General features: G+C 43.7%; 1 protein-coding gene across 1 annotated transcript; it reads left to right on the forward strand.

Annotated features, from left to right (window-relative positions):
* Window positions 1-19,401: 19,401 nt before the first annotated feature.
* Tbc1d9 (TBC1 domain family member 9) lies at window positions 19,402-117,141 on the forward strand. Its single transcript, XM_051194895.1, has 21 exons — window positions 19,402-19,785; window positions 61,956-62,066; window positions 68,632-68,750; window positions 77,224-77,452; window positions 77,856-78,117; window positions 80,481-80,688; window positions 84,470-84,676; window positions 86,086-86,256; window positions 86,994-87,144; window positions 93,907-94,121; window positions 98,265-98,382; window positions 99,309-99,594; window positions 100,408-100,537; window positions 102,526-102,624; window positions 102,778-102,846; window positions 105,747-105,987; window positions 109,921-109,986; window positions 110,698-110,784; window positions 113,458-113,532; window positions 113,622-113,725; window positions 115,076-117,141. The coding sequence occupies exons 1-21, from the start codon at window positions 19,656-19,658 to the stop codon at window positions 115,790-115,792; spliced, it is 3,795 nt and encodes a 1,264-aa protein (XP_051050852.1). The 5' UTR covers window positions 19,402-19,655; the 3' UTR covers window positions 115,793-117,141.
* The last annotated feature ends 4,755 nt before the right edge of the window (window positions 117,142-121,896 follow it).

The following is a 121,896-nucleotide window of genomic DNA, read 5'->3' on the forward strand; positions in this document are numbered from 1 at the left end:
AAATCATAGTCTTGATGCAAACGTCCATTCTAGATTACGGCTCTCTGGTTTCCACTCATTGATGACTTGGTTTTAAGCCTCTCTGGTGAATGGAAACTAAATGCAGTGAGCCCTTTGGCCAGCGAGGAAGAACTACCACCCACTCTAGGATCCTTCTTGAGTCACACTTTATTGGAGCACATTGGTTGAGGGAGAGCAGGAGCTGAAGGGCCCCGAGCAAGCCAAGCGAGCTGCTTATAAAGGGACCAGGGACACCGGTAAGGTCCTGATAGGTCCAGGCCGGTCTGCAGAGGCACCAAGCCTCGGGATTGGCCTGAGACGGAGGGCGTTCACGCGCATGCGCACTCTTGCAGGCTTGAACCCAGATGGCTCCAAGCCTTAAATGGAGTTGTTTACCACTTGCCCTACGGAAGTGGGCGCCATCTTGTAATGGCGATGCCTCCTCGGCCCCTAGCAACTAAAGTCACAGACTGTGCCTTCTTTGTGTCTGTTATGCTCAATGATCAATAAATATTTCTTGAATTCTTAGCTGGAGTTACCCCTTCATATTTTTGTGCTGTGGCACACTCTATCTACCCACCTGAACACCGGGTGGGTACTTTTTTCTTGTTTCATTCATTCCAACATGAATTATCATCTCTTTGAAATAGAATTACAGTGTTGGAAATGGGAGAGACCATATGGAGCGATTTGAATAAGAATGTCCACCATTCAGATAGTTGAACACCCATTGATGGTGCTGTGTGGTGAGGATTAGGAGATGTGGCATTGCTGGAAGAAGTAGAGGTAGTGGGGTTTGAGAGTATATAGCCTTTGTCCCATCCAGTTTGCCCTCTTTGCTGCATGCTTAAGCTCACAGGTATGAGCTCTCAGCCTGGGGTTCCTGATGCCATCCTCACCACTACAAAGGACTCTGATCCCCCTGGAACTATAAATCCAAATATACCCTTCCTTCCTTCCTTAGGATGCCTTGGCAATGGTGTTTTATTGCAACAGCAAAAAAGTAGCCAATACAACCCAGTAACATTAACTATTTTCTGTACCAGTGGGAGAAAATGGGGAAATCAGATGAATAGGCCTTCAAAATGTTAAGAAGTTATTAGTTAAATCATCTGAAACAACTGATAAGAACCGACTCTATGGTTAGAAACCTACTGAAAGGGGGGCTGCAGAGATGGCTCAGAGCTTAAGAGCACTGCTTGCTCTTCCAGAGGTCCTGAGTTCAATTCCCAGTAACCACATGGTGGCTCACAACCATCTGTAGTGAAATCTGGTGCCCTTTTCTGATATGCAGACATACATGCAGAACACTGTGTACATAATAAATAAATGAATAAATAAATAAATCTTTCTTTTTTTTAAGGAAACCTACTGAAAGTCAGTAGGAGTCAACTTTTCCAAATGCATTAAGCTATCTGTCAGCTCAACAAAAAGTATCAGTTGGCAGTTACTTATTGGGGACAATTTGTTAGTAGATTGGCAAAAAATCAGTTCATCAGTTAAAATCGCTCATCCACAATAAACTTCTAAAGTATTTGAGAGTTAGGGAGATGGCTTACTGGGTAAAGTACTTGCCAGGCAAACATGAAGGCCCAAGTTCTGATCCCTGGCAGGCAAGTAAAATCCTGGGGACATGCCACGTGCCTGTAGCCCCAGACTGAGGAGATAGGATCCCTTGGACTTGTTAGTCAGCCAGTCCAGACAAACCCAAGCTCCGGGTTCAGGGTGAGTCCTTGTCCCAAAAAGGGAAAAAAGAGAACAACTGAGCAAGACAGATGTCTTCCACATGTGCACACATGCATGATGTGTAAGTAAGGAACATGTGTAAGTAAGTATGTATGCCCTCTCCCTGCACACGTGTGCGTGCGCATGCACGCGTGTGCGTGCACGCACACGCACACACACACACCTGCACACAGTGTTTCAAAGAGACAACCTCATTAAAAGAGAAGCTGTTAGCATATTTTGAGGGACTATGGGGTCACTAGCCTGGACATATTTTGAGGGGACAATAGGGTCACTAGCCAGCATGTAGCTTTATTAAACGGCATGACATTGACTTCACCTTATTACAGAACAAACTTTTGTTTTGTCAACTGTTAGCTTGTTCAAAAGAAGTCAGGCTGGAGATAGGGGAGGCTGTGGTCAGGATGTATTGGGTGAAAGAATAATGAATGAAAAATAAAAATAAATTTAAGTTTAAATCAGTAAATAAAAAAGAAGCCAGGCTTACCATTTCAATTATTTCTGGCCTCTGACTACCCAGGCTTCCTTCTATTTGGCCACCCTGACCCTTGAACTTTGTTGAGTTCAATCACTATTGAAGCTTTCTTGTTGTTTTGTTTTTTTATATACACAAAGGTCATGGGTGTATGACCTCTATACTATTTGAGTTTGTGGGATATTCTAGAACAAAACTAGATGCAACTGATGTATTTAGAGAAAATGTGCCAGAATGTCACATTTATTCTACAATCAAGTGTGCCAGGGTGCCCATTCCCACATTCTCAAAAGCTTATGGGCCATGAAAAATTCTCACCACCTGCAAATCACGTTCATCAAGTGAAGGAAATCTTACTCACACAACCTGTGTAAGACTTGCCAAATTTGCACAACTCCAGTTCAGCAGTGAATGTGCTATTTCTACATGATCAACACTAATCTGTGCTTTGCATTCACTAGCTCTCTGTGAAAGGCTTCATATGTTTGTTAAGTTTCTCTCAAGCAGTCGGTCAGAACACAGACTTGGCCGTGGAAAGCGCTGTTCTCAGCTTTATTTACTCAACAGCTGCCACTCTTACAGCGAGGCAATGCCCCTGAAGCAGAGGCTGCTGCCATGCAGAGTCAGCCTGAAGGGAGGGCTGGCCCGCGGCCTTGAGCCAGGTGTCTCCATAGGACCACCCTGTCCGTCTGACTGTCACCTAACCCATGTTCTTCTTGAGGAGGACCAGGTTTCCAGAGGCTGAGGCCTGCTAGAATATTCAGGCTGGGTTACTCTTGTCTATTCTCTAGACTCAAAAACATGTTTCAGGGGAAAAGAGGACCGCAGATTTTAGCTCAAAGCACACTTTTAAGGGTAGGAGTTTCCAATTGAAGCCAAAATTTATATATATATTTTTTAATTTTTAAAATTAGTTTTACATACCAACCACAGTTCCCCCTCCCTCCTTTTCCCCCCTCCCCTCACCTCTTCCAAACTCGTCCTCATCTACTCCTCAAAAGGGTAAAGCCTCACATGGGTAGTCAACAAAGCCTGGCACATTAAGTTGAGGCAGGACCAAGCCCCTCCCTGCTGCATGAAGACTGAGCAAGGCATCCCACAATATGGAATGGACTTCAAAGAGCCACATGCACTAAGGATAGATTCCCAGCCCCACTGTCAGGGTTCTCACAAACAGACCAGGCTACAAAACTGTCACCTGCATGCAGAGAGCCTGGTTTGGTCTGTGGTTGCTGGTCTAGAGTCTGTGAGCTTCCACAAGGTCTAGGCAACTGTCTCTGTGGGTTTCCTGGTCATGATCATGACCCCCTTGCTCATATAATCCCTCCTCCCAAAGGATGCTCAATTATACCACAAGGACACTTGCTCAACTATGTTCATAGCAGCACTATTCATAACAGCCAGAACCTGGAAACAGCCTCAATGCCCCTCAACTGAAGAATAGATAAAGAAAAATGGTCCATTTACACAATGGGGTATTAGTCCGCTGTAAAATAAATAAATAAATAAATAAATAAAAATAAAATACATCCTGAAATTTGCAAGCAAATGGATGAAACTAGAAGTAATCATTCTGAGTGAGGTAACCCAGATCCAGAAAGACAAACACGGTATGTATTCACTCATAACTGGATATTAGATGCAAAGCAAAAGATAACCAGACCACAACTCACAGTCCAGAGAAGCTAGGTAACAAGGAGGACCCTAGGGACCCATGGATTGCCCAGGGAAGGAGAAATAGATGAGATTTCCAGAACTTTTATTTTTAAGTCTTGTTAGGAGTTTGAACTTTGGTTCAAAGCAGGAGGCACTTTGTATGTAAAAAATAAGGGCTTTTCTCTGTTCCCAGAGCCTCTTCTTCCAGTCAGCCTTTCCTGGGATCTACTTTAAGCTATTAAAGCATTGTACTGCCATACCCCAGCTGAGTAGGTTTGGCAGTCACTGGCTGTAGAGAGAGAGAGAGAGTCGGTTCTTCAGGAATGTGGCCCCTGGTTGGCTGCCCATGCTACTGTGGGCAGTCTGTGCCCAAGCACATACAAGTAGCACTAATTAGACTGGGTGAGTTCAAAAGAGAGCATGAAATTGAGAGAAAACTGGAGCAGTCTGGGAGGAGTTGGAGGCCAGGATGCAAGTTAGACATAATCAAAATACATCGTGTAGATGTATTAAATTCTCAACTGACAAATAACATCTACATTTAAACACACACACAAACTAGAGTACCCAGTAATTTCAGGGTCATGTTGTAAATCTTTCCACATGTCCAAATCCTTCAAAATTACTGTGACACACATTTTACTTACAAAATACAATGTGGTAAAATTTTAATTTGCTCCTCCCAGAAACAGATTAAAAGTTTCTGAAATCTGCACTTTGAGAAGAAGATTAAAGAAAGTAAAGCCAATTAACTAAACGTTGGATTGTTGCTCAAGCTCACTTACCAGCTTGGAGTCAATTCTCATAGTTAGTCACTCTCTGTCAAGGTCTTCAGCAGACCTTCAGCAGCAAACTTCAACTTCTCTACAGAAGCATCATCTGGATTCCATTGCATACCCAGCAGTTCCAGGATGGGTTTCTGTTCCCATACCTAACCAAGGCCTGCTTCTAGATAAAGTAATGGATGAATGAATGGACGAATGAATAAATAAATGAATAAATGGTGAGCAAGTGAATGGATGGATGATGGATAAATGAATGAATGAAGTAAGTGAGTGGATATATGGATGTATAGGTGAATGAATGAATGAATGTGCTGGTAAATAAGTAGTGAATGGATGAATGAATAATTGGATATATGAATGAGTAAATGAGTGGGTAGCTGACTGGATGGATGGATGGATGGATTATGGATGGGTGGATGGATGGACAGACAGATGGACAAACAAATGTGTTTACTCAAATCCTGGGGTAATAATGCTTGGTTTTTCTTCCTGCCTGTTCTCTAAAGCTCATATTAAGATGTCTGCCTCTACTTTTATTTCCAGAAAGCAGCTAACAGTTAAGCTGGCAGGCTCTGGTACACCTAACTCCTAGTGAACAATAGTATCATGTGTAGCTAGTGCACTGATAGTCTCAGATGGAAGACATCACAATTGATGAGATGGACCAGAGACATACTCAGAGAACAAGGTGAGACAACACACTGTTTTTGTGAATGAGAAACTCTATATTAGTATTAACCTTGTCTTTTTATTTGTCAGTTTTATAAATAAGCTTGATTCATAGTAGATGTTCATGAAGTGCAGCCTCGTGGCTTTCATTTTTATTCATCTATTTATCTTACAACCCAGCCTCAGACTACCCTGTAGTGAGATATTCACTTTGTCTGCACCTGTGGCACAGACCACGCCCATTGGGGGTGGGGACAGGGGCAGATGTTACCTGGGGGAACTAAGTCTGAGGAAGGGGCTCAGGAGCTCTCTTTCTTGCAGCATGGAGACAGGAGAACATCCAGAGGCATCCTTGGGACCAGGAACCTGCTGGTGTTCGTCTGTCTATGTTGTAAGTTATTTCTCACTGAATAAACATCTATTCGGCCTATCTGTTTCTCCTGATCCTTCTTAAACCTCACATCCTGCTGTCACAGTCCCCTACAAAACCTACAAAACATGGCATACCAAGCTGCAGTAAGACCAAGCACCTCCCATGTATTAAGGTTGGATAAGGGGACCCAGCATGAGAAGGACCTCAAAAGCCATTAAAAGAGTCAGAGATAGACCCTGTTCCTGCCGCTAGGAGTCTCATAAGCTACACAACTGTAACATATATACAGAGTATGTAGGTCAGTCTCACACAGACTCCCTGGTTGTCAGTTCAGTCTCTGTGAGTTCCTATGAGCCTCCCCATGGTGTCCTTGACCCCTCTGGCTTTTACACTCCTTCCTCCTCCTTTTCCACAGGATTCCCAAACTCTGCCTAACGTTTGGCTGTGGGTCTCTGTATCTGCTTCCGTCATTTGCTGGATGACACCTCTCCAACTGGGCCAGCACCAACATGATCACAGGAGACTGCAGCCTCATGTTTTAAAAGTTGTGGCTTATGTCAACTCTAAGGCTATAGCACACTTTCTATAGCCCACTTTATCTTGAAAGGGTATTAGTGCTCCAGTCTGACTGGTTCAACAGTGTAATGTATATACACTCATTTTCAGCACAAATCTTAGAAGCAAGATACTTTCATGTTCAGCTATTGTGTACGTACCATCAAATCCAACATCCTCCACCACTCAGAGACACCAGGAAGTATTTAGTTGATTGAGTGACCACACCTCTCTATGATGTCATTATCAAAGTTTTCTTTCAAACAACCTGCATACACCTCATGCCACACACCCAAAGAGTCATGCTCACCTGACAGAGGAAAGATATTCCACAGCCAGGTCACCTCACACTGGGACCATATGCCTTCCCTCTGTTCTTACATGGGGCTTTGAGTCCTTTGCTCCTGCTCTGCTGCCATGGGAATTTTGATTCAACTCTCCAGATACTTCTTGGTCAAAGGGAACAATGACTATGTTTTCTAGCAGCCTGCCAGCAAACGTGCTTAGATGCCTTTGAGGAAACCTCAGAGGACACCTCATATTTAAGGAAAAGCCATTGTCTTCATCTACACTTGAGCCAGGAAGGGCCACCTCATAGAATGCTATCAGACTTGTCCATTATATAAATATTCAATTTTTCTTACGCCTTCAATGCTGAAGGTATATAACAAAGTCTTTCGACTGGTGAACACTAATGACATTAGCATGTAAGGATTGTCTGCGGTTTGTTTGTTTGTTTTTCTAACAAAAGAGGAGTCACTGGATAAAATATCAACAGCCTGGGTCAGTTTTTAGTGATGATACATGACATCTGAAGCTTTTAGCAATTCATTTTGGGAATCCAGAGGATAAAGGCATAAAGGATTCAAGTGACATATGGCCTAGTCTTCCCAGCAATTCACGGACCTTCCTGGGGTTTTGGTAATGTACTGAGTCATTTCTACTCTTGCTAAAACTATCTTTTCAATTTGCTCTTAAACTAACACTTGAGATAAATATCATATAAAATATCTTTAAGCGGATATGTTTCTGTTAGGTCTCAACCCTGAAACAGCTAATTTAACATATCAAAGTAGACCTGGCCCCCAGGTTCTCCCAGTATCCCTCAGTCCCTACTGGTTACAAAACACCACTGCTATATCGAACCTCCATATCGTGAACACTCCACCCAGGGGCTAGGCTGCCCTTCTGGGGATAATCCAGCTATTTTGGTTATCTGGTCCCTTTGGCTACCGTTTCCCTTCTGGCCTCTTGGTCTGGCCCTCCCTCCCTGTCCTCACATGGCCCTGCTTAGGGCACGTCCACTCTGGACTTTCCCAGATGCCCCTGCTTCTGTCTATGCTCTCCCTTTTATCTACAATAAACCAAACCTAGGACTAGTCATGCCCTTCCTTTTTTTTATTTTCTCATTTGGTTTCCATCTTTCAGCTCTCTGAAGAGGACAACTTACATAGAGGAGGAAATATGAAGTCTTTTGCATTGTCCCCTATGCCCTTTCCAGTTGCAGCAAGTTTACCGGAGAGGTTGCCTGGCATTTTCGTTTGTTATCATGAATCTCCTCAGGTTCTTATCTATACAAACATAAGAGTAGAGCATAAATGAGTCTCCCTTCTCCAGAATCCATAGACTTATCCATGTCCAGAATTGCAGTCTTGATCTTTAGTTTAACTCTCTAGAATAAGTAGATGCAAAGCTGTGTGACCTCAGAAAGACACTTGGCACAGGAATCAAATATCTCTCTTTATCTATCTCCCTGTAAACACACAGGCTGCTATTTGGGAGGTTATCCTTCAAAGAGGCAAGTGATATCTGTGTCAATATTTTCCATGATATTTTGGGACATTGTTTTTCCCATTTTTTTTAACTATTCACCAATGTAAACATATTTTTATAATCTGAAAAATAACACCAATCTTAGAAGAAAACATGATGTCCATCAAAAGTTAGAAATGTAATAAAAATGCTGAGTCACATTACAAAGCTCAGCACAGGAGACAGAGCAGCTGGAATGCAGAGGGATAGGCGCCCAGGGCTTCTGCCTGGAGATGACAGCATGCCATCTTTCTGGAAAGTCATTTGTCAGTATGTATCAGGAACGTTGAAAAGGTCCACAATAAATGCCCTAGAAGTTTGGCTTTTTGCAGTGTATACAAAGAAAAGAAGTAAAAGTGCAAAGATTTAGTTTTAACGTATTTATCTTATTTTTGTCTATAATATTGTAAAGTTGTAAGTAATTACAAAAGAAGAGGTAAATAAAAGAAAGTGTCATGGAGTATCTGAAAAGAAAAAACTCCCAAGAGGCTCAAATAAGTAGAACAGGGTCTTTATTAACTACTGGCGGGACTGTCCCAAGCAGATTAGTGGGAAGCAGCCTGGACCTCCAGTTAGTTAGAATTTTTAAGGACTAGAAAAACCCTCAATTGTGACACACACAGAAACGCAGCTCTGCAGGGCTCCAATCACTATTCACAGAAGTAGGGAGATTGCTGTAATTTAAGAAAAGCAGCATTCAAGAGAGAAAGGTGACATGAGTTCAAGAAGAGGCGTTTATTAGGGAAAGGGATCATAAAAAGGGGAAGGGGAAAGGGAGAGGAGCCTCCAGAGACAAGAGCAGCAGGAGAGAGGAAAGAGGGGGAGAGAGAGAGAGAGGGAGAGAGAGAAGGATGGGAGGTGGGCAGGGAACATAGTGAATGTGCACAGGAGGTGCTCTTAGTGGCTGCAGTTGAGGGCCTATCCTGTCAGAACCCCAAGGACAGGCCAGTACAGGTGCCTAAATAGTAACAGGGATAACAGTTAAATGATCAGGCAGTTAACCTTTAACTCAAGGTTACATTGTGTCTTTTGGGCTGGTCCCAAATGTTATGTTTAACAGTCCCGGTTAATGGAAAGATTGCTGGAAACCCACACCAGTGATACAATAAGCCAATCAGATGGAATTAATAAACCCAGGTTTAATCAGAGTAAATCATTCCTGTGTGGCTGCAGAGGAACAGAAAACCAGGAACCACAGGTGAATCCAGAGGTGGGGCTTTTAATCCCTCAGTAGTAGAGCTGTCAGTGGCAGGCTTTTTAGGGGCGGAGTCTGAACTGAGGTGACTCCAGGAGAGGGGCCTTCCCTTGGCACCTTGAGGGTGGGGTTTGGATTTGGGCTACCAAACAATAACTACACTTCAATAGCCTGCTACAAAAGTACAGCAACATCCTATAATTAAATAATATGGAATTAATATGAACAATGATGTGTGTATATGCAAGCATTTATACTTTAAAGTCTTGGAATGTGTTCACAAGAGTGCTATGGAATAAAGAGGAGTTACAGAATTCTATGTGAAATATTTAATTTTGGGGGAGGGGGCATGGCACTATAGCCCAAGTTGACCTTGAACTTGTGGCAGTTTCCTGCTTTGGACTCATTTCTGTTTGAAAAGAAAGATATTCACATATATCTTGAAAATCTTTTCTTTTGGTTTATTTGTATTCTTGAACTTCATAGAATTAACATGACTTGTATAATTTAAAATTTAACATAAATGAAAATATCTATTAGAGGTGCATAATATATAGTTCATATGATATATACATACATTCACACACATACTTCTTATAATGCTGGGGATTGATTGCTTCAGGTATCAGTATAATCTACATATGAGCTGACACAGTCTTAAGTGGTTCCAGCACAGTTGGGCATAGAGGAGTATGCACTGGAGAGGAAGAGTTCAAGGCCAACCTGTTTCACAGAGTAACTTCCAGGCAGGCTGGGCTACACAGAGAAACACCGTCTTGAAAACAAAAACAAGAACACCCCCCAATAATTGTGTATTATTTAATAAAATGTCATTTCTAGAAGAGTGCAGCCCTATCTGACTCCACCACCACCATCTAGAACTCTGTGATCCATCAGAGCATCTGATTTCCTGGTTTCCTTCAGTTTGCCTCTTCATTGAGACTCAGGTGAAAAAGCCAAGGGCCACAGTTTGTGGTGACACTTCAGTCAGTGGTTATTTATTCCCAGGCTCTGATGTGGCTTCTTCCTCAGTTTTCTCAAGATTGAATGAAAGATGGGTATAGTAAAGAAACAAAAGTAACTGCTCCGCAGGTGAAAAGGGAAAGTTTATTCCAAACTGCCAAGGCTGTCAGAGAGAATCCAGAGGGGAAAATTGAAAGATTTTAGTTTGCAGAGCAAGGATGTGGGAAAGGAGCAAGAAAATAATTCTTGCAAGCAGAATATAGAAAATCATAAAGAATGGACGTTGACATGGGAGGAAAAGACAGAAATTATGAGAACAAGAAAGGTTACTGTGGTGATGGGGCTAGTGGTTATATGCTAGACTGAGCTTGTTAAATAGGGCTAGTTACAGCCAAGAGAAAGCCAGAGTATGAAAAAAGTTTCTCACAGGTCTTGGCCCACAAGGAAATAAGCCCCTGGAACAAATGGTTCCAGATGAACAGCCCTGTCTGGGTCACTCCTGGCCAATGGACAGTCTGGGGACTTTCCAAGTCATTCTATGGTTTATCCTTTGAATAAGAACAGGTCATACCTGGGTGATCACTCAAACATGAGATTATACTTTGTAATCAATCACCTTGTGCCCCATGCATGTATGCTGATTGCAGTCTTTCTCTATAAAAAGAGCCTAAACCCTTTGGGGGTGTGCAGCTTTCCCCGAGATTGCTGTCACCCGAGTGCACTCATTCAATAAACACCTCTTGCTTGTTGCATATTCTGGTTTTGGTGTTTGTGTTGTGGGGCTCTCCCATCGACCCATCAGGACCCCAGAATTAGGGTCCAATAAAATCTCCTGGATTATGTGGGAATGGGTATTTGGGAGAAAGGCAGCCTGTGAGCTAGGGTGGGGGGCTGTGAATAGGGACTGAGGAGCTGGAGACATCCTAATAGCACGACAGGTATATGGTAATGGAAGAGTTATGTGTCCCTTTTTGCCAGATGTAACAATGACTCCCTTTAGCAAGTAGGAACTTTCTTCAAGCCCTGGAGGGAATGTTGGCTTTTGTCTAAATGCCCAACTTTGGAAAAATGAAATTTGGAGGGACCTTTCATAGATGAGTGAAGTTTGCCTCTGTATGAGAGAAAGAGGAAAATATGTCTAAAGAGGTTTGCTCCATACATGGAGTGTCACCCTGACTATGTCCCTGGCATTAAATGTGAACTGTAATTTTCATTGAAGGAGGAATCATTGTGATTGTTCACGTCCCCATTTTGTGGAAGATTACATATTACAGGCTGTAAAGAGGTCAAGAGCAAAAGAAAAGACATCCTCACAGCCCGATTTTATGATGAAAATATCTCTTTAGGTCCATATTTTACAGAAACAAAAGCCATCTTGGAGGCTGGACATCCGCAAAAGGAAACTCAGTGGGGAGGGCTTAGAGCCAGCTGTGGACCTCAGGACAAACAAAGCTGAGTCCTAGTTTGTCTATTTCTTTGCCATAGCACTGATAAAGATCGCCCAACAGCCCAGTCACACATAGGGCTCGGAAACAGACTGAGTCTTTAATCTAAATTTTATTCAAGGACCTCAGTACCTCTGATCACAGACCATGCTAGGATTTGTAATCTTGTTTGAAAACTCTGAAAAGCTGGAAATCGAGAGTTTTGTTCCTTTCTTTTACAAATGAGCTAGCTGGCAAATTAGAGGATTCTTCCAGAAGTGTCATGTTTTAAATTTTCTGGGTTTTAGTTTTGGTTTGATTGTTGTTGTTGTTGTTGTTGCTTTGTTAAAATAGGGTCTCGCTATTTAGCCCTGGCTATCCTAAAACAGTATGTTAGATCAGGCTGGCTCACTGGAATCAGAATGCCTCCTCTTCCTGAGTGCTGGGATTAAGGGTGTGTGCCACCACACCTGGTTTTGTTGTTTATTGTTTAGAGCATGTTTCTAGTTTGTGTGTTGGCTTTTTTAAACCTCATTTTTTTTCAGTCAAACATACCATAAAAATGTTTGGAAGAGTGGAAATTCAAGAAATCCAGGATTTCCCTATTGAGAATGTTCTCAGTGTTTTTTTTTTTTTTTTTTTTTTTTTTTTTTTTAATAACAACATCACCAAGTTTTCTAATTCCACAAAGAAAGTTAAACTAACTTCTCCCATTGCAAACTTGATTAGGATGGAGATGCCTACATAAAACTTGGCATATATATGTGTGTGTGTGTGTGTGTGTGTGTGTGAATAAAAGTATTTTATGTCAAAAAGATCAATCAAGACATTACTCTTTTTTAAAAAGTTAATTTGGAGGTCACTAGATATTTTTTCCTCTCTCTGAAACAAGGTGTCACTATGTTTCCAACTTGCCAGGCTGGCATTGACTCAGAGATCTTCTGCCTCAGCCTCCCATAAAGAGGTGTGACTATAGGTATGTGTCACTAGGCCTGATGGTGGCTTCTTTTTCTCCCTCTCCCTCTTCTTTTTGTAGGTATAAATAATTTAAATAATGATTGACTCTAATTATCAAAAAGTCAACCCACTGAATATTAGAAGGAAACAAAATAAAAACACATTTTTTTTCCAGCACCAAAGTGCATTCAAGAGGAGAAAGTACTTCAGAGACAATTGTCAGCACAGGTTATATAGAGACTCCTTATGTGCAGTCTGTAAACACCTATCCTTACATTAATTCTGATTTACCTTGGGGGATTATGATGGACCAGCCCGCCTCCATCTTAGGCTTAAAAGCCACCTTATAATAAAGACAGACTAGGCCCATTCCTGTTTATGATTAAACTTCTGTTTCTCAATGATTTGGGCTTAACTACAAATTCTTGTTCCAGGAAATGGCAACTTGGTCTTTGCTTTGAAAGGTTATTGTAGCCATCTTGCAATCCCATCTTTGCTTCAAAGGCTTGTTGTGACTACCTTGTTGTGACTGCCTTGTTAAGACTGCCTTGCAACCGTGTCTTTGTTTCGGGAGGAACTAACTTGTCATGCTTATGTTCGGCTTCTGTAACCCCACCCATTTTTCCCACTACATTCCCCATTTGGAAACTCCCCACAGCTGAGCTATAAAAACCTTGTCTTCCTCATATCCAACACTGATCTCTCGAACCTACCTTTAGGGGGAGACATTCCTTATACATGAATAAAACAGCTTGCTTTAATTAATTGCTTGCTTTAATTAATTTGGCCATGATATGTGGCTCAATGGTCTTTCTCCTCCCATCTTTGGGATTAGCAATTGTTCCCAGTCCTCTGCCACCATCCTCACCTGTGCAGGAATGTGATTAATCAGTAGATGGATTTTAACACCTAAATCACAGTGATGGGTCAAGGCCATGAAAGTATGTAAATAGGATGTACATACTTGGTTTTTAACAAAAATATGGTAAGTAGGGTGCAGTGAAGGAAAAGTTTTAGGCTATTAATAACTCAAGCTGGTGGTGTTATTTTTGGGAGATTCTGGAAACTAGGGAAGCAGGGACCAATTACAGGAAGTATGTCACTGGGACATATGTCACAAGTCTTTGGGAACATATCCTTGGCCATGTCCTATTTAGTTGCTTATGCTTCCTAATCAGCCATGATTACACCACAGGCTTCTGCTGCCAAGATGTATCCAAGTACATGGAGCCAAGCGATCATGGACTGAAACATCAGGCCAAAATAGATTGTTTCTCTTCTAAGTTGTTTGTGTCTGGTATTTTGTCACAGTAAGAAAAAAGTAACCAGTAGTAAGTCAAGTGTCCCCAGTTAAGTCTCCCTGCTTTTCTGGGCCTTAATTCCCTTGCATATAAAATGAGGGATTCCATGTTCTAGTTTCTGTCCTGTTGCTGTGATAAATATGATGACCAAAGGCAACTTGGGGAGAAAAGGGCTTATTTCAGCTTGTGCTTGTAGGCAACAGCCAGCCAGTGAAGGAAGCCAAGTCAGAACTCAAGCACAAACCATAGAGGAGAGCCGCTTTCTGGCTTTCTCTCTGCTCATGCTCAGGTAGTTTTCTTACCTGGCACAGACCCGCCTGCCCAGGAATGTTCCTACCCACAGTGGGCTAGGCTTGTATCAGTCATCAATAGAGATAATCTTACAGGCATGACCACAGGCCCATCTGGGCAATTCTTCACTGAGGTCCCTTCTGTATGTTCTGGCTGATGGTAAAAGCTAATTGGGACACATGTTGTAACAGTAACCAGAGCTTCCTGGGGTCTTCTCTCTAAATCCAGAAAACTAGTTGAAGTTTAGAAACCCAGTAGTTATGTAAAATACATCTTTGTTGGCTACCCACAGACTTGCAAATGCTAAGTCTGGGAACAACATTTGCTCTCTGCTTTTAGAATACCGTAGTAAATAATTTTGAAGTAGACTATTCCCTTATTCTCCTGTGACATAAAGACATCATCTTCTCACTCTTTTCCAACCATTAATGCTTGTTCTCTTTAGTGACAATTAACTAGAAAGTGTATCTCTGTGTGGAAGATCCCTTTACACTGTGTGAATATATGTCACTGTGATTGGTTTAATAAAGACACTGCCCAATAGCTGAACGGGATAAGGTTAGGTAGGAGAGCGAAACTGAGAATCCTGGGAGGAAGTAGAGCGCAGTTGGAGGAGTCAAAAGTCAAGTGGTCACACTTCTCTCTCTAGACAGGAGAAGTAACAAGGAGGTGACTAGAGCTTCTATCCTTCCAGACTTGCAAGGAAGATGGGGTCATTCAAATCATGTGGTCCTTATGAAGATGTTATCTTCAATAAGGAGCAGTGGGCTTCTTCTGGGAAGTGGTAACCCTTTACCACTCTGCCTGGTGAATTCCTCGGATGTAACTGGAACTGAATTCTCTACTGATCAAGCACACCAGGAACTGGTTAGGGATGAAGAGCTAGTAAGACTAGTTTCCTACATCCACATTCCCTTTGCCCTTGAGAGACCCTAGGTCATGAAGTGTGAGTCTATGTGGGAATGTGCAAGCACAAATAAGAATACCTATGTGTCCATGATGTTCCCAAGTGAGGGAACACCCCAAGGAGATGATGCAGAGAACCTATTGGGGAAAGAGAGGATCAGGAGAAAAATATACTACATGGATTGCAGGGTGGGGTAAGAACTGTCAAAGAAAAGTTCTGGTCCCCCACAAGGTCATCTGGGCCAATCCTGGTACCAATCAGTAAAGTACTTGATTATTCATGGGCCCAGATCTCTGTATGTTGGTTCTTTCCATCTGGGGAGAAGTAGGAAATCTCAGGGCAGTATAGACAGTTACATCATTGACCCCCTAATTTAAACATCTGTTGGCTATTTTTCACTGCATATGAAATGAAGACATATTTGGACTTAAAAACAGAATGAATAGGAAACTAAAGATATTCATTTATTTCTCAGAACTGTTAAAACAGTTAGAGCTTATATGGATAGTTCCTAATTGAGATATAGTTGATTATTTGTTTATTATAGAGCCACATTTTAATAAAGGTACAGATAGCAAAATTATAACCATTTGAGTCAGCTTGAAGATAGTCTAAGGAGACATTTGTGCCCCCCTTTAAATGTCATACTTTTGAAATAGCGGCTCCCAAGAAATCAGAATTCCCCCCCAAAATCTCCTGCTTTAAGGAACAAGCTAAACTCAGTCTAGTGCCAGCCAGAAAAGGCACTTGTGCCCCAGGAATAGATTTTATGCAGTTTATTACTTATCAGACCACATCCAGGACAGACTGAAGCAAAGGCAGTGATAACTGGTAGGACCATGCCCTGACTAGAGATGCTCATCTGTGCATACCTCCTGTCCTTCATCTAAACCTAACTCTCATAGCCAATCAGGACCCTGAAGATGGACTGGGGCATAGGAGGACAAGCTGACAAACATCTTTGTTCTGGTTCCCAGTGTGGCCATACTGAGGAATCCCCTTTCTCTTCTCTTCATTGCCTCTTGTCTGTTAAATTTGGTGTCAGGTTTAGCTTGTTAGAGCCACCAGGGCACAGGCTCTGATGCTAACAAATCTGTTAAAAGCCTGGTGCTAGCAAATCAACATAAAATCCTGGTGCCGACAGATCACTACAAACTCTCTGCAATTTCTCCTTTTGGGTAAATCCCTTCTACTGTATGTTATTTGTTAGTCTGTAAAACATGCCTTATTTCTTCCAAGAAACTAAACTAGAAAATAACTAAAGTAAGTGTGTGTGTGTGTGTGTGTGTGTGTGTGTGTGTGTGCGCGCGCGCGCGCGCGCCCGCACGCCCGCGCGCGTGTTCATTCTGCTTAAGGAACAATTTTGTTTTCTAAGCATTTCTCTTTTGTGAATTTGTCTTATTAGTATTAACAATAATTTTACATTTTAATCTTCACAATCAGACATTTTTCTATGTTTTGTTCAATTTCTGTCCCTAGGCCACAGGTATAGTAGACACTCTGTTAAATGAATGAGGGGGTGACTGAATGCATGCTGTTAAATGAATGAGGGGGTGACTGAATGCATGTATTGCACAAGAAAAGAATATTTTGGTGCCAAGAGACTAGAGAAAAACTAAACTAAATTTGCATTTTAGGGCATGTAGAGGTTTTGGTGTCAAGCCATTTGTTTGATCAGGATAAGAATGCTACAAATGATGCTATTAAGGGACTTTGTAGAGTCTTTGAAAATGATAGTTAGGTAGTGGTGGCACACACCTTTAATCCAAAACACTCAGGATACAGAGGCAGGCAGATCCTCTGAGTTGGAGGCCAGCCTGGTCTACAGAGTAAGCTCCAGGACATCCAGGGCTCACAAAGAAACCCTGTTTCAAAGAACAAAACAACAACAAAAAAAAAAAAAGTAAAAAAGAAAGAACACTCTAGTTAAAAGAAGCAAGTCACATAAAAATGTTTTACACACATGTAATTTTGTTTGCTGATTTTATTAATGAAAATGCTAAATTATTATTTAATATTCAAGTCCATAACCCAACACCTTAGTTTCTCTGTAGGAAGCAGAAATTGATAATGGAAAATATCTATATTGTGGCTTAGCTAAACCAGAAAGATCAAGCTGAATTTCCTTCCCTGTGCCCACAGAAATGCCTACGTTTATAGGAAACCAAGAAATAGAGGACAAGAAAAGTCGGTAGATTTAACTGTGAGACAGCTTAATGCATCTTTTTCTCAGGGTAGGGAGACTTGACCCTAGGTTGCTTCCACTCTCTCTGTTAGTATTCAGGCATTTGTACTGGCCTGTCCTTGGGGTTCTGACAGGATATGTACTTAGCTGCAGCCACTAAGAGCACCACCTATGCACATTCACTATGGTCCCTGCCCAACTCCCATCTCTCTCTCTCTCTCTCTCTCTCTCTCTCTCTCTCTCTCTCTCTCTCTCTCTCTCTGTCCTCTCTCTTCTGTCCTGTCTCTCTCCAGCACTGCTTTACTTAAATTACAACAGTCTCCAGCCTCAGCATGGAGGGTTATTATATGTTTAGAAATTGGACGTCTACAAAGCGACATATCTGAGTCTGTGTTAACTATGTTACATCTTTGAAGGTCTGAAGGTCTAGGGCTTCCTACAGAGACTGGAGATGAGGAACCAGGCAGACTGCAGTGCAGACCAACCAGCAAACCCATCTGTGCTTCCTGGGAGGTTGAGTGAGGAGGATCATGAGTTTAAAGACATTACTGAGCTACAAGTGGGACCCATGCCTAGATATGTAATTAAATGAACAAACGAGTCAGGGAGAAGAGAGCAGTGTGTCATGGGAAGTGAGTCCTGCAAAACTTTGGAGCCCCCAGGGCTGGGAACAAAGACTTGCTGGGATGGTGGGCATTGTGCTCACTGGGCTACCTGAAAGAGTCCTCAACACAAAGTCAGAAACACCAAAGCCTATCTTAGTCCACCTGTGCTGCCATAATGAAGTACTTGAGCCTGGGTAGTTTTAAAGGATGGACATTCACTTCTCACAGTTGTCAAGGCAAGTACGTCTATAGCACACATGTCACACCTGCTGCAGGTTCAGTGGCTGCTTCCTAGAGGTTCGAGTTGATGCATGAACTAACACAAGCCCCTGTGTGCTGCTTTCTTCACATCTTAACCCCATCCCTGAGGGGAGATGAGTCCTCTTGGCCGGATTGCCTCTAATGGCCCACAGATTAATGCTGTCACAGTGGCTAAATTGTGGAGAGACACATTTAAACCATGCTGCACAAAATGTGTTTGAATGGTTTAGTTATTTGGAAAGAGGGAAGTTCTGTGATTGGCCAACGTTTGGGACATTGCAGAGTCTAGTAAATTCCCACCATCTGAGAAGGGGAGACTCCTGCTAAAAATATTTCTCTGATTTTCTGGGCAGTCGCGTTTGATATGGCAGGTAGATGGGCTGAGACCACAAGGAATCCATTCCATGCATGCAGGGAAAGAGAAACCGTTAAGGATGAAGGCACCTCTCTGATTTAATTTTGTTTAAAAAAAAATAGTATCTGTCCATTAAATTTGGATAGACATCTGAATTCTGTCATGCTAGTCACCCCCCCCCAAAAAAAAAGCTCCTAATGCCCGATATAGGAACAGCTGTGGGGAGAATTAGTTTGTCTAAGCTTTTGGGCAGCTTCCAACTTCTCTATAGCTCACACCCTTAGGTCAAGGAAAGAAGTGATGTAATGCATTGAGCTGGGCCACTTTAATTACAATGGAATGGAAGGGGAGGGGCCACCGGCGGTGACAAGTTTAGCGCGTGACTTGGTCCAGGGATGCAGGAAACAAAAACATTACCAACCATTGGCTGCGTCCATCTCAGACTCCGGTCTGTAGCGCCAGGTCTGGAACCTGGGAGCGCACGTTTCCGGGGCAGGGGTGGCGCTGTCCCGCTGAGCGTCAGCCTTGAGCACACACGCTACACGCAGGCTCTCGCGGGCGGACAGCGTCCTCCCGGCTGGGATGGGCGTGGGGCCCAGCGCTCCGCACACGGTCGGCACAGGGTCCGCACGAAGACACCTGCGGTCACCCGGGTTCGCGGCGAGTTAGCCGCGCTGTCGTCATTCATTCGCAGTGTCCGGAGCGTCCTTCCAGCTCGCTGCCCCGACGCCAGGTATCCACAAGCAGTGATCTAGGGCTCCGCAGCTGGAGACCACGGAGACCTGGGCGATCAGGTCTCCGCACCAGCTCGCCCTTGAACGCCGCCGCCCCCCCCACCCCCCCACCCCCAGCGACCGCGACCGAGTCCAGCCGCTTCTTCGCGCCGCCGTGGGCCTGGCCCAGCTTCGAGGCTGCGCGCCCGGCGAGTACGGCGCCTCGAGGAGGATGCTACTTGCTCGATCCCGATCACCGTCATCGTTCCCGGCCCGCTGGGTCTTTGTCGCCGGCCGGGCGCCACGGGCCGCCGCCTGCTGAAAGCCATCGCGGCCGCCGCACCCACGGCCAGGCGGGCGCGCTTGTCCCGGGAGTGCGCACCAGTGTGCGGGCCCCTTTGTGCGACTGCCCACGGCCACAGGGACCATGTGGGTGAATCCGGAGGAGGTGCTGCTGGCCAACGCGCTGTGGATCACCGAGCGGGCCAACCCCTACTTCATTCTGCAACGGAGGAAGGGCCATGGGGGCGACGGGGGCGGCGGCGGCGGATTGGCGGGTAAGGACCAGGCACTGTGGGGAGGCTACGCCCGGGCCCTGGCTGCAGACACCCCGGTCGCCGCCCGGTCCCCGGGGCTGGGCCGCCCGCCTGCCCAGCATGGGTGCCTGGTAGGCATTAGAGTTGTGATTTTTTTTCCCCCTGACTAGGAGAAAAATATCTGTTTCCTGACCCTGTCAAGTGATGGGGTCTTTGCGTGGGTGACTCATAAATGGGTTAAGATGAGAATAGCAATGAGAGAATGTAGCGTTATCATTGAAGAATCGAATGTCTTATTACCCCCCCCCTTTAATATATTGCTGAGTGTATTGAGGAGATGGAAGATGTTAGTTTGGACTCAGCTGTCTTTAAGGACAATCACAACAATCAAGTGTCAAATACCCTTTTTGTTACCAGGGAAGCAATCTGTTAAGAGGCTGATGTGGTCATTTCCTATATTCATATGACTTATGAGCATGAATAAGGAAAATGGAATTCTTTTGTTGCATATGATTAGACAGAAAACAAAGCAAGTTGTCTGGTTCTGGCCATGCAACTACATTTTAGCGAGTCAGTTACTTCTTAAACTCCTTCAACAAGGTGTTATCAAGATAATTAACAATCACTCATAACCTGGATATTTCCATATTCAAAAGATCTTGCTTTATTAACTAGTAGGCTTGCACAATGGGAGGTTACAGATAATACCAGATTCCTACTGTGCTAGAGATACCAGACCTTCCCTTCTTGTTACTACAATATTAGTAAATATTTTACTATCACTAAAAAGTTATTGAAAGAAATAGATGGCTGTCTAGGAAGGAAGCGGCAGAAATGGGATGGACTGCTGACATCTTTGGCGTTGAGACTATACATTCCCAGAGCCTGAGTGTCAGGTAAACTGCTCTTACAATGGCCTGCTGTGACATGATGATTCTTGTGGAAGTATGCGCACAGCTGTGATGTGTATAAACTGGTTCTCTAGACATTCAAATCCAGATGTCTTCTGGTAGAGCATATGCTAGAACACCTACCTATGTTTGATATGTTGGGCTAGTGCAAGCATTAAAAAAAAAGTGTCAAAGAAAATCTGTAGAGTTTCAGACCTTGTTACAGAAAGTCTGACTAGTGAACTGGACCCAGAATATTCCAGGTCATCCTGTAGAAGGTCTTGGACTATACATTTTAATGTGTAATTTAGTATATACCTAGGTCACCTTCCTTTAAACCTAGGAAAACAAAATGTGAACAAGCTCCCTGCTGACAAAGTACTTCCTCTTGAACTTGACTTTCTGTATCAGCATGCACTGGGGAAGTATTCACCTTCCCCAGTCATTTTGCACTAGGGTGTGAAAAATTAGGTGGTGGGGGTTGTCTGTCTTCTTTTTCTACTTGAACTCTGTTGTATTCTAATATTTAGAATTCCAGTTGGGAGTTCACTGGTTGTCTCATCTTGTCACTTAAAATCTGCCATTGATGCCTCAGTCTAGGAAGACAGAATTCTATCTTTTTAAGTAGAGAACTCAGTGCTTTTGCAGATGCTGTTTCCAGAACAGTTGAAATTTATCTTGGCGAGTACAGATATTCTTGCCAACAAAAGCCATTTTTAACCAGTGGTGGTAGAATGGTTTGGTCTGAAAAAAATGGCACTCTCTCGAACTATGTTTCTCGAACTATGTTTCTCGAGCTATGTAATAATGTGAGTTCAATCATTAAATTGCTAAATCGTTAACAAGTGTTTATTGGCAACTTCAGAAGCCCCAATGTCATGATGCTTGCAGCTTAGTGGATGACAGATGATAAGACAGTCATATAAATCCATTTAGAGTTACCAGTGTGCAAGGCCCCAGCCAAAAAGCAGACTCCAACTTTGATCAAAGGAGGAGGGTTTATTGAGCAGTTATGGAGACAGAGGCTGGGTTGGTTATCTGAGTCAGGGAAAGCATAGCAAGGGAGGCCTGAAAGACACAAAGCAATGATTTGGCCAGGGAAATTAATGCTGGAGCCAGGGAGCAAGCAGTCCCTCCCGGAGGAAGCCTCCTCCTGCCAGAAATCCTGGCTCCTTTCTCCCTGCCATCCAGCTTCTATCATTTTAAAACCCAATGGAGCCCTAGTGATGTGGTCCCTTGACATTGGCAGTCCAGGGATGCAACAGAGAAGGGGGTGATGACTGAAAATGGCCAACACAGGCTCCATAAGGAAAGAAAGTGCTACATCAGGGCTAGGATGCAGGAAAAGGGGAAAATTCCAAGTGAGTAGCCCTGAGAGACCTGAGGAAAGCAAAGGATGGGTGTGTGAAGACGGGAAGAGAGCCTGTGTTGCCAGCTGTGGGAAGATCTTAGGACTTTATATAATGAGCATTGAGACAGTAGGGAAACCTGTCCAATTTGAGCTGGCCAGGACCAGTGGTCCTCATGGTAACTGGTAAGAAATTGTGGCTGGGGATGTGGTTCAGTTGGTAGGTGCTTGTCTAACAAGCACAAAGCCCTGGCTTTGATCCCCGGCACCACATAAACTACCTATGGTGGTGGACTCTATAATCTGGCACTTCCGAAGTACAGACAGAGAGATGAAGAGTTCTGAGTCAGGCTGTGAGATGGCTCAGTGGACAAGCTGCCCAATCTGGAGCCTGGCTTAGATTCTTAGGACCCACATGGGGGAAGAAGATCACTGTCTCCTGAAAGTTGTCCTCTGACTTCCACACAAACACACACACACACACACACACACACACACACACACACACACACGGAATGGGCCTAGCCAGAACTGCTTTTCCTGCAGACCTGAGTTCACATCCCAGCATCCACATTATACACCTTACCACTGCCTGTCACTCCAGGTCTGGGAGATCTGATGGATCTGGCCTCCTAGCACCCAAACATGTGTGACATATGCTCAACATAGACACACTTGAACAAAACTAAAAAGTAAAGTCTTTAAAACATAGTTCAGAAGTCATCCTTAGTTACGTAGATTCAGCCTAGGCTGCACAGACTCTTAAAAACAGAAAACAAAACAAAAAACACAGAAAGATGCAAAAAAAAAAAAAATGGAGTGGGCTGGAGAGATGGATCAGTGGTTAAGAGCACTGGATGTTCTTCCAAAGGTCCTGAATTCGATTCCCACCAATCACATGCTGCCTCACAGCCATCTATGATAGGGTCTGATGCTCTCTTTTGTCCCGCTCATGTACAGGAAGACAGAGCATTAACGAGTATAAATAAATACGTCTTTTAAAAAACAATGGGCTTTAAGTGAGGACATTTGCCAATTTTAAAGAAAAAAGCAAGGTATTCTCCATTCTCCATTGCAGATACTCTGGATAGTTATTGATGTATTGATGAAGATTTCTGTTGTACATGAATTGAAATTATTCATTTTAGCTTTTTTTTTTTTTTTTTTTTTTTTTTTTTTTTTTTTGCCTTTTGTGTTTTCAAGACAGGGTTTCTGTGTTTTCTTTGTAGACCAGACCAGCCTTGAACTCACAGAGACCCATCTGTCTCTGCCTCCCCAGTGCTGGGACTAAAAGAATTCACTACCACTGCCTGGCTAGTTAAGCACTTTTAACTGAAAAAAAAAAAAAGTTAAGTATAAAGAAAGTTAAACAAAATGAGGGGCAGAGTACGAAACGTGAACTCTTTGCTAACAACACCAGGACAAAGGAGTCTATCACCAATGCCTGGTGGAGCCACACTCTGCTCTCCCCCTCCTAAAACACTAAAATCTATCTCATGCTTTTTTGCTTTTCTTCTGTTTTCCAACAAGGAACATACCCCTAAACCATGGTATTTGGTTCTGATGTTTTTGTGTTTGCTTTTTTTTCTGTGTTCCTTGGTGATATTCATATGTATGGTTGCTTGTGGCGCCAGCTGTTTACTTTTGGTACTGCGTAAAAACCATTTATGGATTACTATAATTGATTTGCTTATCTGTTGCATGGCTGGTGAAACCTTGGTGGCTCATTGGTTTTATGGATGCTGACTCTACTGCTTGTCACTGTTCCATGGTACCCATGGCCCACATGATTTCCCTGGGTTTGTAGTAATGCTGAGTGCTGGAGTTACCATATTTCCAACTCATGGCGTTGATTATGTCTTCACATACTCACTGGCCATTTCAAGGCACTCTGTGATAGGGTTGCACAGTTTTCACCCTTTTTCAACTGAGTTGTTTTGTCCTTTCCTTTCTGACTTGTGAGGCTTTTCAGATCTTCTAGAATGAGTTCATTGTTTAAAGTGTGGGAGAATCTTCATTTTCCAAATCTTTTACAGATTTCTTTTCCCCCTTTGTGGGGGCTTTAGTGTTAGTTGTCTTTTCCTTCTAGAAGATATAAAGGTAATCATATCTATCATCTTCCAGAAACTTCAGTTTTAACTTCCAAGTTTATGTCTAATACTCACCGGAATTTGAGTTTCGCTTATCATGTAATGTGGAAGCCAAGTTTTACTTAAGATTTTTTTTGGGGGGGGGTAAGGAGTATGGACATATTTCATCTGGCATAATTTAGCAGAAACTACAGTGTGTCCTTACTGTCCCATGGGTCTGTTTTTATTATAAGGCAAGAGCCCAAATGTGTGTGTTCTCTCTGGGGCCTTGCTGGTTCCCTGCTAGTTAATTTTCTACCAACCACACGGTACTTCCATAAGAGCTTATGTTCAGCAGGTCAAGTAGAACACATTTTATAGCTTGTTCTTCGATCTTTAGGAATACCATTGGCTTTCACACTTATAATATTTTAGAATCAAATCCTTAAGCTTTACCCAAGAAAACAATAGCAGCAGCAAAGACTAAAACTTTTGAAAAAGTTTCTTTTGCATCTACATTTCAAGTCTTCCAAACCATGAAATTGGTATTCTCTATTTTTTTAGGTTCAGTAACATTTCTGAGTACCTTGGAGAGGGCTCAGTGGGTAATCACTTGCTGTGCAAGTGCAAGGACCTAGTTTGGACCCCCAGCAGCTGTGAAAAGATCTTGAGAAGTACTGCTCTCCTTTAATCCCAGGAGGGTCCCAGAGACTGAGCTTGGGCTTCAGTGAGAGACCCTGCCTCAAAAAACTGCATTAGGAAAGCAAGGTTGAAACACACCTGAGATTGACCCCTGGGCCTGGATCACACATTTTTCTTTGAATAAAACAGTTTTCTGTGTAGAAGTTTTAATACCTTATTAGATTTATCCCTATGTGGGCAATGTATTACTTCTGTTGGATTTCATGTTTTTTTTGTTATTGTTGTTGTTTGTTTGTTTTGTTTTGTTTAAAATAATTTTGTAATTTGTTTTGGACTGGGACCTAGAAATACTCAGTAGCTCTGTGACTTTGTATCCAAAAGCAGTCAGCTTGAATGAATGGCAATTTATCTGAACAATCTGATTGTGGTTCTTATACACACAATCACAGCATCTGATAACACTGAAAGTTTCATTTTTTTCAATTTTTGTAATTTTCATGTAGCTATGAATGGTGAGGTGACTGTACACACCTGCATTTCATGGCCTTATTTTTATTGGCAGCATTTTGGTAGTTCATCCAAAATAGTTTTTATTTCCCATTCTCATCTTGTAAAATCTCAAGTTTCTTAGAAGTGTAGTTCCTAGTTTTCAGACATCCCGGGCTTTGTTTTAATGACGCAGGTATTTTAAGGAGGTAGTCATATGTAACGTGATCCCAGGGCTTAGCGGGCGCTGGGCCCACACGATGCCCTCCTGCTGCTGGTGAGACCGTGGCATGCTACGATTGAGAAGATCACGTTGCCTCAGTCCCTTGTTCTCACTTGGTCACGTCTGGTATCTTCAGTGGTCAAGGACTTTGCAACTTAACTCGGTTCAAAATTGAATTCTGGCCCAGAATGGTGGTGCACACCTTTAATTCCAGCACTTGGAAGGCAAAGGCAGGCAGATCTCTGGGAGTTCGAGGCCAGCCTGGTCTACAGAGTGAGTTCCAGACAGATAGGGCTACACAGAGAAAGCCTGTCTCAAAAAACCACAATAAAAATAAATATAACATAACTGAATTCTGTAATTACAGAGAGTTTGTTTGAGTGCCCATTGTAGTTACAATTTTGACTATTCCTTTTCTTCATCAACCTTTTTATGTTTGCATCATGAGGCGGTCTTAGCAGATTAATTTATATAGTCATAACTGCAGCAAGTTCATTCCTTATTCATTCTGAAGAACACACCTATGTCTCCTGACCTACTCAACTTTCCATTATTATAGTAACAAAGGTTTCTTTGGTCAGTGATGATATGTTCTCTTTTGAAAATTTACTTTCCTAAAATTAATATTGTGTATATAGAGAATAAATGCGTGTGTGCATAAGTGTGTGGAGTGTTGTAGTGACAGATTCCTTTCACTTGGGCTTGGGCAGTTAGTTGCTTCAAATGCATAACCCCCTGAGCCATTTTTAAAAAATAATATATTTGTTTTTATTTTGTATGCATTGGTGTTTTGTCTACAGGTATGTCTGTGTAAGCGTGTCAGATCTTGGAGTTACAGATAGTTGTGAGCTGCCATGTAGGTGCTGGGAACTGAACCAGGGTCCTTTAGAAGAGGGGCAGTTCTCATAACCACTGTGCCGTCTCTCCATCCTCTCTGAGCCACTGTTAAATTTTTAATTACTATTTTGAGATTTTTCTATGTAACTCTGGCTGGCCTGGTGTGGTATTCAGTATGTAACCCAGGATGACCTTGAACGCGTGGCGCTCCTTCTCTGTCAGTCTCTGGACTCCTGGGCTTACAGGAGTCAACAGCAAACTCTGAACTTTTGCTTTGACTCTTACCAGCTTGTATGTTGAGCTCATTACTGATTCTCTCATCAGTAGCATACGCTGTTCCTTTTCCCAGTCCATTCTGAAGCCCTGGCCCCCAGTAGGCTTGTTTAGTCCCTGCACAAGTGACTCAGTTCACGCACACCATTATATGTTAAGCTTGCTTTCTGGATTGTTCTACCTACTCTGTGTTCTTTATCTTCCCTGCCTTGAAGTGAGATGTGAGAGCTATCCTTTTTTAATGTAATGTTTGCTGAAGGCTCTTTTAGGTAAAAGCTTTTGATGTACTCCAGTATTTTTTTAGTGGAGACTCAAAGGGAAATCACAAAAGAAGTTTTGACTTAGCAATGTATATTGTCAGGTGTGTGTGTGTGTGTGTGTGTGTGTGTGTGTTTGGTTTTTTTGAGATAGGGTTTCTCTGATTTCTCTGAGTAGTCCTGGATGTCCCAGAACTCACTCTGCAGACCAGGCTGGCCTCGAACTCATAGAGATCCATCTGCCTCTGCCTCCCTAGTGCTGGCCCAGCTTTGTTTTTTAACTTTTATAATTTTTTTCCAAATTTTATTACTATCATCATCATCATTGTGTATTTGTGTGTGTGTGCACATACATGTGTGCGTGCGTGCGTGCGTGCGTGCGTGCGTGTGTGTGTGTGTGTGTGTGTGTGTGGTATGGGGTTGGGGTGGAGAACACAGGCCATGGGACTCATGTGGAGGTTAGAGGACAGCCAAGGGAGACAATCCTTCCACAGTATGGCATCTGGAGATTGAACCTGGCTGCAGGCCTGTAAGGGGAGTGCTTTTCTCCACCAAGCCGTCCCAATGGCCCCGTTTGTAACTTTTTCTTGGGGTTTTTGAACTGGAGAGCCTCCTACTCAGCCCTGATTGTTTGGGTGATGAGTCTGGACCACTGCGGTTGGCTTAATAGGCACTCTGATCGTTTCTTCTTTTAATCTTTTAAAATATGATAAACATCCTAAAATACTTTAACTCCTTTTCCAGAGCCCTCAAATTTTATAAGACATTTTAATTTCTTAGTATATTTTCAACCCAAGGGTACACAGTTATTGCTACTTAAAATATTTTTTTAAGATTTATTTTATGTGTATGGGTGTTTTTTCTGCAGGTGTGTATGTGCACCACACATGTGCCTACAAGGTCAGAGAGGGCATTGGGTCCCCTGCACCTGAGTTAAGGATGTTTACGAGGCACCATGTGGGTGTTGGGATCTGAGCACCAGGTCCTCTGTAAGAGCAGCCAGGGCTCTTAGAGCTGAAACACCTTGGCAGCCGTCACTGCTTCTTTCAGAGTATTCGGTGTATTTACCACACTTTACCGTTATTTTCTTGGTCTTTATTCTAGAATCATCTTCTGTTGCCCAAGCGTATCCTTTCCTCCCTAGAAACATGCTAGTGAGACAGTCTTAGTTTTCACGCCTGCAGATTTTTTACGTTAAACGTGGCTAGACACTGTCCATTGTCTTCTGAACTGATTGTTTCTCTTGGAAAGCAGACTGTCCCTCAGCATTTGTCACTTTGTTGTGCCTGTGCCATGTTTTCTCTACTTTTAAGGTTTTTTTCTTTGACTTTGACTTTGGTGGGTTGTTTGTTTGTTTGTTTGTTTTGTTTTGCTTTAAAAAGAGAGATTCCCATCTGGGGATAATATAGTTTCTTTAATCGTTACTGGGTTTTATAAATTCTCTATATACTGCCTCACCCCCGCTGCCACCACTGTGTGTGTGCGTGCTCGAGTGTGTATGCGTGTGCATGTGTTTATGTGTATGTGTGTTCCAGTGTGTGTATGTGTGTGCATGTGTCTATGTGTATGTGTGCTCGAGTGTGTGTATGTGTGTGCATGCGTTTATGTGTATGTGTGTTCAAGTATGTGTATGTGTGTGCATGTGTGTTCTCGTATATATGTGTATGCATGCACATGCACACACATGCATGTATTTGTGTGTGTGTGTCTCCCATTTTCTCCATCTTACACCACAGACTGATTTTTATATTTTTTTATTTATTTTCTTCTGATCTGTTTCAGTTCATGGTTTCTCTTGTCGTATTTAATCTCTTCTTAAGGAGATTAACCTAAGCATATAATTATTTTTCCAATTCTCAAAATTCCACTTGGTTTGTTTTTATAATTCCCATGTGTCATAGTTCTTACTCTTGGTTTATAATATTTTTGAGTACGTGTTGCTCTTCTGAGAGTTCCTTTTGACTTCTGCTCCTTGAGGCCCACCATGTCCAGCCTTCTGCTGTTTCTCTTAGTTTTCATCCATGCTTTTGTGCTATTTCATTATTTTGGCAATTATACTTCTATTATGCAGAAGGTAACTTTAGGAGAAGGTAGTTTAAAATGTGTAATTTATTATGTGTGTATGAGTTTTTGCCTGTTTTTACATGCACCCTATGCATGCAGTGCTCACAGAGGCCAGGAGAGGGCGTCAGATCCCATGAAACTGGAATTACAGGTGGTTCTGAGTCTACATGGGTTCTGGGTGCTGGAAACTGAATGCTGGTCCTTTGCAAAAACAGCCAGTGAGCTTAACCTCTGAGATCTCTCTCCAGTCCCAGGAGAAGGTAGTTTTATTGTCTCCAAAATAATTTTTTTGTTGTTGTTACAAATTAAAGTTGCTTTAAATTTAGACACCAATAAGCTGAGCTCCAATCTGGGTGGTTTTGCTCACTGATGCTGTCATTAGGTTGTGCACCTTTAACACTTCAGTCATCCCCGAGGGAGCAGGCATCATCCAATTTTAGTAGCGACTCCTGTGCTATCCATCCTATCACAGTTCTGTGGAATCTCAGGTGGTCAACAGTAACATGTGGACATGGCAGAAGCCTCACAAAGTGTTTGTTTGTTTGTTTGTTCCCCCAGTGTCTAGCTCTTCCCTGTCAGACTTTCTTTTTCTTAGGTGAGGTAATTTGTCTCTGAAGCTCTTGCTATTTTAAGGTACATTTTGTCCAGTTTGTACTTATTCTCAGGCCTGGACACTGGTACACATCCCCTTATGTCACATATGCACCAGATCCTTTATAGAAAAGGAAACTAAGGTCCAGAGTCTTAAGGACTGGTTCTTGGTCCCACACCTAGTAGTTGAGTCTATTTGAGTTTATATTGATTTTACAGTCAGTACAAGACTAATGCAATGGTATATGTTAACCTAATTTCCATGTTACAACCACCATGTTAGGTAATCTAAAACCAGCCATGGGCTTTTCTAGCAGAGACAAGAGGATTCTGAAACTCCACCTGTAGCTTTAGGAGCATCTTGGATGGCAGGTGAGTTAGGGCTCAGGAACTTCAGCCTGGTGGATATCAGCAGAGAGAGAGGCAGGTTGCCCCAAATCAGGTTGTGGTCCCCCCCTCTGTAAGAAATGAGCTTGAGGGTCAGGTGGGCTGAGTAGAAACATCACAGAGGACAAGGGTGGCCTCTTCTGCCAAGTGTCACAGCCCAGGTGAAGAACCCAAGAAGAGAGGAAAACAGTAGAGGCCACTTGGCTGCAGAAAATTGAGGCTGCATCAGATGGCTTCATCCCAGCCACCTGGGAAATGCCTCTATTTGCACCGAATGAAGGGCAAGTCTTCATTTGATAAACTGTCAATCAAAGATGTCCCCGGGCTGGGAGAGAAGCAGCAGCTGCATTCTTAAAGCCTCAATTGGTTCTTAGATGCCTAAGTAAGTACTTCATCTTGCAACATAAGTGTTATCAAGGTTGCCACTTTAAGGAACACAGCAATTCATTGTTTTTTTAATATACAGATATTTACATAATATATATATACTATACACACATGTACACATATTATATACATATTGTTACATAAAAAGCAATATTATACATTATATACACTCATATGCATACATTTATACTTACATATATTGGCTAAATTTTGTTCTGTCTCCTAAAGGAATTTAATGATTTCATAACTTCTGTATGTAGTAGTGCAGGGCAATGTGACACTTGGCTCATAAAACTTTCATAATGAGTAAGTGCTACCAGCAAGGAACTTTCTTTGCCCCAATCAAATCTCCTTTGCTTAGTCTGCTCTCTCTTCCCTCTGCTTGTTCTCAGCTTGGTCACCCATTAATCTACCTTGAGACTTTGCTTTCAGAGTCATCATGAACAAACATGTACACTTTGCAGAGGCTTTGAAAGGATTTTTGACATTGCTTAGGTGCTTGCCAACTCACCTAAGAAATTAGTCAAGAGACAAACAAGCTGGAAGCTTCTTCTCGGGTGTGTGAAGAATCTGAGAGGCTGGCAGATTTCCAGCCTCAGGGCCCTGAGTGCTTTGTCCAGGCCAGTTGTATAGACAGGAGGCACTCCAAAGAGATCAGGGCCCATGACATCTGTTGGAAGCTATATACACATCAGAGATTTGGGTAGTTTATCCTCCCAGCTGGGGTGGGTACCACCCTGAGCTGGAGGCTTAGGCCAGCTTGGAGGCCACAGCAGAGCGAGCTGGAGGCAAAGCAGAAAAGTCCCAGGCAGTTCATCAGCTTCTTGTGTTCTCTGCATCCTGGGCTCTGCCTGTCTTCAGTATATTTGCTATATGAGCAGCAGAGGCCCTGCTGAAGTAGTTAAGTTCTTATATCCTAGGCAAAGATCTGGACCACTGACACACGATCAGAAATAGAAACAGGTTATTATTAAAAGAAAGCAGGGGTTGGAGATATGACTGCTTCTTCTGAGGATCAAGGTTCAATTTCCAGCACCCACATGGCAGCTCACAACTATCTGTAACTCCAAGATCTGACACCCTCACACAAACATGTGCAGGCAAAACACCAATGCACATAAAAATAAATAAAAGGAAAGTGCTACCAGGAATGAGGATGGACCATTGAGCTGAGAGAACCCCAAAATAATGGGCCAGGAGGTGCCTAGTCCTTTGTAGTACATGCTCCCATATTCCTTTAGCAGGCTTTTCTGGTGTAAGCTATGTCTGTAACATGAAGCCCACAGAGGGAAGGGCTTACAGTCTTTCTCTGCAGGCTGGCCTGAGCACATGCCATTTGTTTCCCAAAGCCTTCCAGTCTTTCTTTCCACTGCCTTTCTTCTGATGTTCATCTTGGCATGGCTTTCCCTACTCTGTTTTTCCGCCACACTTTACGAAGCAGGCAGCCTGCTGCCTCTGCTGAAGCCAATATGCTTTGCAAAGTTTCTCTTCCTTAGGAGTTTAGATTTTGTTTGTCTACCATGCATCTAGCTGGCCCTTTAGCACCTGCTTTGAACAGTCTCCCAGACATTATAAGGAAGCATAAAAGCATCCCTGGTCATGTGACCTAGCTGTATGTGCTGGGTGTGTTTGCAAGCGATGACGTCAGGGTGCAGCCAAGACTCACCCACCTATGCTTATTGTGGACCTGCTCAAAATCACAGAGAGAGTCCGCAGGAGAATGGAGAAAGAAAGCATGGTTCATAGACACAATGGAATATGATTTAGTACACAGATGAATGAAGTCTTGTTAATTGCAGAAAAATTAATCAAGACATAGGTCATTGTGTTAAACCTAATAACTCAGATACAGAAAGACAAGTAGTGCAGGTTTTCTCTCACCCATCATGTGTGGAAATAAGAATAGTAATTAATGACAAAAAAAGATGACCTGAAAGTAATAGAGAGACAACTAGGGACTGTAAGGGGACCAGGCAGATCGAAGGGTGGGAAGGGTGGTGGGAAGATGGGTCCAACCAAAGTGCAGCCTGTACATGTATGGGCATGCTTCAGCCAAACCCACTAATATGCACAACTGATGTGAATTACTGTAGCAATAAATTTGTAAGAAGAACCTGTAAGGCTGCCACTCATTGCCCTCCTCCCCTGGCCTGGGTTCTAAGCCTCCTGTTAAAGTAAATGGCTTTCTGTGTGACATTAAGGTAAATGTCTCTGTGTGATGTAGGCAGCTCCACAATTATGTCAGGTGTAGGCTTTGCAGGGAAGTAATTTGGAACCAACAACTTCATTGTTTCTACACAACTCACTCCTCTGTCTCCCTTCCTTTCCTTCCTTCTCTAATCTCCCCATCGTCCTCCCGTGCAACGGTTCAACAGCTCTGCCAGTAAACAGTGCTCAGCCATTCTTTCTCTCTCTCCATCTCTCACTGCTTTTCAGGCCTCTCTCCTTTTCACACCAGAGTCCCTCTGACACCAATGACCAGGGAAAGGACTGGGTGGGAGACATGATTTCAAATCAATCTCACACACATGCACACACTCACACAACACTCTCTCACACACACACACACTTTCACACATACACACACACTCACACACATACATACACTCACACACGCACAAACTCACATGCACACATTCACACAACACTCTCACAAACACACACACTTTCTCTCACACATACTCACACACTCTCACACACATGCACACAGCTCACACATATTCACACAATCTCACACACACAAGCACACACTTAACATATACTCACACACTCTCATACACACATGCACACACTCACATACTAAATACACACTCATCCATGCACACACTCACACACATGACACCTGAGACTTTCAGCCCTCCCCCGTGCTGGCACAGGTACTCTGGAAGTCGTTAGCCTGCTTTCCTGGCATTCTCCCCGGCCCCGCCCCTGCCCTTCTGGTGTGTGTTCTGCTCTGAGGACAGCCGGTCACTTTCTACAGGGACCTGCCATTGCCCCAACCTCTAGCTCGCTTTAGATGGCATTTCAGTTTGCCTTAGGTTATTTGCACATCTTTTCATTGAGCACTAGATCGCTGGGTTTCTGAGCAGTGGGATACATTCAGCAGATCCATTTTGATGAGTTGAGTCAGAGGCACAGTTCACAGGAGCAAGACTCCTATCTCACTAGAGAACAAAGGTGCCAGCATGTGGGCAGAGAGACTCTCAGGCTGACTCAAACAAGAGAAACATGGAAAACAGTTTCCCAGGTAGATCGGGGCCTGGTTTTCCAATGTCATTACGTGTGGATATGGAGTTCCAGTCAGGGAGCCTTGTCCCCCGTCTGTCATAGTTCTTCATGCATAGCGTGCCTCCTTGTGATGGTACATCCCCTACCTGTGGTTGTGATCCTTACTATTACAGTGGGACAGTGCTAGTCCAGTATGTCTTAGGGACAGTCTATGTGTTTGTGTACTTTAGGGACAGTCTGTGTGTACGCATACTTCTCACTGTGGGGGGAAGGGATAACTCTGTTCTACAGCAAGCTGAGTTAATGTAATGTCATAGTAGATGTGCAGAGAAGCTCTGGCTTCAAAGCCATGGTTACTTTAGTCCTGTGCTGGGGCCATGACGTGGTTTTTCCCCTTTTTCTTTGCATCTCTGTGTCCTTTCCTGGTGGACTTGGTGGACAAAGAGCTTTTAAAGACAGCTTTGAGATGTTTTGTTTCCTTGCCTCTGTCCTTTGTGACCCAGTTTGTCTGAAGCTGCAATAATTCTTAGAGCCACAAGGCTCCCCTAAATCCCCACTGCAGACTGTGATGAGAAACTTCCATTGGGGTGAAATTGACTCTATTGATGTGGGAGCAAGGAGCACAAAGTCTGGTGAATAGTCCTTGGAGTGATGCCAGCCTGGGAAACGGAAACCGGAACACGTTTGCTCCCCCGGTCTCATTACCTGAGACTTGCTGGGCAAGTATTTGCTTGACTGAAGGTCAAATACAGCATTAAGGATGTGATCTCTGTTTACACTTCAGCCAAGAGAGGTGAACCCCGCTTATCTGGTTCTTTTTCTCCACCCTTGCCCCAGATTATGTGATGATTAGTGGCAACCAAACTAAATAAAGCCCAGGCTTGTTTTTAATTATTTTCTTAACATTTTATATATGTATTGGATGTGTGTGTGCACGTGTGTGTGCGTGTACCAGTGTGTACATGAGTGCACATGCACATGTGGCAATCAGAGACAACTTGAGAGAAGTCTGTTCTCTCCTTCTACCATGTAGAACCTGGGATTGAACTCTGGCTGGCAGGCTTGAGGCCGGTGCCTTTACCACTGAGCCCCACCTGGTCTCCTGATCTTCCTGTCTCAGCCTTCTGAGACCTAAAATTGCAGGGAGGCATTGCCATGCCTGGCCTTAACATTTCCTAGTAAAAGAAGCTGCACACATTTCAATAATCAGAGTAATATATTAACTAGGGTGATCTTTATTTTTAAAAAAAATCAAGGGGGCAGAGTTATATGTAGGCTCTGTGACTAAAATAAAGGGGAAAAATCATGAATTCAAAAATCATGAGTTCACTGCTCATTCACTCTCTGCTTTTTAACACATTGACCTGTCAGTTGTTATAATGAAAAGTGTAGAACACATTATTTCTAGAAGCATCTTTGTAATAAATCTTCAAATATAAGTTGTCTAAACTGAATTTTAACACACAGTTGCTGTAGCTGGTTGGGTTTTTTTTTCCCCTTACTACATGAAGTTAACAGGTGTCATGCAATGGTGCTGTGGTCCAGGCCCTCAGAGGCCTCCCTTAGATCCACTCATTTTGTTTGTCTGTTTGTTTTGATTCAAGGCAGGGTTTTTCTATGTAGCCCTGGCTGTCTTGCAACTCACTCTGTTGACCAGGCTGGCCTCGAACTCACAGAGATCAGCCTGCCTCTGCCTCCTGAGTGCTGGGATCAAAGGCTTGTGCCACCACTGCCTGGCCTAATTCGTCTTTGTAACAATCGTGACCAGTAAGGAGGCTAAGTGCTCAGGGAAAGTGCATCTCTTTCCTGTGGAGACCCTGCTAGAAGCAGGCATTTGTGCTTAGTTTTGACTGAGACTAGAAGGAAGAGACTAAGCAGGGAGAAAATGAGGAGCTGGGGGAGGAAGAAAGCAAGGGCCAACCTCAGGCCTCAGTATGCAAATCAGGAGAATGGAAAGTGAGGTGAGGCTCCCGTTGTTGCTGTCCTTAGCCAGCTGTCAGAAGTTACATGCCTGTGACTTCTGTGGCTGGATGGGGCAGCCCACATCTGCCACTTTTCAGAGGTCAGTTCTTCTCAAGTAGGCTGGGATACAATCCATCACCTTCGAAAGACATGCCACCTGCCCTTGTCTTTCCAGGGGCCCTTATCTGGTCACCTGATCTCTGCCCCCTCTGTCTCCAGCTTCCCCAGTGTCCCCTCTTTCTTCAACCTACTTGACAGCAAACCCTGTGGCATCTCATTGGGTGTCCTGCTGTTTTTATAAACTAGTGAATCTAAGGACCATTCCTTTCAGAGCCCCGTGGTCCCGTCATTGTCATCCCTCTTGCAGAGAGGCTGTTTGCACACACGACTTCTCCATGACACTGACACAGTTTCAGGACCCTGGCTTGCATGCTTCGTGGACACATATTTATAACGGCTTGTGACCCAGTCCCCTTTCTTAGCGTCAGGAAAAACTTGTTGAAAGTTCTGCAGAAACGGCTCAGCAGCTAAAAACGCTTGCTGTACTTTGTAGACTCAAGTTCAGCTCCTAGCTCCCCCACATCAGGTGGCTCGAAACCTCCTCTAACTCCACCTCCAAGGGATCCAACAGCCTCTTCTAGCCTCCAAGAGCAGTGCACACACACGCACACACACACACACACACACACACTTTAAAACAAGTTAAACACCTTCATTTGTGCTCGCTCGTTCCAGTTTGCCGCAGGCAGGGCTGGATGCATGTTTCCGCTGTAGTCCTCTCGCACATGTGAGCTTATGAAGGCCGCTTGCCAGGATCTACTGCTCTGTGATTTGTCAGGATCCACTTTCATTATAGTGTTTTGAGGACTGACTTTTATAAAGTTCTTGGGGGGTGTCTTGTTAACTACTTACTCTTATGGACTAGATCTTTGTTTTAGAGTCCCCACATGTGCATGGAGTGCGAGAGAATATTTACCTCTGGCCCCTAGATGCACGCAGGTACATGCATCCACATACATGCCTGCTCAATACAGCAACCCTCCCCACACACAGGCACATATATCCACATACACACCTGCACATACATCTTCCCCCATAAGCACATATATTCACACACACACACACACACACACACACACACACTCACAGAAAACAGCTTAGGAAAGTAGACAGTCTCTTAGAGGATGCTCATCTTTGAAAGGACCCTGGGAATGTCTTTGGAGCAAAAGCACAGTCATGGTGGAAATATATCAGAATCCCGTGTCCTCACACAAGCTCCTTTCTTGCGGTAGGGTCTTCTGTTCCCACAGTCTGCAACCTTCCATCTTCTCTCGTCCATATTCCACACACAGGACAGAGCAGCCATCCACTCTGGCAGCATGGAGCCAGTGTGATCAGTGTGCAAATGCCAGATCCTCATTAGGATCAGAAGGAAGGGAGAGGCCAGGGGGGAGGAAAAGCACTGGTTATGGGAACCCATCTAGGATGGTAAATAGCCTGGCCTTTGGCCTTAATCTCCACGAAGCAAAATGACAATTGTGTCTATCTTCGTAGAGAGACAAAAGACACCGGCAGCTCCATGCCCCTGAACATACCATGCTCCTGTAGGTTCTGGGTACCCTGTCAAGGCAGGAAGTGTGGAGACAGCCATTAGCTGCTACCCGGAGGCCCTTTGTCTAGCCTGCATAGATGCAGGCAGGAAGATATAGCTTCAGGGAAATGAGTGTGTAAACACAGGGAGTAAGAATTTAATGTTGCTTAATTTCATGCTCTAAGGTAGTTTCTGAAATTAATAGGCATCAATTTAGTTCAGTCTTCCCCAGAAAATATCTCCCACAAAGATTTTTTTGGAAAGACTTGTTTTTTCCTGGGCAAGTCTGGTCTTGATAGCAGAGAAGTAAAGGGAGGATTAGTATCTGGGTATTATTAACTCCAGGCATTTAAAAATCAAATCATTGTTTGAAGGAGAACAAGTGGGGGGGGAGGGGTGCATTGTAAATGTCAGCTTCCTAAAATGTTAAATGCTTAGAAATACTTTTTATTGTGCAGAGAAATTTCTCGTCCCAGATATTTTCGACAGCCATGTGAGTTTTGATTATCCCACCTTAGGTAATTGTATAGGTTTGATTACTATGTTTCTCCATGATGAGCACTGCTTTAGTCTTTCTAAGAAGTGATGAGTGGATACTGATGCTGACCTCCATCACTGGGCGTTTAATGACCAGGGCCCCATGGGCGTGGCTGCCATTTGCACTAGCAAAGCCACAATGCCCCCATGATGCATCCGATGGTAATCTACAGAGTGCTGCTGGTTGGATGGGGTTTAGCTAGTATAGCATAATGGATGGTACCGCACCGAATCCTGGTTTTCATTTCAGCTAATTAAGTAAGGACTTAATGAGAACAGAGCAGGCTTTATTTAGGATTGGAGGATCAGGGTTGACTTGACAGAAAGTGTCCTAATTGGGAAGGTGTCCCAATTTCTCAGAAGTCTTACTGTAGGCAGAGATACCTCAGTGTCTAACTATTCAGGGACAGTGTATCTTCCAACATAAGCATGTCTGCAACAGTAGGAAGATAGCTGTTAGCATTTGACTTTCTCTCCAAAGAAAGCCTGTGTCAGGTCTTTGACAAGGACGGGCCTCCGCCTGTGGAGACTCGTGTCCTGGAAGTCAGCCTCTAATATTAAGGTCTGATCTACCCATCCTAAGCACATGTCCCTCTAAGAACTCAAAGCCCATTATATCATATACATTATTCATGCACCTCTCAGTGCTCTGCTGTGGTTATAGTTTCTGCTGGCATTGCCTCAAGGGACAGCAGTCTGGTGATTATGGCTTTGGAGTCACAACCTGAGCAAGTCTGGCCCTGAGCTTAGAGAAAGGCACCCTTACTGAATTGTACCACCAGGAAGAACAGGCTCCCAAGAGGCTCTGGAGGTAGATTTTGCTGCCACCTGCCTCTAGCCCAGCTAGCATTATGAATGCACACAGTGCTCAGAGGTGTGGAGTTGCTCAGTGCTGGGGAAGAAACCCACTTCTCACTCCCAAACTGGTATGATCTGAGATAAATTGTTTCCCAGCTCCATCTCATCTGTAAAATGACAATTAAGTAGGGCCTATACATTGTAGCTATTTACATTCTCATACACAGAGTGCTCTGAGCAGTAAGTATCCCCACTGTGAGCTAGAGAGAACATCAGTGAGTCAAGCAAAGTGTCCCCCCTCAGCCCCATCAGCTCTCAAACATCCCTTTTGTTGTGCCTCTTGCTCCTTGGAAGTGGAAGCTTGAAGTCCTCCCCAGGAGGGCCCTGTAAGGAACATTTGCCCTGGGTGCTACAGGGAAAAGAGGATTTCGGAAAATCTGGTTTGAGACCAGACTCCTTTAGCCCTAGCTGCTTGCTGTAGGTAGAGGGTGAAAAAGGTAATTCTCTGTTCCTTGGGCTTTTCATGAAGACCCCCAAGTCATGAGTCAGACTACTCAGAGGACTCCAGAGGGATTTTGTGCTTCTGGGCACATGCGCTCTCATTACTATGCAGTCACACAGGATTTAAGCCCAAGTGTTCATTCAACAGGAGAGACAGCAGCTTGCAAAACATTTGCCCCTTGTGAGTCAGTCATTTTGGTGGTTTCAGAACTCTTTTATTTTTGTAGTAAAAAATTCAGACATTTCTGGATTTGTACACAGAGGGACTAAAAAATGAAACAAAACAAAAAACAGCCAAAAAAAAAAAAAAAAAAAAAAAAAAAAAAAAAAACAAAAACGAAAACAAAAAACAAAACAAAAACCCCAACAGACATAAAAGTAGGAGGGTTATTTGGGAACAGGGCCAGCAGGTGAAGGCAAGACACGTGAACAAATGGGGGAGTAACTATGATCAAAGTACATTACATGCATGCATAATTAATGTGCTAATAAAGAAGTATGGCCTGTGGAAAGAAGTTAGGCCATGGAGGTATGCCCTTGAAAGGGCATCCTGGGACTTGGTACAGTTACTCATGTTCTCTCTCTCTCTCTCTCTCTCTCTCTCTCTCTCTCTCTCTCTCACACACACACACACACACACACACACACACACACACACACACACACTCCTTCCCTTCTCTCCTTGTGAACCTCTGTGAATGGAGTAGTTTCCATCTCCCCATGCTCTCTACTTAGATGGGCTATCAGCTCAAGTCTAAAGGCAGCCAGCCTGAGCAAACATAGACTGAGGTATCTACAACCGTGACCCCAAGTGAACCTTTCCTCCATATGAGCTGAATTTTCAGGTATTTTGTCATAGAGTTAGGAAATGGACTTACACGTGGGTTAAGCTTTTTCTGCCGAAGTAGCTATAATCCAGATGCTAGTACCATTTCCTCATACTTTTAGTCTTAGGTCCATGGAGACCATAGCAAAATATCTGGCAAACTGGCCATGATATTCCCCCCAAAGCAGAGTGCTTGCTTAGACCCAAGTGAAATCAGAGCTCAGGGGGAATTCTGCAGAGGGAGACATTATTTGGAGTTTGCAGCCTGTTCAGGGAGATCACCTCTCAATCCACGTTAGCTAGCACACCTCTTCCCTGAGAACTTCCTGTTCTGAAGTCCAGTAGGCTGGCTTTATTCTGTTGTTAGGTGAAATTTTAAATGTCAACTATGAGAGACATTAACCAATTGATGGCAATTATGTAGCCATGGTGATGAAGTATACACAGTAGATAATATCCCCAACCAGGAAGAATTAGGGATAGAAAAGGAACTGAATTATCTCCCCTGTGCCTCAGACATGCCATTTTTTTTAAATTCCATGTAATTTCCATAGCAGGAAGTACATCCCTATATTTTTCTCAAATGTCTTTTGAAAATTAATTTATTCGTTGTCGCCACTGCCATTTAAAGTTTAAATCAAATACAACTGGATCATTGCTTGACCTAGGGAGAAGGGTGTTTCTTCTTTCTGTTGTGGTGTGACAAACATTCCTGTCTGGTGTTGAGCACAATCTCAAAAGACTGCCTGAGAAGTCTGCAGCCAGTGACCTCGACTGTACATAGAACAGTGTTTACAGTGTTGCATTCCATTAACTTCAGGCTAGTGAGAACACCTTGCTTTAGCTTTGGCCTTGGCAATCGGCCAGATAATCAGAATAACTCTCTGTGTTATACATCCAAGCGCTCTACAATTTTAGCTTTAAAATAACTGTCCATGGAAACCAAACTTCAGAAAAATTTACTGTATTTTTATTTATATATCTTGTATGGATATAGGGCAGGTGCCCAAGGAGGCCAGAGGCATCAGTTTCCTGGACTTAGCATTAACACATGGCGTTGAGCCATCTGATGTGGGTGCTGGGAACTGAACTCGGATCCTCTGCATGAGCAGTACATGCTTTTAGCCACTAATCTATCACTCAGTCTGGAAACTAAATTCTTATTTTCCTGTAGACTAGTGTTTTGTTGTTGCTTTTATCTTTTTTATCTTTTTTTCTTTTGCTGATGATTGAGACCCAGGGGCTTACGTAGACTAAGTGAGGGCTTTGTTACTGATGCAAATGCTGAGCCTGCCCCCCCCCTTAAAGTTGTTTATAATTTAATTTAAATTTTTATTGTGACAAGGTCTGGTATTATGTCCTAGGCTGTTTTGTAACCTCCCCAAGTGCTGGGATTATAGGTGTGTACCACCATGCCTAGCTTAGATGAGGGGTTTTTAAAAATCATTTTCTTTGCAGAATGATTTCAATTAGGAAAAGTAATCTTGCTTCACTGCATTTAAGGAGTGGCACTGGAGATAAACAGGCCAAGACCTCAGTTAGAACTGCCACAACAATGATTTCAATGGGTGCTAATTCTGCATTCTTACCAATTCGTCATTCATGCATTCATCCACTCACTCAACCATTCCTCTACTCATTCATCCATAGACAGACAGATGTTAGATGCTTATCACATGTATTCACTGAGGATCCAAAATTATATGCTTCTTCTATGCTAGAAAGACTTGATTCAACAAGACTGCAGATGTTAGATTCTGGAATCAGGTTCTTGGGTTTTGTTAAGGCTTAATGAGAAAGGCTTTGAAGCACACATTGAATATATGTGGCTGTGGAGAGACAGTTACTTGTTCCAAATTGGGATGATGTCATCACAGACTGTCTACAGGTCCTCCCATCATAGGTAGTTTGAGATTGTCCCCAGCAGGGATTTGAGTGAGGCGCAGACATAGGAATACTTCCTGGCCCACCCCACCTCCAGCTACGGGCAGTGTGCAGGTGAAGGTCAACTCAGGGCCCCAAGTGTCTGAGCTCTCAGGGACTCAAAAATCAGGTCGGCGGTAAAAAGCCTCCTTTGGGGCAGTGAATGGAGGCACTCTCATCCCTGAAAACAGTTATAACCAGCACTAAGAGCCAGTTTCACAGGTCCTTCATCACTAGTGGTTTACACAGAGATAAGTCTCAAGATCTCCCAACATTTGTTTCTTCAGGAAGTTTGTGTTATATGTGTGTGTGGTGTGTACATACTTGTATGTGGGTGTTTGTTCCTGTATGTACACATGTGGAGTTCGGAGACTGACATCAGTGTCTTCCTTTATGGTTCTACACCATTTATCTATATATCTGTATATATAGATAGGTGTGTGTGTGTATGTGTGTGTGTGTGTAGTCATATGTGCACACAGAGTCAAAAGGAGGAGAACATTGTTCCACTCTGTCACTCTGTCTTATTGCATTGTCTCTCAGTGATGTTAGATCGTGGCTGCACCCCCCCCAACTCTCCTGTCTCTACCCCTGTTGCCCTAAGACAGCAGCGGTTCTCAACCTGTGGATCACAAACCCTCTGGGGAGGTCACATATCAGATATTTACATTAGATTTCATAAGAGTAGCAAAGTTACAATTATGAAGTAGCAATGAAATAATGTTATGGTTTGGGGTCAGCACAGCATGGCTGTAAGAGTTGTGGCATTAGGAAGGTTGAGAACCACTGTCCTAGAGTTACAGACATTGCAGCCATGCTTAGTTTGGCTTGGGATTCAAACTCAGGCCCCTAACCCTTTGCAGCAAGTATTCTTATCCACTGGGTCACTTTCTAAGCCATCTACCTTAGTATGTGAGACAGGGTCACTCGCTGAACTTTGAGCTTGTCATTCTGGCTGGACTGGCTGGTCAGTACGCTTGCAGGACAGCCACATCTCCAGCTCTGGGTTCACATGTATGCTACCATGCCCAGCTTTTATGTGAAGCTAAGGTTTTGAACCTACTGAGCTGTGTCTGCAGCTCTCTCTATAGTTTTTTTTAATTTGATATATTTACTTTTATTGTGATGTTATTAATAATAAAGTAACCTTAATACAGGCTTATTCTAGATCATCAGAATAACCACCTCATTATTACCTACTCCAGGTGATAAGTAATGTTGTCAACAAGACAGACTAGAACAGTGGCTCTAAACTTGGGGGTCTCGACCCTCCACAGAGGTCACATACCAGACATTAACACTATGGTTTATAATAATATCAAAATTACAGTTGTGAAGTAGCAATAAAATAATTCTATGGCTGGAGTTAACAGGTCGCAGCATCAGGAAGGTTGAGGACCACTGGTCTAGCAACAACTAGGAGGAAAGCCTCTGGGTGTGTCTCAGTGATTTCTAGGTTTGGTTAACTGAAGTGGTAATACCACTCCCTGGGCTGAAGCTCTAGACTGAAAAGAATAAAGAAAACAAATTGAACACCAGTATTCCCTCCCCCTCCTGAATGATGATGTAATGTGACTAGCTGCCTCCAGCACTTGCCACCACACCATTCCTTCTGGTTTTGGAAAAAAATGTTCTGACATTTCCTGCTGGTGGCTGATGAGACCACCACTAGAAGAGGCAACAGCCTACTCTGAATCTCAGCACTGAGGCTGGGGCATGCTGTCTTTGTTTCCACAGCACAGCTCTAGGGGGCTAACAGCAGACAAGATCTTTCAGTCAGTTCCTAAACTATTAACAGACCAACTCTATACTCAGCCGTAGCCAGTTCCCTTTTCTTGATGGTTCTGAGGTCTGCATGTTATGAGAGAAAGAGGGTAGAAACTACAGACCTTGAATTAATGCAGCCTGGTTGATTCCATTTCACAAAGGGATTGTTTTGGGTTTGTGATTTTTAATATTTTAAACTTACCCAGAAAGTGTCAGCATCTTGATAACAGAGAAATGGCGCTTTGCTTCTTCAACTGTTCTTTCTGGCACTCTTACACTCAGTTTTCTCAGTAAGGTAATTCTAAGAGTCTACCCAGTTTGACTAGAAGCTGTGACCAAGATAGGAAAACAATAAAAGAAAATATGTCAGTTCGGTTGGGCATGTTGTCTCCTTTAAAACTCTCAGTGACAACGGCAGTCAGTAATCCAAGGTGAGGCCAGTGTGATGAGGAGCTGTGGGGGAGAGATATTGCTTTTATTGATGAAACTGTGCACAGCACACAGGGGTAATTACTGGGAATTATTGGAGTTTAGATGTCATAACCTGCAGACACAGTGAGGCATTTGTCATCAGGAAGCCCTATGATGACACACAAAATACGGTATAATCGCATAGCCTGAGAAAGGTTCAACCTCTAACAAGAAAATTGAAAGTCATACAAGGGAGAGATGAGTGAGAAAAATAAGGAGTATATAACCCATTGCATTATTATAGTTTATAGCGTATATTCTATATAGTTTATAAACTATTATATTGGGTTATAAACTCTGAGAGTAATGAGATATTACTCAATGAGCATGGGGGATTGTGGGTAGGATCCAGTGTCCTGAAGAGGACAGGAGGACAGTGAGGCATGTTCATGAGGGGAAAGAGTGACAGTTCAGAGAAAATGGGGAATCTTTTCAGAGTAGAAGAAGACTGCTGCTGTAGAGCAGTAAGGATGCTTTAGTAGCTGCTGGAGAGTGGAAGGAAGGCCTAGGAAGGAAGCACTTCCAAGGCTTTGTTAAGGTGGAATGTTGTATTGATTTCCTGATGAGCTGCTCCTCACTAACCACAGGGCCCTGAGGACCAGCCGGCCACTGCCATAACCCAGACCCATCCAGCAGTACAAGCAGGTCACTCCAGTCAATGTTTGCTGGTGAGCAAAAGATCGGATAGTAGATGAGCTATCCGGGGCATACAAAGAGCTCCTATGGAATAATCATACCTGAGGTCCCAGCTTTGCTCTGGTCACTGGCTGTGTCCTCAGGATCAAAAGAAAAGGGCAAGGGAAAAGATTTCAAACTCGACTCTGGGATGAGGGTACCTCTGCTCCTTCTGTTTCTTAGCTTTCAGGTTTTCCCCTCCAGTGTTCGAGAATGTAAGTCAAATGTAAGTCAACTGGGAAAGGGGCAGTGGCCTTTGGACTTCTCAGAATGCTCCTTCCTAGCTTCTCCATGTCATTTCCCAGAGGCTGCCTTAAACATCAGTCATTACTTCCAAAGACAGAAAAGCAGACTCTGGGCCTTGTAGGAATTCTAGAATTTGGGAGGTAGTAAGTTCTGGGCAGGGACTAGGAGAATGGGCCCTGGAGGTTATACCTAGATGGAGCCATTGGGTCTCCAGGGTTGGTAAAGATCTAGGTGGAGATGGGCTCTGAGTCAGGAGTCATGGGCTATTGAGTAGATTCCAGAATAGGCATTCATACACTGGAATAGTTCTAGGCACCATGGAGCCAGACAATCCTGCTGTAAGACCACAAAACATGAGCACTCCTCAGAAATTCCCTCATAATAGTAAGCCCACTGTCACATGCCAGATGTTATACTGTGGGCCTTGGGAGGAGATGGCATCTCTTAGACCATTCCTTATAGCCTGAGCAGCCAAACCAGGGCTCAAGGCAGCCTAACCAAAACCCCGGGTAGCTAGCTCAGTGTGCTTTCCATTGCATGACAATAGGGGATTTATAACAAGGCCCACTGTTTGGGCAAATGTCTCTGAAAGCCCATCTGTTGAAGGTTTGACCCAGGGTAGCACTCTTGATCGATGGTGGATCCTGCACCAAGCTTGGCAGGTGCTCTTGGGTCAGTGGGATGTGCTCCTGCAAGGAATCCTGAGAACTTTTATTCCCTGGAAATGAGATGAGCAATTTGCTCTGCCATGTGCCTCCTGCCAATGCCACCTGGTACTCCACCCAGAGGACCAAAGCTGTGGGTTTGCCCAGGATTGAACTGCAATCTCTATGATTCAGGATAAGCCTTTTCATGTATGAGCCAATATCTCATCCATTTCAAGGTGGTCACGGAAAGCTAACGCAGAGGTTTATTATTACTCAGAATGTGGTTCTGGGAGCTGGGAGGTGGAAGAGCTTGACTCTCCCATTTGGAGGCCTTCTTACTGGTTTATCATAACAGGGCTAAAGAACAAAATGCCCCTGAGATAAAAGGCCCTCTGCCCTTTTCCACGGAGCCTCTCTCACTGTTCCCCAAGGCGCTGCTCACCAGGCATCATTCTTTTGACAGTGTTCCAACGCTCATTAAGGTAGGAGGGGCCGGCCCACTGTTGGTGGTACCATCCCTGCAGGGGGCCTGGGATTGTTTTAGAGAGGTAGCTGAATGGGAGTGGGGAGGTGTGGGTGGCAGTTGGGGTACTTGGGGTACTGGAAGCCAGCCTGCAAGCAGCTCTTCCATGGCCTCTGCTTCAATTTTTGCCTCCAAGTTCCTGCCTCAGTTTCCCTTGATGGTAGACTCTAATCTGTAAGCGAAATCTAGAGTTTCTTTTACTCCTGGAGTTTATCACAGCAACAGAAAAGTAACAAGAATCTGTCTTTCTCCTTACTTTAAAGTTAAATGCTATTTTAAAAAAATCTGCCCTAGTATCACGACCCAAGAAAGGGCATCTACAGCAGTAGTTCTCAACCTGTGAGTCATGACCCATGGGGGTCAAATGACTCTTTCACAGGAGTCACCTAAGACCAGTGGGAAACATAGACATTTACATTGTGATTGATAACAATAGCAAAATTACAGTTCTGAAATAGCAGCGATAATAATTTTATAGTTAAGGGTCACAAAATTAAAGCGCTAGGAAAGTTGAGAACCACTGGTCTACAGTTTTCGAAACCCTTCCCTGTAGAATGTTAGCTTATCTTCCCACTTGGGAAGATGGGTAGGAAGATGGATTTCCCCAGTCTAGCAACAGGCTACATGACTTTCCGGACAATGACCACTAGTGAACAGAGAAGTGAGACTTAACACCCTCCCATTTCTCTGCCCCTCGGGCCCCTCACAGTCACAATGTATATGATTTCCCACAAGGAAATACAACGGTACACCATCTAAACATCTATAGATTGCTGGGTACTCTTCCAAATTTAGAAATAAATAAGTTAATTATTTGAGGGGTTTCCCTAGTGATCTTCTTGGCAATTATTTCAAATTATCTTTTGGTAATTTTCTAATTGTTTGACTGGCTCATTGTGAAAGTTGGCACTTATTCTCTGAACCACGCTGAAGGAGGCTTGAGACCCTGGGAAGGACTGCATGGACATGGGACTCTGACCCAGTTCACTTGGTTTCATTCAAAGGGGTGAGCAAAGAGCAGACAGCCTAAGACTTACAAAAAGGGAACTGTCTGCCCTTATGCAAACTTTCCGGGAACTTGCACCATGAAAAGCAAAGACCAGGCAGATGTCTTTGAGTCACTGCTTGCTGCTCATGCTAATGGGGAAAACAAATCACATTGTTCTCATGCATATACAAGCAAAGCATCTATACAGACTAATGTTGGGAAATAGTCTGTTAATTCCCTAGAATACGTCACACGCACTGAAGTTAAAGGTATAGAAATACCATCTAAAGCAGTAGTGACAGTAGTGAGTGAACAGCTTTCGTAGGCAGTAGAGTCCTCAACAGAGCCCTGACACCTGCTTCACATACAGCACACCCCAAGGCTCCCTGAAACTGCCACAGGTGGAGGGGACAGGCGTGCTTGTCAGTGTCTCCCAGAGCAGCACTGGACTGCCGTGGCAAAGGGAAGAGGAAGGGTGGGTGAGCATGAAGTACAATGGCTGGCCTATCTGGCCCGTCACAACCACATTTTGCTGTAGCCAGGGGAATCCCCAAGAGGACAGACACCTCTCTTCCCCTCACATCGTCTTCAGGCCACCATGAGCTATGAAGAGAACCTGGCTTCCTGGTCTGCCCTCTAGACTTCAGATGCTTCGTCCCTCACCAGGCCGAGGGCAGGAGTTTGGCAGCGAGCATGTGCTGGGGTATGACGCCTAAAGTCCCTGCCCATACTCAGCTGAAGGCTCACCAACAAGCAGGTCCACACAGTTTGAAGAAACACCTTGAATTCAAACAAAAACAAAAAGCAATGTGTGACGGGCGGCACAGCCTGGAATCCCTGTACTGAGACGGCACAGCCTGGAATCCCTGTACTGAGACTGTGGAGGCAGGAGCTGGGAGAGTCCAAAGTCAGCTCCACTTTCTGTGTTGAAACTGTATGTGGACCTTAGAGTATGCTGATGTATTATTTATGATTTATTAAAGGTTGCCTGAGGATTCAGAAAGCAATGTCAGCCCCAAGCTATAGAGATCAGGCAGTGGTGGTACACACCTTTAATTCTACCACTTGGGGGGGGGGTAGAGGTAGATGGACCTCTGTTAGTTCAAGGCCACACTGAGCTGCACAAAATATTTCCAGTCCTAAAGAGAAACCGCTCACACAAAGATGATCTCAGCACTTGGGATCACATGCTTTTAGTCCCAGGACTCTTGAGAGGTATTTAAGACAAGAACAGGGTCTCAGAACTGACATTCATTCTCCAGCCACATTGAAGATGGGAAGGCATTGAAGTCTCCAGCCACAATGAAGAGAGCATAGCAGTAGCAGTCTGGGATTTCAGTCTGAGGCTTGGTGGAGCCAGGATCACCTTTCAGCCTGAGCTGGAAGTAAGAGCAAGTGGCCGGCTGTTTTGCTTTTATCTTTCACTTAAAGCTTGAACCTCAATAGCAGCCTCTGGGTCTTTTATTTTCCGTGCTACATTAGAGATTGCTCTCATGTAACTGTCACAAACTGAGGTTTCTCCATGAAGCATCCCTCACTTGAAGTGACCCAGAGCTGGAATTTTTCCTAGGAGGGAATACAGGTGCAGCGTGCTGAGGTCATACAAGACTCCTCAACATCAAGGCAAGTGGCTGCTGTGTCTGCCCTGTAAACAGCAAGGTTAGTTTAATCACACTTCTGCAGCCGTACTTTTTGTCTCTTTTCAAATACTCAGATGCAAAGCTGGAAAGCATATTATTAAATTGTGGTTAATGCTGGGCACCTTGAGCAACACTTGGCTTGTGGTAGTGTAAAACGGGCATGTACTCAAAGGCCCATGGAACCACAGGGGTCACTTGGGGTTTATTTGGGCTCTGAGTAGCACTAAACAGAGACTCATTCAAGTTATGTTGAATCCAATTACCTGGTTTTGGTTGCTAGGATACCTGGCCTGGAAGCCAGACCTGGAACACCAAAGTAACTGAGGGAGACAGCTGGGCGCTGGGCAGAAGTGGCTATCCTTGCTTTCTGGTTCTCCAGGGTGCCATATGATCCCCTGATGGCTGGCATCTTTCCTCACCTCTGCTCCCTTCTTACTGATGGCTGGCTTCCTTAGAGCAGCTTTTTGTCTTCAGCATCAGCAGCTGTGTGGCTTTTTTTCTTCTGGTTTCTCAACTCACAGCCATGAGGGGTATGTGATGGGTGCCTTATCTTTTCACTCTGGGCTACAGACTAGTCCTGTGTCTGTTCCAGTTGTGTCCTGGGCTATGGCAGACTAAGATAGCCTATTCTATACAATATGGCACATGGCCTCCTCATGTCTGTTCCCTTACATTATTCTAGGGGTTGCTAGTTCTTAGGGTAGCCAGTGGCCCACATAGAAAATAGGAGCCAATTTCAGTGTCATTACTGATAAACTCCTACAGTGGGTTCTTCATTACAGTGTTTTGATAGTCTAGATTATTTCTCTATTACATTGTTATAATGTACACACTTTATAACCATGAGTAAGAATACTTATGACAGTTCTAACAGTGTAACAATCTTTAAAATATAGCAGAAGAGGTAAGTTAATGGGCAATGTGCTTCCCTCACAAATAAACATGAGGACCAAGTTAATCCCCACATAAGAGTGCTGGGTGGGGAAGCATGCACATGCACCCAGCTCCTGGTTGGGGGGGGGCAGACAGCAGAACCCTGGGCCTCACTGCACAGCCAGCCTTGTCTCATTGGTAAACCCCAGGCCAGGGAGAGACCCTGTCTCAAAAGAGAGGGATGATGTTCTTGAGAATGACACCTGAGGTTGTCTTCCGCCTTTCAAAAACAGGCATACACATATATGCATGTACACCCCAAACAAATATTCACACACATATGAATAAAACCATACACTGCCCCAAGCTCAAGAAAGGATGTGCTTTTGGGGTGAGGAGATTAATCAGTTAGTAAAGTGAGGACCTGAGTTCAGATCCCCAGTACCACGTGCAGTTCCCTGTGGAGGGCAGAGGAAGAAATCCGATGCCCCAGAGTTTGAGTTACAGGCAGCTCTGAGCTGTTCACTGTGGGTGCTGGGGACAGAACTTGCATCCTCTGCCATCTCTCCGCCCCCCAAGAAATCTTTAAAAATTGAGATTCAAGAAAACTTAAAAATGTTTTAGCTCACTCCCTAATGTTAATATTTATGTCTGGTTTTTGTAATCTTTAACTGTTTTTCAACATAAGTGATATTTTTGACAAATTAGGTCATACAAAACAAATATTAGTTTTAGGGTTTTTTTCTTTTTTCCATATAATATATAGAAGGTGCGTTTCACCATGCCATTAAACAATTGTTTGGAAATACAATTTTAAATGTCTCAGTATTGTTATACAGATATATTATGATTTATGTAGACACTTTAAGTTATCATAGAAGTGTAATTTCTAATTCAGCACTACTTTGCTTCATAACATTTTATTATGTCTGGTGTGATGGTGCACACATTTAATTCCAGGACTCGGGAGGCAGAGACAGGCAGATCTTTGAGTTTAAGGCCAGCCTGGTCTACAGAGAGAGTTCTAGCACAGTCAAGGCTACACAGAGAAACCCTATCTCAAAACACCGATAACAATAATCATAATAGTAATAATAGCAACACTTCATCACGGAGGTTGCGTTTTCTAGCTGATATATACTGTCACTTATTCAGAGATGAAAACTCTATTGAGTCAGGTGAAGATCTGGAACAGTGGCTCTTGTAAATGTCACCCCTGTGAGAGTGGGGGTCTGAGGAGCATCAGGCCCACAAGCACCCAGGAAGAGTTGGTCTCACCCTGTAAAAGGAGAGCAACCTCAGCACCAGAAGCTCTCTGCCCACCCCCTCCTCCCTGTTTCAGAGCTGACCTTGGCTGGCCCAGCTAGCCTTTCGTGCTTTCAGACCTACCTGTAAACAAGATTAAAATCAGTATACCTTCCTGCTGTGCAAGTGGAGGCAGCTGTAAAACCAACTGACCAGCAGCTGTCGCTCACTGCTGCCAGCTTGTGCCAGTGGTGCCTTTTATCCTACTGCAGTCCCTCATCCCATTGGTCTGTGTTGGAGCAGAATTGACTGCAGATGAAAGGCAGAAGACAGCAGGCTAGTGTGTGGGATGAGAGCACCAGCTGGGGCCAGGCTGCTTCCGGGTAAACCGTCCGGAAGAGGCACCTGCCGTTTTAATGTCCTGATGGTGCCATCTTGAAATTTTTTTTCTAACAAAAGAGATCCATATTCTTCCCCTAACCCCCCCCCCTCTCTCTCTCTCTCTGTGTGTGTGTGTGTGTGTGTGTGTGTGTGTGTGTGTGTGTGTGTGTGTGTTGCCAAGAGTGTCTGCCCAGCATCATCCTCCATGGCTCTCCCCTCTAGTTTTTGAGGCAAGTTCTCTTTCTGAATTTGGCTAGACTGGCCGGCCAGCAAGCCCCCAGGAGCTTTCCGTCTCTGCTTCCCCAGTTTCGGCATCACAGGTACTTGCTGACCTTTCACACAGGTGCTTCAGATGTGGACTCAGGGCCTCATGCCAGCACCAGATCCCTTATTGACTGAGCCATCTCTCTGGCTAGCACCGGCACTTTTGTTCATATGCTAGGCCCTGCATATCCAACCATTTGGAAATGTGACGGCATTGTCATCTGTGAAGTTCATGAAGAGTACAGGTGTGTTACAACAAAGAAAAAGGAAAAGTCGAATAATATCTTCAGTGAGCTTATGATTTGATGTTGAGCCACTCCCATAGCTATCCTCAGCTGCATTCGGGATGAGGGCTGGGCAGGCCTCACTAATCCTGAGTGGGATGTAAAGTAAGGTTTTGCACTGACTGAGAGGTAGTTCAGTGATCCCTTTAAGCCACTGCCCCAAAGGGGAAGCAAAATCATCCATGGCAGCTGCTCTCCCTTTATGCAAGAGAGTGAGGCAAGTGTGATGACTGTAAAAGGATGTCCTTCTGGGCAAACTGGAACAGCTCTTAGAAGACTTGGCCTTCAATGTTCCTGGGAGCCTGGAGCAGCACACACTAATTGGCTGTCTCCCAAAGGCTCCACAGATAAAATGCTCTCTGATGGCAGCCTCCTGCCCTGTTTGTTTAGTTAGAAGCCAGCCTGTGCTTTCTCTTTTGAGGTGGGAAACAGAAAAGCTCCAGCTGCTTTTTCTCCTACTGAGTGTTCATATGCTGTGTTCTTCCAAAAGCGTGGGTGCCACAGACCCTGAGATACAGCCACACAGAGCAGGCCTTCCACCTGCCTGGGCTCTGTCTTCTGCCTCTTTAAGCCTGCTTCCCTCTTTGCTAGATGAGGTAAGGGTCCCTGGGGATTACTGGATACACTAGATCAGGTTCTCACCACTTTGAAGACGGTGTCCCATGGGAATCAATGCCCAGTGGAAAAAAAAAAAACCTCCTTTCTCCTCCATTCATGAAATCTAGCTTTCAACTGAGAAATTATGTTGGTTCTTATTTTCATTAGCACTGTGTATATTTTCTCATGCTGAAAGCTGTTACAGAACTGAAGGCTATTTCTAAAATCTGCACATATGATTCTATTAAGCAAACTCCAGAGGAAATGCCTACCCTAGAGTCCCCCTCCCCCTTCATTTAGTGTTACCTGGTTTGCTTATTGTTATTATTACTTTTGAGACAGCATGTCACTATGTGGTCCAGGCTTATCTCAAACTGAGCATCCTCTTTCAGGATCCTTCTGAATGCAGGTATGCATCACCACACTTGGCCAGGGCAGTATCATTTAAAAGACAGGGCTTTGAACTGTTTCTTACTGTTCTGCTTCCAGTTACGAATAAAAACTTGAGAGTAAGCATCTAGAAATTTAGAGCAATTTATCTGTTGAATTTAACAATAAATCATGGTTGCTTGTCTTTATGTCATATTTTTTACTGTTGCATTTTGTAAAAGTCTACAGTAGACTGGAAACTGTCTTAGTTACTTTTCTATTGCTGTGAGAAAACACCATGACCAAGGTCTTACAGAAGAAAGAGTTTATTTTGGGCTTATAATTCAGAGACTGAGTTAGTGACCATCATAGCAAGGAACATGACAGCCATCAGGCAGGCAGGCCTGGTGCTGCAGCAGTGGATCTCATATGTTGAGACACAACCACAAGGCAGAGAGAGCTAGCTGGAAGTGGCATGGGCTTTTGAAACCTCAAAGCCCACCCCCAGTGACACACCTACTCCAACAAGGCCACATCTCCTAATCCTTCCCAAAGAGTTCAATCAACTGGGGATCACATATTCAAACATATGGGACTATGGGACCTTCTTCATTTAGACCACCACTAAAAATCACACACACACACACACACACACACACACACACACACACAGATTTTTAACCACAGTCAGTCAGTTTGGGGAGCATTGGTATAGCTAACAGAGTCACTGGTATATTTATGATGCCGCTAAACTTTGGAGCACTCTCTCCACCAAGAACAGATTAGTTCCTGTGTGCATGTGTGGTACAAGCACCTCTTTTCCTATGTTATAGCCATAGCTAGGGTGATGTCATGGGAAGCAGCTGTTGAAGAGGGTTTGTGTACACTGACATGTTGCTTTTCTCAGGAGATACTGGAGGAATGGGACTCTAAATGACCATAAAACTCCTGAGACTTTTGTATGTGGAAGGCAGAATCCTAGTCTTGAGGCTGGTTTCACACTTTCCTATAACCTTTTAATTCTTTCCTTTATAGTAAGTAATACCTAAACTTGAGAATAACTGATATGCTTGTAGGCTATGAAACAGAGAAAAACACAGTGCCCCCATTTCTTGCCTTGCCGCCCCTGTGGCAAGTCTTCCTCTGAATCCATCACCTCCACACAGAGGACAGCCATTGCCTGCGTTCCTTTTCTGTGGTGCACAGTGATTTCATGTCATTCGTGGTGACTCCAGGAACCCAGGTGCACACATTGTTAGGGGTCTGTCTACGACCACTTGGCAAGTCCAGTGTTCCTGGTGCTGAACGCTTCACATTTGCCCTGATCGCACCCATGGCCAGGAAGCTGTGCAAGCCGTGTCTGTATGTCCAGGACAAGCATGTCAACCAGCTAGTTAAAGTCTGAAGGCTTTTGCTGTCATTTTACTCTGGCCACCAATTGCTTACTACCAGGCTAAGCTATAAAATCAGACAAGAAAGACGTGTCTTCTTCCCAGGAGTCTCTGCTTTTGATCCAATTAATCGTAGATAAAATTAGAGAAATTGATGTCTTCAGATACATTTGACTACCCCCTCTTCAAAATGGAGTTTCTGACCTTCCTATGTCCCAGTCTTCCTTGACAGTGTGATCTTTGGTTTTTAATTATTTAAGGCAGACTTGTTATAGTCCATTTTGCTGAGAACTGGCAGGAAGATGAAGAAGTTTGGAAGCAACTCTTGGCTTCTGCCATCAGAAAGCTTGGTAGTTCTTTTGTTTTGGACAGTAGTCTAATAGCCAGCACCGTGTTCGGAACATGATTGGGGAATGCTTTCCCTTAAAGCTGAGTGCTTTCCCTTAAAGAACTCAAGGCATCATGGAAAGAAACAATATTTGAAGTTTTTTTTTTTTTTAATTGGCAAATAATGTGCTAATTCCTGTAGTAGTGTAAAATGAACGGTAGCTGGCAAAGCCCAGAAAAGGGATTAATTAGTTACCAGGAGACTTGGAGGTGGGTCATACTGAGCGTTAACCCAGGAAGAGTACTGCAATAAAGTAGAACCCACAAGCTGGGTAAATCCTGCAGATAGTGAAAGGTGTAGAAGTGTACCAGGAAGGGGAAAACAAATAAAAGAAAGGACTCTTCAGGAGCCATGCTGAAAGGCATGAGACACCTGACAGGAATGGGCTTTCCATCTTGGTTTGATGTCTTTCTGTGCCGTATCATGTGGCTTACACAAGTGCTAAGAAGTCCTGGGAGTGATCCTTTACATCTAGGGAGGAACAGCAAGAATAAGGTGCAAGCTCACAACCTCCAGAACCCTTCCATTGCCCCAGATAAGAAGACAGACACGACATGATTCTTGGGGCTACCTACACCAATCCAAAATGTTGGATTTATATGGAAGATTCCTGAAGAAACAAGCCTGAGCACACTGCTTCCCTAGCTTTAGAGTGATCAATGAATGTTTGTTGACATGAATAGAAATTGACTGGTTGTGCCAGTTAAGGCCTCTAAAAGTGAGTAGTTCCAGAATGTCCAACCTGACCTCTTCAACAAACAGCAGCAGAAGAGGAATGATAGATTACTCACTGTGAAGGAACAGGCTAACCTACTTGGCTGCTGAACAACCAGAGAAATGCCAACTGAAACACATAACATGTAGATACCAATTTTTTTTTTAATTTACCTTTTGGACTGGCTAAAAATAAGTAAGTCCTGTAGAACTGAATGTTGAAGTTGTCATGGCGAGACAGACACTATCAGCTTCTTGGATAGGCTGCACAGCACCTTTTAGAGTAGTTCTGTAATATCTAATAAGGTTTATGGATATACTTACTCTAGTATCCAACAAATCCATTCTAAAGAGATGTGCTCATGTGCCTAAGGATTTATTATGCAGAGTATAATTGCATGGCTGTTATTGTTTTAAAAAAAGGGGGAGGGGAGGGGGGTAAATTCAAAGGCCATTTACTAAGGAAATGAATGTTATATAATGGTTATATAATGAAATATTGCATGTTTAAAGTAAATCAATCAACTTTATTAGCAGATTTACAAATTATTGTACAAGTAAGTTGTTAGCATTATCTACCTTCCTTGTTGTTGGTGCTTTGGCCTGAAACTCACTATGTAACCAAGAATGACCTTGAATTTCCCATCCTCTTGCTTCCGCCTCCTGAGGCCTGGGATTCAGATGTGTGACACCATCCTGGGTTATGCAGTTATGGGGAGTGAACCCAGGACCCCCTGCATGGCAGCCCCCGGGTATCTGCTTTTTTCTTTTTTTAATCATGGATATAAATTACAAAGCAATCTGTGTTAACACGTGTATATACACAGGGGCCAATCTGTGTTAATACATGTACATACACATGGGACAACCAAAGTTATTAAGAGTCTAGAGAAAGAGCTAGGACAGCACCTTTCTGTGTGCACACCATCGTCTTCCTTTGACCAAACAAACTGCTTCTGATGAGAAAGGATGTTGCAAGCACCTGGAATGGTCCATTGAGTTTCCAAGTTCTTTACTTTTCTATGTCTCCTCATATTTCATTAAACAACAGTTTTTCACACCTTCAGCCACTCTCTACCGTAGGTGCTATTTTCCATTCTGTACCTGGAAGTAGGCACATGAAGGAAATTCAAGGCCAGGACACGAGCCAAGGCTGAGCCGCTGTCACAGCCTTATCTCGGAAGGATGAGATGGGGTATTGGGTGATCCTTCCCAGCTCTGTGTGAGGTTGTCTGAGATCATTCACAGATGATGGATGTCATGAGCACTGTCCTATGACATGCACACTTTCCTGAAACATCCCTGCCTGCTCCTTCGTGGGGGTGTCTTCTACACACTACAGACCAGCCACCATGTGCTGGTCCCAGCCAGTGCCGCAGATATGGAAGGTGACCATGTACTACACACCCTCTAGTCACCTCTACCGAGGGGAAAGCTTGGGTACATTGCTTGAAAGCAGAGCTCTGTTTAGTAAGAAGCCCCCAAGCTGAAGCAGAGGGAAGATCAGACAATAGTTATTTTGAGGGCCATAATTTGGTTTCATTATCTCAGGCGATCAAAGATTGTTTAACACCAGAAATAGCTGACTGGGGCAGCTGTTCAAACAGTGCTTTGTGTAGGAGATGATGACAGTGCAGGGTTGTGACAGCTACTCCAGAGCTCCATAAGAGGCCTTCTAAGAAAATCCTGATTGTTGCTTCTTTTCTCTCTCCCTCTCTCCCCCTCCCTCTCTCTCCTCTCCTTCTTTCTTCTCCTCTATCTCTCTTCTTCTTTTTTCCCATTCCCTGTCTTTTTTAGACCATATCATCCATCTTTTACTATTCTAAATAAACAGAGGGTGCATCCAAGAGTCTTGACTTGTGTCAATCAAGCTTGAGCAGCACTGGAATAATTCATCTGGACTTTTAAAAAATACCTACCTCATTTCTCTGTCAAACACACATCCTGGACTGGCTGGCTCCCCATCAAAGTGCAGAACCTGTGGGCTTTGCAGAATCAACTTTTTCCCGGCTGTCAGGGAACTCCCTGTGAGGAGAGCGGGAGAGGTGCAAGGCAAGATGGAGAGATATTTTCAATAAATGCAGTCAGGTTAGAGAGAAGTATCATTTAGTAATTAGGAGCCTGCCATTCCATGTACTGAGAGTCAAGAGCAGACAGCAATGTTCCAAATGGGATGAAAGTCTGATCAGTGTTGGAGCTGGAGAGATGGCTCAGTGGTTAACATCACACACTGCCCTTGCAGAGGATCTGAGTTCAGTTTCCAGCACCCACATCAGGTCGCTCACAACCTCCTATAACTCCACTCCTGGAAAGCTGACACTTTCTTCTGGCCTGGAGATACCTGCACACTCATGTATACATAGACATATAGTAAATATAATTTAAAAAATAATCTGGTCACTGTGACCAAGTATGAATAGGCTTAGGATTCTGGTTAACACTGAAAGTAATCATGTATTGGCTGGAGTGGCCAACAGCACAGCTCAGTTTGCAATATTCTGTTTGAATATCAACTGCTTTGAATTTTCATACAGAAAAAACGTATGTAAATTTCTAATGCAGTATTACACTGCTTCTATAAAATGTTTCAGCCTGTGGTAAACATTCGTATCCATGCATTAGTTTTTGTCTAATTCTTAGTGGCGTTGGTGGTACTGGTGTGAAGGAAGATTCAGAGTAGATGAGCTGGCAATTCTAGTCTCGAATCCTCACTGGGGGCTCCACTGTAAGCAGCTCCATTCTCTGGATCTCTGATTGGCACCTGGCACTGTAATTAAACTTGTGATATTGGGGATGAGTGATCAAGATATGTGGATTGACTGGGCTTTTCCAGAAGCTGTGTGTGTGTGTGTGTGTGTGTGTGTGTGTGTGTGTGTGTGTGTGTGTGTGGTACATAGTACAAAAATTTAGTGACCCAACAAGGATGGCAAAACTGAGTCTGGGAGGCAGGTTCTTAGAGGCCGGGAATGAAGTACACTAGACCCTGGGCTGCCAGTGTGCACTGCGCTTGGCCTGCTCATGGGAGAGTGTCCACCTATGAGGGTGCTCAGTAGGCATTAGACACAGTGGCTGATCCTTGCCTCCAGCTCTCTAACCTCAGCCTGAAGTCTACATGCCCGAGAACAGACATGCATGAGTTACAGGATGCTGGGCATTATCTCTTCTCTGAACTCAAGAAGAAAGCCATGTTAGCAACAGGATTGTTAGCGATGCAGCTGGACTCCCAGTGGGTGTCTCCTGACCCTGTATGACTTCTCCCTAGCAATGGAGGGAAACTGCTTTTCTCAGCCAGCCTTGCTGTCTGTCTCTCCTGTTGCTACACTTTCCCCTCGTTGGGTAATGAAGATAACTAGAGATTTTCAGAAAATGTAGGTCACAACAAAGCGGACAAAAATGCATTTGTCAATGATGTTGTGTGGAAACCTAACCCAAACTCTGCAGGGTCAATGAATTTTACTTTTATTTTTAAAGAGTTTTACAATATTTTATCTAGTTCACAGAAAACTATTTCTACTTTAGAAATTCTAGAATTTTTTGTTGTTGTTGTTCTCTGACATGCTCCAGTCAGCTGATGACAGTGTGCTTTGCAAGGAGTCTAAATGGATGCTTTGCCCTTGGACAGTGACCAAGGACAGGCGTAGGACTTCCCTGTGGTCTACCTCACGTAGGCTTCCTGAACTCTAGTTCAGGAAGACAAGCGTTACAGTGGTTCTTTTACAACTGAGGAAATCAGCCATGTGAAGCTAAATGGCTTGCCCAGCTCCGCTGAACTCGTTCAGGCCTGGCACTAAGCTTTTCGTCACGAGCTGACTAATCCGTATCTCCTTCTGGCACTCAGGCTGCCAGAGCTAAGTGAGGTGGTCTGTGGAGGATTGTGTGTGCCAAGGTGCTGCTTGGTATGGTTAGAAACAAAACCCAGGGCATTGTGGGAAAGTGTCCTATCGGGAGAGCCTAGTGGTGGTGTTTTCTGCTGAACACATAAGCCCTGACTCAACAGAACTTCATGGGAGGCTTACTGTGGCTGGCCCTACGCTTGAACCTTTACAGGAGGCTGCTCACTGTTGAAGCAAACCATACTAGACCTTAGTCTCCTCTTCCAGCATCAACCACCATCATGTCCCCCAGTGTCATTCCCAGTAAGCCTACACCTTTACATAAAGGTAGGCTACAGGGGCTGAAGAGATGGCAGGAAGGTTAAGAGCATTGGCTACTCTTCCAGAGGTCCTGGGTTCAATTCCAAGCAACCACATGGTGGCGCACAACTATCTATAACAAGATCTGGTGCCCTCTTCTGGCGTGCAGACATGCATGCAGACAGAACAATGTATTCATAATAAATAAATCTTAAAAAAAAAAAAAAGCAGAAAGCAAATGGAGTCTTGGAATGTTTTAGTCAAGTTCCCGTTGAACATTGGGAAGGTTCTTGCTTGCTCTAAACAACCTGTCGCCTCTACCTATGCCCTACTCCCCCAGTCCTCAGAAGCTCTAGTGATTTGATTGCCCCCTTTCCATAACTGAGGAAACAGTTTTAAAATTCTGCCATACAGACCCACAACTGCACAACATGACAGGCAGACACAAGAGGGTCACCTCAAGTGCAAGCCAGTCTTGTTTTTAGTGTGGGTTTAAGGCCAGTGGGGAATGCATCTGGAGACCTTGTTGAAATACCACCTTTCCACACACAACAGAATGGGATGGGAAGGGGCTCAGGGGGATGGGAGAGAGGGAGGGAGAGGGAACTGGGATCCATATGTAAGAATATTAAAATATATTAAAATAAAATAAAATAATAGAAAAAAAGGAAGTGTCATGTCCTAAGGTTATTTAGCTGCTCGGAGACCTTAATTGCCCCTTCTGAGTCCAAGCCCTACTGTACATTGGGTCCTATGTAACTTTGGGCTAATTAGAGACATTTAAATGGTGGGAACTGCTTGAGTCAACTTGAATTGCTGTAATGAAATACCTGAGGTGATTAAAGTTATAAAACAAAAGGCTTACTTAGCCCCCTGTCCATTTCTATTTTGGCAGATGGATAGACTGACAGTTCCAAGAGCACACCTCAGAGAAAACTGCTACCTCACAGTCATGGAGGAAAGGGACAAGGGGCCCACAGTCGTTTAAAGATCCCAGTGGTCTAGGACCTCCCACCAGGTTCCACCATCTAACGGTTCCAGGACCTTCCCAGGGTGTTGCCCTGCGTACCAAGCTTTTTACATACAGATCTTGGGAGACATTCATCCAAACCCTACAACCTCTGCTATTGACTAAATTACCCATTCTCAGAAAATAGACTGGCTGGCCGTGTTGCTAGCCTTTAGTGGATCCATGGAGGACACTTGCCCCAATGATAGCAGGAATGTTTCAAATTTGTTCAATCAAGTATAGCATCTGATTTATGAAACCTCACATAATTTGTGGATGTGACTCTCCATCCACTCATTTTTGTTACTTCGGAATAATGTAGGAGATGTCTACACTGGTGTGCAATGCTGGCCCAGGGTGGATAAAGGGGACACTGGATGGAAAGTGGTTGTAAGGAACATGTGCTGATGACAGGCTCTCACTTCAAAGCAGTCATCCCCACACTTGACAGATGGGTGTAGAGTTTTGAGAAGTGTGACCTGGGCCAAGAAAAGGTCATGTCTTCCCAGGACTGTCTGGTCTCAAACCAGATGATGGGGACAGTGACTCCTTACAGACACCTCCCAGCTTCTTCTTAAGGAGCATCTTGAAGACATGTCACTTTGTGCCAGTAGATAGTTAAGCCCCCTTATTGCATGGCTACACTTCTCTAGACTTGGGCCAAGTGAGCAGGATTCCCTGAGGTCCAGGGACTTTGGGCTGTCGAGAGATATTTGATTATAAGATACGTCATTGTGATTGGTTTAATAAAAACCTAAATGGCCAATAGCTAGGCAGGAGGTATAGAAGGGATTTCTGGACAGAGAGCACTCTGGGAAGAAGAAAGGCGGAGTCACCAGGCAGACACAGGGGAAGCCGGATGGGCAGTGCAGATCAAAGGTAATGTAAAAGAACACAGTCTAGTAAATATTGGTTTGTTTACGTTATAAGAGCTAGCTGCACTTAAACAAGTCTAAGCTAAAGCCAAGCTTTCATAATTAATACTGTCTCCACATCATTTTTTTGTGTGCTGGCAAGCTGAAAGACTTGCCGTCTACACCGTGTCAGTGGGACATTGAAGATCTACGCCCAGAAGTTAGCTTTGTGCCACCAGCAATGCATGATCTGGCCCTCAGCCTTATTGATGGATAATTTCAGAGTTCTGAGCTGGCTGCCATGACCTCTAGCTATAGTGAGGGCCACAGATGGCCAAGAGCTAGACCTTGTGAAACAGTGACTAGACCTTCTGTCTGTGTGACTTCCTGTCTTCCTTTGCAGGTGCCCTGGGGACTCTTGTAACTTTGAATGAAGTAGAACGTTGTTAGTTTGTGTTGTACTGAATTTTTCAATGCAACAGAAAAGTTCGGCAGATTAAAATACAGGCAGAACATCCTGACACCAAATCAGATACCATGGTTCTCATTGTTTTGTCCAGTTACTCAGTCAGAGGTGTCTTTCAAAGCCCAAAGGGAGAAGATGCCAGTGTGTGGGTATTTATGGTTTTCCTATTATTAACAGCATCTATGAAAAGCACCATATGCCAGGGACTCTGCTGGAACATGAGCTCTATGTGGTTGTAAAGCCTTCTGTTTTTTCAGCTTCAGCTCCTCTTGGAGACCACTGAAACAAGTAACAGGGGCTGACATCCTGTGCCATGAACACTTTGTCAAGGTGCCCCGCAAGGGGGGGGGGTGGCCATCAGGAGATCCAGCTGGAGAGCCGAGCTCACACTGGTGATGGGATTCTGGCATGGAAATCCTGACCTGTTTCCCACTTCTCTACTTCAGGCCTGCTAGTGGGTACCCTTGATGTCGTATTGGACTCCAGCGCCCGCGTCGCACCGTACCGAATCTTGTACCAGACTCCAGACTCTCTCATCTATTGGACCATCGCCTGTGGTAAGTGGCAGGGTTCCGTGATGCACGTTTGCAGGGAAAACTACCATACAGCAGCTGATAAATCTGCCACGTCCTGTGCTTACAACAGCAGCAAGAAGCCAGGCACTCACAGAATGGCCAAGACATGTGCACGCACTGTTTACTTGTGGCAAGGAATAGGCAGAGTGGCCAGTTTACTGTTTGTTCTATTATTTTATTTTGTCCCTTTTAACTTTTTTTTTTTTTACATTAATAGGCTCTACTTTTAGAACAGTTTCAAGCTTATAGGAAATTGAACAGGTAGCTCCAAGACCTCACACCCACAGGCCCACTATTATTAACGCCTCCCTACAGTCAGTGAGCCAGTCTTGACAGACTAATAAAAGGCCACTGCTTGTTCAGGATCCCCTAAATCTTCTCAGTGTCCTGCTTTGCTTTGTTTTTATTTTTTCCTGTTCTGAGATACCACCAGTAAACCATATTATCTTGTCGTAGCCTTGCCTTGATGTGGAAGTTTCCCCGGATACCTGGCTTGGATGCCCTTGAGAGTTGTGAAGGATAGGGTAATGCTGCATTGTGGGATTGCTCCTCTATTGTACCATTTATTTCTTTATCTATTTGCTACTGAGGACTGAAGCCAGGATTTCACACCAACACATACATGCTATAACAGGAAGCTAGGGGAAGTGTCTTCTGGGTTGTGCTGGTAGCTGGCTGGGAAAGTCAGAAAACTAGAATGATGTTACAACTGACATCGAGGCCTGAAGCGTACACTTAGAAACAAATGGCAGGGCGGAGGAGATGACTCAATAGGTTAAGTGCTTATTGGGCCTGATATTGGCCCCCAGAATCCACATTAAAAAAAAAAACTGGTGTGATGTGCACATCTGTAATACCAGTACTGGAGACAGAGAGGCAGGCAGATCCCTGAGGTACACTTCCTTCTTGGCTGTTCAAGACCAGTGAGGACCCTGAGTGACAACACTCGAGGTTGTCCTATGGCTTTCCCAAGCATGCACACATACTTGTACATGTATGTGCACTTCCATATACCTGAGTTGCTCATGTGCGTGCACGCACACACACGCACGTACGCACACGTGCACACACAAACCCACAAAGGATATGAAAGATCATAGAGAGCCCTTATAACCCTTGGCTTTATGAGGACATGACCCTCCTCACTCACCTGCAGTTCTTCATTTCGTGGGTCCTGATGCCTGAGGGATCCTGTAGCGTCAGGAATCCTCACAGCTCTCAGGTCTCTTTGCAGCCTTCAGGCCCCTGGTCAGGTTTCGGGAATGTGAGAGCTGTCTGGTGCCTCTGACTTTCTTCCGCTTTTTCAGTTGTCCCCTTTCCCGCACATTCTGACACCAGCACTGTTCAGCTGGCTTCTGGGGTACGGCCATCCCACAATTCACCTCCTCCATGAACATGCACATGGGGTGGAACCCAGCCACGAAGTTCAGTTGTTTGTTAATTACCCGCTGAACCAAGGTGAAGAAACAGCAGGCTGTAATTGCTGGTGGCATAATTTATACCCCTAAAAGGTGCACCTTCACTTTTCTATTAACTAGTGCCTGTCACACCTGTATGACCTCATTGTAGTAAACCCAGGATGGCTTCATCTTTTATGTATATTGATTATGTAAGGATTCAGGCATTATGCTGGCCTGCCCCTATCACCTGGCAGAATGCATTCAGGCGATACCCTGGTCAGCCCAGGGTTCCATGGTTGCGTAGTCTGCACGCAGGCACAAAGGACCCCTTTAAAAACAAAGACCCCCCCACACACACACACACTTTCTACTCTCTCTTTCAATTCTCTTTCCTGTTGTTCCCTTGGAGCAAACAGGACTTTTCCTGTCTCCCTCTTCTCTTCTGTCTCTCTGACTCTGTCTCTTTATCTCTTTTCTCTTTCCTACCCACCCCTTCCCTTTCTAATAAAACTTCTCACTAAGCTCTGTCTGCCTGGCATGTTTGTTCCCCACCTTGGTCACCCTCACCTGCCATGGAATCTGCCAAAGGTTCTTCATGCTTTATCATAACAGATTACCCATAGAGACAGCTTAGAATTTCCTCACAGAAGACTCCAAGGAAGTGATAGCCATTGCCCATTAATTATTCTTTCTTAACAGTTTTCCATTTGTTCTGATTTGAGTTTGAAACCAAACTTACTATTTTTAAAATTAGAAACTCCTACTGCACAAGCATTTCTTCAATATTCTGATCTTTCTGCCTGTGATTTTAACGTTAAACTGCAGAGTTGGTAGTTGGTAGAAAATATGTCAAAGGCTTTTAAATTTACATGTATTTCATGAACTTTTGTAAAAGAAGCTTCAAGAGAAAAGTGGATTCACTTACTTGGAAAGTCGTAAGATAGCAAACCCTTGGCATACATCATGTTGTAAGTTATCCATGAGAGTGTTGACATGGCCATGTCTGCCACTCTTATCTTGACATGGACCGCTCTCTGTAGATCAGCAAGACTCTGGACCATACCTTAGACTCTGGATTTACCTTAGATTGGAGACACAGAAAACTAGGCAGAGGACTTTTCTGGACTGTGGGTAAGCACAACTTTCTGCTAGAGCAGCAGTGCTGGCTGCATTGTTTGATGGACAGCTCACATACCACACAGCCCTGAGCAGAGCCTTGGGTTGGCTGCCCATTGATTCAGTCTAACCTATTTGCCAACCTAGGATCTCATCAGGGTCTTTTCAGCATTTTGTTTCAGAACTGACAGGTCCATCAACCATCACTTTATCAACCATCATTTTAGAAGGGTTAGGAGGGCCAGGGTTCTCATTTCCAGGTATAGCTGGTTGTCTGGAGCTCAGCACTCATCCTCATATTCCTGTGTTCTGTTCTGGCACCTTGTAAGGGGCACCATGCTAGCTTCAATGTTAAACATTCTTTTAGTGAGTAGTTGTAAGACCCAGAGAATAATTTAGCATTGCTAATGGTTCTGCTCCTGCTATTGCTACAGTAGACAAAAATAAATAAATAAATAAATAAATAAATAAATAAATAAAGTCAGCTTAATTTTCCTTCCACATAAATGACAATGTGGGAATTGATAGGCAATTTTAGCATCAAAGTTCTAGTCTGTGTAGTTCAAAGACTATTCCTGTATGTGTACATATGCATATGTATGTGAATTTTCATATGTGTGCAGGTGCATGTGTGTGATAGTGTGTACACATATGTAGGCATGGACATGAGGACTAGAAGACAATACAAGTTGTTGTTGTGGAATATTTAACTATGCAAGCCTGTGTTATACTCGTTTATGCTGCATTTGTCTAATTATGTAAAGATGTGTGGCTGTTTCACCTTCCCTGCCTAAGGCACCTGACTGGTCTAATAAAAAGCTTAACCAGTAATAGCTAGGCAGGAGAACGGTAAGAGGGGCTGGTAGGAAGAGAGAATAAGTAGGAGGAGAAAACAGAGCGAATGAGAGAGGAAAAAATGGAGATGACCAGGGCCAGCCCGCCAGGCAGCTGCCAAACAGGTAGACACAAAAGAAGGAAAGAAAAAAAAGCCCCAAGACAAAATGTAGATGAAGTTCAAATAAGTTGTAAGAGCTGTTGCAACAAGCATAAAATAAGGCTGAGCATTCACAACTAATAATGAGTCTCCATGTCATTATTTGGAAGCTGGTTGGTGACCCACAAGAAAGCATGCTACAGACTGTGGCAACTCTTGTAAAGGAAAACATTTAATTGAGGCTAGCTTACAGTTTTAGAGGTTTAGTTCATTATCATCATGATGGCAAACATGGCTGCATGCAAGCAGACATGGTGCTGGAGAAGGAACTAAGTTCTCCTTGATCTGAAGGCAGCAGAGGGAGACTGTGACACTGGGCCTAGTTGGAGCATTTATGTATAACCTCAAAGCCCACCTCCCTCCAACAAGGCCACACCTACTCCAACAAGGCCACACCTCCTAATAGTGCCACTCCCTATGGGCCAAGCACTCAAACACAAGTCCTTGGGGGCTATCCGATTCAAACCACCCCAGGTGTCTTTGTTGTTTGCCTTCTAGTTGATTAATTCTGAAATTGTATGTTTAAACACTGAAACATGTCAGAGATCCACTCAGCCTGTTTCTCATCTGAAAATACCACACGGCTGCTTTTAACCCTTAGAAGACTCAGTGGGCTTTCTTTCCACAGTTAACAGTTTGTTTAATTTGCAGACAAACTTATTCTCTCTCAGTCTTCTCCCCTCCACCCCAACAGTGAGAAAATTTCAGGGCAGTGCTCTGGTCTCAGGACCCCAACACATAAGCTAACTACCAAATATCAGTTCCCAGGAAACCCTATCTCAAAAATAATGTAAATGACATCAGAGGAATGATGCCCAAGGCCAATTTCTCTCTCTCTCTCTCTCTCTCTCTCTCTCTCTCTCACACACACACACACACACACACACACACACACACACCACAGACTCTAGTGTGATTTCTTGTAATGGGCGGAGTGTGCTAAGATCCACTCAAGAAGCAGACCTCTGTTGCCAGACCTCACCCAGCTTCAGGCAGTCATGATGGAGTAAGAGAAAGCACATAAGAGGTGAAAGCAGAGGCTAGGAGCTGTGTGGAGGGGACATTCAGAGGCTCTGCAAACCTGTGCGCCTCTCCATGGACCTCTTTTCTAAGGTGCAGTGCATCTGGCCATGCCAACAAGCACAGACAGAACTGCAGATGGCCAATACTCACCCTTCGAGATGCCCTTCATGTCAGTAGCATCTCACAGCTCATGGGGTCAGTGACATGGACAAAGAAGGGTTTGGGTTTTGGGTGACAAATTCATAGTTTGAAGAGATAACCAGAGTATTAGAGGCCCATGGTTTTGTTTTGATTTAATTTTTTTTCCAATTATTATCTAAATTCTTATTCTAAAGGGTTAAAATTTTTTCTGTCAAACTCCTCAAATTGATAGTTTCCTAAATATTCCAAATAACAATTGCATTTTGCATTTGAAAGAATTCCCTGCTTTCTAAGCTGTGTCTATAGACAGTCTACAAGGCTGGTTTGAGGGGGAGGAGGGGCCATTGTTCACGTTCATTTCTCCTGTAGAGAATTTGAGATGGTTATTAAAAACTGTCTAAAGATAGCCAGTTAACTCATGGCAGCCAGATGGAAGGGCCAGGTTAACCTGAGCTTCAAGTATTGCCACAACATTGTGTGGTGCTGGCAGCATATTGCTCTCTCAGGTTCTTGCTCTTGGCCCAGAGCCGTGGAAAGCATCGATGATGCAGACAGAAGCTCTCATCTTTAGAGTCTCACACTGCTGCTCTCCTGAGAAACCTTCTCATTACCCTTTATGAGAGCATAGGTTTTTTTTTTTTTTTTTACAATTTTATATTTTTATTGAAGTCCTTGGGACTTGGGCCTTGCACATATTAGCTGAGCACCACACTAGTCTCACATAAGTATTCATTATCAGACATTTTGGTATCTAGTCCTAAAGTGAAAGAACACGAGCATGGATTTCCTTTTTCTTTTTGTCTTCTCTCCAACAGTGGTCCTGGGGTTCCTAGAGCATGCCTGTCAGTCTTAAAGATATTTTAGATCACAGACCAGAGATCTGAGTGTAATTGCAAACAACACGCATGCCTCTCACCTTCCTTCCCTGTGTTGGGAATCAGCTTGTGATATCTTGAATTTCCAGTGATGAAGAATGTAAAAATTGGGCATTCTTGAGATCTCCATTGAAAGATAACTTGGGAATCTTAGCCATCACCCAAAGAACCAGTGGCCCAGAAGCTCACTCCTTGGTGTGGAGATAGGAAGCATATGCAGTTGAAGTGTGTAGTTGCTGATAGTTTATCCCTAAAGCTCCCCCCCCCTAAGATAACGATAAAGGAAATCTATTCTAGCATTGCCTAACTTCATCCTGACTGTCACCCTGTTATGCCCTGCAGGGTAGCTACATATATTCCAAGGCTAGGATGGTTTAATTCAGAGGTTTCCAAGCGAGGTGACATGTGTTTCTTAGCAACTGGTAGAAGTGTAGACTTGGTTGGAAGCTGCAAGGATGAATTCCTCTCTGTGTTTCAAGGCAGCTGCACTGGGGAGGGTGGCTGCCATCCTGTAGCGATAGTCTATTTTCATATCTCATTCATAATTCAACAAGGCTCATTCATTGCCCTTATATGAAATGGTTCCATAATATCTCCATGGGCACACCATAGCTCACCCAGTGTTTCAGCTTAACCATGGAAAACTCACATCATGACAAGATCTATGTCACCCTGTAAATTACACATTTTGGAAGGGAGAAGAAAAGAGCTAAATTCCCAGCTGATAAATCTTTGCAGTGTATGTGGCTACATCAACTAAAATAGTCTCAGTTCCTGGAATGACCTTGTCAGAATAATCTAGAGCACAGTGCTTGCTCTTGGGTGTCCCTATATTCATTGCCTTGCATGTCTCTTCTCTGAGGAACTGAAGTCAGAACTCTGGGAATGGCAAGCAGCCTCCTTTGCTGGTGTTGAATGCTGGTGAAGTAAGCTTGGTTCTTAATATGGCTTCAGTGTGAAAGTTGATGTCCCTTGCTGCCCCCTCTGCTTCTCTGCAGGTGGCTCCAGGAAGGAGGTTACTGAGCACTGGGAATGGCTCGAACAGAATCTATTGCAGACACTCTCCATCTTTGAGAATGAGAATGACATCACCACATTTGTAAGAGGAAAAATACAGGTAGTTGCCTTTTCATTTCGTTTTGGCTGAATTTATTGAAATACGCAATATGCATGTGTAAAATTCTCAAAGAATAAAAAAAATTTAAACATACCAATGCCTTTAAATGGAAAAAATCTAAAATGTGCAGAAATATTGCAAAAATAAGGAATATATATAACTCAAGTGTGCCCTTCACTTGAACTTAGCTGTCAGAACATTCTACCCCACTTACTTAGAATTCTTAAGGCTAACACTCCTTCAAGTGTGTGTTCCAATAGTGATATTTGATGAAAAAATAAACATTATCAATGTGTATAATTGTATCGTTATTACAGCACTTTAATACTTAACATGAATTCTAACTTTTAAAAAATTTAGAGTTATTTATGTGTGTAAGTGTTCTGTGTACATGTGTGTATATGCACCATGTATGTGACTGGTGCTGTTCAAGGTCAGAAAAGGGCATCAGGGCCCCTGGAACTAGATTTATGGATATCTGGGAGCTCCTGTGAGGATGCTAAGAATCAAACCCTGTTCTCCTGCAAGATCAGTCAGTGCTCTTAACCTCTGAGACATTTCCCCAGTCACACATAGTCTGATCTAAACGGGGTTGATAGTACCTTTGATGGCTGTGTTTTTTCAGCCTATGATGGAACTGAATTTAGTTTGCACGTCTTAAGTCTCCTTCCTTCTGGAACATTTCCACCACCATTCCTTATGCCTTACAACATTGATGTTGTTAAATTATGTCCTTCTGGTTTTTATAAAAGGATGTTTCATTTGAGGTTCTGTCAGATGTCTCTCTGTGATTGAATTCAAGTTTTGCCTTCCTGGAATGGAGTGCTACATGAGCTATCTTGTGTCCTCCTCAGGCTATTGTGTCCTGAGGCACATGAAATTCATCTGGCACCCACTGGTGTCCTGAACCCATTCAAAGTATTGTCCATTTTTCCACTGTAGAATTCATATTTTCATGTTTGTAAATAACTGTATTTCTATAGGAAAACATTTTAAATCACCAATGCCCCATTTTTTAGTCCAAGTTTCCCTGTTGCTATAGTATCCATTAATGATTTTAAAAATCTGAATAGCTCTTCAGTGTGAAAGTTCGCAAATGATGGTTTTATTAGATGTGAATTCACAGAGAGACTCTGCTAATTTAACTGCAGACTTTATTTCAATATTGTCATTTTGAAAATTCCACATCTTTTTTTTTTTCATTTCACAGTCTAATCCAGAATCAGACTTCCTTCATCCCCTCGTTCTTTTTACATCTCTGTGTTTGGTGTGTGCTGTAATTAGTTCACCCACTACCTGTGCTTTGATATTTATGTGCCATTCAACATTTTGCAACTATAAATGCTGCTACATTTGGAATTTCACACATCCATGCTTGCACATGATTGAGGCCATGGCTTTAGGGTGACGCACGATTGCCAGATTGAAGGCTAAATGCATGTGCTGTTTTGCTAACTATTCTCAGTTCCCCCCAGGATGCTGTGCCATTTTATATTCCCACTGGCATGTGTACAAACACCTCCTTCCCTGCAGCTTCTCCAGTAACATAGAATCTTTAGCTTTCCAACTTCTGCCAGCTTTATGGCGAGGGAGACCACTTCACTGGTGCTTGACTTGTATTTGTCTGAGACCTGAGCGGCATTTCCTGTGTCTATTTATATACTGCTGTGCATAGCTTTTGTTTATCTTTTATAGGATTGGGGGGTGTTCTTATTTTTCTTGCATGCTTTGTGTATGTGTGTGAAGACCAGAGGACAATCTATGGTGCCATTCCTCAATGTGGTCTGCCTCTTCTTTTGTTCATTAAAGACAGAATCCCTCTCTGGACCCGGACTTGCAAGGACACTAAACTGTCTGGCCTGAGCCCTAGGGATCCACCTGTCTGTCTCTGTCCCCACAGTGCTGGGATGCTCCACCATGCCCAGCTTTGGTTTAGTGGGTTCTAAGGATTGAATTTAGGCCCTCCTTCCTACAAGCCAAGCACTTTGTGGGCTGAGCTATGATGCTTCCAGCCCCTTTTTTCTTTAATTTCAAAAAAAATATTTGTCTAGAAATACCATCTGCCTTTTGTTGGTGATTCAGATGTGTTGTAGCTATTTCTCCTGTGTGTCATCAGACTTTGCTCATGACAATTTTTGCCACACAAAGTTGTGAAGTGACTGTATGGGGGGGGTGCTCAAAAGGACCAATTCTTTCTGTTTTAGCAACTGGGATTTTAGACATGGTTACAAAACCTTCTTTAGATCCAAAATAAGGGACTCTAATGTAATGGTCTGGTGCAATGCTGTTGTAAAATCCCATAGAGCAGCCAGTGTTCTCTTTCCTCTTTCTTCCTCAAGCACATAATAACTAGATGAGTAAAGTTGATAACAAATCAAAGTCTGATGTGTTTGAAGTATGGAGCTGAATTTGAAGCAGGCCGTATGCAACTCTATATAAACTGTAGAAAAAGTCCATCCAGTAACCCCAGCCTGATTCTCATGCCCAGCTTTCCTTCAGAAGGAATGCACATTCTCCGTTTAGGATGCCCTATTAGAGACTAAGAAATGGGGAGGGGGAGTAATACATTGGAGAGGGCCAGATACAGACAACTTTCCTCTGTGTGTGTGTGTGTGTGTGTGTGTGTGTGTGTGTGTGTGTGTGTGTGTTGGGAGCCTTTATCATTTATTACAGAAGTAGCAATTAATATTCTAGATATCAACTCCAGAATATTTGTTATATGGATTTGACTGTATATAGAGTATATACTGAGTTGTATTCTCAAATAGGGAAAGGAAATTCCTTCTCACTGGGGCATCGGCAGTAAGAGCTGCAACCCCGAGATCTCACATTACATAGCCTTAGTTCCCCTTTGATATAGCACTAGGAAGTCCCCTTTAATCAGTTAACAGTTGTAAGTCACGTCCAAGGGGGAGATGTGAGGCACCTGCTTTCCTCTGGTTCCTACCACCTTCCTGGCTCTGAGAGATAGGCATGCCCTATTGTCAGAGAGCTGTTAAATGTGCCTGTGGGTATAAAAACTTTCCCTCTTACCCTCGAACTCCTTTTAGAAAAACCTTCCCCGCTTGCTGTCTAGCCCCTCGTCTGGACCCTGGGAGAGCATCCAGGCTGGAACTCGAACACTCTGTGTGTGTGTGTGTGTGTGTGTGTGTGTGTGTGTGTGTGTGTGTGTGTGTAGGAATTGAGGGTTGTATGGTGAAACTCAGACTATGTATGATGCATGCATGAGAATATGAAGATCAGGAGAGCTTCTTGTTATTTCATGTATGAGGGGCTGGAGGAAAGAGGGCAGCCAGCTGGAGTGGAAAAGACACACAGACATGTGACTACATAGGTAACCAGAGGCCACCTCGCAGTCCTGCCTCTGATATAGAGGAAAAATCAAAGCTTCCCAGGGAAGAACAAATTATGTCAAATAGTTTTTCTTCTCACTACATTAAGTACATCAGGTTTATTTCCCCTGAAACCATTTATGAGGAGGGAATTCCCATTAATACAATAATGTGTGAAAGAATGTCATTCATGTGTAAATGAATGGCTTGTTGGTTCACAGGCTGTCTAATAATTAAGTGAACTAACAGGCTTATTTGTTATGAAATCTAACTAACTTTTGTTAATTATAAATGTAATAATTACCTATACAGGCAACAGGATTCAAGTGTCATGCCTAGATTTTTGTATACTTACTTCTTGAAGTTTCAGCATGTTGATCATAATGGTCATATTTTGTGCTCTTGTGTTGCCTGACTAATAATTACTGTATTTATATAATTATAATTGTTGGGTTTTGAAATATTTTGTGTTGTTTTTTGAGACAGAGTTTCTCTGTGTATGCTTGGCTGTTTTGTAATTCGCTGTGTAAACCAAGCTGGCCTCAGACTCACAGAGATCCACCTGCCTCTGCCTCCCAAGTGCTGGGATTAAAGGTGTGTGCCACAGTTGCCAGGCTAATTATAGTTGTTTTAATAACAATATAACTCTCAATAATTTACTTTCTTGTCTTTCTAGAAGTCACCTTTGTTCCTAAATTAGCAGGGGATAGGCAGACACAAATAAAAATAGAATTAACACTTTAGTTTGCCACAAATTACATTTTGCCAATCTCTTTTAGGATAGAGACTAATAGATGAAGTGATTAAAACATTTTAATGAACCAGCATATTTTAATAGACCTTAAATATAGCTTTTTATACCATAACCCCCTATACTTGCTTTTACTCTTGCAAATTTTAAAGGCTTGGTTTATTATTTTAACTAGATGTATGCATGTGTGTCTGTGTGTGGGGGATATATGCACAATAGTGCAGGTGTCTGCAGAGCTGGAGTTACAGTGCTTGTGAGCCACAAGATGTGTGTGCTGGGAACTGAACTTGTGTCCTCTAGAAGAGCAAGCAGCACTTTCTCTTAGCCATCTCTCCATCCTATTTTTAAAATGGCTTTCAAGTTTAATATCTTTATGCTTTAATTTTCTGTCCTCAATAATAAAGCTAACATTTCCTTGTGTTTACCAAGTTTGGTTGGTTGTTTTTTTTTTTTTTTTTTTTTTTTTTTTTTTGTTTTTGTTTTTTTGCTTTGTTTTGTTTTTTAATGTATATTTGTTTTGTTTTGTTTTGGGACAGGGTCTCACTATGCAGTCCTGGCATGTCTGAAATGTATTATGTAGACTAGGCTGGTTTTGAACTCACCAAGATCTCTCTGCCTCTGCCTCCCAAGTGCTGAGATTAAAGCATACACCACGATGGCCAGCCTCTGGTTTACTAAGTTAATTTTACTCTTTTAGTACACCTTTACATATTTAAATTTACATTAGGAATCCAATGTGTTAGATATATTGAATTTCTGATGCTACGAAGCGCTGTTGCCTAGAACCAGAGTGATTTGTTTTAGAATAAGTAGAACCCATAGAACTTAGAAGAAAGAAACACTCCAACCCTGTGTTCAGTCCACCTGGCCTTCACCTGAACATTCACAGAAAAGATAAGGAAAGCTTGGGCATTCCGGACTCTGTCTTTTCTTAAAGGTGAGAAAGTTGGAAAGGGAAAATATTGACTAGTCTATTGACTAATGTACATTATGCCTCAGAATGTCTCCAACTATCTGTTCTTAGTTTCATACTTCCATAAATCCATTCATACTTAAAAAACATTTTGAAGTTTAAATGAACATTCTAGAACTTGGTATTTAGCATAGTGTTTTTGTACCAAAATATACAGGGCCTTATGTTAGGAGTAAAGTTTTTTCCTGCAGACCTGGGCCCAGAGCTGTGCCAGCCCCAATTAACACACAGAGACTCTGTATTTGATATAATTCTGTTGGACAGTTACTAGCTTCTTGTCGGCTAGCTCTATCTTAAATATTAACCCATTTCTATTAATCTAAGTGTTTCCACGTGATCTCATCTTACCGGAGAGTGGGGCCGGCGTTCTGCTCTCTCCCATCTCTCTATGTTGACTCCTCCTTACTACTTCCTCTTTCCTTCTTTCTCCCAGTCCCTCCTATCATCCTTTCCTATTGGCCAACAGTGCTTTATGCATTAACCAATAAGAGAAACATATTTACAGAATGACATCTCCCATCAGCCTTACATGTGGTCTGTTGTATAATATCACTATTTTAATGTTCTCCATATTCTGACTTTGGTAATAGATCTGCCACAGTGGTCCAGAACAACAGACATAAGCCCACCTAAGGTTTCCAGGCTGACTCTAGGCCTCTGGCATTACCTAAGAAACACTGATGCTGTATCCTATTACTGGGTTCTCCTCATAATTGCATGTACTTTCTCATTCATTTGTTCTCTCTCTCTCTCTCTCTCTCTCTCTCTCTCTCTCTCTCTCTCTCTCTCTCTCTCTGTGTGTGTGTGTGTGTGTGTGTGTGTGTGTTGTTGTTGTTGTTGGAAACAGTCTCACTCAGTTGCTCAGGTTGACCCAGAAGTTACTATGTAGCCCAGGCTGGCCTCATCAAGATCCTTCTGAACTCTTCCCACGCAGTGGTCCAGTGCCCTCACACCACCTCTGGCTGTCTGAAGTTCCTCATGTATCTCTTACTCAAGCCTGCTCATGCCTAGAATAACCTAGGTCTAACTCTTTGGCCTCCATGGACCTCAACATTTCTGTTCTCTCTGGGGGTTTGTAGCAGGATGAATTAGAGGAAAACAATCTTATCTTAGATATTCTTCCAGGAAAGAGTGTCGCTGTTTCTGATGCCAGCCATACTGCTACCCTGGGTGATGATGGATGGAGTCCACAACTGAAAACTTAATTTCCTAAACATAGCTCACTAAGAAACAACATAGATTCCAAGGTCCACAAATCGAGACCATACAACAAAAAAACAAAATATATCTCCTTAAGAAATATTCTCATTTGGGAACACAACATATTCTCTTCTAGGAATAATGCAGTGGACACCTTTCAGATGTTAGGTACTGTAAATGTTCAAGTCACTGTTGTTAGTGTCGGAATTCATTTAATGGTTGAGGAAAATATAAAACAGAATCCAACATAAATTGAAAGAGTAGAGGGTAACAATGGGGTGAGGGAATGGTCAGGGAACAATCTTATGGTGGATTCAGCACAGGCTTTGGTGGAAATGTTGTTGGCAAGTCTGTTTCAGAACACAACTACATGATGTGAAAATCTTGCCAGGGAAGCCACTGTGATAATTTTGGCTTGTGCTGAGGGTCTAGAGGTGCCTGTGAAGGTGGAATAGGCTGAAGATGAACTATGGGTTTGAGTTCAAAAAGGGATTCTACTGTTTGCTCTTAGCTATGTGTCCAAGATTTTCAGGCATGTGAATGGTGATGAGGATTTTTGGAAGACTGAGGCCATCCCTTCTGCCACGATTTCTCATCGCCGCCACTGCAGGCCACAAAGAAGACATAAAATTCAAGAAACAATTTCAAAATATGATGCAGAGAACCGCCAGTGCTTTGTGTGAGGGGAAGTAATCATGGCTAGAAGGTTCACAGGGAGGGGGGAATTAACCAAACCAGGGTTTGAGGGTGGATGATGTTACTAAAACAGTTACAGAGGAACTCTCAGAATGACTGGACCAGAAACAAGAAAGTGAGAGTTATAGATGACGCTGTAGGCCCAGAGGGTATGTTTGGCTGGCTAGGGCAGAGTTCTCCCGGGAAACTATTCAGATACTATACAATGAAGGAAAAAATTCAGTGTTAATTGGATTCAAAATGAACATGACCTAGTAATTTTGGTGTAACAAAAGTGGTGAAATACTTTTGATGTAGTCAAAAAAAAATTTTAATTAGTCTTACTTATTTTTTTTTGCATATGGGAGTTTTACATATTCAAGTATGTCCTGTGTATTACATATGTGCCTGGTGCCTGTGGAGGCCAGAACGGGGAGCTGGATCCCCTGGAACTTGAGTTATGGACAGTTGTAACCACCATGGGGGTCCTGGGAATTGAACCGCAGTCCCTGTAATAACTGCTGAGCCATTGCTCCAGTTTCCAAAATCAGCTGTGTGTGTGTGTGTGTGTGTGTGTGTGTGTGTGTGTGTGTGTGTGTATGCATGCTTACATACATATGTGTGTTGCCATGTGTGCCATGGTGCCCATATGACAGTTAAGAGGACAACTTGCAGGAGTCTGTGTCTCCTTCCACCATGTGGGTCCTGCCTGGGGATTGAACTCAAGTCATCAGTCTTGGCAGCAAGTGCCTTTATCCACTGAGCCATCTCTCCAGCTTCTTCTCTAAAGAGATGCACAAAAACAGTCTTCAGAAAGCTGCAGAGGATTCGGCTAGCAACTAATGCCTTCTCGGGTTACCAGAATGATTCAATAGCAGAGTTAGAGTAGAACAGTCACTCGCTGTGCAAATATTTTATCTCCTGTCCAGCTTTCAAAGAATTATGTATCTATTTGACTTCCCTTCTTGTATTCATTTGTTTTCAACTTAGATGACTCCTGAGGTGTGGCATCTTTAGATGGATGTCCATTAGTGACGTCCAGTCAGTCCTTCCTCCATTGACCTTCTATAGTGTTTTTTGTTTTTTTGTTTTTTTGTTTTTTTTTGAAAGGCAGAAGCTGGCCTTTATGGTAACTCTTTCTTGATGCACTTAGAAAATATTATTCCATCAAGGCAACTTACATTTCCTTGTTTTCAGATAAAACAGTTTTGTTTCTAGTGAACATAAGAAACTAACAAACACCAATGGATATGTAGTAAAATCCTCGGACAATCTTTTAGTGTACAAATGCTGCATGTTAATTGGCTAAGCACAAAGGCTCTTGAGAGGCTGACACAGAAGGATCACAGTCAATCTGAGGCCAGGCTGGGCTGCATAGTGAGTCCGAAGCCAACCTGGAGCTAACTGGAAGCTCAGAGATTGATGGGTTGCCTCAAAGGGAATTAATCATTAAAACAAAGCAAGTCTGGTCTTAGAAAGTGTTTCCTTCTAATCTATTCAGCTGCAGACATAATTCCATCTGTATATTTTACCCCCTATTAGGGCATCATTGCAGAATATAACAAAATCAACAATGTGAAAGAAGATGACGACACAGAGAAGTTTAAAGAGGCCATTGTGAAGTTCCACAGGCTGTTTGGGATGCCCGAAGAAGAGAAACTTGTCAACTATTACTCTTGCAGCTACTGGAAGGGGAAGGTCCCCCGGCAGGGCTGGATGTACCTCAGCATTAACCACCTGTGCTTTTCCTCCTTCCTGATGGGGAGGGAAGGTGAGTGAGTTCTCTAGTTTTCAATGGAAAGTCCACCAAGGCTTTCCCGGAACTCATAACCCTGATCAGAATATCAAAAACATGTATGGAGAGGTGAGTCCAGATCTTTTTCTGACTCTTTAATGAGTGAATTCAGTTATTTTCATTCCAACAATTGCAAACAAATTATTCACTGAGTTCTAGAGGTTCACTAAATATATAGTTGATTTCATAGGCATGACTTCAGTTTGTAATAATTCTGATCCCAGAGTTTATGTAATAAAAGTTTTAACTAACAAATGAGGCAATAAAAATAGGGCCAGGAACTTAAAAGAGTTGGACAGGCTGGGAGCAGAGCTGTGAGGTTTCCCCATCTGGAAAGACACTAAAGTAAGCGTTGACCCAACCTTGTTGCCTTGCTCAGCCAAGCTGGTGATCCGGTGGGTGGACATCACTCAACTGGAGAAGAACGCCACGTTGCTTCTGCCAGATGTGATCAAAGTGAGCACACGGTCCAGTGAGCATTTCTTCTCCGTCTTCCTCAACATCAACGAGACATTCAAGCTGATGGAACAGCTTGCCAACATAGCCATGAGGCAGCTCTTGGACAATGAAGGATTTGAACAAGACAGGTCTCTTCCGAAACTCAAGAAGAAATCTCCCAAAAAAGTGTCTGCTCTGAAACGGTGGGTGAGAGAAACTGTAGAACTCAGGAATGGAAAACCTTTCCATTCATGCAGCTTGTGAGCTCTTTCCTGAGTGTAGGCACAATGAGGAAAGACTGCCTAAGCCATCCCCAGTCAGTGAGAGACACAGGCATGACAGGTTCCTCCCCAGGTAGTGGGCTAGTCTTAATCCCAGAATGCAGTAGGCCCACAATGACCTCGCGTGACAGTGGAGCTGTTCTTTGCCAGGCTCATGGGTTACAGAGAGGTGCACATTTTGTGCAGAAGGATGAACACATGGAGGAAGCCCTAGAGAGAAACACCAAGAGCAGTGGGTCAGAGGCCAGGGAATGGGTGAGAAGCTGCAGGGAGCCCTGGAATTTGGGTGTGGAAGTTGAAAGGATTGGCTCAGGGATAAGGGACAAAGGCAGAAGATAGAGGATGAAGGAGAAGAGGAAAGGAACCAGGGAGAAACAGAAGGGGTATTTGTCTGGGGCAGGGGCAGGGTGAGAGTGGGAAGAAAGGTTCTGCCTCTGGATAGCGAGGAGACAGACATCGTGGCACATAGGAAAATGGCAGTTTTTAAAGGTACATCCTGTGTTAGGATGAAGTGTTTAAATTTGATTGGTAGCTATAAGGGGACTTTTAATTGCTGGACTTTAATACCTTGATAGCTGGACCTTGGTGGTCAGACTCGGGAATGAGTCTGGCTTAAGAAAATGTCCAAAGAAAGAACTAGACCTTGGTGGCTGCTTTAGGAATGCAATCTAAGTTTTTAGCAAGGCAGAGGGAATGAGGGAAGGGCAAGGCCTGCCAGAGCCATGTTGCCATGCTCGGGCTGACTAGAGTTCCTTAAAATGAGTCGAGAAAGTGTGTCCAGGGCATGAGAGGCCAGTTTTTATTGTTGCATAGAGTGACCTCCAGGACATCAAGATGGAGGTCGTTGCTGTAAGGGACCCTGAAAGGAGGCAGTTAGGATATCTTTGGAGTTTCACATCCTAGTGAACAACAGATTTATTAATTACCTTAATGAATTATATATCTGGTAAAATGTCACAATTAACAGAGGAAACATCAAAGGCAACTGACAGAGAAGGGATCTTTTTTTTTTTTTTTTTTTTTTTTTTTTTTTTAAGTTTGGAAACTGATGCTCTGTGACTTTTTCTACAAGACAGGGCCAAATGTCTAATCTTCCCAGATAAGACACCAAAGACAGACCAGAGAAATAATTCACCCAAACCTAGCTTAGTGAACCAGTGAGTTTATTGGGGTTACTCACAGGAGCCCGAGTTTGTCACTGAGAATTCCACCCTAGCATGAACATCCATGAAGATGTTTGCATCACCTGCACTGTGGTGCAGGCCACTCAGCCTGATGGAAAGCCTTCTCCCAGAAGTTGTTAACTGCTCCTTAAACCCTGGGAGGGCCCTGGTGTGTCTCTAGAGATTGCTAGGCCTGGAAAGTCTCATTCACTTCCTGGGCAAGTCTTAGGAGTCTCCCTCCAGGAAGGGGTGTTGCCATTCAGGGGAAAGTGGCTACACAAGAAAACAGGCTTCATGCAATAATCTGTTGGGAATATTTGTTGGTGAGGGCGGGTACCAAGTGCAGCCTAAGGATAAAGCTAAGAAGACAGCCTTCGGATGAGATCTGTAGGAGTGAGAGGGTGTTGATGTGTGCATCTCCGGAGCAGATGAGGACCAAGGTGATTTTAGACTGCAGAGGGAGTGGAGGACCCCTCTGCACAAACCCTCTTCACCATGGGAAGCCAATCCCAGGGCAAACTAGCCCCAAGCAGCCCCAGCACAGTGGGCTGGAAACCTGAGGGGAGAGTTCTGACCAGAGGAGAGGGTAGCAGCAGAGCAGTGCTGCACTCAGCAGAGGCCTCAGGTGGCATCTGGGCCCTTTGTGGCTAGAACTGATCCCAGGTCTCCTCACACTGTCCTGTAGTGGAGAGTGAAACCCAGCAGACTCGCGTAGCTGTTTGCACTGTCGTTACGTCTTCCAGGGCTACACAGACATGTCTCAAAACAAACAAACCAGTCAATCTCCAAAAATGACTCTAGATAAAAAAAGTCTAATGACAACTTTGGGAATTCTTGAGTTATTTAGAAAGAGAATAAGCTCCCTTTCCTTTCTCAGTCCTACTTTACCCAAGATTTTTTTTTTTAACCATTTACAGATGTTAATTGTAAAATGGCTAGACACAGTAAAATGATGCTGTACTTGGAGATGGTGAGGTTGGAGTCCCACCAAAATACTACAGCTAAGGATGAGAGGAACAAGTCTAGGAAGAGAGAGGCAAGGGCTGGGGACCCTACATGGCCATAGTTAAAAAGTGTTGGTACATCTTTCTGAGTAACCTGAACTGTCGTGTTGGTTTGCAGTGATCTGGATGCCAGGGCAAAGAGTGAGCGATACCGTGCCCTTTTCCGGTTGCCCAAAGATGAAAAGCTAGATGGCCACACAGACTGCACCCTCTGGACTCCATTTAACAAAATGCACATTCTGGGTCAGATGTTTGTCTCCACAAATTACATCTGCTTTACCAGCAAGGAGGAAAACCTCTGCAGCCTCATAATTCCACTCCGGGAAGTAAGTGTCAAGTGGAAATCCATATTTTAGGACATCTGCTTATAATGCTTTTCTATGTAAATCAAGGTTATGTTTTCTTTATTTACTGTGTGTGTGTGTGTGTGTGTGTGTGTTTCATGCGAAAGAGTGTGCACCATGCCCACAGGTGGAGGCCAGAAGTCGTTGTCAGTTGCCTTCCTCCATCATCTTTGTCTACTTGGAGAAAGCTCCCTCGCTGAGCCAGAAGCTCACAGTTCAGCTAAGATGGCTGCGGGTCAATGATGCGCTTGTCTCCACTGCTAGTGCTACAGCTAAACAGATGCAGGCATGCCTCGATTTATGTGTTTGGAGGCTGCAGGCATGCCTCGGTTTACTCGTGTTAGGAGGCTGCAGACGTGCCTCGGTTTACTTGTGTTAGGAGGCTGCAGGCATGCCTCAGTTTACTCGTGTTAGGAGGCTGCAGACGTGCCTCGGTCTATGTGTGTTCAGAGCATCCACACTCCGGTCCTTACACACTGAGTGCTCTTATCCACCCACACCATTGCTCCAGGGCTCTTCTCTTTTCTTTCTTTCCCTCCCTCCTCCTCCTTAGTTTTTAACAAGACAGTGTTCAGGTTTTTGCCATCAGTGAGTACTGATGATGCCTGTGATATGCAGTTCGGAGTTGGAAGCCCTGTATTTTCCAGTCAGCCGAGCTCGGTCTTTTTCAGAAGTTAAGGTTAGCAGATCTTTTGGACTCACTATTAGGAACCTGTGGTAAGGATTCGGTTCCACTCTGCTGCTCTCCTCTCTCTTTTTAAAGTGTTACCCAAGTGACCAAATTTTCCCCTTTTTCCTGTATTTTAAGAGTAATGCATTGTTGTCGTGGCTAATTTGCAAAAGTACAGATAATAAGGAGCTCCTGGAAGAACTTTCTCTATACATTACTATGTTTATGTTATATAATTTAGACATAAATGAAGGGGAGTTTTATTTCATCTAACAGTGAGTATACCTAAGATTATCCCTCCAAGTCATTAAACAGCCTTCTATAATGCAATTTTAATGACTATATTTTACTCCATTAAATGTATATGCATAACGTGTTCACCTGTTTATCTATGGCTGTGCCCTCCCACTCCTGCTGTTTTCCCCTGTCTACGTGTATAAATCTCCTTAAGTTATAGATTATAAATCCCCTGAAGCTGAATTTGTCAATAAAAAAGAACACAAACTATCAAACAGTTGACTGATCCACTCCACTTTGTCATAGGGTTAAGTAATTGGTATTATTACTTAAGGTGAGTGACTTTTGTTTATGGTGCATTTGTTTAACTCTATGAACCTGTGGTTCTTTGTCTAAAACACCTGATTGGTTTAATACAGAGCTGAATGGCCAATAGCAAGGCAGGAGAAAGGATAGATGGGGCTGGTATTGAGGCTGGGATAATTTACTAGGGATGAATTTGAGGTGGCCTGACACCCAGCTCCCAAATAAATCACACAGGGAAGCTTATTTTTAGTTATAAACACCCTGCCTTAGCTTGCCTTGTTTCTTGCCAGCTTTTCTTAAATTATCCCAACTAATTTTTGCCTCTGGGATTTTTCCTGTCTTACTTCTGTATATCTTACTTTTACTCTTATGCCATGGCAAGTTGTATGGCTGTGTGGCTGTGTGGCTGAGTGGCTGGGTGACTGGGTGGCTGGTGGTTGTGTGGCTGGGTGGCTAGGTGGCTGGCTGGGTGGCTGTGTGGCTGTGTGGCTGAGTGGCTGGGTGACTGGGTGGCTGGTGGATGTGTGGCTGGGTGGCTAGGTGGCTGGCTGGGTAGCTGTGTGGCTGGGTGGCTGAGTGGCTGGGTGACTGGGTGGCTGGTGGTTGTGTGGCTGGGTGGCTGGCTGGGTGGCTGGGTGGTTGTGTGGCTGGGTAGCTGGGTGGTTGTGTGGCTGGGTAGCTGGGTGGTTGTGTGGCTGGGTGGCTGGCTGGGTGGCTGGCTGGGTGGCTGTGTGGCTTGGTGGCTGCTGGTTGTGTGGCTGGGTGGCTAGGTGGCTGGCTGGGTGGCTGTGTAGCTGGCCCTGATGTCCTCCTCCCCTTGTTCTCTTATGGCTCCTTTTCCTCATTTCTTCTTCTATTCATTCTCTCTGCCAGCCAGCCCCATCTATCCTTTCTCCTGCCTTGCTAATGGCCACCTCAGCTCTGTATTAAACTAATTAGGTGTTTTAGACAAAGAATCACAGGTTCATAGAGTTAAACAAATGCACCATAAACAAAAGTCACACACCTTAAAATAATATTCCCCAACACTTGGTTCTAAGCATAATTTTCAAATTTTTCGTGTGTGTGTGTGTGTGTGTGTGTGTGTGTGTATGTGTGTAAGTGTGTAAGCTACAACCCATATATGGAGGTCTGAGGACGATGCAGTGGCAGTGACTCTCTTCCAAGTTTAAATTGGTTCTGGGGTGGAATTCAGATCTCCAGGCTTGCACAGCAAGCCCTTTAGCCACTGACCCTTAGCATGATTTCCTTCATCGGATTCTGCCTGGACACAGTGTAGCAGTTACCCAGAGTGGCAAGGGAAATGCACTGTGGGGAAAAGAATGGGCATATATCCAATGTGCATGTGCAACTTAACAGACTGTAGACTGCAGAGTAGAAGAAATGCTAACTTTAGACAGAAAGTTGGAGCTATGATGGACACACCACTTCATGTTTGCCTTAAGTTTTTTTTTTCTAATGTACTAAAGAAAACAGTTTTAATACATTTATGTTTGTTTTGGGTCAATGAAACTGTTTTAAAAAATCAGCATTGGGCTTAGGAGAAGGCTGTCAGTAATGTGCTTGATGCTTAGGCATCAAGACGTGAGTTTGTATCCTCAGGACCCAGGTTTAGATTTAAGCGTGACAGTATGCTCCTGTTTGGCAGCCAAGGCTGAAGGATCCCTGACCAACCAACCTACACAAATAAGTGAACTCCCCGTTAAGTGAGCAGCCCTATCTTGAAAAGTAAGGTAGATAAGTGATTGAGGAAGAAACTCAGAATTTACTTCTGACTTTCCCATGCCTGTGCACACACATGCACACATGCACACACAGAAAAACACATATTCGTAAATACAGTACTTGCAAAAATCAGAGATAAATCTTTTGTTCAAAGACAAATATTTCTTTCACACTTTAGTAGACTTGAGTAAACACACACGCACATACATGCACTCACATGCATGCACACAGAATCTGCAGGTGTACACAGGGCTTCAGCTGAGTTGTTTATATCATGTGTGCTCTAGAACAAGTCATTGAAAGGGTTAGCATCTATATGACATATCCAATGGACTGGTAGTATTTTGAAAGCTGTCCTAACCTTTCCTTAGTAAAAGGAGCCAGCATTGGAATTGCTTCCTCTCTTACTGATGATACTGCAGCTAGGAGACCTGTCTCTTTGGCTCCATGAAACTTTAATGAAAAACGGGAATTCCTTTTTAGTTCTCAATCTTGGCACCCTTGGCATCCGGGGCCACTTATTGCTGTAGCCCTGCACCCCACAGGGTGTCTGGCAGCATCCCTGACTAGGCAGCTGTCACTTCTCCATATGCCTCTGGTTGCTGATAAATGTCAGAAAAGCCCTGAAAGACAGTTCTAGTTTCTGGTAGCAGCTACAGTGTGATTTGTATAAGGTGTTGTGTTTCGCTGGATTGGGGTTGGAAGGATTGCCATTTGTCTAACAGGGGCAAGAATGGATCGTTCAGGACAATAGGACTCCTTGCTGCTTCACCCTGCTCCTTTCCAGTCCTTCCCATGCAGTACTCCTGATTCCTGTTTCCTCAGGTAACCATTGTGGAGAAGGCCGACAGCTGCAGCGTGCTCCCCAGCCCCTTGTCCATCAGCACTAGGAATAGAATGACCTTCCTGTTTGCCAACTTGAAAGACAGAGACTTCCTGGTGCAGAGGATCTCAGATTTCCTGCAGCAAACGACTTCTCGAATCTACTCAGACAGAGAGTTCTCAGGAAGCTGCAATAGTTCAGATGATGAGGTCAGTGGTGGGGGACGTGGTGGGGGACACTGGACACAGTGAGGTGCTCCTGTGCTCAAGTCTGGAATGTGCACCTCCATGTCCATCTTGACTGTCAAATTTAACAGCTGTGCTAACCCCCTCCCGCCCTCACCCCAGGGCTCAGGGCAAAATCTGAGCAAGATTGTCATATTACAAGCAATTAGTATTTGATCATAGAAAAAGAGAAAAAAAAAAAACCTTCAAGATGACATGGTCCAGCATCCAAGCATCCCTTTTTGTTTGTTTGTTAATGAAGATTGAATTTATGGCTTCACACATAACTAGGCAAGTACTCAGCTACAGAGCTATAACCCCAGCCTTCATTCACTGAGTTCTCCAGGCTATCCTTGAACTCACTTCCTAGCCCATGCAGGCCTTGATCTTGCAATCCTTTAGTCTCAGCCTCAGCTGGGATTACAAATTTACACCTCCAGGCTCAATTTGGTTCTCCTTAAATTGGAGATATTTTAAGTGATTTGACCAGATTACATGGAAAGTGACTCTTTTCTATTTGGTGACATCAATGGGAAGAATATTAAGTGAAATCAGACTTGAAATATAGCATCACTATGGTGATGCTTCTGTGATGAAACACGCATTAGACCACTATCCAGGGAATCTGGAACCCTGGGAAGACAGGGAACCAGCTAGAGTGATGAGGGGACTTTCTGTTAGCTAAACCCATTTTATAGATTGGTGAGGTTGCATTTACCATCCCTGTCCCTGCTGCGTGACCGCTTATGGAGCATTTTTTGAGATGACAGAAACTAGACAATAGGCAAACTGTCAGTTTCCAAAGCTTTTGCCTGTTCTGTGTCATGCTTTGCAAAGAGGCAATCAGTGAAACAGATAACCAACCACTTTTATTGAAATAATAGAAGGGAAATTCTTTATTATATTAGTTTATTATTTAACAATAATACTCTGGATTTTCGGCAGATAATATAAATCTTTGTACATTTTTTTTTTGAGACATCTCCAGTAGGTCTGGCTGGTCTGGAACCTGCTGAGTAGCTGAAGATGGCCTTGAACTTTTGATCCTGACTCTATCTCCTCAGTGCTGGGATTATACCCTGTGCTAGCACACCAAGTTCATGTGTTGCTGGCATCAAATCCAGATCATTGTGTATAGTAGGCAAACACGCTACCAGCTGAACTACGTGCCCAGGCCTGGGAAGTCTATTTTGAGCATTGAAACGCTGTTGTTTATGACTTTTGCCCCAGTATAACTCCTGAAAAAGTGTTGACATATTGGCATTTCCCCTGTTTCTTCACATAGCAAGAACTGTAATAGGAAAACATAACCTAGCTAATCATACCTGTACAGAAGACAAAAGAAGTTAATTGTGCTTCAGGGCCCATCCACCTGTGTCCCTCTCCACTGGCAGGTGTACTCTCGGCCCAGCAGCCTCGTTTCCTCCAGTCCCCAGAGAAGCACTAGCTCCGATGCGGAAGGAGAGCGCCCCTTTAACCTCAACGGCAACAGTGTCCCCACAGCCACACAGACCCTCATGACCATGTACCGGCGGCGATCTCCAGAAGAATTCAACCCGAAATTGGTAGGTACCTCTTGCTTTTGCTGTATTAGAACAAAACCATTAGAAGTTATTTTAAGATTGGTTTTAGGTTGTTATGCGTGTGCGCACACGTATGCGCATGCGCAGACCCCTTGGAGCTGGAGCTACAGGCGATTTCAAGACTGCTGACTTACTTGAATGCTGGGATCTGAACTCTGATTGTATACTCTTGACCACTGAGCCATCTCTCCAGTTCCCGTGTAGATATTTTTTAAAGTAATTAAACTAATTAACATCTATAAAAAACAGCCATAAATGTCTGTAGGAAAATCTCTGTTTTTAACAAACAAAACAGTATTTATCTAAATATGTCACTAGGTAGCAGAGTGTTTCACTGAAGTATTGGGAGTTACGGTGCCTGCATGGCTATTTTTCTATTTCTTTGGTCTTGTTTTAACTATTATGTAAACCAAACAACAAATTAGTACATGCTTTCTCAGTCCACATTTACAAGTCAGCAATTCACATTCACATAAAAGCACAGGTATGATTAGCATTCTACTGGCCGGTTAAGTAGGACCCTATAGAACAGAAAAGGCTATGATTGATGGATAAAATTAGGAAAGAACTCTAAACATATGAGTTCTACATCAGATGTAGTTCTGCTCAGAGTCCACTGTCATTCCACAGGGATCATGATCCCTGTCTGTCATTACAGTCCTCAGTTCTTCCCCTCAGAGCCCTCTGGGACTTCAGTCCTATTCCGTTATGTCTTTCAGGCCAAAGAGTTTTTGAAAGAACAAGCCTGGAAGATTCACTTTGCTGAGTATGGACAGGGGATCTGCATGTACCGTACAGAGAAGACGCGGGAGCTGGTGCTGAAGGGGATCCCAGAGAGCATGCGCGGGGAGCTCTGGCTGCTGCTTTCAGGTAGGGGGACCAGGAGCAGTGTAGCATGGTGACTGTGAGGCTTCCTCCCACCTCCATCATGCATCAAAGTCCTGTGAGACAAGAGACTGTAGGCAGAGTTTTTCATCTAGACCTCTGGTCAGCTCTGTCCTGCCAGACAGCTCCCAAATGACCACACAAAGACTTATTATTAATTATAAATGCTCAGCCAATAGCTTAGGCTTGTTTTTAGCTAATATGTATGTATGTATATGTATATATGTGTATGTATGTATGTATGTATGTATGTATGTATGTATATTTGGTTTCTTAAGACAGGGTTTCTCTGTGTCCTGGAACTCACTCTGTAGACCAGGCTGGCCTTGAACTCACAGAGATCTGCCTCCTGAGTGCTGGGCTTAAAGGCAGGTGTGTACTACCATTGCCCAGCACTCCTATAACTTAAATCAATCAATTTCCATCAATCTGTGTGCTTCCCCAAGGCTCATCTACATCCTTCTCCTTCTGTGGGTTTCCACCCGACTCCAGAGTCTCTCTGCCCCCTTTCTCCCCAGAAACCATTGGCCAGTGAGCTTTTTATTAACAATGAGAGTAATACATATTTACACTACATAAAAAGATTGCTCCACAGCAAGAGTCAACAAATCAAAGCTGGACCTGGTTTCTTCATGAGGTGCTGAAGCCTGTCATGGTAACTCTTCCTTCCCAGGGCACCCAAGGCCAGCAGTTCCTATTCTCCAATCCTGTCATCTCTCCTGTTTCTCCAGTGAGGCTGTTTAGGGGGAGGGAACAGAAGCTGAAGTAGGAGTTTAATAAATACTTTGTGAATTGAAATGGCCCTTCCTCCTGGCACTGTTGACTTTATTGGGAATATTTCAGTGGGCCCTGTTGTGTGGGCTTTTCCTGGAGAGATGTGGACTTTCATCTACTCACCCCAGCTAGGGTGCCCATGACTGACTAAAGAAAGAATTTACTGAGGTCTAGTTAGTACTTAATTAGGCTTATTTATCAGAGCGTGAGTGGGAGGGTACTTACAGGAGTATGAACCACTTACTGGCATCTAAACCACTGAGAAAGGTCTCCAAGGAATGACTGGCTGCCACTTACATTATGCTTTGTCCTCAGGGAATGCTTTCCAAGACCCCTTAGTCAATGTCTGCAAACACAGCAGTATTTGATCTTGTATATACTATAGATTTTCCTTACATACACATGCATATTTATGATAAAGGCTAACTTATTAACCAAGCAAGGTAAATTATTAATGAACAATAATAAGACAAAGCCATTGAAAAATATTCCACAATAAAAGTCATGTAAAATGCTGAACTGATTTCTGTAATTTTGTTCCACTATTTTTTATTTATTTATCTTAGTCTTATAAGATAAGCCACCACTGTTTTCTGCCATCTGGAAACATCCAGTGCACCCCAGGAATCTTTGTACCCCAACCACCAAAACATACCTTTGGTCATTACCAGCCTTCATTTCAATCAGACGTCAATCAGCTGATGCGACTAGGAAACATTACCAGTCTTATTGCATCCATGAAAATGTTTTTATTTGAAACTGGAGATATCCCCATCCAAGTACCACTATTAAATCCTTTTACTTAAAAAAAAATAATACTGGAACTTAAAAATAAATTGACTGGACTTACCAGAAAGCCTTGTGGATCTTTCCAAAAGTAGATATAAATGGTAAAATTGCCTATCACAGGACATATCTCAGAAATAAGAAGATCAAATTCAAATAAATAAATAAATAAATATTGCTTTATCCATTTTATGTAAACTTGATTTGTTTGGCTTTCCCCCTATTTCCTTAAGTAGACCAGACCCAGACTCTCATGGGCATGGTGGTAGATATTTGTAATCCTCAGACTGGGGAGGCTGAGGCAGGACAGTCTCTTTAAGTTTGAGGCCAGCCTGGGGTACATAGTGAGTCCATTGCCAAGCTGGACTGTTGGAAAAAGGCAAAAGGAAGGTCAGATTTGAGCTAAGCCATCTCTGAATACACGACATCATCATCACATAGAGTTCTCTTATCCAGCCTTCTTGCTCTTCCTGTGTTTGGTGAATGGGTCACCTTGACAACCAGATTCAAAGCACTGACATAGCACAGGAAAAGTTCGTTTCTCTCATTCCCCTCAAATCAGAACTTATTTTTAGCTATATTTTAGATTCAAATGAATTCACCATGAATCCAGTGTACAGCAGCACCTAGCCCACTGACTGAAACAGACACAAGGAGAGGGTTCTAGTCAGTGTTTTCCTTAACAAAGGATGCTATATGTGGCCAAAAGGCGGTATGTCTACATAGTGCCCTTTGTCGGGTATTTGTCCACACACTCATGGGTGGATTTCACGTGGAAACCAGCTTGCCCTTAAAGGTCACCCGGCTTCTGGCTGGGAAGCCCATGTTGAGATCTATTGCTTTGCATGCCCCTGAAAGTGGTACATGAGGTCTGTGATCTAGACCTACTGAAGTCAGGTTCAGTCTGTCCCCAGGGAGAGCAGAGCAGAGGCAATATCAGCCAGTTGGTCATTGTCAGGACTAGGACAGGGACAACCATTGGTTCTGTGACACTTTTCTAAAATGAAATGTGTTTACTTTGTTATTCTTTTTGTACTTTACTTATTTTAAATTAAACCTTTTTTGAGCTATAATTCAAGATTTACCAAAGACTAGACAACATTGTTATATCCATAGATTCATGTCATTGTCAGCACAGTTAATTTTAGAACATTGTCATCTTTCTCAAAAATATATATATATATTTATATATTCCATACCTTTTGTCAGTCATCATTTTCTTCAGCCATGTAAGCGGTGACTTACTTCTCTGTTGCTGTAGTTTGTCTACTCTGGACATCTCCTGTGGATTAAATCAGTGTCCAATGTTTCATGACTAACTTCTGCCTAAGACAAGCGTCTGAAGTGTTCAAGCATGGTGCAGCCTATATCAGCATTCCACTGCTTGTCAGAGCCCAGTGCTGGACTTCAGGCATTTATCACTTGAAGTTTAGGCTGCTCCTTGCTTCTCCTGAGTATTATTGCTGGGAGTGTGGACCTGGCTTTTGGATACTGTCGTGTGCACATGGAGTAGTTTCTCCACATCACATCTCCACTGTCACTTACTGCCTCCTGTTTTCCCTCCCCTAGTGGGTGTGAAGTGCTTTCAGATTGGGGCTTGGGTTTAAGGGAGGCTGGACATTTATGTGTTTGTCTTTTTGTTTGTTTGTTTGTTTGGACAGGGTTTCTCTTAGTAGTCCTGGCTATCCTAGAACTCACTCTGTAGACCAGGCTGCCTCCTGAGTGCTGGGATTAAAGGCATGCACTACCACCCAGCTTGTGGAGGTTGTTTTTGTTGGTTTGGTTTGGTTATTTTTTAAAATTAGATATAATATTTTAATTCATTCTTTGATTATTTCATACATGTATATAATGTATTTTCATTATTTCACCCTACCCCTGTCCAAATCTTGCATTCCCACAACTCCCAAATTTATATGTTCTTTGTCCTTCTTTCCTCCCTCCCTTCCTCTCTGCCTGCCTGTCTTCCTTCCCAACTGGATCCAATTAATGTTACACACATGCATATGGGTATATGGTCATACATTGCATGTGGTCAGCCTACCAGAGGCCACAACCCTGAAGAAAACTAACTCTTCCTTCCTCAGCAGCCATCAATTGTCAGTAGTCAGCTAAGGGTGTGGCTGCGTGAGCTTCTGTCCCATCGAGTCCAGTAGACATCATTTGACAGCAGTCCTTGGCAATCTTTTCCTGTCTCTCCAGCCCCTATTCTGTGCTGGACCCTGAGCTTTGGGGAGGGGTGAAGCGACTATTCACACACTTCATTCAGAGATGAGTGTTCCACACTCGGTTATTCTCTGCCGTTTGACCAGTTCTCTAATTGTGGTTTTGACTCATTTCCTCGATCAGCTAGTGGTTGTTTATATAATTAATTGTTTTGTGGAAATATCTACTAAGATCCATTGCCCATTTTTAATTATGTAATATTTCAGTTGATAAGTTAAGAGAGTTTTTTTGTAATTGATTTTGGACATAAATCTCCTATGAGAGTTTTCAAACTATTCCATTGTGTTGCCTGTGTTTTCACTGTCTGAATGCTGACCTTTGGAGCAATATTTTTAAGATTCTGATGGAGTCTTTTTCTTTTGTCACCGTACTTTTAAGGCATGAAAGCTTAGACCAGTGGTTCTCAATCCCAGGGGTTGACTAGCCTTTTCATGAGGGTCACCTAAGACCAGAAAACATTACAATTCATAACTATCAAAATTACAGTTATGTAGTAGCAACAAAGATGATTCTATGATTGAGGATCACCACAGCATGAGGGATTGCAGCACTAGGAAAACTGAGACTCACTGGCTTGTATCTGTGCTTTCTAGTGAGACTTGAGACTTAGATTACTGCCATTTGAGTTACTTTCTGCATGGTAGAAGGAACGACCTAACTTCACTCCTGTCTATATGAGTGTCACGTTGTCCTGGCATTCTTTGTTGATTATGATTCCCTGAACTGAGTTGTCTTAACACCTCAAGAAGGGAAAGGGGGAAAAAAGACCATAAATAGGATGATTTAAGTCTAAACTTCAAGTTTTAATCCATTGATTTATATCTGCTATGCCAATATCACACATTGTAGTAAGTTGTGAGACAAAGGCGTAGGAGTCCTCCAATAATTGTTTTTTTTCTTTCAAGATCATTTTGGACACTTAGAGTCACTTACATTTCCAAAGAATTTAGAGTCAGCTAATCAAGTCTCTACAGAAAGGACTCCTGTGATTTTGATGGGTGTTGTGTTAAATCTGTAGGTGAGTTTGGCCTGGGTTTTTCTCTATCTTAGCAACTCCAATCTATGGACAGAGGATCTCCCTCTGTTTATTTGGATCTTTGTTCATTTCTTTGAGCTGTTTGTAGCTTGCAATATATCAAGTCTGCCAGTTATTTCATTATACTTCTAAATATTTATATTTTTGATCCTATTATGATTAGAATTGTTTTCTTTCATTTGACAATTGTTCATTGCTAGCATCTGTACATGGAGTTTATTTTTGTATATTTATCCTGAATCTTTAATATATTTGTTTTCCCTATTTTTGATTTTTATTTACATTTTTCTAATGATTAGTAATGGGAGGGCACAGTGGTGTATCTCTTTTTGAATAATGTCTTTTTCTTTGCCTATTTTTAATTGGGCTTTTGCTGATTTGTTAGTATTTTGTGCTTTTTGGCTATTGTTTTGTATTAATTTCTGTACATTTAAAAAATGATAAGTGTTAGTATTCTTTATGTTTTAGCATGTTTCTGTGAGTATATGCCATTAGTGTAGGTATTCTTGGAGACAAGTACAGGGCATTAAGTCCTCTGGGGCAGGAGGTACAAACCTTGTGAGCTGCCTGACTTAGGTGCCAGGAACTGAACTCAGGTCCTCTGTGAGAGCAGCAGGTGCTAAACTATTTCTCTGGTCCCTATTTTTTAAATTTTTTATTTATTATTAGTATGTGTAGTGTGTGTGTGTGTGTGTGTGTGTGTGTGTGTGTGTGTGTGTGTATACATGTGGAAGTCAGAGGACAATGTATCCACTATTGATTCTCACTTTTCTCTCTGGGTTCCAGAGATCAAGCTCAGTTGATCAGGCTTGCATGAGGAGTGCTTTTACTGAGACACCCAGAGTCCTTGTATAGCTTTGTAGCCTGGGTAATTACACTTTATTGGATACATTGCTTGTTTGTGTGTCCTTCTGTCCTGACAGTTCCCTTTGCACTCTGTTGATTGCTCTCTTTGATGAGCAAAGTTTTTTGAACTTACGAGATCTTAACCTATTTCTAGTTCTACTGTGGATATGCTTGATGTCATATCCAGAACCTAATTGCTCTGACAAGAGATGTCCTCCCTGTTTTCCTCTGGTAGCTTTTTGACTTATGCTCTAGTCCTTGATATGTGTTGTACTGTGTTGATTTGCGGATGTGGTGTGAGGTGAGGGTGCAGTCTCTTCTTGTGCATTCGGGTACTCGGTTTTCCTGGTGGCAGTGTAAATTCACACTGATATTGAGCTTTACATATGTGCATACCCAGGGCCTTTCTGTCTTTAAGAATCTTAACACAAATATCTCAAATCAGCAATTCTTTGTCCCATTCTGCAACCACATCCCTACAACCCAAGGGTCCCCATCAGTAGCAGGGACCCATCCTTACTAGGAGGGCCCTCAGCCTCACCCTGCCTGCCCCTTTAGAAATCCCTCGACTCTTCGGAGGCTTCCTTTTCTCTCTGTCGCTGTCTTCTTTGCAGTTGATCTTTAAGAAACAGGCCTAAAGGCATTCCTGAGAGGTATTCCTCCTTCTCAAGTGAAATCTTAACAAAACTTCTCATAAATCAAGAGCAAAGAGAGCAACTAAGAGTGAGAACTCAGCCTGACTAATTCTGACTCCCCGCACCTGCCCCCAAGCATTTCTCAGCATGGTCTGTGTAAGCTTAGAATGCAATTTTGTGTACCTTAGCTCGTATGGGAAGGTGGAGTGTCCATGTTGCTGTGGGACTGAGAGAGGGGAGAGGCCACAGGTAAATTACTAGTCTAGATGTAAGTGGAAACACCCTTTAAAGTGATTTTCTTTTAACCCACCCCACCCCCCCACCCCCCACACCCCGATTTCCTTTGATCGATGGGAAAGCAGAGTTCAGCCAGTCTGTACTGTCTATAGCTGGAACAGCAGGACTTCAGCTTTTTTGATGTCCTATTTGTTGTGTGCTTCCCAGGGGCCATCAACGAGAAGGCCACACACCCCGGGTACTATGAGGACCTAGTGGAGAAGTCTATGGGAAAGTACAATCTTGCCACCGAGGAGATTGAGAGAGACTTACACCGTTCCCTTCCCGAACACCCAGCTTTCCAGAACGAAATGGGCATCGCAGCTCTGAGGAGAGTTTTAACGGCTTATGCTTTTCACAATCCCAACATAGGGTATTGCCAGGTAACTGCCATGAGTTTATGTTTGGGGAGGGCTCTAAGTGCCATCCAATCTTGATCCAACCTCAGTTCCTACCATCCTGAAAGAGGGGCATTCGGATGAGACTCTGCACCAGATCAACCAGCCAGGAGTTTAATTAGAGTAAGCAAGGAAGCCAGAGCTGGCCCAGCCTAGCAGCAATGCCCAACCCCGGCAGGCAGCGGGTTTGCAATCCCCTTCTGGTTGCCACGCCATGCCTCCCTCAGCGTGATCACTTATAGGAAAGGGGCTGGTTTTTGGTTTTTTGTTTTGTCTTGTTTTGTTTTGTTTTGTTTTGTTTTGTTTTGTTTTGTTTTTATCAAAACACTGTTATACATAGATTTCAGTTTGTTGTGAGAAGACACAAAGGAAGCAAGACTACATATGTGGGGGGTTAAGAACCCAAAGTTGAAAAAGTTCACCTGGGGAATGACTGCACTCTCCTGGAGGAGTGAGCTGGCCCGGCTGCTCCACTATTGGCTGTTGATCCTGAAATCTGTTTGGAGGACTCTGAGATGATCCACCCACTGTTCACCATGTCCAGTCTTTGGGGTCTAGTTGGTCAGTCCCCTGCAGAGCTAACCTCCTGCCTAACATTTATACTGACAAACTAAACATTGTTCTGTTTTGTTTGCCAGCAGATAATGGACAAAAAGGCTCTCTCTATGGCTAATGGGAGTCAGTGCAGCAGGGTGTCTCAACCGTGGCACTATCACGCGGCATGGTAGTCAGAGTGATGTAGCAGAAACTCAAAATGATAGAACTGGTGTTATAAAGGTTTTGTAGGTAGATCTGTTTAGGAGACATCAAATCACACAAAGTAGAATTTAGCTAAGGGGGCACTGTTCCCTAAGGATGCCAAAGATAAGTCTATACTAACCAGATCTTTAGAGATAAGAAAAATTGATGCTAGGGTGTTAATACCTGTTCACCAAGATTGACCAGCCATCAGGCCCTTCCCCAAAGAATATGCCTCTACAGGCAGCTTAAGGGGACAGCACAGGGTGACAGCCAGTGTTAAGTCCTGGAATGCCATAAAGCCCCCCCCCCCCCCGTTCTCTTCTTGAGAAAAGCCAGATGTGCAGATGACCCCAGGTGAGAACTACTTAAAAAGAACGGCACTGGTGTACTTAAAACATAGCTGTGATGCCATCTTTCCTGAGTCTCCGTCTGCCCAATGGTTAAGCCCTGTTTAAATTGTTCGAAGTGTAAGTGGAGCTGGGGCCTGAGGAGATTTGAGGATGACAGTATGCGTGAAAGACCTCACCCTGAGGTTCATACAAATTAGTAAAATCACCAGCCAGGGCCAAATCCTTTTGGGGTGTTAACTCCAGTCCGCCATGCACATACTCTAGTAAAGCGCCGTTCCATCATCTCTAAGTGTGTGGAATGATTTCTCACTGGGAGTGTATTAGTTCTCTAGCAAGAAAATTCTTTGTCCTGCATGCTGCCCAGTGCTATGTTGCATGTTCAGCAGTATCTCCAACTCCTATCCACTAGGCAACAGTATAAACCCCACTCTGAAGATCAAAGGGGCACCATTACTTTGATAGACAACTACTGCCCTGAGAAGGGACCAATAACGGCATTTCTGTCCAGTCCTTGTCTAGCTGAGTGACTAGTGAGCATCTTGGGATCACTCACTGGCCCACCTCCCATAGCATCCTATGTGCAGAGTACCCAGCCCCACACATTCTTGTTAGGATTGCCCTTCTGCTCCTACTGCGTCTTCTTACACCATGACTGCTTAAGCCACTGGACGCCAACCTTTTCACACACTAGGGCTATGTTTTTACACAGGTTGAATGAAGTAAATGTTTTATTGCAGTCTAACAAAAAAAAAAATATTGCCCACATAAAATTAAGATAATGACTTGTACTAATACCTAGAATATAAGTGGCTGTTAGAAAGCTCTAAGATAATGTGGTCGTAGACACAAAGACCACATTATCCATGGAAAACCAGAAGAAGATTTTAACTCTTAGACACATTCGTCTTTCTCCTACATGTGCATGTATACACACACACTTCTTATCACACACACTCTCTCTCACACACACGTTTTCCTAGGCCACATTATTTATCTTTTTGGTAGCACTTAATTTAAATATATCTCCAAATTGATTCATTAACTTTATAGTGTTGTTTTTTTGTCTGTGGCAGCAGCACTCAAGGCTGGTGAGCCCCTCACCCAACTCAATCCCCCTCATGTCTCATAGGAACCCATGAGAAATAACAGCCGTGGAACCCTGTCTTGCCTGAGGAACTGACCTTGGTCATGACCATGGACTGGAACCGTCAGGCTAATTCTCATGTGGAATTTTAATAACCACTTCCCTTGGAATACCAAGGCTTGTAAGAAAGAACCTTTTCAGTCAGACACCTTTTAGGGGATTTGTATTGCACAAGTCTGATTGGTTTCTGAAAGATCAAAGAAACTCAGGAGCTACTTGGCTTCTGGCAGAATAGAATTCATTTTTATCTTTTGATCTCCATTTTTTAATTAAAGGACAGTTACCTTTGAGCCGATTAGTGGTTATGCGCTTTCTGATAATATCTTTTAATAAAATCCGGGCACTTTAGAGTTTGAATCACCTTTATTCATCTTGAACAACCTTTCCTAGGTGGAAATAAGGGAGGAGGGCTCCAGCTCTAAAAGGGTCCCTTGTTCTCTGTGGACAACCTGGAGCCCCATGTCCTTGCTCATAGGAACTATTTATGGAGAGTAAAGGGAAATATTTACCTCCACAGAGCTAAGGATTAAGAATACTGAAGGGATTTAGCAGGCTGAAAGCTCTGTGAGACCGGCTTGGGGCAGAGGCTCTACAGTAAGGGCTTGCCTGCGCATGCTTGAGTCAGGCAGACAATGGTGCTGGTGAGGAAAGACCCTGCAGGGGTCTGAGGGGACTATTGGCTTCCATTCTGAAGGGCCATAAGCAAACACAAGAAGAAGGAAACTCGCCAGGCCTCTGTGCTCTGGGAATCCTGGCTTTTCTTGGAAGTTTATTGGCACCTGCAAGAATCACTAATTTTTCTTATTTCTTTCTTTCTTTCTTTCTTTTTCTTCCTTCCTTCCTTCCTTTCTTTTTTTTTCTTTTTGGCCAATCTTGTTGTGAGTGAACTGTATCAAAAACATAGACTAACACACACGTGTCTTTCCATAATGCCAAAATTTACTGAATGACAATAAATCCACAAGGTCTTGGGATTCAGCAGTAGCAATTTGTCAGCTACTTCCACCTTCTGGCCCAGCTTAATACAAGTTTTTAATTCCAATCTCGATTACTGTCTGTCAGTCTGTCAGTCTATCAGTCTGTCTGTCTGTCTGGATCCAGAGGGTTAAAGAGGCTGTGGAAGAGTGGGGTTTGAGCCACAGGCTGACATAAATGTAAATAGAGCCTGTATTGATAGGGACCCAGTCTGCCAGGAGGAAGCTGCTGCAAAAGCATTGGGTGCCGAGGGTCACAGGTCTGACAGAGTGATAGGGCTCAGCCCAGCTGCAGGAGCAAACAGGCAGGCCTATATGAGAGAAAGCAAGAAACCCACAGATGGATGGGTGGGTAGAGGCCCTGACAAGTTGGCCTTGTCAACAGTGGGAACCCAGCCACTTAGATAACCCTGGGACTATGTGGAGTTCTCTGTCTCTCTGTCCCGCATGCACTCACTAGGTATCAGCTGTCCCCATAGCAGCCGGGGTGTTCTTCTCTTTATGGGGTCTAGCTGAGGATGTTACAACTTTCCTTCAGCCTGGCATGTCCAGTCAGTTCTTGGGCCTGAATTTCCTGAGTCTGATACCTTTGCATGCCCTTACAGTCTCGATTCAGCCCAATAAAATTATAGAGTGGCACTTACATACTTGCAGGAATAGATCTTTTTTGTTTTGTTTTGGGTTTTGTTTTGTTTTGTTTTTGTATTTTTGGCCTGTGCTGTGGGGGTGCCACCAGACAGATAGTGTTTTTTGTGGGTTCACTAAGGTGCACAATCACCTTTCATTCTCAAAATGGGGTCAGAAGCTGCTTGCCAAATGGCATGCTCTGAGATCCTGCCGGCTTCCAGTCCAGATGGCTTCTATGTAGAATACACTTGACGCATGCAGACTGTGATGGCGTCCTCTCTCCTTCCATTAGGCCATGAACATTGTCACTTCAGTGTTGCTTCTGTATGCCAAAGAGGAGGAGGCGTTCTGGCTGCTCGTGGCCTTGTGTGAGAGGATGCTTCCCGACTACTACAACACCAGAGTTGTAGGTATGTGTGGTTGCGGTTAAACACCTTAGTCTGTCTCATGGGAAAGGATTGTAACATCATATTAGTTCTCCTCCTCAGAGCTGTGACAAAATACCTAGCCAAAAATCAGCTCAAGGGAGGAAGGGTTTGTTGTGGCTTGGAGTTTGCCCATACTGTCCACCATACAGGGAAGTCACAGCAGAGGGAACACAAGGCAGCTGCTACATTGGGTCAGGAAACAGAAGTGAATATTTTTATTTAGTCCAGGACCCCAGCTCTTGGGATAGTGATGCCCACATTCAGAGTGGCCTCTCGAATCCTAGTTAAACTTCCCCGGTAACACCTTCCCGGGAATGCTGAAATATGTACCTCCCGGGTGATTCAAAATCCAATAAAAAAGACCACTGCCTGTGTGGTACCAGCTTAAAATGTCAGCAAGCAGGGTATGATGTGTACAGCTAAAATCTCAAAGAAAAAGAGCCTTGAAAAGCAATCCACGCCTTGGGACTGAGCAAGTGTCATGGTCAGTTCCTACTGTTGGTTGGTCATAACCCACAATCACCTGGGAAGAGAATCTCAATGAGGCATTGGCTGTCTGTAGAGGACTGTCCCGACAGCCTGCGTGGGCAGTACCACTCCCTGTTTGGGGACCCTGGCTTGTGTAAGCATAGAGAAAGCTAGCTGAGCACAAACCATGCATTGCTCATTTCTCTCAGCTCTTGCCTGTGGTGTGAACAGCTGTAGGCTCGTGCTGCCGCCTTGAGTTCACTGCCGTGATGGACTACATGCTGGAACCACGAGCTAATTTGAACCCTTTCTCCCCTAAGTTGCTTCCATCAAGGCATTTTGTTATTGCCACAGAAATGAAAGCAGAACACAGTTCATCCGTTTGATTCGGCTCTCCGGGAAGGCGCAGGAGAACTGATCATTTTGTGTCACCCACTCAGGTGCCCTGGTGGACCAGGGAGTCTTCGAGGAGCTGGCACGAGACTATGTCCCACAGCTGTATGACTGCATGCAGGACCTGGGTGTGATTTCTACCATCTCCCTGTCATGGTTCCTTACACTGTTTCTCAGTGTGATGCCATTTGAGAGTGCAGTGGTGGTTGTGGACTGTTTCTTCTATGAAGGAATCAAAGTGATATTCCAGTTGGCCCTTGCTGTACTGGATGCCAATGTGGACAAACTGTTAAATTGCAAGGATGACGGAGAGGCCATGACTGTTTTGGGAAGGTACTATACTATGTCTGGTTTGGGGGCCACCTTCTCAGTTTGACTTAATTGATCAAACGGCTTATTATTCTCTGTAGCCAAAGACATATTTTCATATTCTTTTTCACTTTTAACATTTATTTATCATCTGGTTGTATATGATATTTATGTGCATACGTATGAAGGTAGATGCATCTGTGCTCATATGCAGACAGCGTTGGTATCTTTGTCCATCATTCTCTACCCATCCTTTTGCGGCAGGGCCACTCCCTAAACCTGAGACTCATGTTCCCTGGCTAAGCTGGAAGGCAGTGAACCCCAGGGATCCTCCTGTCTTCTATCTTTGCCTCCCATAGAGTTGGCGTTACAGTGTGCTGGATACATGGGTTGTTATGTGAGTACTGGGATCCAAACTCCAGCCCTCAGGATACAGCAAGTGACCTTAACGCCATATCTTTGGCCCAATATTCTTTTTCTTTAAAGATAAAGGGAGTTTCTTTCTGTTTTTAAGAAAGTCTAGTAAGGTGTGGTGTTGCACACTGTAATCCCAGCTGTTCAGAGAACTGAGGCAGGGGAATCATATATTCAAAGCCAGCCTGACCAACTTAGTAAGAACCAATCTCAAAATAAAAATTAGAAAGGGGGCTGGGGCTGTAGAGTTGCTTAGCATGCAGAAGATGCTAGGTCCAATCCCTGGTACTTGAAAGAGAGAGAGAAAAACAACAAAAAGAAACAAGAAGATCTTAGACTTTTGTTTTAATATGTAAATTAGAGATCTGTAAGCGAGGCGTTCCATTTCCTTTCCAGTGATAGCTGGTTCATGTCTTATCTAAGGTACTTAGACAGTGTGACCAACAAAGACAGCACCCTGCCTCCCATCCCTCATCTCCACTCCCTGCTCAGTGACGATGTGGGGCCCTACCCTGCGGTGGACATCTTCAGACTCATAGGAACATCCTACGAGGTAGGTGTGCTTCCCAGCCAGCCGAGAGATAAGTGTCCCAGTGTTCCCCATCTGTCTGTCTGTGTCCTGCAGGTGGGGGAGGGGGGGTCCACGTCCTCACAAGGCAGAAATTCAGAAGTATCCTGCTTCTGCAAGCCCTTTCCATAGCATCCTTTCTAGCCTAAACTCCATTCCTGTCACTGCTGCAGCAACCAGGAATTAAATTTGGGGACAGACAGAAATCTTGTCCCTTTTACATTGTGAGGATTGGTGTCAGAGACAGGCAACTACCTGGAAGCTAACAGTTTTGATCTCAGAGATTGACACTGAGTGGAACCTGAGATTTCTCTTGGTCTTTAACTTGTTGTAAATGGTATGGCAAGCCTGGGCCTCTGGTACATGATCTAGAAGCATGTCAGATTCAACTCTCAGTAGATTGAGGAGTCATCACGGGAGACCTTCATAGGGGATTCAGTCCCCATTCCCACCCTAAGTAGTTAGAACTCCCCTGAAGTAGATGTGACATTTATTCATTTATATATTTATTTTTAATTTCTCTTTCTTTTTACCGAGAAAAAGTCTTGTTATGTATCTTGGGCTATCCTTGAAGTGTTACCAGCATCTCACTAGAGATAATCATTCAGACAAACTTTATAGCCAGTTGAAAATCTTTATTCCAGCTAACTGGGACCACACCCAGGTATTCAGACCACTGGGTTTTTAAAAGGCATAAACCATGTCCTTGTATCTCACTTGGCAGCTTCACAGAAACAAAGAGTTTAACAGACGCTCAGATATAGGGGTTCACACAAGCAGGCTAAAGTTAGATAAGTCAGTTAGGACATCCTGACCTCAGATTCCTAGAATAGAGCTGGGTAATTTTCTGTAGGGTTCTCCATTAAAGACCCCGAATTCTAGTCAAACCTGCAATGGCCTCAGAAAGAATACAGGAGGGACCTCAGCAGCACCCTGCCTTGTCCCAGAAGTGAAGTCAACACTCCTAGATCAGCCTCTTGAGTCCTAAAAAAAATCTAGCAAGGCCTATGCCATTAAATTGGTCCCTTGATGGTTACTGTGTGTGTGTGTGTGTGTGTGTGTGTGTGTGTGTGTGTGTGTGTGTGTGTACATGCATGCGGTGGCTAGATGTTGACATCAGTTTTCTTCACTAATTGCTTGCACTTTAGTTTTCTGAGACAGGATCTTCTTGCTGAACATGGAGCCCCACAGGTTAGCTGCCTTTCCAGAAAGCCCCATAAATCCCCCCTGCTTCTGTCTTCCCAGTACTGTTATTATAGGCTTTTTCTGTGAGGCTTGTGGGGATTAGAACTCGGGTCCTCAACCCTGAGCAGCAAGCGCTTTACTGGCTGAGCCATCACCCAGCCCCACAGTCACTGTAGATGCCACTGAGCTGCTGTTGGGATCTGAAGACTTTCCCTCTGGGAGCTTCTCTTTCCCAGCCACAGTTAATGAATAATTTCATCATTAATGACAATTCTTACCTACTCCTGAATTGGGCTGTTTTGTGGAAATAAATAGTATGTCTTCCTGCCTTGTCTGAGTTGGGAAAACAGACAAGCATGTTTGAAAGTGGCCAGGTCACAAAATGCCCGTGTGGGTTTCTGATCCCAACAGATGTGGATAAAGGAGCTGGGAGACTGACCAACATTCCTCCCGGCCTCTTCATCTCCCAGCCTTAGAGCAGATGCTCTCCTTGCCCATCGCACACGAATTCCTTCACACACGGCCTCACAACCAAGCTTTCTTCTGGATAGGCTGTTGACTCAAGGCAAACACATGTGACTGAAACTTAGTTCTGTTGCTAGAAATGTGAGAATCTCTAGATTAGTAACTCCTAACCCCTGAGTGGCTTTCCAACATAAAGTCCAGTCTAGGTCACTGTCATGCAGAAAGCCATTCATTCTGTGTCATGAACATCTCCAACAGTCTGCAGGTGTCCCTGTGTATTTCAGCACATTTGTTTCAGAAACACCAATGTTGCTCCTTTCCAGAAATTCGGAACTATCCGGGCAGATTTGATTGAGCAGATGAGATTCAAGCAGAGGCTGAAAGTGATCCAGACCCTGGAGGACACCACCAAGCGCAATGTGGTAAGGCTTTGAAGGGCAGCTGGGATGGGGGCACCTCACTTTCCCCTCCACACTTGCTGGCTCCTCAGTTCCAGCTTGGCAGAACTTAGAGGTGTGTCTCTCTCAGTGTGACATGTTTTGGATCTAGGAGTCACTGTGCTCACCCCTTTATAGGTGCGAACCATTGTGACCGAGACCTCATTTACCATGGATGAGCTGGAAGAACTGTATGCTCTTTTCAAGGTGAGTTCCAAAGGAAATCCACATCCATTCAAAGGGACAGGGGGGATTTGCTGCAATTGTTCGGGGAGTTCTTGTCTTTCTGTTAGGTGGTTTAGGGGTTCCACAGGTCCCCAACACACACAAGGAGAAGACAGCTGGGAGAACAAAGCTGTCATACTTAGTAGGAAAAGTAAATCAATTATTAGCAATAATTTAAGTTGATATTTTAGCTCACTTCCTCAAGAGATGAGTTGTTTTCTTGGACCTTAGAACACGGAACCTGGATTTCCATAGAACACTGATAATCAAGTTCAAATTCTGCCTGAAATTTTTATAATTTCTCCTACTAAACCCCAAGTCATCCTTTAGGGGGAAAAAATAACATAGATAATAGAAGAAGCATACCATGTTAGGAGGCCTGTTTAGTTTGAATTCACTGTTTCAGAAGTCTCCTGACCTGTGGTTGGCCTGCTCTGTCAGTCCTGGGCTGTGGTGATGCAGAGCATCATGGTAAAGGGGCCTGGAGGAGCAGAGTCATCACATCATGGCAGCCAGGGGACAGAAATACACCAAGAGAGGGTCCAAGGCAAGACACAGCCCTCTAGACCATGACACACTTCCTTCAACCAGGCTCCACTTCCAGAAGTTTCTATCATGTCCCAATAAGGCAAAAAACGATTACTCCATTGATGAAGGCCAGACTGTCATGATTCAGTCACCTCTAGATGATCGAATTCGTCTTCTGGGGACCAAGTTTTTAACATATGGCATTGTTGTATGGAAGGTTTGTACCCAAACCCTACATGTCCACACATCTAGGGGGAGAGCATCATGGGTTCAGTTTCTGTGTTCCCTTTTTCCTTTTTCACTGAACCACTATTTGTGCTGATTTTTAACAAGAAAATCAGCAATGTAATAATTTTTGTATACTTTCTAATTATTAATAATTCAATTACAAATTAAAGTGTACATGGATGATTTACCAATTCTTTCTTTATTAATTTATTTTTTACATTCCAATCCCAGTTCCTCCTCCCTCCTCTATTCCCACTCCCCCCACCTCCCATCTGCTCCTCAGAGAGGGCAAGGCCTCCCTTAGGAAGTCTACTAAGTCTGCCCCATCATCTCATTGAGGCAGGACCAAGACACCTCTCCACCTCGCCACACCCTTGTGTCTAGGCTGAGCAAGGTATCTCTCCGTATAGAATGGACTCCACTAAGTCAGTTTGTGCATTAGAATTAGATCTTGGACCCACTGCCAGTGGCCTCATACATTGTCCCAGTCACACTATTGTCACCTATATTAAGGGAGTCTAGTTTGGTTTTATGCAGGTTCCCATTTGTCAGACCTCAGTCAGTGATCTCTCACTAGCTGATTCTGTGGGTTTCCCCATCATGGTCTTGACTCCTTTGTTCATATTATCTCTCCTCCCCTACTTCAGTTGTACTCCAGGAGCTTGGCTCAATGGTTAGTTGTGGATTTCTGCATCTGCTTCCATCTGTTTCTGGAAGAGGGTTCAAGCTTCTCTGGGGTTATGGATTGTAGGATGGGTGCCTTTTGCTTTATGTCTGATATCCACTTTTGAGTGAATAATACTATATTTCTGGTTTTGGGTTACCTCACTTAGGAGGGTTTATTCTAATTCTGTCTATTTGCCTTTGAATTTTAGGATGTCATTGTTTCTTACTGCTGAGTAGTATTCCGTTGTGTAAATATACCACATTTTCTTTATCCATACTTCGGTTAAGGGACATCTTGGCTGTTTCCAATGTCTGGCTATTACAAATAATGTTGCTATGAACACAGTTGAGCAAATGTTCTTGTGGTGTGAATGTGTCTCCTTTGGGCATATGCCCAACAGTATTGCAGGGTCTTGAGGTAGGTTGATCACTAATTTTCTAAGAAATCGCCATATTCAGTTCCACAGTGGCTATACAAGTCTGCACTCCCACCAGCAATACAGGAGTGTTCCCCTTTATCCACATTCTCTCCAACATTATCACTGGTGTTTCTGATCTTAGCCATTCTGATCGGTGTAAGATGGAATCTCAGAGTGGTTTTGGTTTGCATTTCCCTGATGACTAAGGATGCTGAACATTTCCTTAAGTGTCTTTCTGCTATTTGAAATTGTTCTGTTGAGAATTATGTTTATATCTTAATAATTTTTAAAATGTAATTCTTCTACATAAAAAGATTTGTCATCTGTTGTGGTCATTGTCACAGATCAGAATGTGGCAGTTGGCAGGGAAAAGGTTTAAAAGATTCCCAGCATGCAAGGAACAATCTCACCACAATCTCTAACTTACTCTCTGGACTTAATATGCAGTTAGATGTGGTTGCTGCCTCTCATCCCAATACCTGGGAGTTGGAGGCAGAGGGGAACATCGGGATTTCAAGGTCATCCTTGACTACAGAGAAATTTTGAGGCCAGCCTAGCTTGCATGAAACATTGTCTCAAAAACAAAAGCCACAGACAAATCTCAATGTGTTTCTTTGGAGCAGTTCAAAGATAGTCCAGGCGCAAATGTAAAGGACAACATCAATATCCTGTGAAGCTCTCCTAGGGAACAGAGTTTGGGATTGAGAGCTCTCCCTAAACACCACTTAACTCTTAGCCACTAGAGGGCACCACTATCCCTCTTTTTGGTAGGTAGGCCAAATGTATGTTGACTTGGTACATGATTGATGTAGTATGGTCCTGCATTCTTCTAATGAGATGCTGGTTTCTATGCACAACATCAGGAAGGTGTTGCTGAGCCTAGTTCTTCATTCTAATCATGATATCTCCTAGACTTACAGGTTGTCACGTTAGGTATACCTGTGTATGGTAGGAAGGGCACACACTTGCAGACTGAACACTGTCTAGGGTAATATGTGATGTGGGAATAAGTGGGAATAACCACTCTGTATCATTTTCCAGGCTGAACATCTAACCAGCTGCTACTGGGGTGGGAGCAGCAATGCCCTGGACCGGCACGACCCCAGCCTGCCGTACCTGGAGCAGTACCGAATTGACTTTGAGCAGTTCAAGGGCATGTTTGTGCTTCTCTTTCCCTGGGCATGTGGCACCCACTCTGACGTGCTGGCCTCACGCTTGTTCCAGCTGTTAGATGAGAATGGGGACTCCTTAATTAACTTCCGGGAATTCGTCTCTGGGCTGAGTAAGGCGTCTGTGTTCTTGCATGAGTTGGGTGTGGTCAGTGGGGCTGTAACCTGGGGTCCCCCTCTGCTTCCCTCAGGGGTCCCACACTTGGTCTAGAAGAAAAAGGAGCATATATGAGGAGTGTCTGATGGTTGTAAGGTTGTGTTTATTTAATAGATGTATTATATGGACAATGTACAGCCTTCTACATGAGACAAATGTCAGCATGAGTTCAAAATATTTTATCACAGGGTTTGTAAGGTGGCTCAGCAGGTGAAGACTCCTGCTGCCAAGCCTGATGATCTGAGTTCAATCCCCAGAACCCTCATAGTGGAGAAAAAAGGGCACCTCCTAAAGAGTGTCCTCTGACCTTCACACAAGAGCTGTGATGCATGGGCACTCACACACACACACACACACACACACACATGACATAAGTAACTAGCACGATGTAGGCTTTAAAAAACATGTTAATGGAAAATGCATATGGCAGTAAAATGCTAACATAATCGTACAACCCTAATAGTTTTCCCAGAGAAAAAGGAATATATACCAATGGTTCTCAACTTGTGGGTCATGATCCCTTTCAAGATCAAACAGCCCTTTCTCACAGATCTCCTAAGAGTATTGGAAAATACAGATATTTACATTATAACTAATAACTGTAGCAAAGTTATAATTAAGTAGCAACACAAATATTTTTAGAGTTGGGGGTCACTATATGAGGAACTGTATTAAAGGGTCACAGCGTTAGGAAGGTTGAGAACCACTAATCTAGATGGTGAATTGGATTGTTTCTGTTTTACAGAACAAATTTGATAATTAAAAATATACCTATGTAAAAATAATTGCATATAGATAAACATTTCTAATATATAATTTCATACTATTTCTAAGTAGCATTAAACCAAAATTTTAATAAAAGACTGAAACGATAGCATCTCACTGTCTAAATGGAAGTCTTTTCTGCCTGTTTCCTGGCTGAAGGACTACCCATAGCTTGGACAAATGAGCACACACACACACACACACAGAGGCACACGCGCGCGCACACACACACACACACACACACACACACACACACACACACACGTGCGCATACACCATACACCTGACCAGCAGGACATGGGTTACTACCCATCCACCTTGCTCACTTCCCTGCATTGTTGTTGGGCTCTTGTTCCACTTACAAGTGGATGAAGAAAATGTTGCATGGTAAAAGAGCTTGACTGGATATGAGGTCAAGGTGTAGCAAGCTTTGTGTCTGGCTGCCAGATGAATTTTTCTGAGAGGAGAGTGCCAGTCTGATACCTTTGCATCCATTCCTTTTCTCTTCCTATGACAAAATGTCTAACAACTTAAGCAACTTAAGTAGGAAGGGCTTGCTTTGGCTCACAGTTTGAGCTCATCACAGCGGGAAAAGCATTGGCAGCAGGAGCATGAAACATCTACAGGTCACACTGCTCTTGCAGTCAGGAGCTCAGCTGCCACCTCACCTCGGTTTAGCCTGGGACCCCACTCCTCATGGCCCTGGGAGGCTGTCAGGGGTCTGCTGTTTACTGAAGCAACCAAGAAGAGAGGACAAACAAGGGAGGAAGTGCACCTAATTTGCATATGCGAACTTGTTTGAAGATGGGCAAGCCTTAAAGGCAATGATTCTAAGCCTGTGGGAGAGAGTGCAGGGAGGAAGTACTGCAGGAGGCAGGGACCTTCTATGCTATAAATTGGTTTAGTAGACTGCCAGTCACATGACTTTTGAGGAGCCAGTTCTCTGGTGGGGAAACAAACTTACCTGACTCTAACATGACAGGGCCTTTGTGTCTATGGAGCTGAGTGGGTCCAGGCCTGATTTGCACAGGGAGAAGCCCCTCTCCTGCTGTGCTCTCTGAGAGATGTCTGTGGTGTGGGCAAAGCTCTACTGTCCTTTACTTGCCTGGGAGCTCACACAACCCACTCATATCTAGGATGTGTCTTCCAACATCAGTGAACTCAATCTAGAAACTCCCTCCTAGATGCCTAGGTGACTCTAGGTACTACTAAATGGACAATCAGTAGTAACCAATTGTGCCTTGCCATCTGCTTTAAATGGTATAATCCAGGCCAAAATGACAGAGCAGGCATAGAGCCAGTGATGGTTCCTGAGAGCACTCCCCTCTGCAGGAATGATGTTGAGGAGGTGAGAAGATTAGAGGATGCTGCAAGTGTGTTACACGGCAAAGTCCTCTTGGGTTAAGTCTGTCCTCATAATTATATAAAGCCTTGTGCACATACTTCATGTAGGCTTATGCAGAGGAGCGTGAGTGTATACATAATGCAAACAGTCCTTTGAACTAATTAATGATGGCGGCTGACACTCCTACAATGCTTTCGCACCAGCCGCTGACCCAGTGGTTTATATGCACATATTTACTTTGCCCTAAGGATCCAGTTACAAACTGCAGGTTTAAATCCCAACAGACCATAGGTATAGTTTGTACAGTCACTGCCCCACTGAGTAAGACTGTCATCTGTCCCAGTCAGTTGCTCTGACAAAGTGCTTTTTAGACTGAGTAATTTTCACACAGAAGAAATGAATAGCTCGCAGTTATAGAGGGTGAGAACCCCAAGATCAAGGGAGCATGACATTCAGTTTACACAGTGGATCACAGTCAGCTTACACAGTGGATCACAGTCAGTTTACACAGTGGATCACATTCAGTTTACACAGTGGATCACATTCAGTTTACACAGTGGATCACAGTCAGTTTACACAGTGGATCACAGTCAATTTACACAGTGGATCACATTCAGTTTACACAGTGGATCACAGTCAGTTTATACAGTGGATCACAGTCAGTTTATACAGTAAACAGTTCCTTCTATATTTGAAGCATGGCTTAAATACAAGCATCCTCCCTGGAGCCCCTTTGGTAATGGGACTAATTCCATTGTCGGTGCCTTCATGACTGACTCACCCCTCAAAGCCAATGGCTCCATCACATTGGAGGTCAAAGTTCAACGTAGGACTCGTGGGGTGACACCAACATTTTGGGTCACAGTATTACCTGCCTGACTACTGTTAACACTGCTATTGATAGCTGAGGAAGCAAAAGCTCAGCGAAGTCAGGTGACTTGCTGAGATTTGGCTTTTTAGGCAGCTGTAAATTCCGGCTACCAATCCCAACTGAGAGGTGTGTGCAGCTCACACAGGTCAGAGCCAGGCTGTAAATGAGGGTTATCTGCCCCAACGCCTGGCCTTCATTCCCTCTAGGACACTCTTCAGAGACATTGGTTCCGAGCTAACATAGAAGCTGGCTGTGGATAAGAACCCAAGGGGAGCAATAGTTTGGTCAGGATCACCGTAAGGGCCCTATGGATTCCCAGTCCTCTCTCCCTCTTCCCAAGCTGGCTCATCCTCAGGGACTTCAATAAATATTCCAGAAGATTTTCTGATTCCAGGAGTAACTCAGAGTTTAAAGGGGAAGTAGCAGGATTCTTTTGATTGAGCCTTATAAGCCAGAATAAATTAAAGTCAAGGTTAGAGCAAAATTAAAACATACTCCAGGGAACTCAAAAAACATTGAAAAAGAGTTTCTCAAGTAATTTGGAGTTAACCTTAAATATACTCTTCTTTAATTTCTGAATTCGTAGTTGTTTAGGATGTTAAGGCCCAATTTTATGATCTTTCCCATTAATAAATCACTTACAATACATATAGCTATTAATCTAACTGATGCATTTGAAATCTGTGTATCATGGGGTCCCAGTCAAGATCTTTCTGTTATCATCTAGCATTACAAAGGGGAAACTGAGGACAAGGAGAGGCTGTCTCTTCTGTAGCTCACAGTTAATTATGAAGCATTTAGAACCAAACCTCCTGGTTTGAGAATCTTAACCCAAGCAGGTCACAGGCAGAACTGGGGCATGGCTAACTCACAAGATGTGTTTCACACTGGTTTTTCATGATTTCTAGGTGCTGCATGCCATGGGGACCTCACAGAGAAACTCAAACTCCTATACAAAATGCATGTCTTGCCGGGTAAGTGGGCCACACAGAGTAGCATGACTCTGGTGCCCTGGACCTAGCTGTACATCTCTTCCTTTTGGTGGCACCTGTCTGCCTGTCATTCCTTCCCAAAGTCCAGGCCAAGTTGCTTCTCTTCACTGAGTTCCTCAATGAGGGTGTCCTTGATTTGATTGTCATCTGCCTGTCTCAGAAATGAGTTGGGCTCATAGAAAACTTCACACCTCTCTTCAAGAGAAAGGCTACAGAGCCTTTGGTGACAGGTAGGACACAAGCATTCTAAGGGGGGAAATGAGATGCTGAGGGCTTGTGTCTTGAGAAGGAGTTTCAACATTGGTGGGGACAGATGGGCATGCTGCTAAGGCGTGGCTTTCAGTCTTAAACCGGTCTATCAAATACTGAAAAAACAAAAATAAAAGTGAAGGCAGATTAGCCCTCACACCCCAGATGGGACTAAGTGTGAGTATAGCAGACAGTGTCCTACAATTGACCCAACAAGTATATTTCAAAGTCTTTGGGAAATTGCCCTGACAGAGAAGAAAACAGAGGGACACTGGTGTGGGCTTAAGATAGAGTTAAAAACCGTGACCCGCCCCCCACCCCCAGAGGCCTTCCAGGTGTCCCTGTCCTCCAACCCACTTCATGACTTCAGATTTTATCTTTCACTGTCACTTTCCTGAATGAGGAAGCTTGTTGTTGAGTCACAGCCCCAACACTCTCCCACAGAGCCATCCTCTGATCAAGATGAGCCTGACTCTGCCTTTGAAGCAACTCAGTACTTCTTTGAAGACATCACCCCAGAATGTACACACGGTGGGTGACGTTTCTCCCTGCAGGGACCTGTGTTCATGTCCTGCTGTTACTAGGGAAAATCTTACGCCAAAGTTAGTCAAAGAGGGGTGTAAATTAGCTTGTCTAATAGGGACCTCCACATTTTTGAGGGTAAGCACCTTGGGGAGCAGGTACCATACCCACTGCATCCTGCTGGCTCAGCAAAACTATGGCTTGTAGTGCCACACACTCCGCCCTCCCAGCTAGGGCCATTCTCCTCCCATCATTGTGTGGTTGCCACACCACTATCCAGAATCACCACTGGCTTTGGTTTAAGAAGGCATTCTCAGGCTAGGAGGGCGGCTTGGGCTTTAAAGCACCTGCCATCAAGTGGAGGACTAGAGTTTAACCTACATTTTAAAACAAGCAAGGTGTGTTCGGCATGCACTTGGAATCTCAGCTCTGAGAAGGCAAAACCTGCAACCCCACTAACCTGACCTAATGGACAAGCACCAAGGTAATGGCATTCCTGAGGAACACACCCAAGTTTGTCCTCTGACTTTTACACACACACATACACACACACACACACACACACACACACACACACACACACTACTAGTGTTGATTGAAAGAAGATATTGTCATAATTTGTCTATGTCCTATATAACAGCTGCAAATCAAAGGACAGCCCATGGGCTAGACCCAACCAACTGCCTGTTTTGATCCCATGAACTTAGAAAGCTGTTCATGTTTTAAACTTAAAAAAATTTTAAAGTCAGATGTAACATATTTCTTGCCATGTAAAAAGTACATAAAATGCTAGCTCCAGTACTGATAAAGTTGAAGGCGCATGCCTATGTTACTCATTCAATCTGTGCCGCAGTAACAGTAACAAGCAGTAAAAGCAGAAACTATATGGCCTGCAAAGACTAAAATACGGGCTGGACTCTGATTCCACAGCCACAGATGCAGTCAATTGTTTATTGAGTAATACTCAGTCAAAAACAGTCATCTAGATTGAACATGGGCAACCTTTTTTTTTTTTTTTTTTGTTTTTTGTTTTTTGTTTCCTAAACACTGACACATTCCAACAACTGTTTACATAGCGTTTGCATCACATTAGTTGCCATCCAGAGACAATAAAATATGTAGGAGGGTGTGTGTAGATGATACACACTTGCACAGCACATCTCAGTGCCTGTGGATTTTGGTGTCCACAAGGGCATCCTGGAACCAATCTTCCATGGAGTTCCAGCCATGACTGTTCACCATCTGGTCCATTTCAGAAGTCTGTCAAACCCTCATCTGTGTTATTATTTGGTCTACATGGATGCAGTTTGGCCTAAAAATGCATTGGGGCTCACTGCATCTGTCTCCAAAGGCATATGTTAAGTCATGTAACTTTTGCCTTGGGAATGTAAGCGGCACCTCACCCAGATCCAGTAGTAAACACAGGCTGCCTCTGGGCTTGGTTGTTTGTTTGGGCCTCTTAAATTTTGCTGTATCTAAACAAGCACAGTATAGGCCTGCTTTTAAACCTCAAGTGGGTGCCAAGGAGTTGGCTGGAGAAAAAGAAACCAGACTCTGCTGTTTTGTAATTTGCAGTACTGTTGAGGAGAGGAGCTCAGACAGGGAGTTAACTGCCTATTGTTGCCTAGGCGACTACAGGCAGACTCCTGCCTCTAAGCCTCAGTTTCTCTGTGGATAATGGAGATGATAACTGCCAAATTGTGGGTGTTGGAGACCTAATGAGATCACACAGTCGGTAATTAGGGCCTCTCACGTGGTCCTGAGCACACCACTGTTTGTCACATGGGCAGCTGTGCATCTGTAACATGTTGGCCTTATCTTGTTAAGGATGCCCATTTCAGAGAGGAGTTCCCTCTTAACCCAAAAGCTTCTGAGACAGCTACATGCCACACCACAGAATGTCCTTAAACAATGCCTTTTCAGAGTGCTTTTCTAATCACAGAAGCACAATTGCTTCATAGGGAATGTCTTAAAATAAAGATTAAAATATATAAGATAGGTGGAGCCTGCCTTTAATCTCAGCACTCAGGAGGCAGAGACAGGAGGATCTTTGTGAGTTTGAGGGCAGCCTGATCTACAGAACTAGTTCTAGGACAGCCAAAGCTACATAGAGAAACTCTGTCTCAAAAACAAAAACAAACAAATCACACATATACACACACACACATCCTGAAAAAACTTACTCATATTTTGAAATACTACTAATCCACATTTTTCCTATAGTGTGTGTGATTATGTACATATACAATATACCCATCTAAAACTGGGGTCAGACTACTTATACAATTTTGGGTTTTGGCCTTTTGCATGGAAGGATACTCCCACTGAGATATGTTCCCAGCCTTGTTTTGGTTTTGGTTTTAGTTATATTACTCTGTGTGTGTGTGTGTGTGTGTGTGTGTGTGTGTGTGTGTGTGTGTGTGTGTGTTTGGAGCATGTTTGGAGGTCAGAGGACAACTTGCCAGAGTCAGTTCTCTTCTTGTGCCATGTGGATGCTGAGACTCAAACTCAGGGCCCCTGCGAGAGCATCCACCACAGCTTGAACAGCTGAGCCGACTCGCAGCCAGTGTTTAAGTTTCTGTTTGCTAAATCAGGCCACTGTGCCTGATGATCTTCATGTTCTCTGCTAAGCCTGCGGTTATGTTCTATAAACCCTTCTTTCTTCCCAATATTTCCTGACAGTCGTTGGGTTGGACAGCAGAAGCAAACAGAGTGCAGAAGATGGTTTCGTCACTGTGAGTCTGAAGCAGGACAAAGGTACACTGTCTTCCTCCCTGTTTACCTGCTCGCTGCCTGAATTCCTGTTTCCTGACCTATGACCCTCATCTCTTGGCATTTGGTTGTAGGGAAGAAGGCAAATTCTCAAGAAAACCGTAATTATCTGAAACTCTGGACTGCAGAAAATAAGTCAAAGTCAAAAAATGCAAAGGATTTGCCCAAGTTGAATCAGGTAAGAGACTATATAATTTAGAATAAGTACTATTTTGTGGGTTTTCTTGCTTGTTTTTTTAAGACAGGATGTCATATAGTCCAGGCTGGCCTCCAACATACTACATAGCTGAGGATGACCTTGAATTTCCTCTTGCCTCCACCTCCCAAATGCTAAGATCACTGGCATGTGCCCACCACATCAGTTTATGTAGTGCTGGACGTTGAAGCTGAACTGCATCTCCAGTCCTGTCTGGATGTATTTCTTTTCCATCAAAATTGTGCTCAGCTGTGAGAAAATGTTTGAGGGTGCATCCATCCATCCCTGTCAGTAGAATTCCCTTCAGACACCCAAGCTCATGCTGTCTTCATATCACTGTGCTCAGCAATACAAATGTCTAACAGGACATTGGAGGAAGGATGTAAGTGGTTATAATCATGATGGTGAGTCTCCAGCTCAGAAGCAGATGGGGTGCCAGGTGAGAAGTGCAGGGAAGTGAGGAGCCATGTCATGGTCAAGGCTATTATAGCTAACCTTGGAAAAGTCTCCCAAACTTCAGAGATGTAAGGCAAGATGAGTCTTCTGCCTCCTTAAGATTCTGTATCAAGGAAAAAAGAGACAATAAAAGAAAAGAAAACACGATGTAGTGCCTAGCATGGTGGTCCATGCCTATAGTCCTGGCACTGAGGAGGTAGAGGAAAAAGGAGCTAACCTGGGCTACATAGTGAAACCCTGTCTCAAAACAACCAAAGTGGAGGGGGCATCAGAAGAAGAAGTTAAGCGAAATGTAGCTTAGTCACTGTGAGTGAAGGGTGTGTTTTCATGTGCACAGGTGCACACATGTGGATGCAAGTGTGGATACATGCATGGAAGTCAGAGGATAGCCTCAGCCTCCATCCCTCAGGAGCAACCCACCTTGTGTTCTCAGACAATCTCTTAATGGCCTGTAGCTCACCAAGTAGGCAAAGCTGGCTGACCAGTAAGCCAGCTCTAAGGACCCATCTGCCTCTGTCCCCCAAGTTCTGGGACAGGACTGTACATGCCACCACAGCTCCCCTCTCTCCTTAAAATATGAGTTCTTGGGAGACTTCATGACAAGTACTTTCCTGACTGAATCATCTCCCCAGCCCCTGCCGTGGTCATTTGTGACCCCTGATGATGAGTCTACAAGGGCTTGTGTCATTTCATTCTTGCTAGTTTCATGGGTGTTTCAAATTTTTTAATCAAAACAGAAATAGACTTAATAAAGAGACCCTAACAGTGGGTCCCTCCCTTCTCCATAGAGCATTTTTCCGGGAAGTTTGAGACTTGTGGTTTCATGGTTACTTAGTCCTTGCTCTTAGTGCCTTACCTTCCCTGCTCGCTCTCCAGGGGCAGTTTATCGAGCTCTGTAAGACGATGTACAACATGTTCAGTGAAGACCCCAATGAGCAGGAGCTGTACCATGCTACAGCTGCAGTGACCAGTCTCCTGCTGGAGATTGGAGAAGTGGGCAAGTTCTTCATCACTCAGCCTGTCAAGGAGGATGGGGTTACCGGGCCACCCTGCAGCCAGGCCATCCCAGGCATGCTGTTCCCCAAGAAGGGGCCCAGCCAGCCCTACACCATGGGATCCACAGAACCACTCCCAGCCAGCCTGGCAGTTGACAGTGAGGAGCACTCCCTGGGAGGACAGATGGAAGACATTAAACTGGAGGACTCCTCACCCAGGGACAACGGGGCCTGCTCCTCCATGCTAATCTCCGATGATGATACCAAGGACGACAGCTCCATGTCATCCTACTCGGTGCTGAGTGCTGGCTCCCACGAGGAGGACAAATTGCACTGTGAGGACATTGGGGAGGACACGGTCCTGGTACGTAGCAGCCAGGGCACAGCCACCCTGCCCAGGAGCAACAGCCTGGACAGGGACTGGGCCATCACCTTCGAGCAGTTCCTGGCCTCTCTCTTGACAGAGCCCGCCCTGGTGAAGTACTTTGACAAGCCAGTGTGCATGATGGCCAGGGTCACCAGTGCAAAGAACATGCGCATGATGGGCAAGCCCCTCACCTCGGCCAGTGACTATGAAATCTCTGCCCTGTCTGGCTGACACCGGAAGGGAAGCAAGGGAGTTTTTTATGTTCTTCTGTGTTGGGGGGTTTCTTTTCAATTAAATATTTATTAGTACCTGGATTGAAGCCTAGTGTTTTCATAATGTGATACAATGAAAACTGGTGAGAAATAGATAAACACCCCAAAGTAAGGCTCTAGCAGTCTGCCTGTGGGGTACGGCGAACAGAAAATAGTTTATTCCGTGAATCCCTCCCCCAAAACCCAAACTGTCAGTGATATGTGTATTATAACTTAGTACTCTTGCTGTTCAGCTGCATCCATGGTGTAAAAATAGTGCTGTCGGATGCTATTAGACAGCCGTACTCTGTGCTTTCAGGCTCCAAAATAAAATCAGATCGGGAGGAAAATGGAGTGTTGCAAACACAAGGCTGCTTTTAGAAGGAAAGGAAATTGTCAGCTGGGGTAAATCTTGAACTACTTTAGTAAGTCCTAAAAATATTTTTTAAAATTGGAAATATATTTCATAAAAATCCTCTATCCAAAAGTCATATTCTACACTGGTCCCCCTTCAAGGGGGACACATTTGGGTTCCAAGCAGTTATGAAAATATAAACAATTTTTACATGATGCTAGAATGACATATTTGATCGGTTTGGATGGCAACAGCTTGCCCTGATTATTTACAACAGCTGGCCAGAAAAACACATGAGCCGTCTGAGAATCCGAATGTGAAAGCCATTAGGACCCAGGATGACACGGGATCAGCTTTCTGTTCAAGTTTTGTTTTTGAAGGGCTAGAAGTCCTGATGCTTCTCATACTGGGTTTTTTAGATTCTTGTCACTCATTGAAAGTATAGCAAAAAGTAACAAAAAATAAAGCAATGATCTTTACCATTTCCATACTTTCTGTAGAGTCAAGAAACTATCATGTATCATGTATGACCAACTTGCCATTATGTCGGTATAGATGTTATGTATGCAGTGAAGGGATTCTGCAGGGTAACATAACTAGATGTTTAAAACAGAACTTGTCACTTTATATAACAGAATAGAATGTCCTATCTCCTGAAGGGATGTGGAAATCAAAGCTGGCACACCTGCACTTTGAATTCTTGCTCTATTAGTACTGTTATGCCTTTGTTAGTTACAGACACTGGGAAACTTCTGTCTTACTCTTGGCCTCACAATCATGTTCACATTTCCTTTGCTTATTCTGACAACTCTTTCCACACACTCTCTGCTTTTATTACATAGCCTTCCTTCATTTAGCTGTTACAGCTGTAATTTTTTTTATTTTGTTTACAGAATGATTTTTAAATTATCAAATGAAGCAGTATGAACCTCAACTAGGATAAATGTGAATAAATAAAATACTTCAGATATGGATTTGTGTCTCCATGCTTGAGTCTCTTGCCTGAGGCCCTGTGTTGTTTCTTTGACAGTTTTGTAGGGAAAGTATCAGTAGACAGTTATTTTGACTAAGTCCATTAAATTTTGTGGGAGAATTTTTGAGCTGAGAAAATGACTCAGCAGTTAAGTGCTTGGTATGCCTGGATAGGGCCCGTGTTTGGATCCCCAGGACCTGTGGGTGGGCATCTGTAATGCTGGTGCTCTAGGATGAGATGAGACATGAAGGGTCATACAGCCATGAGCATCAAAAACAAATAAAAAGAGAGCCTATCTCTGGCCTCCATATGCAAGCTGTGGTAAATGTGGACTCATACACAGGAATGTACACCCCAAACACCAACACAAAAACATAATACACACACACACACACAGCTGCTTTTCCAGAGGACTAGAATTCTGTTCCCAGCACCATGTTGGACAGTTCAAAATGGCCTGTAAGACAAGTAAGGAGTCCGGAGAATAGGAGAAAGAAATCTTCCCAGGGAAGAGCACATAGATTTGAATATCCAATACCGTCTTAGTTAAGGTTTCTATTGATGTGACCAGACAGCATGGCTCCGGCAACTCTTATAAAGGAAGACACTGAATTGGGACTGGCTTACAGTTCAGAGGTTTAGTCTACTCTCATGGCAGGAAGCATGGTGGCATGCAGACAGACATGGTGCTGGAGAAGGGGCTGAGAGCTCTATGTCTGGGTCCTTGGGCAGCAGGAAGAGAGAGTGCCACTAGGCCCAACTTGAGCTTCTGAGACCTCAAAGCCCACCCCGTGACACACTTCCTCCAACAAGGCCACACCTCCAATAATGCCCCTCCATATTGGCCTATGGGGGCCATTTTCATTCAGACCACCACAGATACCAAATGGTCAGCTCTGAAAACAAACACATACCAGCAACACTATGCAGACTGAACAAGTTGTACTCATGTGTTATGTATGTAGGTGTGCGTGTCTGGGTGTGACGATTAATGAGGAAAAGAGGCCATGAATGGGGAGGGTGAATAAGGAGTTTTATATGGGAGCACTTGGAGGGAGGGGTAGAAAAGAAGGAAAGATACGAGCATAATGTCTAAAAGAAGAAATTTTTAAACGGCCTGTATCTGCAGGGATCTGATCCCTCTGGCCTCTGTGGCCACCTACACTCCTGTCACATACACAATTTGAAAAGGAAGAAAACAAATTAGAATACTAGTTTCACCTGTCAGAACAGGCATACCGGTGCCTGGCCCTTATTAGTGGCCTATGATGCTGTTGGATACGCATTTAGTCGCATCATTCTGAGTCAGTGTCTGACTTAGGTTACTGTCCCATTAGCCCATGTGTTCCTACCTTTAGAGATCATTTAAATACACCTCATGAAGGGTTCCAGGTCTGACCCCCACATGCCAAGCACTCAGAGGGGCCGGGGAGGAACTGCAATGCAGCATTCCAAGTGCATTGACGGGACTCCCAAGCTGAAAGAGCAAGGTGACTAGGGCGGGTGGCTGCACACCGAGGGCCTGATCTCTGCTGACTGAACAATCCTGCTGTGGTGTTGGCATGACGTTTGCAAGCACATCCGGGTGTTTTCCTTGCCGCAGCTATGTGCTACAGACAGTGGTTGGAAGTCTTTTTTCTTCTAATAGCTACCGGTGCAGGAGCTCTTGGCCCTGAGGTGGTTTCCATCTTAGTCTGTGAAGGAATAGGCTGGTTATCAGCATGTTCACTGTGTCAGCATCTGAGAAATCCCTTCCCCCGCTGGCCTCTTGGATCTGGTCATTTCAGACAGCTGTGGCCAGGGTTCTCTGTGACTTTAATGGGAAGCAAGAAGGCAGTTCGGGGCTCAATACGACTCAACAACTGGTGTTGGTTTGAACTTCAGAAGTCGGACCCCAAGTAGTTCATTTTAAGCATATTTAAGCACAGCACAATTTGATGGAGATTAGTCTGGTGATGATTAGCTCAGTTTCACGTGCACAACAAAGCACACACAAATCTGCTTAAGGGACAAGGAAAGCTAAATGCAGATCTGATGTGAGTACATTGAAACTCCTGTAAAGTCCATAAAGATGGGTCTATAGACTGAGGAAAATAGGCTTACAATAAGGGTCTGGAGAGGACCCAATGGCAGGAAAAGTCTCTGGACACACAGACAACGCAAAGGTCCCTAGGCTAGAAGGCACATCCACTTCAGCCTTCTGGGAGAATAGCAGGTATTGCATCTCTCTCTTGAAGGGACGACCCTGTATGTTTAACATACCTGGTTTCTGCTATCTATGAGCACAAAGACTCTCAGCTGTGTTCCTTCCCTTGCCTTACAGTGATGGTGTCATGTGATCTGCCCAGTCTCCCCTCCTAGGACTTGCCCACCTGAGCTCACCCACTCTGATGTGTATAACTCTGTCTACCACTGACATCCGATGTCTCTCAACCCAGGCCTTCCTCCTAAACCAGCTCCCTGATCAAATGTTCGATAGATACATTGGTGTTCCAGCAGCTGTTAACAGCTGTGACAACAGCAAAAAAGACAAAGTCTCTGCTCTCATTGCCTGAATTTTATCATATGCATCCCCATGGCTATCACTGTTTTCTCTCCATAGCCTAGTTCTCCTAGTTACTTCTTAACTCAATTAATAACACTGATATCCATTTAGTATCGGAAGCCAGACATCATTCTTAATACCTCCTGATTGCTTATGCCCACCGTAGCGGTTAATTTTGTCAACTAGGCACAATCTAGACTTACCCAGGAGGAAAGTCTCAATGAGGGACAGTCTAGATCAGGCTGACCTGGCAGTTGTCTTCATTATCTTAATTAATGTGGAAAGACCATGCCACTGTGGCGGCAACATTCCCTGGACTGGATTCCGGAGTGGACAAGAGTGGACAATGTGAATTGACTAATAAGCAAGCATGCAGTGGGTGTCACGTGACTAGCCATGTCCTATTCCCATCTTGACTTCCCCACAAAGCTGAGACAAACACTTGTGTCCTAAGTTGTTTTTTTGTCAGGGTATTTCATGAAAGCAACAGAAATGAAACTCAGAGGCCCACCTCTAGTTACTAAGGGCAATCACCATATTCACTTCACAATGGAACTCAGCCTTGTAGCTGTTGATTGGTCCAAGCAAATATCAGTACACTCATAAATATTTGACATGTCCCCTTTCCTCCCACTTGTGTGTATTTACGTCACATTTCCAATCTTATTCTGTTTCTGTTAGATATGTATATGTGCATATGATGTGTATGTTTGAGTGTGGGTGCACACATGCCATCTCCATGAAGGTTACAGCAAATCTTTTAGGAGTGAATGCCCTCCCCTTCATGGGTTCCAGGGATCGTACCCAGGTTGCCGGACCTCTGCAGCCAGTGCCTTTACCTAGTGAGCCATCTGCCATTGTTCTTTAGGGTTGTTTTTATTTTGTTAGGCATCATATAAAGTAACAGGTCTTCTTATGTCGTTTTTTTATAGAAAGCTGTCGTGATTCCCGCCACCCTGCTGTCCTTTTCTCTTTCTTATCCCCCTGCTCCTCCTCAGCTTATACCTTCCACCCACAGCATTTCCCTCTCATTTTTATATCACGGGTGTTGTGCTACACCCCTCGTCCTCCCTCTCAAGACCTCTTTTCCCGCCTCTCCTGGTCCCTAGCTAGTTTTCAGCCTTTTTCATAATTACTGTCACATAAATACACATACATCCAACTAGAAGCTAAGCTCCAAATGTGATGCTGATGAGTTGAGGCTACCTAATCTAATATTTTTCAGTTCCATCCATTTTTTCTTACAAATTACATAATTCCATCTTTCATTGTACCTGAATAGAATTCCGTTGTGTACACATAAGGAACTTTTTATTACCCATCCACCTGTTGATGAACACCACCAACTCCATTTCCTTACACAGTTAGTGGTCCCAGCCTTGGGTCCCACAACAGGAAAAGTCCCGTGTTTTACTTTGAAAAGAAAAATATCCCCATGAGTTGTGGACCCAGCAGGCTCTCATCATGGCACATCTTCTTGGTAACTTACACAATGTTGAGACTCAGCCTTTATGCTCCAGAGTGTATCACACATCCCCCCTGAAGGGAATCCAGTTTTGGACTATCCAGTGGGCAACCAAGAATGACTTTGAAGCTTTGATACCCCTCCCTCTACCTCCCCAGTATGTGTGCCAGGTAAACTCTCTGTCAACTGAGCTACACCCCCTTTGTGTTTGCCACGGGGAAGACCCCACCAGGGACCTCCAGATCTGTCCTTTCTGCTGGTTTCCACACCTGCTCATAACATCTATTCTACTGTCTGCCAGTAGGGGGTAATGTTGAGTTAAAGGTAGTTCCATGGGACTGGATTTGAAGCCCACATTTAATACATTTCTAGCTGAAGTTTTACTTCTCTGGTCAAAATTAACAAAAGAGTGTCCCACCCCTTCATGCTGCAGACAGCTGGGGAGGGAAGGGGGCAGAGCTGTAAATCAAGAGTGGTGGAAACAATATCTAGGTGGTTCCAGGCCTGATTCTGAAGGTATCACAAGCAGTTTTCCTCCTCCTCTTCCCCTTCTCATTCCCCTTCCTCTTCTTCTTCCTCTTCCCTTTGTTCTTCTTCCTCTTCCTCCTTCGTCTTACAATTCAGGAAGCCAAGAATAAAAGAGCCACTGGGAGACAGAGACTGTCTCTAACAACACGGCTCCCTGCCTCTAAATAGTTCGGCTGGATCTGATTACTGCTTACCATGTAATTTCCTCTTAGATTCAT

This window comes from Phodopus roborovskii, unplaced genomic scaffold, assembly GCF_943737965.1.
Source record: "Phodopus roborovskii unplaced genomic scaffold, PHOROB, whole genome shotgun sequence".
Classification (NCBI taxonomy): Eukaryota; Metazoa; Chordata; class Mammalia; order Rodentia; family Cricetidae; genus Phodopus; species Phodopus roborovskii.

Bases quoted from the DNA above. Each gene is read 5' to 3' on its own strand.
- Tbc1d9 (XM_051194895.1), top strand. From the start codon at position 19,656: ATGTGGGTGAATCCGGAGGAGGTGCTGCTGGCCAACGCGCTGTGGATC. The intron at 80,689-84,469 runs GTAAGTGTCAAG...CTGTTTCCTCAG, and splicing joins TCATAATTCCACTCCGGGAA to GTAACCATTGTGGAGAAGGC. The intron at 113,726-115,075 runs GTAAGAGACTAT...CTCGCTCTCCAG, and splicing joins ATTTGCCCAAGTTGAATCAG to GGGCAGTTTATCGAGCTCTG.